Source organism: Hippopotamus amphibius, chromosome 5 (assembly GCF_030028045.1).
Source record: "Hippopotamus amphibius kiboko isolate mHipAmp2 chromosome 5, mHipAmp2.hap2, whole genome shotgun sequence".
NCBI lineage: Eukaryota > Metazoa > Chordata > Mammalia > Artiodactyla > Hippopotamidae > Hippopotamus > Hippopotamus amphibius.
This window is the reverse complement of record NC_080190.1, coordinates 125755019-125899197: the sequence shown is the minus strand read 5'-3', so window position 1 is coordinate 125899197 and position 144179 is coordinate 125755019. Positions and strand designations below refer to the sequence as shown.

At 41.9% G+C, this 144179-nt stretch overlaps 4 protein-coding genes and 1 non-coding gene across 19 annotated transcripts; 1 reads left to right on the top strand and 4 right to left on the bottom strand.

Moving 5' to 3' along the window:
- Positions 1-17231: 17231 nt before the first annotated feature.
- RPS20 (ribosomal protein S20) lies at positions 17232-18629 on the bottom strand. The gene is made up of 4 exons (XM_057737150.1): positions 18475-18629; positions 18188-18287; positions 17822-17895; positions 17232-17451 (listed from the first exon to the last, which is right to left on the bottom strand). The coding sequence occupies exons 1-4, from the start codon at positions 18475-18477 to the stop codon at positions 17269-17271; spliced, it is 360 nt and encodes a 119-aa protein (XP_057593133.1). The 5' UTR covers positions 18478-18629; the 3' UTR covers positions 17232-17268.
- Positions 17965-18031, bottom strand: LOC130854726 (small nucleolar RNA U54). Its single transcript, XR_009054161.1, has one exon. It is a non-coding gene; the product is annotated as a small nucleolar RNA U54 (small nucleolar RNA).
- A 20654-nt stretch (positions 18630-39283) lies between the features above and the next one.
- On the bottom strand, positions 39284-40324 carry MOS (MOS proto-oncogene, serine/threonine kinase). The gene has a single exon (XM_057734083.1). It carries the CDS (start codon positions 40322-40324, stop codon positions 39284-39286), a length of 1041 nt encoding a protein of 346 aa, XP_057590066.1.
- A 29468-nt stretch (positions 40325-69792) lies between these two features.
- Positions 69793-121449, bottom strand: PLAG1 (PLAG1 zinc finger). 11 transcript variants are annotated; one of them, XR_009053956.1, is made up of 5 exons: positions 121221-121420; positions 80033-80131; positions 77183-77541; positions 74874-76664; positions 69793-71544 (listed from the first exon to the last, which is right to left on the bottom strand). XR_009053956.1 is itself a non-coding variant. In XM_057736633.1 (5 exons), the coding sequence occupies exons 4-5, from the start codon at positions 77422-77424 to the stop codon at positions 75407-75409; spliced, it is 1500 nt and encodes a 499-aa protein (XP_057592616.1). In that variant the 5' UTR covers positions 77425-77541; positions 80033-80131; positions 87631-87735; positions 121221-121420; the 3' UTR covers positions 74873-75406. The 11 variants fall into 11 exon arrangements, 9 of the variants coding, with proteins under 9 accessions (XP_057592616.1, XP_057592619.1, XP_057592617.1 ...); XR_009053957.1 differs by having other exon boundaries at positions 69793-70907; XM_057736633.1 differs by lacking the exon at positions 69793-71544 and adding an exon at positions 87631-87735 and having other exon boundaries at positions 74873-76664.
- Positions 121450-121824: 375 nt separating this feature from the next.
- CHCHD7 (coiled-coil-helix-coiled-coil-helix domain containing 7) lies at positions 121825-131946 on the top strand. Of its 5 annotated transcripts, XR_009053961.1 has the most exons (5): positions 124674-124870; positions 126343-126441; positions 127194-127977; positions 129311-129429; positions 131411-131946. XR_009053961.1 is itself a non-coding variant. In XM_057736673.1 (4 exons), the coding sequence occupies exons 2-4, from the start codon at positions 124817-124819 to the stop codon at positions 127296-127298; spliced, it is 258 nt and encodes an 85-aa protein (XP_057592656.1). In that variant the 5' UTR covers positions 121825-121958; positions 124788-124816; the 3' UTR covers positions 127299-128383. The 5 variants fall into 5 exon arrangements, 4 of the variants coding, with proteins under 4 accessions (XP_057592656.1, XP_057592657.1, XP_057592655.1 ...); XM_057736673.1 differs by lacking the exons at positions 129311-129429; positions 131411-131946 and adding an exon at positions 121825-121958 and having other exon boundaries at positions 124788-124870; positions 127194-128383; XM_057736674.1 differs by lacking the exons at positions 129311-129429; positions 131411-131946 and adding an exon at positions 121830-121958 and having other exon boundaries at positions 124801-124870; positions 127194-128383.
- The last annotated feature ends 12233 nt before the right edge of the window (positions 131947-144179 follow it).

Here is a 144179-nt window from a genome sequence, read left to right as displayed (position 1 = left end):
ATGCCAGTATCTCAGATCTTTAGTCAAAATTAAAACAATAGAAAGTCCTCTTATAATTATGGCTATGACACCATTCCTACCAATTATGTTGTATAGCCATGGGAGGAGTTAGCATCCTTCCTAACTTTAGGGGAAAAAAAACTATTTCCCTTTAATATAAACATGGAATTCTAGAATTCAAAGCTGAGATTTCACTCAGTCTCAACCTTTATCTACCAGGCATCTGAGTCCCACAGAGGTCAGATCACTTGCTCAAGGACAAACAAGAAGGAAGAACAGAACTGGAACCCACATCTCCTGGTGTGCTGTGCAGATAATAAAACAAGTACTTATTGATTTGAAACCATGATTTTATCATAACCACGTTGCAATTTACAGAAAAACAGATGATTTGCCAAGCATTGCCTTCAACACAGAGCTCAGCCCTCCTCCTCACATGGAGTCAAATTCCTAATATGCTCTTAAAGAATCAAGTATGTACGAAAAGAAATAGACCAGCTTCCAAAAACCTGCAGGGGGATTACTCAAGGAATAAAACTTCAAAGATTGCATTTAAAAATCACAACCCTTCTGAAGTTTTATAAGTTTTCATTATAGGACATAAAATTATTTTTCTTTAGATAATAATGAGATCTATGGTTACAACAAAGCATTCTTTACCGCGAAAAAACCAGAAACATGGGGATTGCTATGAGCATTTCCTTATAAGTGGGCTCACAGTCAACTCAAGTTGGGGTCACGTTATAGAATTTTTTACTTCCTAATCAGCTCCATTCCTATTGTTTCCTGAAATATCATTTTGGACATTAATCAGTCTTTACTTAGTGCATCAACGCATTGTCAGCAGTTAACCTTTCTATCAGATTTCCGCTGTCTTTAACAGCCCCTGCTAAAAGTAGTTGAAAAGAGGAAACAGAGACGTTGATAATTTGTTCTAGAGCGAGATCGAATCACACATCCATTGGTGACAGGGGGCTGTTCCCCTAACATTCTGGGCTTCTCGCTGATAACACCTAACACTCTAGAGATATCATATTGATTGAGGCAAATGTTAGCATACATTTCATGGCAAAAAATACAGAGAATCCATAAATATATGAAAATTTTTTAAGAGAATAAATAAATGACAAAAGTAAGAGACAGTTTTCACCTATCATTCAGGAAAATGTCCAAAAGATAATCACAGTATCCTGAAAGGGAATGAGCAAAAGGCACTGCGATATGTTGTGTGAAATCATAAGTGCAAAGATATGCAGGGCAGCATTGTTTTTGACCCAAAATAACGAGAATAAAAATCTAAATATCTCTCAGTGGGGTCCCAGACAAGTAAATTGTGATATAGCCATTCGAGGAAATCCTATGTAATTATTGTAATAATTACGAGAGTTATATAAACAAAAATAAAATGATGTCCATGATACGTAAGTGAAGGAAAGCACGGTGCAGGACCTTGTTTAGAGAGAACTATACCTTGAGTGAGACGTACACATTCATATGCCTCGGGGCCACATTCCATAGAGGTAACCCTTGCAATTTATTCTATGAGTTTGTTATACCTGATGCTCAGCCCAGACTGAGCGTGTCCAGAAGACCAACGTACTGCTCTTCATCACTTCTTTTCCTTTGGACTAAGAGGGGTAACATCTCAGCGCATCTCCTTCCTTCTGAGAATCTGATGAAATTGTTGGATCTTCTTTCCAGGAAGGTGAGGCATAAGGACATGCAAAATTTTGTCTGTAATTTCAAAGTGAATTCACTGGAGTCCATCCACAGATGTCTAGAGATCCAAAGATCCTAAGCAAAGAGCTCTCTGTCAAATAAGAGCTCGTGGTACAATTCCATGCAGGATTCTAGGAAAGCGTTATAAGCAGACCTAGACGGGTGGGCACACTCTCTGGAGCTCAGTGGGTGTGTAGCCCCTCACACATGCTCTCAAAGCCTTGGAAGGGCAGGTGATACAATCATATGGGTGCAGGACCGACCAGGTACCTACATGGGTTCCAGTCCCTCGTACTCAGCATCCTGGTACCTTCCATCTGAGAGCCAGGGTAATTGAACTTTTGCCTTGCTTTTTCCAAAGAATAGCTTTTCCAGCAGGCATTATGCCACTGGAAAAGACAGCCTTGGGGAGCTTTCCTGAAAGAAGAGAAAAACAGCCAGAGTAGCATGTCTTTAAGTGAATTTAAGGGCCACTCATGGTGCAATGGCCTTTGAGGACAAATGGTCTTCTAGCACCTGAGGTTCAGAGTGGTCCTCTAGCCTATAAAGCCTAAATAATTTGTACACTCTATTTACTAAAGCTGGGGAAAGTATAGCACATTTTAGAAGAGTTCCACCGAAAATGAATAAAAGCTTTGGAAATCAAAGGATTAAAGTTTAGTTATCTGTAAAATTATTTCTCAGAATGCAGCATTCCCTACTTGAGGTATTTCTGAAACTTAGAAATTATAAAGGATGAAAAAGTTTGATTCTTCTTGGCAGCTCTCTCTGCCCCAGGTAAGCACGTGTTTGCGTCGTTTCTCGCAGAAGGCACCCGTCTCTCTTCAGATTTGGTGAGTTGGTTGCCTTAAGACTTCAGCTCCCTGATGAATTCAAGAAGTCATGAACTTGAGGTTTGTTTAGCTTTCTTTATTGCTGTAAGAGTGGGAGTGACTCTCTAGTTCTGTACCTCCGAAGCAGAAACTGGAAGTCTCTATCGGAGAAGTATAAGCAGAAAAATGACATGATCTGGTTTAAATATTTTAAAAATAACTTTAGTACTCAGGAAAAAAAAAATGAGCCTGGGGGTGGGGACGAGGGTGAAAGCAGGGAGACAGAGCAGCAGGGAGGCCACTGCAATAGCCCAGGTACAAAGTGATGCTAGACCACACGGTCCAGCAACCCCATCTCTGGATATTCATCCGAAAGAACTGAGAGTAGGGTCTTGAAGAGCTATCTGCACACCCATGTTCATAGCAGCACTATTCACAATAGCCAAGAGGTGGAGACAACCTAAATACCCATTAATCGGTGAACAGATAAAGAAAAATGTGGTGTAGATACAATGGAATAGTATTCAACCTTAAATAGGAAGACAATCCTGCCACATACTACAACATGGATGAACCTGGAGGATGTTCTGGGTTTTGGGGGGGATTTTGTTTTTTTATAAATGTGTTTATTTTTATTTTTGGCTGCATTGGGTCTTGGTTGCTGTGCACGGGCTTTCTCTACTTGTGGAGAGCTGGGGCTACTCTTTTGTTGCGGGGTGCAGGCTTCTCATTGTGGTGGCTTCTCTTGTTGCGGAGCACGGGCTCTAGGCACACAGGCTTCAGTAGTTGTGGCACACGGGCTCAGTAGTTGTGGCGCATGGGCTTAGTTGCTCCGAGGCATGTGGGATCTTCCCAGACCAGAACTCAAACCCGTGTCCCCTGCATTGGCAGGAGGATTCTTAACCACTGCGCTGCCAGGGAAGTCCTGGAGGACGTTCTGTTAAGTGAAATAATCCAGTCACAAAAAGACAAATGCTTTGTGATTCCACTGACATGAGGCATCTAACATAGCTAGACCCTGAGAACAGAGGGTGGTGGTCGCGGGATTGAGGGGGGAAGGGAAGCTGTTTACTGGGTCTCGTGTCGCGGTTTCGCAAGCTGAAACCTCCTGGAGGCCGGCTTCACTACAACGTGGGTATATATAACGCTCCGTGAGCATAGGCTTAAAATCTGTTGAGATGTGAAGTTTTACGTGACAGGTGTAGAAAGCAACAAGGACGGGATGTGGGTGGGCTCGTGGCTACAGGGGTCGCAGGAGGGCTCCTGTGGGGACACGCAGGTGCCGTTTGTGGTGGTTCACTGTGTGTGTCAACTCGACGAGACCACACGGTGCCCAGGTACGTGGCCAAATCTTATCCTGGGGGTTTCTGTGAAGCTGCTTTGGATGAGATGAATTTTTAACTCTGTAGAAGGTAAAGCAGTTAGCCCTCCCACGTGTGAGGAGCTTCACCCAATATGCTGAAGGCCTGCACAGAACCCCACGTCTGACCCTCCTGGGATTAAGCGGCACTCTTCCTGCCTGGCTGCCTCGGGGCTGGGACGTGCCTTTTTCCTGCCTTTGGACTTGAACTGAAACACGAGCTTCTCCGGGGCCTCCAGCCTGTTGGTCTTCGGACTGAATCTTTATCATTGATTCCCCTGGTTCTCAGGCCTTTGGGCTCAGAGTGGAACTAAACCATCAGCCCTCCTGGTCTCCTGCTTGCTGACTCACTCTGCATCCATAACCACAAAAGACAACTTAGAATAAATTTCAGACATTTCAATAAATTTCATATATTTCAATAGATTTCATATTTTATATATATACATGTATACATGATTGGTTCTATTTCTCTGGAGAACACTGACTACATCACTACAGAATATAAAGCCAAATTTCATGATAACCTCTAACTACTTTAAATGTTTTATACAATAATTTACTGATTTCATTTTTCAGTTTGGGCAAAAGAGACTGAATATCATTTTGGGATACACGCATAAAATGTTTAAGACTGAGTTTTTTAATAATCATAGTCAAATATGACCACTTTTTAACCCCTCAAAATGTTCCTCTGAGATTTGTGACATAAACAGAAAGGTATTTTGTTTAGAATTTGTGATTCTTCTTAGAATGACTTCAGATCATCAACTGGGTTTGAAGTTTTGCCTGCTACAATTCATGTTTAGATAAATACTAAAACGTATTTCTCTAGACTACGTAAGGCTCTTCCTTCTCTTTTCTTCCCCTTTATCCCTCTCTGCCTGAGCAGCTCAGCCATGGGTGTGAGCATCCCCAGGGAGTGGGAGGGCAGTGGCCTGTTGCAGGGTGTCAGCGCCTACGTGGGGTGAGGCAGTGGGACCAGCAGCCCAGCCCAGCCCAGTCCAGCCCAGGGCACCACGCCTGAGCGAGAAGTTCTCGTTGGAGAAGGAGGGTGGACTGGCAGGAGCCGGTCCTGAGCGGTGCTGCAGCCTGAGCAGGGTGAGGCAGGCATCCAGACTACAGCACCTGTAAACTTCAAAAGGGCCAAGGTCATGACAGTCGAAGGAAGACTGAGGAACTGGTCTGGGCTACAGGAGGCTAAAGAGACGCTGAACTCAGCATGATGGCTGATTCTGGTCTCAGGACAACTGGCGCAACTGGAATGAGATGTGAGGATTCGACCAAGGCAAGTACCCCAGTCTCGGTGGCTGTGTTATGGTTGTGTTGGGGGGGGGAATACACAGCCAAGTATTTGGATGATGGAATGTCGTGTTGATAACTGTTACCCAACGGCTGACGAAATGCTCTTTGTTACTGTTGGTGCAGCTTTTATGTAAATTTGAGACTGTTTCAAAGGAAAAATAAAAAGAAGAATCTTTCAGGAACGTGTATTTGTCAGCATCATTTTCTGACATCGTGGCAACAGCTGACTGAATTGGGATCAATGAGGATTCCTGTTTTTAGTGAAACTGGTTTATAGCTCCTTCCTTTTTTAAGAGACAACTTACTTCTTGCTCTTGTGGGTTTTCCCTCGTCTTCTTCAGAGCGAAGTTTAATGGGATTTGTCCTTGAAAAAGATTCCATCTCTGTGTTGACGCTTTTAGAGATGAAAACACTTGAGACCTGATAATGTACGATGTGCTCAATCATAAGGGAACAAATAGGATTAAAAACCCCCGACAAATGCTTATAGGACAACAATGTCAACAGTTCTTTTTTTTAAAATGCAGTTTGATTAGAACTTTAACCTTTTGCTGAATATTTAATTATGGTCTTTTTGTTGGGCTTCAAATAGGTACATTCTCACTTTCCACAAGCTTAGACTGAAGTATTGTGAGAATGCAATGATTACCAAAAATAGAATGTTTGGAGCCGTGTCACTGAGTTCCCTCTGCCAGGCTGTGTCTCCTCCCTCTGTTAGTTGGCTGTGTGGTGACTGCATTTCTGTTGCTACTATGATGCCTGTGCATCCTGTGAGGGACACACTTAGTCCTTCAAACTTACACATCTACGTTTTATTAAGTACCTACTTAACTGCAAAAGCAGTCGCCACTGAACCTAGCTGATTTTTAATCAGGAAAAAAATTTTTCTTCAATCTCCTTGTATTCAGGGAACTCTGTTCCAGATGTAGAGACAAGAAATTAAAGGGGCCACATTTTCAGATCCATTTCATTTCTTGAAATTCAAAGCTATTCATTTTCAAATACTTAAATAGCTCTTACTCTATGCCAACCACTGTCTTCACTGAAGTACATTAAAAATATTAACTCGTTTCATTTCAAACAATTTCACTAGGCGTTTTCTATTACTATTCTTCTTTTACTGATGAGAAAAGTAAGATACGAGAGTATAAATAACCCACAGTCTCAGTTAGAAAAACCAAAAAAAAAAAAAACCAGAGTCGGATGCAGAGCAGGCAGGAGTCCCTCCCCCCATAGAGTGCTACTCCACCTCGCTTCCTAACCTGACGTGTCCTGGATGGGTAAGAATCTGTAAACTGAGTAACGCCTGGGAAGAGATAAAATATCAAACGTGACCAACTGTTGCTCTTCATTTACGTGTGTCTATCGTGAGGGTCCCCAGTATAGCAGCTGGCTCCCTATAGATGTACCCTACGGGGAATTCCAGTTCATGGAAATCCTTCCGGTGAAGAAAGGCATATCAGAGAACCATGTCTATTTACGTAAGAGGGAAGATCCAGACCAGTACCAGAAAGCAGAGCTTAATTATAATTCTTAATTATGAAAAAAAGAAACCAAAGATCCCCATAAGTTTCAGAGGGAAAAGCCAAAGTAAATAGACAAATTGCCCCGAGAAATAAAGAGATGATTCCGAGGCACGTGCAGGCTGTCTTTGCTTTGCAAGTTTCCAGTAACCACGTGCTTTAGCTACCACAGTTGAGGGAGACACCACCAGCCCCCACCAGCACAGTTCCTGTATCAGTTACCATGGCATATTAATTGTGAATAATTGCATAGGGGATAAACTCTGTGGCTAGCTCTTCGGTCCTCAAATCACTGAGTAAATAACACACATAGAACAATATCATTTCTTTTGAAGTCTGGTAACCGGTCACCATGCACCTGTTATTCAATCCTCACAGAGGCAGCAAAGACAACATAGCATGTAGTTGTATTGCTGCCGTGTCTCCCAGCAAGAAACCCATGTGACATTTTACAAAAATGGAGAGCTAGAACAGGAAACTGCTCAACAAAGACAAAATACGGCAAAGAAACAAAGTGTGAGAACACTGGAGGTGAAGTTTGAATCAAATGTAAAAGGGGTTATGGAACAAACAGTGGACCATGGCACGCTGACAGAGCAACAGTGAGAGACTCAGAGATGTGACCAAAGGGACTCAGTGGAGACAGACTCACTGAGATGAATAGGGAAAGCTGCTGTGATGAAAAGGATGAAGATGTCCCAGAGGAGGGATACCATTAAAAACAATCTAGAAATATTTCATGGCCAAAGTTAGAAATGACAACTCACCAAGGCATAGAAAAACATGCTTGTAAGTTATGTGATGAGAAGGCAAGCACTGTTCAAACTACTACTGATGAGTTTGGTGTTTTGTTTTTTGTTCTTTCTGTTTCCTCTTCCCCACCCCAAGACATAGAATACTTTAATTCTCAATATTACTAATGTTTTAGATGATAGTATACTAAATATCAGTTCTACTATTTTACATTTCACTTTACATTTATAACTGAAAGCAAAAGACTTCTAATGTTTTGTAAAACTGTGTAAGTCACAGAACAATCATAATTTTTTTCCTATTGATTATCAGGACCATTTTGCATGTTTTCAGCTTGCATGTTTATTTTCTCTGGTCCCATGCTACTGTGCAAAGTGAGGCCTGTCTGTACTTAAATGATTCCTTAGATGGGAGGGGAACCATTAGATTAAAAGAAATTTGAGAAACACATCAACCAGTTAGATCCATATTCAAATAAATAAGCAGTAAGAACACTCAAGGAAATTTGACTACCACTGGATATTTAAGGATGTTAGGTTATTTTTAGTGGTAACAGTGATATTTGATTATATTTCAAAAGGTCCTTACAGTGACATCAGCACGACAGAGGAATAGAAAGTCCCAGACCCTCATTCCCACAGAGACACCAACCTAACAGAGATACACAGACCACAGTGTCTTTGTGAGAACTCCAGAAACCAGTTAAGAGGCTGCAGCACCAGGAGAGCACAAAGCCAAGAGTCACACCACTGCAGTAAGACTGTTCCTTGCATTTTGCCTGTCCTAGTCCCTCTCAACCCCACCCCCCACCCCCAGTGAGGATGGAGAGACCAGAAGAAAACTCCCAGCTTCTCTCTTGTGAGGGAAAAAAAAAACAACAACTGGAACATGAGTCCCAAGTTCTGGCTTTTTGAGGGGCTGCCTAAGAGACTAGTTTCTGTCTCTCTGACTCAGGGCACTGATGAGAAAGCAGTATATTTTGGATGCCAGGTTGGGGGCCACTGAGAACAAAGTCATGTTCTGTCAAAGTTATTCCACGGGGGATGCAGTACCACAGACAGACACCAGAGGGAGGAAGAGATTACAGGCTCGTAAGAAGAAAACAGTGGCAAGTCTCTTTCACTAGGAGAACAAACACACATGCCCAGAGAAGATGCATCCCCAGAAAAGGTTTGAGAGGCCCCCCACATTTCTATCTGAAATGACTTCCCCTATACGAGGCCAGTCCACACAGACTGGAAGAGGTGACTGTTTTTCCAAATGCCCAAATCCCAATAAAAGATTACATGGCCCTGGATTGGAAGAATCAACATCGTGAAAATGACTGTACTACCCAAAGCAATTTACAGATTCAATGCAATCCCGATCAAATTACCAATGGCATTCTTCACAGAACTAGAGCAAGAAATCTTACGATTTGTATGGAAACGCAAAAGACCCCAAATAGCCAAAGCAATCTTGAGAAGGAAAAATGGAGTTGGTGGAATCAGGCTTCCTGACTTCAAACTATATACAAGGCCATAGTGATCAAGACAGTATGGTACTGGCACAAAAATAGAAAGGATGATCAATGGAATAGAATAGAGAACGCAGAAGTAAGCCCAAACGCATATGGGCACCTTATCTTTGACAAAGGAGGCACGAGTATACAATGGAAAAAAGACAGCCTCTTCAATAAGTGGTGCTGGGAAAATTGGACAGCAACATGCAAAAGAATGAAATTAGAACACTTCCTAACACCATACACAAAAATAAACTCCAAATGGATTAAAGACCTACATGTAAGGCCAGACACTATAAAACTCCTAGAGGAAAACATAGGCAGAACACTCTTTGACATACATCAAAGCAACATCCTTTTTGACCCACCTCCTAGAATCATGGAAATAAAATCAAGAATAAACGAATGGGACCTCATGAAACTTAAAAGCTTTTGCACAGCAAAAGAAACCATAAACAAGACTAAAAGGCAACCCTCAGAATGGGAAAAAATAATTGCCTATGAAACAACGGACAAAGGATTAACCTCCAAAATATACAAGCAGCTCATGCAGCTTCATACCAAAAAAGCAAATAACCCAATCCACAAATGGGCAGAAGACCTAAACAGACATTTCTCCAAAGAAGACATACAGATGGCCAACAAACACATGAAAAGATACTCAACATCACTAATCATCAGAGAAATGCAAGTCAAAGCCACAATGAGGTATCACCTCACACCAATCAGAATGGCCATCATCACAAAGTCTGGAAACAACCAATGTTGGAGAGGGTGTGGAGAAAAGGGAACTCTCCTGCACTGTTGGTGGGACTGTAAGTTGGTACAGCCACTATGGAAAACAATTTGGAGGTTCCTTAAAAAACTACAAATAGAACTACCATATGATCCAGTAATCCCACTCCTGGGCATATACCCAAAGAAAACCATAATCCCAAAAGAAACTTGTACCATAATGTTTATTGCAGCACTATTTACAATAGCCAGGACATGGAAGCAACCTAAATGCCCATCAACAAATGAATGGATACAGAAGATGTGGCATATATATACAATGGAATATTACTCAGCTATAAAAAGGGATGAGATGGAGCTATATGTCATGAGGTGGATAGAACTACAATCTGTCATACATAGTGAAGTAAGTCAGAAAGAGAAGGACAAATATTGTATGCTAACTCACATATATGGAATCTAAAAATGGTACTGATGAACTCAGTGACAAGAACAAGGAAGCAGATACAGAGAATGGACTGGAGAACTCGAGGTATGGGAGGGGGCGGGGGGTGAAGGGGAAACTGAGAAGAAGCGAGAGAGTAGCACAGACATATATATACTACCAACTGTAAAAGAGTCAGTGGGAAGTTGTTGTATAACAAAGGGAGTCCAACTCGAGGATGGAAGATGCCTTAGAGGACTGGGGCAGGGAGGGTGGGGGGGACTCGAGGGGGGGGCGTCAAGGAAGGGAGGGAATACGGGGATATATGTATAAAAACAGTTGATTGAACCTGGTGTACCCCCAAAAAAAACAAAAAAAAAAAATTAAAAAAAAAAAAAAGATTACATGGCATACAAAGAAAAGGGAAACATGGCATACAAAGAAAAGGGAAACACAGCCCAGTCAATTGATCAAAGCAAATCTCCAGAAACCAGCCCTAAAGAGAGATCTATGAATTACCAAAGAATTCAAAATAACCATCTTAAAGGTGCTCGATGAGTGAAAAGAGAGCACAGATAGACAACTAAAGAAAATCAGGAAAACAACACATGAACAAAATAAGAAATATCCACAAAGAGACAAAGTATATATAAAATGAACCAACAGAGATTCTGGAGCCGAAGAACACAATAATTGAATTGACAATGTCAACACAGGTATTTAGTGGCATCTTAACCAAGCAGAGCAAAGAATCAGCAAACTTAAAGGCAGGTCATTTGAAATTATTGAGTCAGAGGAGCAAAAAGGACAAAGAATGAAAAAGTGGAAAGAACCTGGGGATTCTGGGACACCACTGAGCAGATCAATGTCATAAGCATAGGAGTTCCAAAAGGAAAAGAGAGAGAAAGGGGCAGAGAGCTTACCTGAAGAAATAATAGCCAAAAAACTGCTAAATTTGAGGAAAGAAATGGATGTGCAATATTACTGCAGTGGAATGAAACTAGAAATCAATAGCAAAAGAAACTGGGATATTCAAAAATATGTGAAAATTAAACAATACACTTTCATCTCAAAGAACTAAAAAAAGAACTAAGCTCAAAGTTAGCAGAGGTAGGAAATAATAAAGATCAGAAGTAAAAAGAGAATAGAAAAACAATAAGAAATTAATAAAACTAAGAGCTGAATTGTTGAAAAGATCAACAAAATTGACAAAATCTTACCTAGATTAACTAGAAAAAGAGACTACTTAACTAAAATCAGAAATGAAATATAAGACATTATAACTGATGCCACAGAAATAAAAAGGATTACAAAATAATACTATGAACACTTATATGTCAACATATTGGATAACCTTAAGAAATGGATAAATTCCTAGAAATACATAACCTCCTAAGACTAAATCATGAAAAAATAAAAAATCTGAAGAGACTAGTAAGGGCACTGAATCTGTAATCAGCTTCAACAAAGAACAAAGAAAAGCCCAGGATCAGATGGTTTCACTGGGGAATTCTACCAAATATTTAAAGAAAAATTACCACTAATCCTCTTCAAACTCTTGCAAAAAACTGAAGAGGAGGGAAGACTTCCAAATTCATCCTGTGAGGCCAGTATTATTCCAACATTGAAACCGAACACTACAAGAAAACTAAAGACTGTAGGCAAATATCAAATCATTCCATGGTACACCTGAAACTAATATAATGCTATATGTCAATTACACCTCAACTTAAAAAACACACACCAATATCCCCAATAAATATTGATGTAATCCTCAACAAGGTGCTAGCAAACTGAATTCAACAGCACAATGAAAGGATGACACACCATGACCAGGTGGGATTTAGTCCTGGAAGGCAAGGATGCTTCAACCCTTATGTATAAGGTCAAATGATCTTTAGCAAGGGTGCCAAGACCAAGCAACTCAGGAAAGAACAGACTCTTCCAACAAATGGTGCTGGTGTTGCAGACACCTACTGCAAAGGAATGAAGCCATATATAAAAATCACTTTATACTATATTAAAAAATTAACTCAAAATGGGTTAAAGACTAATACCTAAAACTGCAAAACTCCTAAAAGAAAACATAGATGAAAAAACTTCACTGCATGGTATTTGGCAATGATTTCATGGATATGACACCAAAAGCACAGGCAACAAAAGCAAAAATAAATAAACAGGCCTACACCAAACTTAACGTCTGCACATCAAAGGAAACAATCAGAGTGAAAAGGCAACCTGCAGAATGGGAGAAAATATTTGCAAATAATATATCTGACAATTGGTTAATATCAGAATATGTAAAGAACAAGCCAACAAGAAAAAGAACCAGATTTAAAAATGGACAAAGGACTTACATAGGCACTTCTCCCAAAAGACAAATGGTTAACAAGCATTGTAAAGATGCTAACTTCACTAATCTGATATGCAAATTAAAACACAATGTGCTATCCCCTCACACCCATTAGGATGGCTACTATCGGAAAAAAAACAGAAACTAAGTGTCAATGAGGATACGGAGATATTGGAACCCTTGGTGGGAATGTAAAATGGTACAGCCACTATGGAAAACATTAAGGTTTCTCTTAAAAAACAAAACCAAACCAAGCCAGTTATACCCTATGATCCAGCAATCCCACTCCTGGGTATGTACCCAAAAGAACTGAAAGGATGTTGAAGAGCTATCAGCACTCCTGTGCTCAGTGTAGCATTACTCACAATAGTCATGAGCTGGAAGCGAGCCCAATGCCCATCAAGGGATAAACGGATAAAGAAACGTGGTATGTTTATGTGCAGTGGGATTATCAGTCAGCCTGAAAAAAAGAAAATCTCATGGCACAAGGATGAACCTAAAGGACATTATGCCAAATGAAATAAGCCAGTCACAAGAACACAAACACTGTATGAGTCCACTTACATGATGTATCTAAAGTAGCCAAACTCAGAAACAAAAATGAGAATGGTGGTTGCCAAGGGCTGGGGGAGGGGAAAGTGAGGAGCTATTGTCTAATGGGTATGAAATTCCAGTTTTGCAAGATGGAAAAGTTCTGGAGAGCTTCTGCACAGCAATGTGAATACACTCAAAAATGTGTATTCAAAATATGTCTAGGATTAACTTCAAAATAGCCAGAGGGTTGGTAGGGGGAGAGGGTGGAGTTACACATGAAATAAGACTGGCATCAGCTGACAATTCTTAAAGCCGAGTGGGTTCATTACACCATTCCCTCTACTTCTGTGTATGTTTGAAATTTTCCAGAATAAGTAAATTTTTTTTAAATTAGCAAAATGAAAAACATAAAGCAATAACAGTACTAGATGAGAAAGTCAAAGAAATGTTCCACATAATAAGACTAAAAGAGCATATGAAAGTGACAGACATCCTCCAGAAGGTCATCCAATCAACAGGAGCCTCAGAAAGAGGAAATAAACAAATGGAGGCAGAGCTAGAATCATGAGGGTTTTTTTGTCCATCAGATGGACGTTACTGCTTTTCCACTGCTGGCAGGAATATAAATGGGCATAGTCATTTGAGGGCATCATTTGATAGTATCTTAAAGTTTCTTTTATCTACCCTAGAAAAACATTCATATACACACCCATAGTAAATGTTCTTAAATGACTTTCTAATTCTTTTCTGTCAGCCACAACATATAAATACCTACAATTCAACCAAAATTCAGAAACTCAACTTCCAGCAATGTATCTTATACAGTTGTACAAGTGAACAAATAAAATATTCAAAGCACATTTACTGAAGTGGTACTTTTAACACCAAAAAAGTGGGAAATGTGTATTAAGTCCATCAAGAAGAGTCTAGTTAAATAAAGGTGCATTCACACATTGCAATACTCATTGAAAGAAATGAGGTGTGTGCAGATACAGAAACATCTCCCAGACATTTAATTAAGAAAAGACAGTTTACAGAATGTTTAGTATTGTTTCATTTGTATTTTTTTAAGATATAGATTTTATATAGATAAAAATCACATACACATATTTACATGAAAAGTTCTGAATATAATATTAATACCTTTTGGGGTGGGTTCTACGTAAAGAGAAAAAAAGCACTTTATAGGACAAGATGTACAGAGGATTACGTTCTCTCGTTCTTTAATTTGCTATGAAAGTGAAACATACTGTTCCTTGAATGAAGGAACTAAGAAGTAACTTAGCTCCTCTTACTTTCAAAAGGTTAAAACTTTGGCTTTGCCAGGTTCTCCAGTAGTTAGACCAGCGTAAGTCAATTATTTGGTAAAGGATGTTGTTAGAAAGGCCAGGTACCTGGGGATTCAAATATCTTCTCAAAATGTCTTGACCAATACCATCACTCAGCAGTGTACCACACACCCTATGGGAATCAAGGTCCCCGTGGAAGAAATCTATGCACTTCACAAGCCAGTCCTGGTTTTGTTTGAAAATGTCTCCCAGGGAGACAACGGCACACCCAATATGCCCTTGAGATAGATACAAGTACCTTCACTTTGCACAGAATTGAGGCTCAGGGAAGTATCTTATCAAGACCGCCTATCCAGGTAATTAAGTTTGGAACAGATTTGACAGCATGGCCAAGAATTCTACTCTCGCCATTCACCCTACATCCCAGATGCTGAACACATACACTTAAGGACTTCAGGTGAAGAAACCTATCTAGCAAGGCACAGCCACAGGGGTTCCTGTTGCCTCATGTCTGGCCACGTCTAAAACAGAAGTGCTGTGAATCTAAAGGGAGCAAGGACTGCAGAGGCCTCCCATTTTCAACCTTTTCCCCCCATAACCCATACAAGCTGGCCTGCAGCTCAGAATCACTGGCATCATCACCACCACATTAAACTACCTTTAGTTTGTTACTAATAACATTTGAAGGACCTGCAGGGGGTGTTACTTCCAAGTAGGTATTTTTGAATGTCTAATTATTAACGATAATAGCAGTTCCCAAATTTTTAGTGCTGTATTTTGGCTGTATTACAGGCCCTAAGTATCACTTATAACAAACACAACTCTGTTTGCATATGAAAAATTACAACTGCTGAAGCATCAGTCACTCTGGCATGCGTCGGCTAAATTTCAGAACTGTATGAAAGCCATAAAGCTGTTCTTTCAATACCTTCTGATTTATGAAGGAATAATTTGCACAATAATCTACTCCAGCCATAAGTGGCTTAGTTTTTCACAGAATGGAGATCTTTTTTCAACCGGTTCTCAGGATGCTGACAGCATATTGCAGACTTCTTAGTTGGACTACACTTAAGAGTAGTAAGACAAGCTGGCTGGTACTTCAATCTGGGGACCACACATTACCAAGTACTTGGGTCTTAAAATGACCTTAAACTGCAACCATAACGCTTAGCACTCTCTTAGCACTTTCTAGCGCAGAGAATGCTGAAAACTGGGCTAAAGGACAAGTTGGTAGCTCACTGACAGGCTGATTAATTTCTTCACAACTTGTAGAGACAACCAAGGAGTAGATCACCAGTGGCCTCAGGAACCCAACTAGACCCCTACTGTGTGATTCTTATTGAAATGTTTATGGCCCAATGTCTATAGAAAATTTACAATGACATCTTCAGTTTTTCCTGTTTTCCCAAGCTACTTAGTTTAGAAATTGATGATCTGGCTTAATGCTAGATCATTACAAATGGTTAACCTTAGCATAGTTCTTTCCAGGTTCTGCTCCACTGAAATCCCTTTTCAAAATCTGGTGTTTTGGAGACCTGCTAAGAGAAAAAAAAAATGGAGAATGAAAAGGACTTGGATGTTGGAAAGAACAGCAGAGGGAAGGTTAAGGGATGAGAAATCCACTGTTTAAATGACTGTGTGGCATGTGGCAGACATGGATTGAGGAAGAGAACACAACAGGAGGCTTCCAGGGGCTTGTCAGATGGGAGGTGCTGGTGTCTGGCCCACATCGGATATAGAGAGAAATCTGAACACAATTCTAACACAGATGGCAACTGAAGCCAGTAAACAAGACAGTCCAAAGCAGACCAGGCCACAGCGCAGATTAAAAGCAGGCATTTCATAAATGTGATTGGATTAAGAGTAGCAAACGCGAGAGCATTTTCTTCAGGGAATTTTATCATTTGCAAAATGCTTAAATACTTGCCAGAAATATGGAAATTTTCTCTAATAGAAATACACATATTTAGCATATCCATCCAATTATAAACAGCAAAACACTCAATACTTCAATGGGACATCAAAATGGATTCTCAACCCACGTGCCCACTGACACCTCAGCTATGCTTTTAAGCCTAGGACACCAAGCAAAGTCAACCTAAAAACCAGTTTCTATGTCTACACAATGGGAACATTCAAGAAAATATAAAGTATAAGCAGAGCCTAGTAGTTAAGCAGGGTTGTCTACTATTGTGCCAACAGGGGTTTGAATAAATGGAATTTGACCTATATGTGCTTCTCAGACCTAAATTTAACATAAATTTAAGTAATATTTATGTATGAATTACATGTTAATTTAACTTCACACTGAATGACGTACATACATTAAGTGAAAAGTAACTACAAGAAGTATATAAAACTCATCTCTATAAATATAACCAAAACGTTAATCTAAGCACTGGGATTATTTTCTAATCTGAAATATTCTCAAGGCACCAGTGTCTGTAAAATTTATTAACAAAGCTTCAAAACCATTTTGAAATTGCCAAGTTTAAAAGGAACCATGACAAGCTGGCAGAGCCAGGGCTGGTATTGAACACGTATTTTCCCCGAGTTACTTGCCCTCTAGCACATTAGGTTCTTAGCCATGAAACCTGTGATAGCACCCCATATCAATTAAATTGGAATATTTTCCAGAGTAGAATCCAGACACATGTTCTTTGGAAAAGCTCCAATATGCAGCCAGAACTGTACACATTCATCATCAACGCAAGATCTCGTGTTGTTTACCTAATATAACTCAGTTTTTAAATAACGTCAAGTGTAAATTAATTTAGTGGCTCCTGGAAAATAAAATGAAAAAGGGTAGAACACCATAGACTACTCACTTAATTTTAATTATTCTACTTAAAAAATGGAATGAATTCCATAGCACAACTCTATTCCTAAGATCTGTCAGTATAATGAATAAAAGTCAACAAAATTTAACAACTGATTATCAATTTATTAAAAATGTTGCTTTAAGCATCTGCAATGGTGACTTCAACCTCGACCCCTGGCTCAATGCTGATGGACGTGATCTGCTTGACAATCTCGGAAGGGCTGTGCAGGTCAATGAGTCGCTTGTGGATCCTCATCTGGAAACGATCCCAAGTCTTAGAACCTTCACCACAAGGAGTTTTCCTTGTAGTTATCCTCAGAGTCTGCAACAAGAGATCAAGGAAACCAAGCATTTATGGTCCGTGCGCACCCTGGGGCACCTGAAGAGCCACTACCTTACACACACACTCCTCAGACACTACCGGATTCATCACAGTCAAGCCTCTTCCCCCTCGGCCAGGACGGCGCCCTGGGCGCTTGTGACTAAGGCACACCAAACAGCAGCAGAAAGCCTCAACGGTTACCTCCGAAAATTACACGCTTAACACGAAGCAAATTCTACCAGCGTTTGAACTTGGGTGTGCGCTGCTAGCATCAGTATTAAACACTCTTCCGGCAGCCAAATCCCTCGCCCCGAAGGGCAACAATCCAGACGCATACAGCCTCACTCCCTGCCCAGGCAACCCCCCTCACCTTGGTAGGCATCCGAACGGGGCCTTTCACTTTGAGATTCTTTTCCTTCGCGCCTCTGATCAGGTCGGCACACACTACGGGAAAGTAAGAGCAACTCTTTCAGATCACTCCCGGCAAGAGTCGGCTCAGCCAGTCCTATCCGCCGCTGACTCAGAATAGCGTATAAAGCTATCACCGCCACTCAACACCGTAACTCTCTCCTCATCGCCAGCGATGCTGTAAAGCTCACGGAACACGCCGGCTGGGGACCACTCCCACTGCACCTTCCTAGGCGGGGCGACGGGTCCCCAGGAGCCAGCCTCGCTCAGGACAAGCCCGACTCGCCGCTCCTCCCGCCCTACGTCCCCCTGCGACCCCCGCACCCACCCTTCTCCAAAGACTTCACGTTGCGGCTGGTGAGGGTGATTCTAATCCGGTGAATCGCCACCTCCGGCTCCACGGGCGTCTTCCCAGTATCTTTAAAAGCCTGTATCACACAGATGAGAACGAGGAACTCTTTGGCAGCCTGTCCACCTCGGGGACGAGCGCCCTCACGAGCCTCCCCAGGTCCCGGAAGCATCTCACGAACCCCTTCCCCGGACAAGCAGGGCCCGTCTCTTCCCGCCAGCCCCGCATCCCTCCCGAGGCCGGACCGGGACCACCCCCCGACTCACCATGGCTGCGGTGCGGCTTCCTGACCGACTTGTTCCTCGGGGAGAGCGAACAGCGGTGAGTCAGGAGCAGGAGCGGGCGGCACCAGGCTCCGCTGCAGCTGCGACCGCGTCTGCCTCACAGAGAAAGGCGTGAGGCCTGCACGGCGCTTATATAGCCACGCTCGCGTTTGCATCCGGGTCCCGCACACCCCTCCGCGCTGCCCCGGAAGAGGAATCGCCCGGCGGGCTCTAAGGCGGCTGCGCGAGCCGGGCTGGGGCACCCGCGGAGGGGGGCGAGCCAAACGCGGCTGCGCGCGCCCCCTGTCGGCCCGGCGGAGTCAGAGCGCCCGAAGTGGGGTCCCGGCGGCAGGGTAGCCGCGGTCCTTAGGGCACCTGGCGGGGGTGATGGGAGAGACTGCGACCTGGCCTAAAAACCCACAAACGCCGCCGTCTGGTCCGCCGACCGTCGGCCTCCGCGGTGTCAGGACGAATCCTGTGCTTGTGCCTTCTACCGCGCAAAGCTTCTTCCCTGTACAAACCGAATCTCTGGTGCTCTGAGCAAGCGGGTAACTTTTCTGAGTTCAACTCACGTGGATATTAGGAAAAATGACTGATAACCTGGGCATCTTATTTTTTAAATGAGCAGTTATTTTTCATACCTGGAACATTCTTTCGTGGAATTTCATCTTCTGGCTTCCCAGACCGGCAGAAGCATCTGCATGCAGTCTGTTTCTGGAAGGCACCTGAGCGTGGTGCTTCCCCTCCCGGGATGTGAGGGCCAGTACGCCGGGCTGCAGCGCTGATCCGGGGGCGTGTCGTGCATCCGAGGCCCCGCCGGGAGACCCAGCCTAATGCATAAGCGTGTTGTCTCCTCTCTGTCCCGATAAAGTAATGTTGGATGAGACCTTTGAGGATCTCCCTAATACTAAGCCTCTATTGGTAATCTGGTATGGGACAAAGTGCAGTGGACAAACCGAGAGTGGTCCGCTGACCTGGTAGCCAGGAGAGACGATGAGAACACACTTTCTTAAAAGGTGACGGAGTGGTTACAAAGGACGAAATAGGTGAGTTGGGTTTTGATACAGGGCAGAAGTGAGAGTAAATAACCTCGTATTATCTTACAAGTGAACCCGAATGCAGAAGAGTTATTTGCTTAGACACACAGATCTGACCCTTCCAGTTGGGGCCTTTCTTGAGCCTTTTTCTTCTGTTCTTTGGAGGGGAATTATATTTGCAACTTACATCAAATAATATCATTGACTTGCGTATTGATGATAATTGCGCACAGCTAATATGTGGCCTTCTCTGGCTCATAAAGAATATCTAGTAGATTTTGCTTCCATTTAACAATTAATTTAAATATTAAAATTTGGGTATTTTTCAGTTTAGTTATTTTAAAATGTCATGCATTGGCTGTAAATACTTTATTAGTAGAATTTGCAGCAGAAAATCCCAAAACCTGCCATCTTGCTTTACTAGTTGTAACCTCAATGAGACTTCATAACTTAGGGCATTCACGCCTTGGCATGCCTACCAGCCACAAATAGATAAAAATGCAGTTGCCCAAGCTCCCTGGGCGGTCAGCAACCACAACTGCATTAGTACCTGGTGTGCATCTTCAGAAGAAGCCTACAGCAGAATTCAAGTTTTACTAATGCTCAAAACACAGCCAGAAATTCAGTGGTGGAGTGCTTGAGAAGTACATTTGTGATTTTTTTCAGTAACAAATCCAGTACATCTATTCTTAGGTTTCCTTGACTATAGAAAAAGAATTTCAGAATAGAAGAAGGCAAAATATGGCCCAACATTTGTGGGAAAAATTATTGACGTGACTCGTACTAAGGAAACAGCTGGTTGAGATATTAGACAAATGCAGTGAAAAAAGGTCACTGTTTTGAAGTTTATAAGGTTTAGTTTCAAACATTTTGTCATATTTTCCTCTTGAAAGTTATCAACTGTGGTAGTCCCCAAATTTCAATTAAAAATGTAATATTCTAACATTAGATGTAAGATATTCATTGGAGAAAAAGTAAAAATTAACAATAAGCACAAAAGAATAAAATACAGAATCCCACATTCAGAGATAGACCACCTATTTACACCCTCAGATGCATATATATCCTTTTAAAATGTGGGCTCATACTGTATATACAGTATGGTAAGCTTAATCCACAGAATATTTTGTCACAATAAATATACCCCTGCAACATTCCTTTTAATGACTGTATTACATGATGGGTTATTCATAATTTACTGAACCAGTCCTCTGCTTTTAGACACTTCAGGTGTTTTCCCCGCTTCACTCTTACAAACAGTACCATAAGGTACCTGCTTCTAGACCAGAGCTCCTCAGTCTCAGCACAGTCGACATTTGGGGCTGCAGGAGTCTTTGTTGGTGGGGCTGTCCTGTGCCTTGTAGGATGTTTAACAGCATCCTGGCCTCTGCCCACCAGATGCCTGTACCAGTCCCTCCCCTCCAGTTGTGACAAACATGTCCCTAGACATTGTCAAATATCCCCCGTGGGGCAAGACCACCCCCAGATGAGAACCACTGCTGTAGACAAATCTTTCAGCTCAGCCTTAATGCCTTAGATCAGTGACTAGATATATTTATTCTTTGGTGGCTTCGTGAAAGAAGAAGCGTATCTTAAATACTTTGGTATTAGGTAAATTGCCCCCAGGAAGGTTATGCCCCAATAGGTATTTCTTACAGCAGTGCAGTGAAGATTTTAGTGTGAAAAATAGAATTAAATTTTCCTCTCATTTTAAAATTTTTAAATATTCTTTAAAATTTTTTTAAGTATAGTTGATTTACAAGGTCGTGTTTCTGCTGTACAGCAAAATGATTTACATATATATGTGTGTGTGTATATATCTCTAACATATGTGTAAACAAATATATATTCTTTTTCATATTCTTTTCCATTATGGTTTATCACAGGATATTGATTATAGTTCCCTGTGCTGTACAGTAGGACCTTGTTGTTTATCCATCCTGCATATCGTAGTTTGCATCTGCTAATCCCAAACTCCCAATCTTTTCCTCCCCCACCCCCCTTTCCCCTTGGCAACTACAAGTCTGTTTAAAAATATTCTTAAGACCATTACAAAGTCTGTGTTTTCAATATCTGTATCCATAGCCTTCCTTTACTAATGTTTGTAGTTCTTTGAAGAGTAACTTGTAAAGCCTTTTACTGCAGGTATGTGTCTTTCTGTGGACAGCCATCTACTGGTCTTTCGCTGCAATGGCAGTATCATCAAACTGTTATCCTTCCAAAAGGAAATTAACAGCAGTTAAAAACGACTCAGTTCATGGTACCCATGGATATGTGTATGAAGAAAATAATAGACATTGTTAAATGAATGTGGATAAGTCTGCTTAGACACTATTTTATTTGTATAATTTTTGATCTAAATAAAATTTATGTGAAAACTGCTCAGTCTGAAATTTCAGAATAAAAACCAGAAGGAGAAAGAATAGAAACTTTCTCTCATGCGCATCCGTGTTGTATGGTAAGGAGTGCAATGTAGAGGAGTTCCTTGTGGTTTACGAAGGTTGCAGGTGAGGATTAGAGCATCTGGTAGTAGCCAGCACTGTTGGAAAGGGACTATCTGTACTGATATCAAGTTGTTTGATCCTCATGTCAACCTTGGATTCATATTTGCTGTGTTTTATATACGAAGAAGCTGAGCTTAGGTGACCTGTGCAAGGTTGCAGGAAGGGCCAGTGTTTGAACACACGCTGTCTAGTTTGGGCCCCGGAGCCTGCATCTTGGCCACTACGCTGGACTACTTCTCAGTGTGTGTTAGCTCTAGTCTTTTTCATCAGTAGCATCAGTGTATCTGAGAGGTTAAACTCCTGCTGTGTTAAATAAAATGACATAGAAGGGCTTTGTAGGTTTCACTTTAGTTGAGGTCAGAAATTTCATTGAGCTACTAATATGTGCCCATTTTAAGGTAGAATCCCCATTTAAAAAATTTTTTATTGGATTATAGTTGATTTACAGTGTTGTATTAGTTTCTGCTGTACAGCAAAGTGAATCAGTTATACATTTACATTTATCTGCTCTTTTTTTAGATTCTTTTCCCGTATAGGTAATTACAGAGTACAGAGTAGAGTTCCCTGTGCTATACTGTAGGTTCTTATTAGTTACCTAATTTATATATAGTGGGGTGTATATGTCAATCCCAATCTCCCAGTTTATCCCTCCCCCGCACCCGACCCCATACCTGCTTTCCCCTGGTAACCGTAAGTTTGTTTTCTACATCTGTGACTCTCCTTCTGTTTTGTAAATAAGTTCATCTGTACCATTTTTTTAAGATTTCACATATAAGTGATATCATAGGATATTTGTCCTTGTCTGACTTACTTCACTCAGTGTGACAAACTCTAGGTGTATCCATGTTGCTGCAAATGGCATTATTTTGTTCTTTTTTGAGGATGAGTAAATATCCCATTGTCTGTATGTACCACATCTTCTTTGTCCATAGAATCCCCATTTCTTAACTCTTTTCAGTGTTAGTTTGAAGTTCCACAGAGACCCACAGTCAACCAACTCTGCTCAATAACATTGTTCACCAAAGGGAGCAACGGAACAGAGCCAGGGGCACAGGAAAAGGTCTTTTCACGGAGATGATTCGTACGCAGCATGCATTGGGGCTGGTACTTTGCATTCATGTTTAACTGCAGAGCTCACGAATTCTCTGTAGGCATGGAGGTGAATGTCCGGCCCTCTAAGCCTCATAGTACTCCCCTCCCCCCGTAATCCTATTCCCAGGCCTGCAGGGCCTAGAGATTCCAAGGTTCCTTGAAATATACAACCTGAAGAATTACAGAGCACTGCTTCCTAGTTTTCACAGGTAACCCACAGAGCATTCCCAGGGCCACACTTTGTGATTCTGTGTCACGCAGGGGAGCCAGGGCTATATTTGTCTATCATCCACTTTTTCCCAGGCTTATGCATTCCGTGATTTGTAGAATTCAAACAATTTTTAGAAAAGGTTTCTACCGTTTGCCTTCCTTCGTGAGAAGATCAGAGCCCCTGGTTTTCACCACACATGAACTCTGCCGCGCTGCTCCTGTGTGGCAGACACCCTCAGATGCGACCCCCATGCCCCTACCACCTGTGATCCCTATCCTGGTGAGTCATGCCCTCCTCTTGATTGTGGGAACTTGGGGCTTGTTTCTAAACGCGAGAATTCAGGGAAAGCATGGGGCTGTTAACGTCCACGAATAGATTCACTAAGGTGCTGCCTCTGCCCTGCTGGCCGGCCCCCTCGCTAGCTTTGGTGGAGCGGCTGCCCCGTAGGAGCCGCGGGATGGAGAGGCCCGCGTGCAGGGAATGAGGGCAGCCTGTGACCCATTGGCCATGGGAACCGGGGCTCTGGTGCAACAGCCCTGGAGAACTGAGATGCTACCAACAACTCTGGACTTTGGGAGCCAATCTCTTCCGGGAGGAGCCCATACCTTGAGTGCAGCCTTCACAAGGGACCCTGAATGGGGGATCCCCCTGAGCCCGCCTGGATTCCTGGTCCACGGGAACTGTTGTTTCCATCTGCTCACCATGTGCTAACTTTCTATTCAGCGATAGATAACTAGATATTGTGAATACACAGCATCTTTATACTGATGAAGTCAGATGAAAACAGTCATGGGGGTCCCCAGAGGGCAACCTGACACAATGTGTGATTAGCCAGTTCTCAGCTGCTTTGCCCACATGGTCACAGGAGATGCGGAATTACGGGCTGGTGTGTAAGACACACCTGTCCTCCAGGGTTCCTCTTGTTGCCTTTGGGAAAGCTTGCTTACCTGCCCACCGCACGGAGGCTGCTCTTGCTTTTCATCCTGAGCTCAGAGTCCCTCCATCAGCTTGTCCAGGGGTACCTCTGACCAGTGTTGTCAGCTGAGGGGTCACCGTAGAGTAGCTGCCATACCTCCCTCCAAGTTCCTTTAGAGCCAAGTTCATAATCATAATTTAAAAGATCTTAATTCTCCACTGATAGGTTCTTGGTCATGTGAAACCCACTTAAAATAGCGACTTTTTTTCTGTCTTTTTTCTTCTTTTCTTAAGGCTGTTCCTTTGAACAGACTACAAGTGCAACAGAATCTTTAATTTAAAAAAACTGCTTGCAAACACAAGTCCAGGACCAGATGGCTTCACAGCCTCATTTTAAGAACTTGGACTAATCCTTCTCAAACTCTTCCAAAAAACTGAAGATGAAGGAACATTACCAAAAGCATTCTGTGAAGCCATCATCACCCTGATACCAACACCAGACAAAGACATCACCAACAAAGGAAATCACAGGCCAGCGCTACTCCCTACACAGATACTCATGGGTTGGCTGCTGTGTCCAGGCGGAGTTCCAGACACTGGGAACTCGGAAAATGAGGCGCTTCATTCCTGCCCGAGGCGACATGCATTTTAGCGGAAGAGGCACATAACTCCCTGCGAGACAGACAAGACTTTCAGACAGTGATCAATGTGAGGAAAACAACACCGGCGAAGTGGGTGGAGCAGCGGCTGTGGTCCGGGAGGGCCTCCGAGGGGGCACATCCGTAAAGGCTCCTGGTTGCCAGGCTGTGGAAACCGCTTCTGCATCACGTTGGGAAGGTTAAAATGTAGTAGAAGGACGCAGAGCAGGGCCAGAGAACCACCCCTGGAGAGCATGTGGCCTGAACAGTTCCCCACCCAGGCGGGACCTGAGGCTGAGCCCCGGGTGACCGCGGGCCCTCCTGCCTCCAGATGCAGGCAGGACGCGGGATTGGAGCCGCCGCCGCGGCCACCCCCGAAGCTGATCTCTGTGCTGCTGGAGATGGTTCTGGGTTGGACGCGTCAGTCTGAGGTGCACGTTAGGCATCTCCTGCCACGAGTACTATGGCTTTTAGAGCCAGAGGCAGAAGGAAAAGTCAGCTTATGCTGATGCTTTGTTTACAGTTGGGATACTTTGTCATTGCAGTATTGTGTTTCTCAGTTACTGCGTTTTGGGGGGTGAGTGAGTCCCAAGGCCTCGCCCTGGTCCTGGCTCTGAAGGCACATCTAAGAGACGCAGTGGGGACACTGGACAGGGGTTGTGAGGATGTGCTCAAGCCCGCTTACTGGCTGTGCCACCTTGAGCATGTCCTTTCATCTACATGAGGCTCGTCTTCTCGATTGTAAAAGGGGGGTGTTGAACTCGGTGATCTTCCTGCTTTGAAAGGCCCTCTGGTCAAACCAGATCCAAGGGTATCTCTCCATCACCAACATACTGCCAGACATGCAAGATGGCTTTGGCCTCCCCTCTATCCTTGCTGCTCCCCAACGCGGAGAAGCTGGCCTTAGAATCCACAGGGAAGGAGCCTTGAAATAGCAGATGAGGGTCCCCTCCTTCCATTTCAAGTCCTTTGACCAAGGGTGGCCATTCATCCGATTTGGTCAGAACAGCTTCAGTGCGTGACCAAGGTATTATTGCTATTAGAGACAGCTTTCACTCGAGAGTGCCCCAATTAGAATTATAAATTGTATGGTCTCTTTACTCAAGCCCAAGTCTACCTGGTAATGGTGGAGGGGAATGAGTTTAAACTGAACAGGAGTGAGTTTTAATAACTTGAAGTTACCAGAGAGTTGCAGACTCTTCCTTAGATTTTTTATTACGGAATGGGAAGAGATGATTTGAACAATGTCATTGAAGCCAGTAATTCGAAGAAAAATGAAAACTTTTCCATGTTTATACCTCCCTGGATTGGGACTCATTAAGAAATCGATTGCTAAGCAAGATCTTCCACATTCCGTGATTATTTTTAAAAAATTATCCCATCGTTTCTTTTAGTAATGTTATGATTTCCTTTCGGAATGAATTTAGAATATTATCACATGCCTTTTCAACAGCTAAGCAGGTGTTCATATGAATTTTCTTTTTTCATCTACTAATATGGTGAGTAGTTTTCTTAATATCAAGCCTTCCTTGCGTTCCTGGAATACTGCTTTGCTCTCCACAAAGCGAATTACAGACGAGATGTTTTGTAGGATCTGTGTGTGTGTGTGTGTGTGTGTGTGTGTGTGTACACATTGATGTGTTGCTGCCAAGAAACACGTTTGGAATCTTTTTTCATGCCGTGAAGAAGGTTGTGCAGTAGTGTGGTTGTGGGTGCCTTAAAGAGTTGGTCAAATGTGCGTTTTATTGAGAGATAACTGTAAACTTTAATTCTTTCTATGGTCATTGATTTGCCTCCATCTCTCTTTTCTGGGGTCAGTTTTGGCAATCTATAATTTTCCAGAACAGTGACTCTCAAACTTTTTGGTCTTAGGAACTCTTTGTATGCTTAAAAATGTTGAGGACTCCCAAAGAGCTTTTGTGGCTTATATCTGCTGATATTTGCTATAATAAAGACAAAAAATTGGGAAATTTAAAAACATTTACTTATTTTTACACATTAATTCCTGGTCTTTACCACATTTACAATAAAGTCATCAAACTGAAAAAAAGTTTACTTATTTAAAAATAATAACAGATTTATTACTTGCTAACATATTTTTATGAAAAATAACATTTTCCACAACAAAAATAGTTTAGCGAGAAGAGTGGCATTGTTTTTACATTCTTGCAAATCTCTTTCATGTCTGGCTTAATAGAGGAAGAAAGCTGAATTTTCATATCTGCTACTGCGTTCAGTCGGTCACTATATGCTGTTTTGGTTGAAGCACAGACATGTAGTCGGTAAAGGGAGGAGGATTTTAATAACCTTTTCAGATATTCGTGGATATTCTTTGATACACCAAAGCTGGATAAGTGGTAGTTTCTTCAAGACTGGTTACAATGGGAATCTGAAACCATATCAGTGACCTATTTGTCCTGTCTTACATTAAACAATACTGGTCTCTTGTGAACCTTGAATGGACCTTTCACCTTTATTCATGCCTAATGTTGCAACATTGTGCACTGGTCATTCGGAAAATATTGATTCACTGACTTATGCAGATCTTCTAAATGTCAGCATATTTCATTATATAGTATGAAAACATCACAGCTGTTAACATCACTACTCATCTTGTAAGAAAAGTTGTTACGTATTGGGATGCTGGGAGGTTCATGGTGACAGATACAAGTTTTCCGAAGTTCTAAATTTTGCTTGAAGCCCAAGTTTTTATCATTGATAATTGGCTTCTAATTGTTTTCCTTATTGATGGGCTCACTTTGTTCATTCCTGAGGAAGTGTCTGCCAAATACTCGTGTCTGAATAAGCGTGGTTTGTTACCTTTCAATTCTTTTGGATATATATTAGAAGTGGGACTGCCGGATCTCATGGTAGTTCCTTTCTAAATTTTTTGAGGAACCTCAATACCTGATAGAAGCTGCACAGTTTTACAGTCCCACCAACAGTGCACAAGCGTTTCAATTCCTCTACAACCTCGACACTTGATATTTGGGGGTTTTTTTGACAGTAGTCATCCTAATGGATGTTAGGTGATACCTCATTTTGGTTTTGATTTGCATTTCTGTGATTATCAGTGATGTTGAGCATCTTTTCCTTTGCTTTGTAGATCTTCTCTGGGGGAAATGTCTGTTTAATTCCTTTGCCCATTTTAAATTCAAGTTATTTGATTTTAGTCATTGACTTGTAGGAGTTTGTTATATACTCTGGATATTAACCCAATATCAGATATATTTTCTCCATTTCCTAGGTTGTCTTTTCATTTTGTTTCCTTTCATGTGCAGATGTTTTAAAGTTTGATGTAGTCTCATTTGTTCATTTTTACTTTTGCTGCCTTGCTTTTCGTGTCATATCCAAGAAATTATTGCCAAGTCCAGTATCATGAAGGTTTTCTCCTATGTTTTCTTCTAGGAATTTTATAGTTTTAGGTCTTATGTTTAGATCTTTAATCCACTTTGAGTTAATTTTTGTGTATAGTATAAGGGTCGTATGTCATTCTTTCACATGAGGATACCCAGTTTTCCCAGAACCATTTCTTCAAGAGACTGTGCTTTCCCCATTGATGGTCTCAGCACCCTTGCTGAAAATCATTTGACCATGTAAGTGAGGGTTTATTTCTGAGCTGTCTGTTCTATTCCATCAGTCTGTTTGTCTCTTTATGCTAGTACCACATCATTTTGCTTACTGTGGCTTTGTAATATGTTTTGAAACAGAAAGTGTGAGGCTTTCGAATTTGTTCTTTTTTGAAATTGTTTTGGTTATCAGGAGTCCCTTGAAATGCCATGTGAATTTTAGAATGAATTTTTCTATTTCTGAAAAATTGCCATTGCAATTTTGATAGGGATTGAATTTGTAGATCACTTTGAGTCATGTGGACATTCTAAACAATATTAAAGTCTTCCAATCCATGAACAGGAGATGTCTTTCCGTTCATCTGTGTCTTCTTTAATTTCTGTCAGCAACGTTTTGTAGTTTTCAGTGCACAAGTCTTCCACGTCCTCGGTTAGATTTATTCCTAAGTATTTTATTCTTTTCGATGTATTATAAATGGAGTTGTTTTCTTAATCTCCTTTTCAGATTGTTCATTGTTAATGTGTAGAAATGCAAGTGATTTTTGTGACTATTCATTTTTAAGTAAATGTTTATAGTACAAAGAATTTTTAGAAATTGGAAAAAAAGAAAGAAAGAAGACATCCATAGTCCCCCAGCCAGCCAGCCCCAGACAGACAGAACTTTGCTTTCAGTCTTTTACTCTGTATGTTTTAAGAAAAATGTGTTGCTTTTAAAAAGGTAATAATCAAACTGATATAAAGTTTTGGACTCTGCCCCATTCACTTAACAGTGTAGTACAGGTATTTCTGTTATTACCACCATCATAACATTTTGAATCAACTGTGTATTGTAATTTATTTAATCATTTTGTACATTTATGTTGTTTTGAATTTTTCTCCAGAATAAATGGCCCGTAGTGGACATTCTATTAATTAAAATGGTTATTTTGTAGTATTTTCTAAGATGGATTTCCAGAGACATAATTATTGTCAGTGAATATAAATGTTTTTGAGAATCTTGATATATATTGCCAAACTGCAACTGCTCTCCAAAAAGTTGTGTTCTGTGCTGTCACCAGAAATGTATGGAAGATCCTGTTTTACAACTTCATTAGCACTAAGAATTTTGTGCATGTATGTATTTTTAAGACACCCTGTTTTAAATCTGCAGTTCTTCAAGTACTTGTGAGATAACATTCTCCTCTTTTTCATATTTGTCTCCTAAATGCATTTTCTTTATTGTGAATTGATTTTTCAAGGTTTTTTTCTATTTCTCTATGAGGGCATGATACTTTTACATTTTTATTTGCATGTGTTCTTTATAGAAAGAATATTAACCTTTTTTTCAGTCACATTTTGGCTAAATATTTTTCTCAGCCCATTGTCCATATTTTTTTATTCATATTTTAATATCCAGACGTTCTAATTTTTTTAGCAACTTTTTCTTTAGTCAGAAGTTCTAATTTTTATATAATTAAATCTGGCAATCTCCTTTATACATTTTTTTCTCTCCTTTTATGAAAGCTTAGAAATCCCTTCCTCCTGCAGATTTGTATTAACTATTCAATTCTATTTTCTTCCAGTTTTACAGATGCTCTCTAATCCATCTGGAAATGATTTTGGTATGTGGTATGTAAAGTATTTATTTAAAAAAATATATAGTTTTAGTAAAGCTGTTGGTGGTAGGCTAAAAGCTCCTTGAAAACAGGAAACATGACTGATTCTCTCTTTGGTTTCCTCGACTTTCCCGGCTACAGTCAGGAGAGATGGGTCCCCCTTCACTCTGCTGGGACACAGTGGCTCCCTGTCCTCTGAGTGTCCTGACATCTCCCCAGGGGCTGCTGCCCCCCAGTCCCCCGTGGACACCGTCCACATTTGCAGGCAGGGAAAAGCCTACCCCAGCAGTTAGCCAGCAGCGCCCCCTGGCGCCCCCTTCATTCCATTGTTCTGATTTCAACTCTTCACACACCCCTGCGCCCTCTGCACTGGCAGTATTTCCTGGAAGGTGCCTCCAGAGAGCTTTCTCCTCCCGTCTCTAGGGTAGTCTAGGCTACTTCACCCTGACATCCACTTCAGGGTAAATTTCTTTTCTATTTGAACAGCTCCTCCTAAATTAAGGAAAAGGCATTATTTCCTGGTTGCCTTTTTGTCCTTTTGATGGAGGGATCGTGGGTGGGGTCCAACTATAGCCCCAGCTTCTTAGAGATCTCTTCCATGAAGTCTTTGAGTCTTTGTCCCAAACAACCCACTAATTGCATACTCAAGCCTGAATTTAACCTACTCTCCTGCAGAAACAGAATCATCTTGGTAATGGGTTATTCTAGCTCAAGTTACAATAGCAGGAAATTCTAAAACAACTATGGAAAGATACACTCCAGTAGACAACGAGTGATAGTCATATGATCTACCCCGAGTAGACCAGGGTGACCCTTGTCACGACATTCGTTTGAGAAATAGGGGAGAAAACAGGCAATTTTTCTGTCTTAAAAAGATTCGTATTCTTCCTATTGTGGCAGAATTGAAATTTCTTAAGGACGTAAAGATTACTCAGTGTTTGACAAATGTTTGGTCAGACTGACTGTACAGTATGTTCTAACATGATTCACTGTTCCTGAAAGGGGGAAAATCTACTTCCAGTTCTGAAGTCAGGGAAATTCTGTAACTTGACTCCTCTGTAAGGGGACTTGCTTCTGGCATTGGCTGCCATTATTCTGTCAAGTTTTTTTTTTTCTCCTTTTCCTTTAAGTTTCTTCTGGCTGCACTCTATTATTCCATAGACCTTTAGGTTTTCCCTCTTTGTAATTTGATGCTCTATTCAGCAGCATTCAGGAAGCTGTCCTGCCTTAGTTAGCCCTTCTCAGCTGCTTCTGCTTTCCTTAACTGAATGGGTGGCTTGTATTCCTCTTTTAGACTTTTGAGGGAGACTGTTCTATTTTATTACTGTGTTATAAAGAAAGTATGGATTTCCCATAGTGAGTTGATGCACACGTATCAGAGTAATCAGAAGGAATATTTAGTTCAGTCACTTTGATATTGTGTGTTTCTTAAAATTCTTTTCATAGAAAAAGCACATTAAAATATGTCCCTATCATCCACCTTCTCCTAAGACACAGCCATGCACTCAATTTCTTCTTTTTATTGTTTAAATTTAGTTTTGATTTTCATCAGTTGTACACGAACGTCAGTTAAAGAGTCAAATAGTTGCACTAGAATTATTGCCTGCCAAAATCTCTCTAGGATGCCACACCAACTCTTGGAGTTTTGCAACCACTTTTAATTCTCTTTTGCTGTTGGTTTTGGTGTCCAAGTCTGCCCCTCTAAATAGTGTACTTATATGGACACTTCTTGATTTTTTGTTTAATGACTTCTTTCTTTGGAAAATTAGGATTTAGTTTTTCCTCAGTCCTATTCTTGTTACCAATAGTCATAATTCCCCTCCATCCATCCTTTCATCATTTTTGTGTTATAGCTTTGGTTAGGTCAACATACAACATTGCATTAGTAGAGCTATAGAAAGCTGTTTTGAGCTGAACCATTTCTTATGCAACATTTGCTTTTCTTGTAATGCCCAACTTTTCATGTCCCCTAAAGTTAATAAACTTTCTGCTTCATTTGCTTTGTTTTCTCTTTACTCATCAAGTTAAATCCAAACTCTCCTCAAATTGTGGAAATGTTCTTTCAGTCCATTCAAACACAGATATTCATTCGTTTTATCATCTTTGAGTCTTCAGACCTGCTCTAAGCTGCACAAGGGCACAGTTGACAGCTTCTGATCCTTACTCACCATCAGCCTTGAAGGTTCCCTTTGTCTCTCTATTGTATTGCTTTCCTGGATCCTACATTTTCTTCTTTGGTTTATACTCTTGCTTTGGTGGAATAAACCCTCAGGTAGTTTCCTGAGAAAGGGAGCATAGGAGTAAATTTGTGAAGTCTTGTATGTCCGGAGAGGTCTTTAGTCAGCTTGTCCATTTGATTGATAGTTTGGCTGGGTATAGAATTCTAAGTTGGAAGTGATTTTCCCTCAGAATTCTGTAAATTAAGTAATAGCCTCTATTATCTTTTAGTATCCTTATCTTTGGTATGTGATCTGGATTTTTAAAAAATTTCTGGAAGCTTTTAGGACTTTTTCCTTGCCCCTACTATTCTAAAATCTTATGGTGATGTGCCCTCTTGTAGTGTGTTTTCATTCATTGTCTGGGAAATCAATACTACAGTTTTTCAGTATGGAAAGTTTTGTTTCCTAAATTGCTGATGCTTTTCTCTTCCTGGAACTTCTAAATTTGGGTATTAGACTTCCCAGAACTAAGCCTCCAATTGCCTTGACTTGCTATTTTTCAATGTATTTTATTTTTCTTCTACTTTCTGAGAAATTCATTTATCTTTATGTATCAATTTTTCTAATGAATTTTAACTTATATTATTATAGGCTTAATTTCCAGGCACTCTGTACTGTTTTCTAGGTTAAAACAAAATAGAACCTTGTTTTTTTCAAGTGGCCAATAGCTCCTTTTATATGTCTCTAAGGATAGTTAAGATTTCTTTGATCTTCCTCTATCATATTAAAGGCTTTTTTAATAAAAGAAATAAACTGAGCTGTCTGCTCCTATTTAATAGTGGGGCACTAAACAGCTGATTGGTAACTCTGCACCTGTGGATGGACCTTTAAGAATGAAAGCCTCACTGCAGTGTATTCTGGCTGTTTTACAGGGGAACCTCCATTGTCAGTATCTTCAGGTGTATTTTCTTGAACTATTCATGTTTCCCTACCTAGAGGGTATTAGCTTTGTTGCCAGATCCTGTGAACTTAAACAGCCAGAGTTAAGACTTTGCAGTATTCTATGCTACAACTTGGGTGGCATCTCAGTTTCTCCAAATGCTGGCTCAGGATTAAGCTTTCTAGGGCATCCTGAACTTACCAGCTTCCAACATTTTGCTCCTGTAATTTTCTCTCTCATTCTCTTTGTCTTTGTGAATAAATGTATCTGCTGTCACATATGAGGATATTAGGAGGGAGAAGAAGAAAGAGATAAAAGTATTTTTGCCCTTCATCATTCCCTGGAAGTTCCAACATTTTCCAAGACTGTCAGGCAATTTTAAATTTTGGAAATTATTTAATATACCAATAATGAAATCAGTATCCACAGCATCTTAAACTAAATTTAGTTTTGCATGACCTCTTCAGCCAGAGTATAATATCAAAGCTTGGATCCATGCTTTTGCTTTCTTCCTCTGTGCTGAGCATGGTGCTGAGACTGTATTGGACGATGACATATATGCTTCCTGAATATGTGCATAAGAATTATTTTATGATCAGATTTATGTGAAGGAAAGAAATAAGTACACTCTGTAACTATCTCCTTTTATCAGCATTAAGCACCACATTATATTGTTCAGATACTTCTGTTTCCCTTTAAAAATCATCCCCAATGACAGTATTCTAATATTTGTACCAAGTAATGCCTCCAACAGCAATTTTCTTAGTTGGTTTTTTTTGGGGGGGTGAGGGGTGGGGGGGCTGTGTTGGGTCTTCACTGCTGTGTGCAGCTTTTCTCTAGTTGCAGCGAGCAGGGGCTACTCTTCACTGCGGTATGCAGGCTTCTCATTGCAGTGACTTCTCCTGTTGTGGAGCATGGGCTCTAGGTGTGTGGGCTTCAGTAGTTGCACCATGTGGGCTCAGTAGTTGTGGCATGTGGACCCTAGAGTATGCAGGCTTCAGTAGTTGTGGCTCTCAGGCTTAGTTGCATGTAGGATCTTCCTAGACCGGGGATCGAACCCATGTCTCCTATGTTGGCAGGCAGATTCTTAACCACTGCGTCACTAGGGAAGTCCCTGACTTTTATGAGTTAGATAAAATACATTGTTTAAGTATTTGAAATAATGAAGCTAAGAGTAAGGTCTTCCCTGACATCACCACTATCCTAAGGTAGTGGAGTGGAATGGTTAAGGACATGGTTTCTGGCCCAATCACTTAGCTGTGTGACCCTGGGCAAGTTCTTAATTTCTGTGCTTTTCTCCTCATATTTAAAAAGGAAATAATAATAATAAATATGACAGGGTAGTTGTGAGGATATAATTTGAATATACATAAAACACTTTACTGTTCCTGGTACATAATACTCAATAAATTTTACTTCTGATGATGATTTTTCTGAGCAGCAAAGATAGTAGTTACAAGAGTGATGCAAGCTGTGAAGGAGATGGAGAGTGCGACCGGGATGTTTATCAATCAGATGCGACTTAACCTGCACACGTTTTAGTTTTTTTCCTTCAAAGGCTTTGAACCTGAGAAAGTTCAGACAGAAATGAATTTCCTGGCACAGTGAAAAGCATGTTTACCATGATTTAATTGGCTCGAGGAAAGCGAGGTAAAAGTAATGGCAACAGTTTTATGTACACGAGAGGGGAGCTGTTTGGAGAGAGGATTCAAGGTGGTTTAAGGAACGCTTGTACAAATTAAGATTTGATTTCATCTTAAAATATTTATTACTATTGAATTCTATTATTTTTGAATAGGCAATACATTCACATGGTTCAGAAATCAAGTTAATATAAAGGATTTGCACCACAAACCCTCAATAATATTCCTGCCCCACTTATCTCATTTCCTACAGATGACCACTTATATTTTATTTCTGTGTTTCCTTCTAGAGTTTTTATGCCAATACAAACAAATGTGAACATATATTCTTATTTTCCTTCTTTCACAAAAGGAAGCATAGGTTGGCATACTCATTTTCATTCATCACTGTCTTACACCTTGCTTTTAATTTTAAAAATACATTTTACAGCTTTTTCGGTGACAGTAAAAGGCTTATTTATGCTCTGTGTTCATGTGGATTGTGTTTTATGTGGACGTCTTGTCATCTAACCAGTTCTTATTGATGGGTACTTGACTTGCTGCTGCAAAAATGCTGCAGTGAATGAGCGTGTGCGTGTAACCGTGAGTATATCACCAGGATACATCTCCAGAAGTAGGATTGCTGGACCACAGGATAAGTGACTTTGTAATTTTAATAGATGTAATCGAATTAGTTTCCATAAAGTTTATAGCAACTTGTACTTCCATTAGCAACATCTGAGAGGACCTCATTCCCCATATCTAACCAATGATATCTGCCAAATTTTTAGATTTTGGTGACCTGTTTTCATTTTCCATAATGGAAAATAGTATCTCAGAGTATCTCTAATTAGTAATTCTCAATCTATTTAAGGAGTATTCATGTTTCTATTTCTGTGAACTGACCGTTCGTCCTTTGTCTTTTCCTTCTCAAATGCTAAGAGCTCTTCGTGTATTAGGGAGATTTGCTCTTTGCTATGATTTGAAGTACAAATACTTTCCCCCAGTTTGTTATTTCTCCTTTGACCTTATTCATACTGTTAATTTTTCTCCATGCAGGTATGTTCCCTCTTTCTGTAGTTGAGAATATCAATTGTTTCTTTTATGACTTTGGAAAGACTTTCCCACTCTAATGTTAAAAGGAAATTTCTGCTTTTCTTCTGGTACTTCTCATGACTTCATTTTTACACTTAAGTCTTTGACCTATTGGGAACTTACCCTGGTGTATGTTGTGAGATCTAATTCTGGCTCCAGTTGGCCACGCAGGTGTCCCAACACAATGTCATTGAAAAGTTCATCTTTTCTCCACTGATTTAAGATACTGTCTTTATTATATACCAATTCCCAAATGTGTTTGAGTCTTTTTCTGAACATTCTCTTCTGTTTCAATGGGCTGTGTGTTCATACTTCATACCAGAGTATTTTCATCACTTAGTCTTTATACTGCGTGTGTGTACTCCATGTTAATATCTGAGTCATGCTTCGTTATTGCTCACCTCTTTCTGAATTTCTCTGGCTCTTTTTGTTTCTTTATTTTCCATATAAATTTTAGAGTCAGCTTGTCTGGTTTCCAATTAGACATATGTATCAATATTATATATGTGTGTGTGTGTGTGTGTGTGTGTGTGTGTGTGTGCGCATAAAATTGGAACTTTTTCTGTTCCTAACTTTGACTCACATGCTTAATTTGTTTTTATTCTTCCTTTTCCGGTTTTACTTGAGATTCACTTTGACTCTGTTTTCTCATGGATCCAGTGTCAGTGTTTCCATTATTGTCTCTCTGGACAGTGCCTGCAATTCTGATTAGCATTTCATTTTGACACACAGTTACTTAAGAGCTCTTCAGAGAAAGGAGCTTCTTCTTTTCTTATGTTAAAATTTTAATTTTATTTGTGTCTACTATTTTTAGGTTTCAGAATTTGACATGTTCTTCAGGGTACAGGTCAGTTTTTGACAGGTGCTTGAAAAGAAGCTATATTTATTTTTGTACAGTCTTAATGTCTATGTAACAATCACATGTATCCTATTGACTTTGTCAGTTTTCTTTCTGTGGGTTTCTCCAGGCAGCCACATCTTTTTTTCCCTCCAGGCAAACCGGGCTCCGGTGGCTTCCGCGCCTGTTGTCTGTTTCGTGACCCCACAACTGGTGACCCTCTGATTTTGCTGCGTCTTTCTGAGTTCTGCCGTGGCTAGACCCTCCTCAACACTCTCAATTCTTTCTTTCTCTCCCAGCTCTTGTAACCTCTGCTCTATTTGATCTCAGGAGTTTCATCCCCAGCTTTTGCATTCCATGTGGCCACCTGCTCTTCAGAGCATCTATTTTGCCACGTCTTTCTGGGATCTGCCCCTGATAGGTCCCTCGGTCCTTCCCTGAGCTACCCCCACAGCTCCTGCATTCTTTCCCTACAGGCTCTGTCCAGCCATTAGGCATCACTACTGACATCTGGAGTCTGTACATTTTCCACATCTCCTAGGGTCACTGACTATGGGGTTTACAAGGTCCCTTGCCCCTTTTCTCTTTGTCATTCTCTATGGTTCCCAGGAGAAGGGAAGATATTTGAATCTAAGCTTTGGCCATGTTCATTCAGGGATGTGAATTCTGGCCTTTAATACTTTTAATAGAGATCCTTCTAGAGCTGTCAGTCTGGAATGAGGTATTCAGCATAGTTAGAATCTCCTTTCAACACACCTGGTAGAACAAGCTGACCCACTGTGATTTTTTTTTTTGATCCGTTGTATTTTAAGCCTGCCAACATGAACTCCTGTTGCTACAATACACAAGGGAAGCATTTGCTGGTGTTGGTCTACGGCTGGTTTATCCCCAGCTTCTTGGACAGAGCCGGCAGCACTGTACCAGTATTATACATAGTTGTGGACAGCAACCTTTGGCTTCTCTCAAAAACAGTTCTAAACCATGACCTCACTCTGTAGGCCCCCTACCCTCAATCAGTCTTAACAGCAAAAAACAGAAGTCCACAGATGAGAACTTCCCCAGTCCCTCTTCTTCCAGCTTAAAATCTTATCTGTGACAGCAGTTGTCCCACCCTCCTTTGCTCACATCCAGGAAGAGATGCTCTTTCTCTCCAAGGCTACAGTCCCTTTCCCTGGGCATTACTTTTCATTTCTTCTACAAGTTCTTAAACTTCCTCAGTTACCTTTGTCTCCTCTTGCTTCTTTCATAGATGAACTTACTTCCTTTATCCTAAAAGTAAACTAAATCAAACCAACAATCTCAGAACATTTCTGTGCACCTTACTCCTTTTAAAGGTTTCTGCTTCTCCCTTCTACCTTAACAGCCTGAGCACAGCTTCTACATCAGTCCTTGCTGAAAGTGCTGTTGCTAAATGAAAGTCAACTTTGTCCTAAATATTAAGGTCCAGTCCCCTCATTCTTTTAAATCCATATACCAGCAGCCATGGCCTTGATGTCTAGGATGGGCAGTCTGATTCTCCTTGTCTGCTCTTCTCCATCCCAATGTTAAATTCTACTACTCCTCATGGTTATTTCTTCTCACATCACATAACCTTTCTTTGCTGTGTCATCCACTTTTGAGTCCCAATGATAGGAAAAGGGACCCAGTTTAGAAGTATTTAAGCAAAATTGTTCTACTCGTGGCATGTACAATTTCAAAATATCACAAGAAATTGTTTAAAATATTATTCCTTTAAAAATAAATTTAGGGGCTTCCCTGGTGGCACAGCAGTTAAGAATCCGCCTGCCAATGCAGGGGACACAGGTTTGAGCCCTGGTCCGGGAAGATCCCACATGCTGCAGAGCAGCTGAGCCCGTGTGCCACAACTACTGAGCCTGCGCTTAGAGCCCATGAGCCACAACTATTGGGCCCGTGTGCCACAACAGCTGAAGCCCTCTCACCTAGAGCCTGAGCCTCCACAACAAGAGAAGCCACCTCAGTGAGAAACCCGAGCACCACAGCGAAGAGCAGCCCCCACTCGCCACAGCTAGAGAAGAGCCCAAGCACAGCAACGAAGACCGCAAGCAGCCAAAACAAAATTTTTATCTCAATTTGTGTTGTATGTGTGAAGGTCATTACAAACAGGTGGTTTGGGGGGGGGGGAGGAGGTGGGAAAAATTAATCTTTTTAAAAAAAGTTTTTACTTATTTGGTATGGGAGCAAGTTAACTATTAATAGTTAAATTTAGGTGGTCAATATGGAGACTATTACTTGAATTTATAGAAAATTTTGGCATTTTCCAATTCAGTTCTGTTTTGGACAAGTTGGTTTTATCCATAACAATTTGGCACTACTGTGGAACTGTTAAAGGAAGCACAGTAGCTGTGAAAGCAAAAGGTAGAACTCTGTAAAGGGATACGGTTAGGTCCTAAGTACCACCACCACTGCTAGGCTTGTAGCTCTATTGGTCTCAGAAAAATCATTTGAGACCAGAGGAGTTTTTAGGAACTTTATTTTCTAAAAATCCATCCTACCTATATGTTTTTTTTCCTACATCTTCACTTCGTTAAAAATGAACAGAAACAAAGACAAAGTCTCCTCTGGATACAGGTTGAGAGTCAGCCCAGCTCAGCTTTGAAAGCGCGAAGGTCCACCAGGAGGAGTTCTGCACTTGGCCGCTGCGAAGCCCGGGCCCTCCAGCAGCAACGGATGAGGCTCTCCAGCTTCCTGCCCGGGGCGGAGGCGGTGAAGACAGCCGCCGAGAGGGCGGGCCGGAGGTCGTAGGCCACCACGGCGTAGAGCACGTGCTGAGGCTCCCCGGAGTAGGGCGCCTCCCGCGTGGTCATCTGCCAGAGCGTGATGGCGAAGGCATAGATGTCCGCCCTGGGCGTGACGGGCTCACCTTTCAGGAGCTCCGGGGCCCGGTGGGTGTAGGTGCCGCCCAGGTGGTGAGGGGTCCGCAAGCACAGCACGTCTTCCAGCCTCGCGGAGCAACCAAAGTCACCGATTTTGCAGACGTCCTGCTCGCTGATCAGAATGTTCGCCGGCTTGAGGTCCAAGTGCACGATGCCCTGTGAGTGCAGGAAATGCAGGCCGCTGACCACCTCCAGGGAGTACTTGAGACACTTTTCCAAATCCAGCCGCTCCCCGGCGCCGCAGGGAGGCTCGTGGTCCTCGGGGCAGCCGGCGGCGCCATAGATGACCTGGTGCAGGGTGACGTCGCCCCCGAACTCCATGATGATGGTCCCCAGGCTGTCGAAGCCGGGGGGCGCCCGCGCGCTGGCCGCCACCACGCGCACGATGTTGGCGTGGCGGAGCCGGGCGATGTTGAGCTCGGCCCAGAAGCTGCGCCGGGAGGCCAGCGGGTTCTTGGTGCACTTGCTCACCTGCTTGATGGCCACGGGCACGCCGTGGTAGGTGGCCTTGTACACGGAGCCGAAGCCCCCGGCTCCCAGCCTCCGCAGCAGGCGCACCTGCTCCCAGTCGATGGAGCACCAGGCCAGCCGGCGCGGAAGGCGCGGGGCCCGGGGCGGGGTGGCCCCAGGGAAAAGCCTCCCTGCCGGCCCCGGGAGCTCGCAGGGGCTGCTGCAGGGCCGCGAGTCCCACGATGGGGACAGGTCGCCCAGCAGGTGAGGGCGCCACGGGAGAGGCGAAGGCATCTCTCCTGCCGCGTGGACCCCGCCAGGGCTCAGGTGAGCGGGCGGGACAGAGGAGACCCCGCGGGCCTGCAGGCATCAATGGCTACCTCCCCTTCGCTCCACCCCGGCGTTTGTCTCCCCTGCCTTCATCTTCCCCAAATGAGCCCCATCTGTGCTGTTACTCAGCGAGGGTTTTTATCAGAGGGGGAAGCAATCTGAAGGAAGCATGACAATCTCATTCAGATGAAAGCATTTCCCTTCCACACTTAAAGTGAATTCTTATAAAAACAAGCCCCGCAGAAGGGTTCACCGGATAGAGAGTCCTGAGCGGCCCCAGGACTCGCCCCTCTTTTACACCGTTTTGTTAATTATTATAAAGCAGGCTTTTCCCCTCCAGGTCTCACCCGCTGAGCATCATCAGTCCTCAGACTAAGGAGACCACAACCGTGCAGTGAAATGTTTTCACACTTTGCAGGCCATAATGATTGTCAGTTTATTCTCCAGCTGCATTAAATCACTTCCAGCAGTTATTGGCAGGAAGAGTTGAAACACCAACAGCTGACATTTGTTGAATGGATTACAGGGAAAATTAGGTGCAACTGTTCATATAGGGATAAAAAAATGGTAACCAGAAAGTAATCGATCCAAGCAGAATCACTGATACAGGTCAAAACACAAACCTCCTCAGTTCATCGGGGAAAAGAAAATTCTCTGACACTATTCAGCTTAGGTAGCAAATTAGGAAGACTTCTGAGCAACCTATCGACTCCCTAGCAATCCTTTGGGTCCACAGCCGTTGGGTTCACCCACTAAGTTCACTTGCAGAAGAGATTCTAGACTACTCAGCAAATGAGTTACAGACGTTTTGAAGCAGAGAGAGAGGAGGAAAAAGAACAAAAATGATTCAGAGTCATGACCAGAGCTTCAAATAATAACAAATAGGAGAGAATCCTAGGAGAGGAGAAATCGGAAGAAATAAAAATGGCATAGTATCATACCATGTGCCTCCCTATGATGTGGAAAACCAGATGTTGAAATTAAATCCAGGGTCTTGCTGTCCAGCCATAAGTCCTTCCATTCTAATTTTTATAATAAAAAACCAATTTTCATTCTATACCTTTGGAAAAAAAGATCAACAATATTACCCTGTTCATGAAAAAACACAGGAAAATGCTAGGATCTACCTTCTGAAAAATCAAATGGTATAGTTCTATCCTGACTTACCGCACTTAGAGCACATAGGTGATGTGTAACCACGTTTTTCTGATGATAGGTCTGTGCTTCTGAAGTATATTTGTTCCAAAAAGAGACGTGAATCAACACAGTCTGTTTACATAAGCCATCAGGAGTCTTTTGAGCCCTAGGATAAGATTTCTATTCTGTATTACCCCTCTGACTTACCATGTGGTATCGTATGATATTTAACCTGCTTGAGCCTCAATTTTTATTTAAGAAATTAGGATAATTATTAAAGTAAACTTTGTTTATTTTGGAACAAAGTTTGGGGAGCCCTGTCTGGAGTGATAATAACAAAAATCTGAAAAATGTAAACTATGAAATATTTTAGTAGAAATGCTGTTGTATCAAATGCAAAATATTTAAAGGGATGACAGTGAATAGAGTGAAATGAGCAAGTAACAAAATCATATTCTGTCATAAGTCTATGTGGCAAAACCACTTGATAACCATCATATAGTTGGAATTGTAACATAGGGTTCTGAAACTGTCATATGGTATCGGGAATGCTGTGACTATTAGCCAGATAAGAGCAGTGGAGTGCCTTGACCTTCTCGGTATTACACACAATGCAAAAGGAGGTGACATTATAATATAGCATAAACAATTCATTTTTCACAGTTTGACTTTGTCATTTACATAAGGTACTCTGTCCATTCACAGACCCCAAGTTCGTTAGATCCATCATCTGCTAATCTGCCCAAGAGTACTTATTTGAATATCCAGTCTCTGGGGCCAAATGGCCTGGGAGTCTTACTCTCCCCCCCAGTTTCCTCATCTGCAAAATGAGGAAAATATATCCATCTCAGAGTTGTTGTCAAGATTAACAGAATTCCAAGTACTATCAGGGCATGATAAGTAATACCTAAACACTAATTATTATTTATGAGACTCATAAAAAGATTCATATGGGATTATAACAATAAGATCTGTTAGACAGTATTAGTTTAAAATGTACCCTACCAGGGCTGAAGGAGCATCATTTTATCATGTTAAACCAATTTAGAGTTTAATTAGAGTATTTTTTTCCTGCACTTAAATTTTGTTTGAGGTTAAAGACATAAGGGCATGTTGCCTTGCTGTTATACGTTAAAAATTCGGAGGGTTCACACTGAACTGATCAAATGTGATAACTTTGTCATCCTCAAATAAAGTAGGCAAAGAATAAAATGTGTTGAAAACAGGGGAGGCACTGTCTCCCCTAGGATTGCAGATGCAACACAGGAAAGTCAAGAAGCTAGGCACCTACAGGTGAGCAAAAGGCTCTCAGGTTCTTAAGAGTAAATAGAAGCTTGACATTTTCTGCTCTTTGATTGGCAGCCTGGCTGTGAAGAGATGCTTCAGCATCTGGCAAGCGGCAGCATATTTATCACAAGATGTGACAACAGGTACCAGAATTAATAGCTTACTGAATTTGATTTCAATCACAGAGACTGAGGACAGCGCCGGTCTCCAGGCCAGGTGGGCACAGGGTCCAGGGCTGCCTCCCAAGTGAGTCGCTGTGTTGGGGGCTTCTGCTCAGGCCAAGGACCAGCGACATCACCTTGGGGGACTGTTTCCCGGGGACCTCAGGTTACAACCCTACTTCAGGATGTAAAAATGGGAAGGAATGGATGAACTGGAGTCACTGAAGTCTTGTATTACAATTTACAAGCCTGGATGAAGGTCGAAAATTCACTTTTGCTTTTTGTAGAACTGAAAAACTAATAAATGAGTACACATGCCTTACTAAAATATGAGGATTTTAGAATCAAACTTGAGAAACATTAATTAAGTGGGATTACACTGTTGACGTTATTCTGAATTTTGAATTTTAGACTTAGCAACGTATGGTAGGCTTGTTTCTATGTCAGTATTGTACGTATAGAGCTACTTTAGGTTTTCTAACATAAGATGGTCGGGGGCAGATCCAACTTCTGTGCGCCCTAAATCTTAATACGAATTGAGGGACCCTTTTAAGAACAAGATTTAAAAATTACTTACGGGAACAAATGTTTTTTAGATGAGAAATCACAAAAAGTTACAAATTTTAAAAGACTGACAACACAGACATCACAAAGTTCAGAAAAAAAAAACAGTTTTACTTATGAATAATACCCAAAACCTGCACATTATTTTCTCCTCCGTTTTGGGGGGGATATATTTTTTGTTACCTATTCATGTGACAAGCATTATTTCAAAATTTGATCTTGGGTGGAACTCCAATTATCATCAACATAAGTAAATATGGGTTTATTGCATGGAAATGAAACCAGTCCAAAATTTGTCTCTTATTGATCAAATTGACACATCCCTGGGAGTTAGACGTAGTCCCATTGATCTGAATTATTTCTGGTCTTGGTGCAGCAAGCTGCCCCAGGCTCATCACCTACCCTACGGCAGACATGGAACCAGCCACTTCTTAGGGTATCCTGGAAAGCTTGTGTTATAAATCGTAATAGTGAAGTTTACACATCAGGTCCACTCTCTTAAACCCTTGTTCTAGCTCATTTTAGCTGGCAGAATTGGAAAAACATACACCTTTTTTCTTCTTTTAAAGGCACGGGTTCACAGCAATATTTCCAATTCAGTTCTAACATTATAGTTCCTAATTAAAACATGTTGATCTTATCAGTCTCCTTCCCTTTCTCTTAAAATCTTGATTCCAAACAAAATTAATATAATTACATATGTTATCTGACAAAATTATTAAAGTTTAAGATGACTGTTTGCAGCTTCTTTTATCCCTGTACTGAATGCCCCTGAGGATGTGTGGTCAGATTCTTTTCCTGTGGAGTCACTCGTAGTAACTCATGCTGTGAGGCTTCGTGATTACACATATCATATCTGCTTAGTTTAACTTTTTTTTCAGTTTTGGGAGATTAAACCCTGAAGGATGGTAGGAAAAAGTTCTCAGAATCAGCCTTCTGAGACAGGGAGTAAAGGGGGAAAAAACCAAATGAACTTCCCAAGTTCCGTATGAAAGTTTCATGTAGCTGCCAGCTGGTCCACATGTAATGACCAAATGCAGTATCATGTGCGTAAGATTTACACGCGTGGCTTGTGCTTGGGCAATCCCATTCTGTCTTCTGTTCAATTTCTGATAATGTTAGAACCTACATAGTTTTGTGTATCCATTAATATTTAATTTAGTAAATATTTAATAATATTAAAGTCTTTAAAGTCTTTTTATTCTCTTTTTTAACTTCCTTTTCTAGCACATGACGTTCTTCCACCAACTTAATATTATCACATTATACTACAGTTCACAACATCTAAACCCAAATGATTCTCTAAGTTGAGTTTATCACGGTGAAATCTTTAATCTTGCTCCAGGAGGACTTCAAGGAGGTACATAGTCTCTTAGGATTCTCTGTTACGAAGAGAGGATGCTGTGTTAGTCCAGGTCCTCTGAGGAGCAGATCGCAAGACAGGATTAAATGTGCAAGAGGTTTCCGAGGGGACCATCTCTGAGGGAAGAGGAAGAGGAAGCCGGGGCAGCTAGAGAGCTGCCAGACCTTGTTGCAGGTCCGGCCCTCGTGAAGGGCGGAGGGAGAAGGGAAGGGCAGGTGGACGAGTCTTAGCCTGTCATGCAGTTCTAAGAAGGTTTGGTGTGGTTCACGAGGGTTCCCCAAGTCAAAGTTGTTGTTGGCGGAGTCCGTGTCTCCTAGGAGTGGGCTGGCTTGGTGTCCTGTGCAGCCATTGGCTGGGAGCAGCCCTGGGCACATGGCTTCAGTGGGAACACCACGATGGATTTCTGAGAAGCTCTGGGGCAATTGACCAGTAATGGTTTCTGCATTCAGTGACCTGAGAGGCATATTTCCATGGCCACTTCACGTACAAGTATTACATGCTTTAAATGTTTTGTCTGAGAGCCTCTACTTGGGGTTAAAATTCTGATATCATTTTGTACATAATAGTTATTATACACTATCCTAATTTTTTTAAAAAAAATTTTTTTGGCTGCGCCATGTCTTAGTTGCAGCATGTGGGATCTAGTTCCTTACTAGGGATTGAACCCAGGCCCCCTGCATGGGGAGTGTGGAATCTTAACCACTGGACCAGTGGTTAAGGAAGTCCCTATCCCAATTTTAGATTATGGTGTAGATTCCAATTGTAAGACGGCTTTGGGTGTTATATTTCTTTTTGAGCTTAAGACTATGCTTTAAAAAATAGATGTATTTGCTTAAAACCCATTCTTATGATTTTAGCTTCAGATAAATACATATATAGTTATATACATTCAACCAAAGGAGTAAACACAAAGTTGTGTTTCACAGCACCCCGGTGCTTTCTGGAAGCAAGGTGATTTTTAAGTTGGTAAAAACAGAATTACAGTTTTATGTGTGTGTGTCTGGATGGATGAATAGGTAGATATATGATAGGTTTTGTATATATACATGTAATTCTTTTTAGTGATTAAAAATTGCCTTATTCAATATCTCTTATTAGACTAAGACTTCAAACATATAAGACTTCTTTATTTGTATCTATATAAAATACATATCTTCTCAATGCCTCTTAATAGATTAAGACCTTTTAAATTTGAAATGCAAACAATTCCTTTCTCACCTGACCTTCTGCAGTCTAGACTTATCTGAGGAGAGATTTACTTCCTCTTCATCTATTCTGAAATACTTAACTCTTCTATCCTCAATGGACAAAAAAAAGGTTCTAATTATTTTTAGGGCATGCCGCCTTAACAGCGTGAGGACTTCAGTGCCAATGCTTTAAAGCTTAGTCTCATTTGAGATACAGAACATATCACTTCTATAGTGGTGCTCCTGGCCCGCATTTGTGGAAATGCAACATCAGGAAACTTGCTGGAACTCCACACAAGGTGATGTTAGGTGAATCTGGAGGAGGAGAAGGAGTCCAATTATTAGAAGGCCTTTAGGGCTTGTTGAGGTGCGGAGCCTGGGGTATAGTCTCAGTGGGTCATATTTGGGCAGGAAATGGAGAACCTTCTGGAGGGCTTGCCTTCAATATTTCTCTCCCCATGTTTAATGAGGTTTTGGCTGCTTTCTCGATAACTTGTGTCAAAGCCTCAGCAGCTCTTTCCATGATATCACGAATCAATCTGGTTGTTATGGTGATTTCCCTGGTTTTCCTTTCGATGTTTCAGGATATCATAGTCCCAGAATTCATAAAGGGGAGATTAAAATTTGGGGTCATCTCTAGTATGACTATTGCAGATTTCACAGACCACGCCCTGTAATGGGCTGATGCTAGCAGAGAAAAGCTGGAAGATCCTTTCTAACATTTAGACACGGTGGTGCCCATGTTGTGTCATCTAGCCTAGGAAGGAAAGCAGGATATTAAATCTTTTTATTGGCTGTTACAGGAAAGATGTGAGGGGTGTGTGTGTGTGTGTGTGTGTGTGTGTGTGTGTGTGTGAAAAACAGAGGCTAGACAAAAAGATTTAATTTATGATTCTTACCTGAGACTACGGACTGCTGAACTCAACGGAGTTGAGTGCTGGGGCCATACATGGTGACCCAGCACAGCAAAGGGCACGTGGGGAGGGGAAGACAGAGGCTTACAAAGGCCAATCCTGCAGCCTTGGGGCTGAGCTCTGGTCCCCTGTGGCAACACATTGTGCTGACCACGCCACATTCTTGTGGAAATAAAGACCATGGTCTCAGACTTTAAATTCAGGTCCCATCATTTACGACTAATCTGTACACAGAACGAGGAAATGAGAAGCATACACATAGCCGTGGCTTAGCCCCCTGGTCGTCCTTGAGTCTTTGCTCTTTCAATCACATTTTTGTGAAACAAACGTGAAGAACTTAATTTAGCAGCTTCAGCAACCTACTTACTTGGGCAACTCAGAATATTGCTGAGGATTATTTGTGCATGTGTGCAAGGGTCTCCTATGAAATAGGGAAGGATGTGAAAGGGGATCCCTGTGTCATGCGGGAGGTGTGGATGCTTCTGGGAGGGATGAGTGGAATCTTCACCTAAGGATTCCCTGGAGCCTCAACTCAGGCTACAGGGGAGCACTTCCTAAATGCAGCTGACCCTTGAATAACATGGTCTGGGATGTGCAGGTCCACATATATGTGGATTTTTGCCAATAGATATGTTCTGCAATACTACGTGACTCATGGTTGGTTGGATCTGAGAATATGGAACCTCGGATACGGAGGGATGACTATACAGTTATACGTGGATTTTTGATTGCATGGAGGTCGGCGCCCCTGACCCCACGTCATCCAAGGGCTGAATGTGTGTGTTCCCTTATTCACAGAAACATTTGCGTTTAGACTTCTGTGTGTATTAGATCGCTATTGTATAATTTTAAGCTGTGTCCGTGGACGGATGGACTGCTTTGGGGTTTATATGCCCCAATTACCATCGACACATTTCAAAGACTGTTAATTTACAAATTACCGGAAAAGAACAGCATGGTCTCTTCTGCAACCGAGTATAATTCCAGCTCTCGCCTACAGACAATGTCCAGTTACGTGACCAGATGTTATTAATAACTTGCCCTTACATTGGGCCCAACCCAAGGCAGGGGGTGGCTCCACAATAATCGGTCCCAGATGACCCCGTAGGAGATAGTAGATATTCTGTAACTTGTGTCGTTTTCCACCAATGGAAGAGTGCTGAGTTGTCCCATCAGCAAGAGTGTTGACCCAGGTGAAGTAGAATCGTGGCTCCAACTTTGAACAACAACAGCTAAAGTCAGAAGAAGCAGGGTCAGGGAAGCCAAGGAGAAGATATGGGATGACCATAAATCTTTGTTTTGAAGGGCTTTGGATTTTAGGTTGTATTGTCCTGCGTTCAATTCTATGTTTCCAATGCTTTTAACTTCCGCTTTCCTACTGTTTAGTTTGTTTCTTGCATAATTAACCTACACTCTATTTTCCATGTTTGCACAGCCCCCAATTGGTATGTCATCAATGTAACAGATGATTAGAACACTCAAATCTAGTTTAGGACAAAAGTTTAAATGCCATTGCACCACCTTACGACACCAGCGGGGGAGTGTGTACATCAAATATCCTTGTTTTCGGTGGTGTCACGGAGAGAGGAGACTGCATTAGCTGGATTGGTAAACGCTTACACAAATTAGGGGGATTTAGGATAATCTTTCAGTATAGAAACAAAAGTAGGCGCAGCGTCGACACAGCAGGAGCAGCCTCATTCAATTTACTGTAATCCACAGTTAACCACTGTATTAGGCTTCTGAGGCTCCCCAAAATAGTGGAAGCCAACTTATGCAAAAAGAAGTTTGTTGGAGGGGCTTCCCTGGTGGCGCCTGGTTAAGAATCCGCCTGCCAATGCAGGGGATATGGGTTCAAGCCCTGGTCCGCAAAGATCCCACATGCTGTGGAACAGCTAAGCCCTTGAACCACAACTATTGAGCCTGCATGCCACAACTACTGAAGTTTGTGCTCCACAACAAGAGAACCTGCTGCAATGAGAAGCCCGCGCACCACAACAAGGAGTAGCCCCCACTCACCACGACTACAGAAAGCCCGAGTGCAGCAGTGAAGATCCAATGCAGCCAATAAATAAATTTTTTTTTTAAGTTTATTGGAAAGATGTTGCAGGGTCACGGACTCAGTGGGAACGTGAAGAACCATGCCCAGAAGTGGGCAAGAACCAAGACTTTTCTACAGAACCAGGAAACACAAACCACTGTACCAGTCTGGGCAGAGTCTGGCCAGGATACCAACCGCTGGACTGAGTGTCCCTCAGTCATTTTTTCGGTCTTAGCATGGAGCAGCCCACAGGTGGATGTTGTTCAGTTTTCTCCCTTCCTGGTGCTACAGCAAGGGGAAAGCTAGAGCACGAAGCTGTGGTTCCCCCTGTAGGAAGCAGGCATGTACTGTTTCAACCAGACCATGAAACATCGTGGGGAGAAGTAATTTCTCAAAAGGAAACCAAACTTATGGTTACCAAGGGGGGAAAGGGAAGGTGGGACAAAATGGGAGATTGGGATTGACATATGTACACACTATGTATGAAATAGATCACTAACGAGAACCTACCGTATAGCACAGGGAGCTCTACTCAATGCTCTGTGGTGACCTAAATGGGAAAGAAATCTAAAAAAAAGTGGATATATATATATATATATATATATACGTGTAACTGATTCACTTTGCTGTATACTTGAAACTAACACAACAGTGTAAAGCAAATATACTGCAATACAAATTAATTTTAAAAAAAGGAAACCAGTGTGCTGTTAGGAAGGTCCAGATATTGTGCAGCCAGAAGGTGACAAGTGTCCTCTGTACTCACCAGGAGACCTGTCTCTGCAAACCCAGGGCAATAAGGGGGACGCAGAGGTGTAAACTACCCTAGTGTGTCCAGCTGTGATGACGCTCCGTCCTCCAGCACCCTCGTACTGTTTTGTGTGTTGGTTATTTATTTATTTATTTGTTTATTTATTTATTTGTGGCTGCATTGGGTCTTCGTTGTGGTGTGTGGGCTTCTCTTGTTGCGGAGCATCGGCGCTAGGCACACGGGCTTCAGTAGTTGTGGCACGAGAGCCTCAGTAGTTGTGGTTCTCAAACTCTGGAGTGCAGGCTTAGTAGTTGTGGCGCACGGGCTTAGTTGCTCTGCACCATGTGAGATCTTCACGGACCAGGGCTCGAACTGGTATCCCCTGCATTGGTAGGAGGATTCTTAACCATTGCAGCACCAGGAAAGTTCCCCATTTCATGTTTATAGTCTGGGTTGTGGGAGAGGATTCTGAAGGCTCCTGCTCTAATAACAGTCCCTTCTGACTGTGCTCTTCAGCCATTCAGACTTTTCAAGGGTAGTCCTTCAGGATTATAATAAATCAGTTCTTATGCTCCTCTCGGACAGGGGAAACTATCACAGGGTAGTCACCAGGCATGTCTGAGCCACTTGGAGTATTAGCACAATTTAGTCACTTTGGGCACTAACTTCTCCATAAGTTCCAGTGGTTAAGGGGTTCTTTTTATTTGTTAAGTCTCCAGGCCTACCTAATCATCATACTCCCTTTCTCTCTGCCATAATGATTGATTCAATGAGTCTCAGTTTAGGGAATCTTCTAGAGCAGTGAAGAAATAGTACCTTTAGGAGAGTGCTTGCCCGAGAGAGAAGTGAAATGCGGAATAAAGCAGAGCAAAGATCTGGTAAAAGAGAGCTGGAGGTCTATGAAAAATGTTTGAATGCTTAGGACTAATTCTGCATGAAGCAAGCACTTCTCATGGACACATCAACTATGTGATCCAGAAAGTAAATCACCTTTGGGGAAATGGTGGGTGTGAGGACGTCCCAATAGCGACTGAGACAGAATTTCCCCTAAGGTTGGTGACGTGTGAGTTCACCCCCATCTGCCGTTCTCACCTGTTACCCCCCGGCAACTTTCTCAACTTTTAAAACTGTGCATTTGGGTGTTTGTCTCCTATTCTGGCTCACATTTCTGCAGCTGTCCTGGTCCAGAGTGGATGGTGCTTCTAGTCTAGCACATAACTACCATCTTGGGTTTGCCTTTTACGTTTATTTATTTATTTTTTTGGCTGCGTTGGGTCTTCATTGCTGCACGTGGGCTTTCTCTAGTAGTGGCGAGTGGGAGCTACTCTTCGTTGAGGTGTGTGGGCTTCTCACTGTGGTGGCTTCTCTTGTGTGTGGAGCACAGGCTCTAGGCACTCAGGCTTCAGTAGTTGTGGCGCGAAGCCCTCAGTAGTTATGGCATGTGGGCTTAGTTGCTCCCAGGCATGTGGGATCTTCCCGGACCAGGGCTCGAACTTGTGTCCCCTTCATTGGCAGATGAATTCTTAATCACTGCACCACCAGTGAAGTCCCTGACCATCTGATTTTTAAAAGTATCTATGGAAATGCGAAAGATATAGAGTAGCTAACATAACTTTGACAGACAAGAACAAAGTTGGACAATTAACACTGTTTGATTTCGAGACTCACTATAAATGAAGTAATCCTGACTGTGGTACTGGCATAAGGATGGAAGATGGATCAATGGAACATAACAAACTCAGAAATAAGTCTACCTATGTCGATTCAATTGATTTTTGACAAAGTAGCCAAGGTAATTTAAAGGTGAAAAAAAGTAGTTTTTTTAAAAATGGTATTGGAACAACTGGATATCCATACAGAAAAAATTTAACTTTGACCCATATTTTACACCATCCACAAAAATGAAATGACAATGAATCACAGACCTCAATATAAACACTAAAACTAAAAAATTTTATAAGAAAATGTAGGATAAAATCTTTACAACCTTAGCCTAGACAGAGATAGGACACATAAATCATGAGTCAATTCAAAAGACACCATGAAGAAAATTAAAAGGTGATAACGTGGGGGGAAAAAGATATCTGCAATAAATATATTTGGTATCCTTCTGGCTGTAGGAGATGAGTGTTCTTTTATTCTCCTAAGGAAGCCCTCTGGCCTTCACACCTAGAGTTCGATTGCTGATGAAGCAGTCTCAGACTCTTCATCTTTTGTTAAAGCATCCACTGCCTTCAGCAGTTGTCACCTGATTCAGCTACGGGTATAGTTACTATTTACCCTGTGTTTCTGACAGGATGCCTGGCAGGGTACACAGCACCATTCCATCCCAGTTCATCACAGGTGAAAGTTTTAACAGTTGCTCTGGTACCTTATACAGGAGCACACCTGTCTCTCTCTCTTACCCAGAGTCCTGACTCACTGCGTGTGGTGGAGTAGGGTGGTCCAGTGACAGGTGCCTACTATTGACTCAACTGTAGCAGGGTGGGTGCCCTGGGGGACAGGCTGACACAGAGACTGCGGTGCAGGGTGTTCTCCTTGGAGTGTTCTTGGAAGCAGGAGCGGTCAGAGAGATAAGCTCGGCTGTGAGGCAATCACATGAGGTAGCTCCAGAGCTGGGATGGTCCTTCAGAAGTGTCCCAAGTTGAGGAGAGGGGGCTGGGGACTTGTACACATGCTCTGACCAGTTACTGAGTAAGGACTGCCCCTATGGAAGGGGCGTGAGGGTGTGCAAGGGGGTGTTCTTCCACCAAGGCAGTTCTGAAAGAAGGCTGACAGTAGAGAGCTCTCCTGGCAAGCTATGAGTCCTGAAGAGGGCTACAGGCAGTGCCTCAGTGTCCCCCAGACACCACGTGTGACAGATGTACCCTGTGGAAGACACATGTTCTTCCAGCCTGGTTGTCAGGTCCTCCCACCAAATCTTCCGGAAGTGGAGGGATTCTTGAGCACTGCCAGCAGCATTTGAGTGCCGGGTTATCTGAATTCTGTTCATTGGTTCAGAGTGTCTAGGGCTCCACAGAGTCTGTAACTAGGCACATATCTTGAAGACATCAGTTTCACCAGTGATTTCTTTCCTTGTCTCTCTTAACAAACCTCCGGATATATATTTCCATCATCATCTTGATGTGCTAGTTCTCTAACTCTGGAATGTGAATTCCTGATTAGGGTACTCCAAATTCTAACTGGTATTTTTCTAACCCTGTGCTGTACCTCTCTCTCTGGATATGAAACGCACAGACTATGCATTAGTGGTTTAGAGTGAATTCCCCCGTAGTAATGCCGTGGCAGATCTACAGGCCTTCAGAAAGTAGAGTCGGGGAGATTCTTCCGTGGCACCTTTGCCCCCAACGAGAGCTGATTGCACGGAATTCTCAGGACTCTGCTGAGTAGGGCTCCACCTTGGCCTGTCTAGTTGGAGCGGGGCGGGTCCCTAGGCCTTATACCTTAGAAGGCTGGAACGATTAGGAACAAGGGGGGAATGGCACAGGTGCCCAAGAGCCGAGTTTTCTCCTGGAGCTGGCAAAGCAGATTTAGTGGGTTGCTTAGCAGGTGTCCATTCACAGCAGCTGCTGGTTACTCAATGGTGGTGGCTGGGAAAACAGAGGAAATTTGAAATTCAGTGGTTATGGAGAGTGTTCTTAAGAGCCTGGGGTTCATTTTATAAGAAGCATCTCAGCATCTCTCATGATAGAGATTGAAGTGTTGGGTCTCAGTGGCTTAGCTGCTGGATTACGTGCTGAGATTGGAATTTCCCAAGGGGCCCTGCGGATCCGTGAGGAGATAACGCCACAGCTGCTCATCCAGCTGAAGCGGCATTTGAGCAGTGCTGGCGCCCAGTGGAACAACTCTCAGCCTTTGAATAGTGGTGGCCCGACAATGTGGGCAGCAGGCAGTGCCCCAGATCTGGTCATCCACCCTCTTCCTCTTCTGAAAGCAAATGCCTACGGGGCATCAGAGGCTGAGCTGAAGCCCAATTCCAGAAACTTTGACTTCAGAACATCTCTGGTTCTGAAGAGTAGAAGGAGACTATAAATGAAATTCTTGAGCTGGGAAGCTTGTCTGCTCACTGATGAATAGAATGCCTGTTTTCTCCATGATGCTCAACAATTATTTGAATTGAATTTCTGTATACTTCTTGAGAGGTCCAGGAAAGATGATTAAGTCTAGGACTTATGAAATCTCACTAGAGAGTGATCAGTTAATCATATGACATGTAAAACTTAGGGACTTTATCCACCCCCCTCGCCCTGCACTGTAGTGATGAGGAAAAATTAGGAAAATGATGAAATGTGCCTTCTTGCACTCAGAATGGGAGCCTACAGTAGATGAATCCATTGTAACTAGTTGTTAGTTCTCAGTATTGGACTTGATGAGTAGCTATTAACTTATACACAGAACTGGGGAGAGCAAAGCCAGAGCTGCCTTCATGTGTACTCTGTGGTTTAAACAAAAAAATCTTTTTTAAGAAACAAAAGTTTATTTCTCATTCAGGTAAAGTCTGGGAGACTCTTAAAGGTAGCTTTCCTCCTTCCAGGATGTTTCAATATTATGGCATTTTAAAAAATGGAAGTATAGCTGATTTACAATATTATATTAGTTTTAGGTGTACAGCATTGTGATGCAGTATTTTTATAGCTTAGACTCCATTAAAAGTTATTAAGGACTAATGGCTATAATTCTCTGTGCTACACAATATATCCTTGTTGCTTATCTATTTTATACATGGTAGTTTGTATGTCTTAATCCTCTGCCCCTAATTTGTCCCTCTCTGCTTCCTTCTTCCCTTGGGTAACCACTAGTTTGTTTTCTCTGTCTGTGAGCCTGTTTCTGTTTTGCGCATATATCTGTTTGTTTTATTTTTTAGGTTCCATAAATGTGATATCATACAGTGTTTGTCTTTCTCTGTCTGACGTATCACTAAGCATAAGAATCTCTAGGTCCAACTATGTTGCTGCAAATGGCAGAATTTAGTTCTTTTTCATGGCTGAGTAATATAATATATGATATAGTTTAACATTTTGAGTGAACGTCCCACGATATTTCTGGGGCATCTGCCAAATGTTAGAAGTTAATGGAAACGTAATTGGGGCTATTCATTATCCTGAGTGGTTGGCTTGGCACAGGAAGCACAAAGACTGAGGAGCTTGGTCCCTGAGGGTGGCTCTAGCGGGCACACGACTGTCCCCGCACAGGCGCCGATTCTCTCAAACATCCCTGTGATGCAGGAGGTGTGAGCATTGCTCCGCCGACCGACCCTGAGAAAGTGCCACCACTGCCCACTGGTCCTTAGTTTTATTAATTCTAGGATGTTTAGGATTTAATAGCAATTATAAGAGGTTTAAAAAAGATTATTCCCCGACAGAGACCCAGCTGAACACCAGCAGACGGCCTCGGACACCAGAAAGGACCGCAAGGAGCCCAACATAACCGAAACATATCCCCTCAATGAGCTCACAATTCCTGTAGAGAATAAAATCATTAACTATATAATAACCTGGTAAATGTGATACTATGGGATTGTACCAGGATCTCACAGGGAGAATTAAATAAAAGGAAGAAAATCACACACACACACAAAAAATTATTCCCCAACTTTTAAACCACTCAGAACTTCACTAGAATTCATCACACGAAGGTGGTGACACTACAAACACAGCAGTGCCCACTCTACCTCCGCTCTTGGGCCTTGGTTGGGGAGGGAGGTGGGGGGAGGACCAAGCAGGACACTCAGGGCACTCTCCGGTTGCGTGCAAATCCTGAATTTACCCTTCCTGGCTCTGTAAGTCCCTGTGACCCAGATGGGTGTCAGCTCTGAGGGGTCCTAAGACGAGGAAGGAGAAGGAAGAGAAACCGAGTTCACCCAGTCAAACTGTGCAACATCGCATGAGAATTCCTCTCCTTTTGAGGATTGTGACCTACCTGTTCCCAGATGTGGGGGTTGTGTGTTGGCATGGAATGCTTTCTGTTGCAGGTAACAGAATAGCTAATTCACATCGGTTTAAGTAATGAAGGATTGTTGCACATAACATGAAACATAGAAGGACATGGTCAGAGCTGTCAGAGGACGTAATGTCACATTAGCGTGCCAGCTTCAGCATCACAGCCACATCCGGGCAGGATGTTGGAAGAGCCAGCCATGTGTGTCATTTTACTAGGAAAGCAGGCGCTTTCCTGGAGGGAGCTCGGCTTTTATCTTTACATTCTTCTCATTTGCCTAAGTACCATAAACTGCAGGAAAACACCCGCCCCCCAAAACAAACACAAACAAACAAAACACAAAACAAAAATGGATCCATAACCTTTTTTTTTTCTTTGCCTCTAGGAGTAGAGCTTTTATTTGTTTAATAAAAAAACAAAAAACAAAAAAACTGTTTTGCAAAGAAAAAAAATTTAGTGAGAAGAGTGGCATTGTTTAACATTTTTGCAAGTACATTTAACTAAAGTTCGGGCTTGGTAGAAGACAACCAAATTCTCACACCTGCTTCCGCATCGTCTGTTCTGAGGTGTGGTTTTGGATGAAATATATGAAGAAAACTAGTCTCACAGAGATATGCACACTTGTATTACTATTAGTGTTTTCAAATAATTGTGGATATTCTGCTCTGATACTATATCCAGACTTGGCACTGTGGTGCTTTCTTACATGTTAGTTGCCATGTGGAATTTGAAACTGTAACAATGTACTTTTTGTGCTCAATTACATTAAAATCCAATGGTCTCTTTTAAACATTGAATGGATCTTTTACCCAGGCATGGGTTTGTAACACTGGTCATTTGAAAAAAATAATAGTTCACTGAGTTATGCAAACCTTCCAAATGTTGACACGTTTCATTACACAACCCAAAACTCACATCCCTGAGCAGCCCCACTCATCTCATCAGAAAGTACCGGGGAAGCCATCAAATAGAGGTGGTGGATAAAATGTTTCCAAAATCTCACTTTTCTCTTGAAAGTAAATTTTATCAGAAGCAGCAAATGCTGTCTGTTGTTTTTCTAGGTGTGACAGGCTCGCTTCAGTCAGTGTTTGAGACCATGTCTAGCAAATGCACAGGCTCCCCTGCAGGAAACATTGCATTCGGTTCTCGTGTCCACTCAGGCTCCTCTTGCCTGTAGCAATTCCTCAGACGTCCCTTGTTTCTGATGACCTTGACAGTTTTGAGGAGTCCTGGTTGAGTTATTTTATACAATGCCGCCCATTTGGCATTTGTCTGGTGTTTCTCTCTTGATTAGACTGGGATGGCAGCTTCCTGGAAGGAAGACCACGGAAGCCACGTGCCATTTGCATCACATCATATTGAGGGTACATAATATCAACACACCTTACCCCTGTTGATGCTGTTATTGCTCATCTGGCTGAAGTCGTGTTTGTCAGATTTCTCTACTGCAAAGTGTTTATTTTTAACGCCGCCCCCCGCCCCGCCAACCATACCATATTCATTAGAAAGAAGTCCCTATGTGCAGCCCTTACTTAAGGGGCAGGGAATTATGTGGTTGTGTACGCACAATTTTTTTTTTAGGCAAGGCTTTATTGGCTGCAGCAGAGGGGAACGAGAACAAGTAACAGTTTCCCTTGCTCACTCACTCGCTGTGGGGGGAGCTGGTTCCTTAATGGGGGTGAGGGTAGGGGTGTATTCAGAAATTGGGCCGGAGGGGTGGCTTAGGTGGTTTGCCTACCCCTTGGTGGTGTTTGTATACACAAATTTATTAGGATTTTTCTGCCCAAGAGATATGTCTATTTTCCCCCATTTATTTACTTATTCACTCATTTATTTATATCAGTATGTAGTCGTGGATATTTACTTTATACTTCAGGTTATAACCCAATACCACTTTAACTTCTTGCAAAATTGTTTGGCCATTGGAAACTCCTTGCATTGACTACTGTTTCCCTTTGACATACCTCCATCATTACAGGGCTTTTATTTCTATTTTTGAGCACTTCTTTACGTTCTGACACTACAAGATGCTGTGGGTTCATTTTACATATTTCCTGTTCCAGTCCTTGAATCAGTCATTTATCCAGTGCAATTTATTTTTCTCAATTTATTTTTTTAATCTTTTTAACTTTAAAGTATTCAGAAGAATAAATGTACAGCTCAGTGAATTATTATAAGGAACACACCCTTCCAGTGTTGTGCTGGAGCTGGCTCAGGCAGCCTCCTAAGAGCTGTTTGTGTAATCTCTTCCCAGCTCCACATACAATGACATCATGTTGGTAGCTTGAAATTGGCCATGGTGGTAAAGTATTTACATGATGGAAATCAGGAACTGCTACAAGTCAGGGCTTTCTTTTCCCCTTGGAGAGTCAGTTGTTAAATACCAACACACTGCTGCTTGTAACCACCCCCAAGGAAAGAAAGAAAACCACAAGCTAGTAAATAAAACTTTGCCAGTCACCCCAGTAACCCTCCATGTTTTCCATCGCAGCCCTCTCTCTCCAAAAGTAACCACTACCCTGACTTTATAGTAAACACTTCCTTGTGTGTGTGTTTTAATACTTTTTATCACCCATGTCCAGTGTTCCTGGACACTATGGTTAATATCACATTATTTACACTGATGTATATTTTAAGATCTTTAATCTACAGACTGACTCTCCATCCCTTTCTTTTCTTTACAGTTTATCTGTTGAAGCATGTGGACCATTTTATCCATAGACATTCCCCCATCTGGAGTTTACTGATTGCATACTTATGGGTGTATTTCAACATGTTTCTTTGTCCTCCATTATTTACCGTATCAAATTGACATTGATCGAACATTCCACCTTACACATTCTCTTCAAGTGTCCATGAAATATATCAAGACCACATCCATAAAACAAACCCCAACACATGTAAAAGAACTGAAAGCAAACAGAGTGTGTTTTCTGATCACAATGGGATTGAACTAGAAAGGAATAACAGGAAGAGAACAGGAAAATCTCAAACACTTAGCAGCTAAGTTACACCTTTCAAAGAAATCCATGTATCAAATGGGAAATCTCAAAGGAAACTAAAAACAACATTGAACTGATATGCATATAACATGTGAAAATTTGTGGGACACAGCTAAAGCCGTGCTAAGAAGGAATTTTTTTTTTCTGGTCACACTGCGAGGCTTGAGGGATCTTAGTTTCCCCAACTAAGGATGGAACCTGGGCCGCGGCAGTGAGAGCATCGAGTCCTAACCACTGGACCGCCAGGGAATTTCCAGAAGGAAATTTTTAACGCCAAATGCTCACATTAGGAAAAAAGAAAAGTCTATCAATAGTCTACATTCTTACCTCAAGAACTTAGAAAGAGAAGGGCAAAATAAATCCAAAAGAAGCTTAAGGAAAGACATAATAGAGATCAAAAAACACTGAAATTGTAAGCAGAAAAGCACTGAAGAACATCAACAGAACAAAATCTAGCTTTTTGAAAAGATCAACGAAATTGACAAACCTCTAGCAAGACTGTCATATAAAACAGAAGACACAAATTACCAATACTAAGATTGAAACAGGGAGTATCACTATAGACTCTCCAAACATAAAAAAAAAAAAACATATTACAAACAACTCTCTATATGAATTTGGCAAATTAGATGAAATAAACCAATTCCTCAAAAAAAAAAAAAAAACTACCATAATTCACTCAATATGAAGTACATAATTTGAACCTGGAATACATCAAAATCTCCTCAAAACTCAGCAGTTAAAAAACCAAACAATCTAATCTAAAAATGGGGAGAAGACAAGAAGAGACATTTCACCTAAGAGGATGTGCGGATAACAGATAATCACATGCAAAAGGGACCCGCAATTTCAGTACAAGCATTCACTATCCCCACACCTGCTTTGCTTCTCCCCACATCAACTATTATCATCACAATATGCAACATGTATTTATTGTGTGTTTATTTACTGTCTGTCTCCCTCCAGTAAAATGTAATTTCCTTGTGGGTGGGGACTGTGTTTCGTTCACTGCTTTTCACCTGGCCAGAATTGTGCCTGGCAGGTGATAAGCGCTCAGTAAATATTTATAGAAGAAATGAATACATGCTTTTGCAAGTTTAGATGGAACTCAGCGATGAGTTTTATCCATGGGATGATGGTCTTTTCAAATGATAGTTTTAATCACTTTTCCATTCTTGTATATGGTATTTGATTTTGTCCGAGTTTCTGCTCCTTCTTGAGTCTTAGTAATTAATATTTTGTTAGAAAACCATCCATTTTGTCTAAATTTTCAAAATAACTTCATTAGATTTAGATGTAGTAGTCTCTTACAATTCTTTTACTCTCATCTCTTTTTTTCCCTTTGGCAAGAATCACCAAGGGTTTATCTACCTTATTGATTTTTGTTGTTGTTGCAAAGCATTAATTTTGCATTTATTTTTTGGTAATTTTTACCTCATTGAATTCACCTCTAAGTTATTTTATCTATTTGCTTTCTTCTGATTTATTTTATTGTCCTTTCCCCCCAAATCGCCTAAGTTGATATATTAGTTAGGAGGAAGGCTAAATTGATGTAGCAAGGGGATCCCCAAACCTCTTTGTTATTTCTTTTTCATGTCACAGTCCTGGGTGAGTAAGTGGTGGTTCCGTAAAGTCATTCAACACACGAGCGAGCGGGAAACCCTGCCACTCTCTAGGGCAGGGGTCAGCACAGCACAGCAGAGGGACGATTCTGCCTGTTGCCTGTCTCAGTCAATAAAGTCTAATTGCAGCACAACAATGCTTGGTTGGTTACATTCTGGCTAAGGCTGCTTTTGAGTTACAGTGGCTACAGTGAGTCGTTATGACAGAGAGCAGATGACCCACAAAACCTACTATCTCTCTGACCTTTTTCAGAAAGTTTGTTGACACAGCTCTAAAGCAGTGTCCTGTGTGCCTAAGCAAAACGGGCCCCCACCCGCCCTCACTGCAGCCGGTGGGGAGGGGGAGGGGGAGGGGAACGTGGAGACGCCAAGCCCCCTGGTAGCCACGTGTGGCACATGACACTGTCACTCGTGCTTTACTGGTGAGAACTGAGGTATGCAGCCACATCTGCTGCAGGGGAGTCCTGGGGGTGCAGTGTGGCTGGGCACCAGCTAGACAAGCCATGTGCCCAGCTACTGTTCTTTTACTGTGGTAAAAGGAGAGAATGGATGTTGGAGGAGAGCTACCAGTTTCCCCACTTAGATAAATATGGAGCTCCTTCATTCTCTGTCTTTCTCTTTCAATAAGGAAGAATTTTAAGCCATAATTTTTTCCCAGAATAACTTAAACTTTGACTCAGGGGTTTTGATATGACACCTTCCTCTTTTCATGGCCTTTTTTCGGTAGTTCATAATTTCAGTTTGGATTTCTTTCTAGTCCAAGGAATAGTTAAGATCTTAAATACATATTTTTTAAAGTCATGTTCTTATTTCTTTCTGATTTTATTAATAGGGTGTGGCCCTAACATTTATCCTTTTGAAAATGTTTACATTTTATGATCACATGCATAAGAGATTTAATACCTGGATATACATATGAGTGTATATGTATTCCTTTTTCAGATGACAAAGTTTTATTTAATATATACATCAAGTTTATTTGATTTTATGTCCTTTCTTATTTTTTTCTTTTATATCTCATTGTGAAATAATTACTAACCTCTCTCATTCTGATAGAATTTTTGGTATTTCCTGCATTTTGAATCCTTTCCACTTATATATTTAGCTGCCATGATTTTTGGTGCAACAGGTTTACAACTATTATATCTTCCTTCTAAAACTGTGCATTTCATATTAGTTTGTCTTCTTTTTCCTTTCTGAATGTTTTAATCTTTATGTGTTCTGATAGTAATAATGCCACTTGTGATGTCTTTTTTGCTTGTATTTATTATCTATTTCTCTTTTTTTCCCTCAGAGTTATTTCTCTACTCTGTAAAATTAAGATTAAAAAATACATGTCCTGCCTTTTGTGAGGGTAGAAGAAGATAATGGCAGTGGGAGTGTTTGTAAACCGTAAAGAACTATACATATGAGGAGTGTTCTTCCTGCTGCTGAGCCTAATACTCTGCCTACACTACTGGGAGGCTCAGATTCACTCCACCTATCATCTATGTATCATCATCTATCTATCTATCATCTATCTATCTATCTATCTATCTATCTATCTATCTATCTACCTATCTATCATCTGCCTATCTACCTACCAACCTACCTACCTGTCTATCATCTATCTATCACCTATCTGTCTATCTATCTATCCATCTATCATCTATCGATCTATCTATCATCTATCTATCTCTATCTTCACACCCTGGTTATCATTCTAACCAATTTAATCATTAACCAGTGGACGGTCTCTACTATTCCAACATATCTAGATAACTGTACCACCCGCTTGCCAATTTTCATTGCTGACACCAGGGAGAATATTTATACTATTACTATTTTTCTGCATGGCAACTTCTAGGCAGCTGGAGGTCTAAAAGCCAGCCCAGGGCACCCAAAGTATGTGTCCTGAGAGAGGGACTGAGCCAAGGGAAGGTTTGAGCTAGCGGACAACAGGACAGTATTGGAATGGTGGTAATACGAGGAGATGGTATCATCATGTTAGAAGCCTCAGACCGGGTATGAACAGTGGCTGTGTGCACCAGAGAAACCAGCTGCTCCCATGGGGTCCTCTCCATATTTTACTACGATAAAAATTGGGTCGTATACATTTTCTTACTGAACTTTTTTGTTAAATAAACTTTTGTAATAGTCAAAAAAAAAAAAAAAAAAGTTAGGTTGACCACAACCTAGCCTTACAGGTCTCACAGCAGCATTTGTGCTGCATTCTTTTCCTTAGACGTGGGTCACTAAGGTCAACCCATATTCTAGGGAAGGGGAATTAGATGGCATCATTGGATGGGAGGAAATATCAAAGATTTTGTGGACATGTTTTTAATTTGCCACAATCTGTTCTCTGGTCTCAAATTGTTTACTATTTCCCCATACGCAGATTACATACAACCTTCCCAGGATCCCTAAGAGTTACAGCACAGACTCAGGTTTGAGGTCCAGAATCTTGTTATCTAAATCTGGTCCAGATGCAGATGCAGCTCCTTGGGGATGGTGTCTCAAATGCAGCTCCTCGGTACAGCTCTCCACGTACAGCTCCTCTCAATCTGAGATCTGAGAACTGAAAAGACTAATGCTCTGACCCCAAACATCCAACATCCAATGGAAGGACAGGCATAGTCATGGCCACATGGGAGAACAGCTCTCATTCATAAAGGGGAAGAACAGGAGGCACACCGGCAATCACGGGTCTACACGATTCTGAAATCCAGCCGGACTCCTGCCGCTGTGACTAGGGCTCAGCTCGCCATCGGGGGTGATTCAGCATGGCTCTGATTCTTGGTCCTGACTCCTGAGTTCATCTTCCTTCTTCATAAGATGTAGCCATGTTGGCAGCTGAGGAAATTCTGCAGGCTGCTTCTTGCCCCAGTTGGTTTGAGGGTAAAAATCCCTTTTCATTTCTACTGCCTCTGTCCCTTTCGGTCCACATTGATACTATTCCTTTTAAAACTTTGCGGGTTTTTTGTGAATCAATTTATTTAAAAAATCCACACCCAGAAACCTTGTTGGCTGGGCTTCAGGTGAGACTGCTGAGAGACAACAAACAAGATTCTTAGAAGCCCTGCTACTGAGTGGAGAAGACCTGTGAGACGTGAACGTCTCCGTTTTGTTCTGTCTCTGTCCCTTTCATTCCATGCTGCTACGATTCCTTTAAAAACATCGCGGGTTTTCTACGAATCAATTTACAATCCATTCCATTGGAAAAAAAAAAAAAAAACACTCCATCTACAAGAGTTGCTGAGTGGGCTTCCAGTCTGGCTGCTGAGGGAGAGCAAACTTCAGGTGTTTAGAAGCCCTCTTGTCAGTGCAGAGGACCTTTGAGGCATGCCCTTGCGGCCTTCAAGGGCATTTTATCTGCCTGAGTGGTTTCCGAGGCACCATCTTAGACTTTTCTGAGATATTAATGATGGACTTACAGCCCTACTTTGAATTTGATCTTCTCTCTGAGCCCTCCTCACAAATTGAATATTTTGGAAAGGATGGGAATAAGAATGATTTTATTTTGAAGCCAGTAAGTCCAGATTGTTGTAGATCTTCTCGAGCTTCTTTCTTCTCTTATTTTGTGCTAATTCATTACAGCAGCAACAGGAAGCAAATCCAGTTACCAAGGGTCATGTTTTCTTTAGTCTAAAACAGTTTCTCAGTCTTTCTTTGTCTTTCACGACTTTGACATTTTTGAAGAGTACTTTATCAAATATTCCTCAATTTAGGTTTGTTTGGTATTTCCTTGTGACTAAATTCAGGTTGTAAAGTTTTGGCAGGAGTACCAGCGAACGCAGCAAACAGTGCTGTTGTGTTCTCAGCGCAGCGTATGAAGAGGTCCAGTGATCTGTCCAATTACTGATGAGCCTAACTTGGATCAGTTGTTTAAACAGGTGTCCACTGGTTTTCTCTAGTGCAAAGTTGCTCTTTTTGTAATTAGTAAGTATTTTGTGGGAAGATACTTTGATCCTATGTAAATAGCCTGTTTCTCATCCTAGCTTAGCCTACTAGTTCACACCCACTGATGATTCTCGCCTTAAGTAATTATTACTGATAGTTACCAGTTCATAGTTTTCTAATTTCATTATTTTCTCCACAGTTATTACTTGTAACTCTACTTCTTGACTTCTTTATTCATTTTATTTTTATCACCGTAACGTCATATATTTTTGTCTTAGTCCATGATTATGATCTGTTACTGTCACTAGTTATTAATACCCAAATTTTCCCAAATTAGGTCAGTGGGTATCCATTCAGGTTGGCTCCTGGGTCGCTTTTCATACATTCTTTATCATTCCTTGAACGCTTCCTTATTTTCTGGTACAAGATGCTCCAGGACCATCTTGTACTTTCTTTGCCCCAGGTCTTAGAAGCAGCTGTTTTCCCAAGGAGCTCTGAACCTTCTGGTGGAGAATGGTACTTAGAAACCAAGATGTGGGTATTCCTGTGCTCACTGCTATAAGTATCTCTGCTTCTGAGCCCTCTCCGAAGGCAAGTGAGGAAATAGATGCATGAGTGTGTGTGTGTGTGTGTGTGTGTGTATTAGATGTACGTACATCTGTCTGTATATCACACACATACACACCACTGAGTTTGTAGTGTGTTCCTTATCTTGGTGGAACAGACCTTTCTGTAACCCTGCTCAGCACGTGCTGAACCACTTGTGGTCTCAGGTCTTGGATCTCTCTTCAGCTCATGTTACTTTGGGAGTACAGTCTCCCAAACTCTCGATGTCTGCTCTCTTCTCTCCTGTGGATGCCCGGATACCGGCTCTCCTGAAACTACAGTGATAAAGGGCACAGGCCCCTGGAGTCAAATAATCTGGTTTAAATCCTGTCACTTCCCAGCAAGTGAAAACCTCTCTGAGCCTTAGTTTCCACCTCTGTAAATTGAGACAGTCATAGTACTGAAAAGGGAGGCAAGGACACATGATTTCATCATCTTCCCAGAATTTGAAATTTTGAGGTAACATATGAAACTTTTAAGGAATTTCTGCTTGTAGCCTTGCATGTTAAATTATGCCTCTTCCTTCCAACAGAGCTGGCTCCAGTGGGAGAACTTCAGACACCTGAAAGCAGGAGCCCGGGATGGTGTCAGGAGGCCTGGGCCCTGGTCTTAGTTGTGTGGCCCTGGACAGCAGCCTTCATCACCTGGACTCATCTGTAAAAGTGGGGGGAAACCTCAGGGGTCTATTTCAGTTTTGATTTTTTTTTTTAAAGAACAAATTTTCAGTGTGTGTATAGAATAAGTAAACAAAAAGATTCCCCTTCAGTGGTTTTTTACTCACTGGCCTAATTGCCATGGAGAAAAGGCAAATTAAAATTTAAATAAGACCTAAGGAGATTCCAAAATGATAATTTCTGTTATGAGACCTTATAGTACTTGATGAAATAAAATCTTAAGAACCCTACCTACTGAAGTTTATCTCTAAATAGTCACTCAACTTCCAGAGAGTTTAAACAGAGCTAAAAACTCCATAGTTAGGACTTTTGAGGTACAAAGTTACAAGAACTGGAATCCTCAAAGATTCTCTAATTGTGGTCCCTTGCAGTGAAAGCATTTAGAGTGGTTTATTTCTGAAGAGATGGTACTCTATGGTAGAATTTGCTCATTTCAATGAAGGAGGGCAGGACAAAATGTGAGGTTTAAGCATGATCACACAATCTTTTTTTTTTTTCCACACTGCATGGCATGTGGGATCTTAGTCCCTGACCAGGGATGGAACCCATGCCCCCTGCACTGGAAGCAAGGAGCCTTAACCACTGGACCACCAGGGAAGTTTCCGCACAATCTTTAGTGTATCAAATAAACCCTTCTATAGAACAAAGATAATCCAAGAGTTAAAATCATCATATAAATTTTTTCCTAGGGTCAACTTTTAAAAAAAATAAATTTATTTATTGGCTGCATTGGCTCTTTGTTGCTGCACGCGGGCTTTCTCTAGCTGCTGCAAGTGGGGGCTGCTCTTCATTGTGATGCGCGGGCTTCTCATTGCAGTAGCTTCTCTTGTTGTGGAGCATGGGTTGTAGACGCACGGGCTTCAGTAGTTGTGGCACATGGGCTCAGTAGTTGTGGCTCAGAGGCTCTAGAGTGCAGGCTCAGTAGTTGTGGTGCATGGGCTTAGTTGCTCCGTGGTGTGTGGGATCTTCCTGGAGCAGGGATCGAACTCATATCCCCTGCATTGGCAGGCAGATTCTTAACCACTGCATCACCAGGGAAGTCCCTCTAGGGTCAACTTTTGAGAGAGTATTTCTTTTAAACTACGTGTCCTAATTATTAAGATGGTTGAGAAAGGTAAGAGCCGGGCAACGAATATGTGCTGATTTTCTGCCGTGTGCAGGGAACTACGTGGACAGGGCTTTGACCTCAAGGGCTTAAAAGAATTAAAAAACAAACAAACAAAAAAAACAGACATCCCTGAGAAGATCTAATAAACGTTATAGGGAAAATAAGATACTTTTCAGTGGGTGAGAGCAGAAAAGGTATTGTGAATGGAAGCACTATCATCAAGAAAGGGATAGAGGACGGGAAGCTTTCGGCGTGTGGAATTCACAGGCAGGAGCAGAGAAAGCAGGCATTCCAGGGACGGAGAACAGGACAAAGGGATGCACAAGCACAAGGGACAGGGAGTGACCTCACATGAAAATGAAAGAAAGAGGAAGAGGAGGGAACAGACAGACACTGTCAAGAATGGAAGAGAATTTTCAGGGTCCTTCAAATCACTGACGTCCGATTTAGGAATAACCATGAAAATAGCACGTGAAAGAATTTATGATCGAAAATTCAACAGTGAGTGCACTTCACTCCTGTGAGAGAGAATGTACCTTAGAAAACTAGGGATGAGCTGAACTCAGCTGCCTGTAGTCTGTGAACAAAATGGTCTTCAAGACGCTTATGAGGGTGTATATTTATTATAGCCACTGATCACTCTGGGGTGGGAAAAGCTGACATAGCTTAAAATCTTAAATAGGGCACGGCTTAGGCTATTACCCTACTTACACAACGAACATTCCTAGGGCATGAAAATCTGGTTACAGGAGCCGTCTTAGAAGTGTCACTGGGTGTGTGTGGATACTAACAACAGATCAATTATGTTTTTAGAAACAGAGCAGTTTACCGAGACCATCCCAACGAGACTACTGACTGCACGAACAACACTTTGAAAGAGGCCCCAAGTAAAAGATTCAAGTTCTCTAATTACAGGTAGAATAAACGAAAAGTTAAACCTTTGCAAAAATTGTACTACTGTAAAATAGGAAACCTCCACAGCATATGTGAGGAGCCATTACACTTCCGACTCTCATCTACCCCAGGATCTCCAGACCTTGACTAAGGTATTGCTATACATGGACCATGTTTTCAAAAAAGATTCAACTTACAAACGTTTCCACTTGTGCATGTAGAATAAACATTGGTTTACATGTCAAGTATTGCCTCTATTGAGTGAAGCAAGATTAGCCTGTTTACATTTTTTTAAAAGAAAACTTGTTCGTTAGGAGAAAACCTCTTTCCTCTGCAATAATGGCAACCAACAAGATCCTACTGCATAGCACAGGGAACTGTATTCAACATCCTGTGATAAACCATAATGGAAAATATGAAAAAAAAATGTATATATGTACAACTGAATCACTTTGCTGTAAATAGCAGAAATTAACACAACATTGTAAATCAACTATACTTCAATAAATAAATTTAAAAATTAATGACAGCCAAGATAACAGTATGGAAAGGAGAGTCTGAGAACTCCTTTACAGGCACAATCTCCATTAAACTCTGTGTTCTTTTTCTGTTTCTTTTCTGAAGCAGTCAGAACCTGGGAATTTATGGTCTCTGCTATAACAGTTATCAGAGAGAAAGATGTTTCCACTTCTTTCAAAGTAAAACCAGCACCTCTAACGAATGGCAGTTGGAACTAGCCGTGTTAGCGTTCTTCAGAGAATTTGAAGCAATAGGATATGTATGTAGTAGAGATAGAGATTTATTTTCAAAAATTGGCTCACGTGACTGGAGGTTGACAAGTTCGAAACCTGCAGGGCAGGCCAGCAGGGACCCAGAGAGTTGATATTGCAGCTTGAGTCCAAAGGCCGTCTGTAGGCAGAATTCCCTTTTGCTTGGGAGAACTCAATTTTTTCTGAAGGCCTCCAACTGATGGGCTGGGGCTCACCCACATTATGGAGGGCAGTCTGTTTTATTTAAAGTCAACTGATTATAAATGTTAATCATGTCTAAAAACAGGCCTCCACAGCAACATCTAGACTGGTGTTTGACTAGACCAGGCATCCAGTCTGGGTACCACGGCCTAGCCAAGTGGACACATTATCCATCACACTAGTCGAGAGTCAGACATCTTCAGAATAGACAGATTTATTATTGACCTTGTGTTGAATAGAATGCAGGTGAAGTCAAGACATTCTGGGTTTTGTTATCTTTAGTTTTAGGCTGAAACTGCCACTATCTGATCATTTTGATCTACAAAAAAGGGTAACTGGGTACAACTCAATAGAGTATGTACACTTTCCCACAGTTGTAATGATGCTGTCATCTTCACTCTGATGCTTGATCAGGAAACAATCTTCTTTTTATAAAGCTGACTTCTCTGGAACAGCCCTAGGACTCAGCACGAAGCAGTGCCTTTTGCTTAAGAAATGCTCAATTAAGGAAAAGTGGTAGCAAAACTCAAGCTGTCTATAGCCAGACTGAACTTTTTCCTCCCCTTAATGGTAAACCATTAGTACCAACTTTTCATTTAACAAAAACATGAATGGAAAAGTCTTTTAGCCCCACTGGGTCTATGGTGCAATAAGCAAACTGCATTTCTAATTACTTTTCCATAAGGGAAGAATATACTGCAAGTGAGTTAATCCCAAACATCCTTTTTCAGAGTATTCTAACTATAAAAAGCAATAGCATTTTTTCTTTCTATAAATAGCCCTTGAAATATTTCACATGCGTGAATTTAAATAAAAATGTATTTGGTGTTAATGCTAAGAATTAACAAAGAAATGCTCTTAGATTTGCTGGAATTAAGTACATGTAAAGAGGAACTCAAAATCTGGGGTCACTGTGCATTTTCCTTACCTCTCTGTATGCAGAGAGCCTTAAGACAGGAAAGGCAAAGGTAATGAAGGAATTTTTCCTATCATACTGAAACAGGCACTATGAGATACCAAAAAAAAAAAAAAATTATTTCTACAATTGGTTCCTGGCCAGATTATTAACTGAATTTTCAGAATTAATCTCTCTTTTGAAGCTGCATTACTGTTTAACTGATGAGTTTTAGATGAAATGACATTTGTGCGCTCATTTTGGTCCAGATGAATTGTCAAGGGAGGGTTTTCAGCAAAATTTTAGACACGTAGCCCAAAGGGAACTTCTAAAAAGATAATTTACACGACTGACAGACAGTAAGCGTTAAAGGAATGCTGAATGCCAATTTTATCTCAAGTGAACAAGAAACATGATCAATTTATACATTCCAATAGCCTTTTGGGGATTCTTTTTTTGAATTCTTACCTGGATTAAAGTTTTGATGCATGATGTTTTGATTTTTTTATTTACAATTTCTATCCTTCCTTTAAAGGTACAGAAGTTTTAAAACAAAACAAAAGAAACCCTAGAACTTTACATTTCAACAACCACGTATTGTCCTAGAGGCAGCTATTAGAATCTTATATTTATCAAATAAGAAAATATTTAAAATTCAAAGGGAAAAAAATGTTATACCAAATAGAAATTTATCATCTATTAAAATTTCAGGAAGATCTACATTGTCTAAAGCCATTCTATAATTTTTATTCATATATTTTGTGGAGTTCACATATCTTTTTCTTACAGCAAACATAACACTGTAGGCCACAAGAAGCTGCAGTACTATTGTTTAATTAGCAGCAAATTAATATTTTATATCTGGGTAACTGGACAATAAATAGCCTGCTTCTTTGGATGTGGATGTTTAAAATGTAGTATCACTGCAGCTTCATAACGTGATTGCTATTTTACAGAGCTTATACACACACAGAAAATACGATCTTTGTCTATATTTTATACAAATACAACAGTAGTTTGTGAATACATTTTAAGTACATGATATACATGATAAGCCACTTGATTTCCCAAAAATCACAGAATAGCAATTTTAAATGCAATAAAAATATACAAAATTCAGCCTGGAATGCAGAGTTTTTCTTTTCTATTTTGACTCAAAACTGTATCATTAGAACATTTTTAGAGTACTAGTCCAAACACTTTTTTCATCAGCTAAAAATACCATTTCAGCAGTCCAGCTTACGTTCAGGCATGATGCAATCCACTTCCAAAGGGATTCCCAGTTTTTGTTAAATTCAAAGGGCTGTTAGTAACATACAGCATGTTCTTCACTCCACACCATATTATAAAGCCCACGTTTCGTTCTGAGTTACAGTCACCCTGTGGACAAAGCTGGGTTTGTTCTGGTAACATTTGCACGTCCAAGATTTCCTTTTGCAAGTGCACATGAATACATTGTGATGGGTGGTGTAAAAGTCTTGTTAAAGACAAATGAAGTCACAGTATAAAAATATATTGTACACCTTTACACCTAACGTAGTCCGTTCTTTTTTCCTATGGATTAAAAAAAGTACGACTGAATGAGAGAAGTTTGTAGCACCATGAAGAGTTGTATCCCAAGTTACATTAGCAGCATGTCCAACAGAAGATTGAAGGAGTGTTTCTGAGAAGATACACATTCATTCTGGTTCATCTGTACCACTGAAGCTTATACAACGAAGTGTTTTATACATTAGCAATAGTCCTGTCATTTCTAAGCTAGATAACTTTTCAAAAGACACTGCCTTCCATCCTCAGAGGGTTGACAACGTTGTAGAAGGACCTGGGGGTGATCGGAGCGTGCCTTTACCATTGTGGGTACTATTGTCTCAATGTGTACGATTGAAAAGGAGCTCTGTGCGGGTTCCCAGCACAGAACTACACAACCTCTGTGGGTCTGTGGCATCACGGCAGACTATCTGTGTGGTAGACACAGCTGCCGACGCAGCGTGAGAAAAACAAGACACGGTCCACATAGGCACTCATTTCTCAGAGATAACAGCCTGCCATTGCTAATGAAGAATGCTCAATATCTAAAGCTCTCCTCCAACGTCACGTGGACCTCAGTAGGCTAGAAGCAACTTGGGTGAACTGGTATTTGTTTTCTTTAATTTACATACTGGGAAGACAGTGTGTTTTGAGACACGTAAACCTTGTAAAAAAATAAACCATTGTAAAACCTTATGAAAAGACACACACTGATTCTGTGCAATACAGCAAATTGATAAGAAAACACTGTAAAAATGTACCTGTTTAAAATACCATCTACCATTTCTGAACACAAAGCATTATATATCAAAGGCCTACATATATATCACCTAATGGCACTTGAAACAAATTATAATAAGTCTTAAAATAAAAGGCATAACCTATAAGAAAGTTTCTGTAAAGGTTTAGATTCGTTTTGAAAGTGCTATATCTTGTTATATGTGTAGTATAGAGGTTGACCAAGCTCTATTTTTTAAAAAAATATTGGCCTATATACGTGTATTGCTTACTAGGTGAATGATCCTGAACATATGTAGTCTTTAACATTCATTATCAGCTTCATAAAGCAGTCAGCTCTGGCTCATGTTTCAGTCAGTATATGGTTTTTAAAAACCGCTACTGTCCCAATTAACACAATAGGTCACTATACTCCGCAAGGGACGAAGAGTGATAAAGCACGGGCAACAAACAGGCAAAAATACATAGCTTGGAAGAAACACTACATGAAATTAAAAAGCTGCACAAAGAGTCGTGCGTGATCAGCCAGGACAACTGAGGTTCTGAAACACGGAGCCTGGTAATAGGACTTTAACATGCACGCTGGAACAGTGACCAAAAGCTGTAAAGATGATACGTGCGTCCGTAGGTGGAGAATATTGCTTACGGCGTCAAGATCCTTCCACGCTCGTGCTTCTGTGTCTGGTGATCTAGTTTCTACAAACATGTGGAAGGTCAAACTGAATGAGGTTCAATATCTTGTCTGAGGTCCAAATTCTAAAGTGAAATATTTGTACTTAATGATAATCCCTTTTATTTATTTACTTATTTTTAAACCAAGCAAAGGCACTACTAGAACTTTCAAGGATGATGATTCTGGCCGCTGGAGAATGAAAACAGCATTGGCAACAATTATGTTTAATCACATCCAGTTGACGTAAGAGTAAGTGTCAATTTTTTTTTCTTCAATTTTTAAAATTTTTTTTAGGGGGAAAAAAAAAGAGCCAGTTCGGTGTTACAGCCTTGTCAGACCATTGTGCAATTAAAATAAATGAGTCTGCCTCATGTTTAATAGAGATTCTCTCAAACAGGGTTTAGTGACCGCGACAGTCAACTTAAAAAACAAATTAGTTGAATTCCCTCTTACTTGGAAGTGTTATTTTAAGTCTGTGGGGTAGCAACGAGCAAAGGGGTGTACATATGAAAATACGAGTCCACAATTTCAGCACTGGTGCCCTGGAAGATGTACCTCCCTGTATTTGAATTCCACACAGGGCGAGAATTAGGCTAAAAATATATATACCTGCATGGCGCCATTCCCCATTTCCAAAACGCTGTATTTAATAAATCCTGGTACTCCCTTCTACATTTTTTTTATTAGCAGTGAAATACAGCCTACTAAGGCCAACGTCTCAGTTCGTTAATCTGACTTTAAGCAAATTTTAGACAAAATAAAGTAGTGCTTCTACACTTGTATTTGTGATTTCTATTTAAAAATAGGTTTTCTACTTATTTGTGCTCTGTCACCAAATTTCTTTCTTTTTTTTTTTTCCCAATGGTGATTAAAGCAATATTGAACACTAATCATTCAACTAATGATTTAAGTAAGCAATCTGTTTCATAGAAACTAAAGGAGGCAGTAAATAAAGCAGAGCTAAAAGCCTACTTTCAGAGCAAATATTCTCCTAATCAAAAGCTTAGGAGCGGTTTGAAAAATTTAAAAATGTATTTCCTTATTAACATATATAATTTTAATGCCTTTGGAACACACTTTTTTAATAAATGTAACTTTTAATAATAAAATTTAAATACATACGTATAAAAACTACAGCTCCTAGGATTTAAAAAAAAAAATAGGAGCATGATAAAATATCAGGAGCCAAAGCTCCTTAAGAGAGCAACTTTGATTCTATGAAGTGCGATACGTGTGTGTGTATACATATATATAATATATATAGTGAAACCCCCATGTACATTATTACAATTTACATCTCTCCACAAATTATACTACTCCCCAATATTTTAAATAATGTATTATATTCAGTAATCCGCACTCATTTTTAGAAATTCTTGGTAAACATCGAAATCTGCAGTGATAATTTGCCCTATAAAAGGGAAAAGAGGCTTCCACATAGGGCTTATGAGTGCTCAGAAATATTTTCCTCTCTTTTTCTTAAAGAGATATATACTCTTTTATAAACCCTCCCTCCTCATACCCGCCCCAACAGACAGGGTCCCCAAATAAGGTGTTAACAAGTGCTTAACAGATATGTTTCTCAGGTTGATGCCTCAACTGACTATCAGAAAAATAGAAGAATAATTCGACCTTTGAGAAGATACGCTGGTTGCCTAACATGAGGAAAGCCTGTGGTGACTATATTCATTGACCACAACTTTCTTGATTGTTCTTTTCACATTTACTAAGAGAGTGCTTGTTCTGCTTTACTCTTCTCCCTCCCTCTACAAATTCAGCTTATTTGCAATGCTCCTCCCATTTCCCAGGGGCGTGTAAACGTGGGGTTTGACTGTATATATTTTTAGTCGCTTAAGACTTTGTGGTCATTCCTCAAATAGTTTTTGAATGCATTTAACTTTAAAGTCTCCATCCGAAAATAGCAAGGAAAGATGAATTAACACTGAATAAGAACGCTGCCGTGGGAGCAGGGCTGTCGTTTTGTTTTCTGCTTTTGGCGCTTAGGGAAAGAAAACTGTATCAAACTCAGCTTCTAAGAAGCGATGAAAGCGATATGCTTTGACTTCGCTCCTCAAGGGTCTCGTTTCCACCCTGGCCACAGGGGACGTGATCCCCAGATAAGTTCTGAGGCGGGGCCGCAGGCCTCACATCCGTGTCCCTGCCTAGGGTCTCTCACCCTAGAAGCTGAGACATTCCCCACCCCGACCCCCACATTCCCCAACGGCTCTGGACTCTGGACCAACGGTGCTCTGACAATCTAAGGAAAACTGCTGGCTGTGTCACCTACCCTCTGGCCGTGAAAGATGGAAAAGATGAAAGAGGTCCATCTAGAGACCGATGCCACACACTACAAGTATGAATTGAACGGAAAGAGACAAAGAAGTATGAAACGTGGCCAGCATCCTGTGCGCTAATTTAAGGCCAACTCTTAAGGAACATGGAATGCCGTGTCACCTTACTAGGAGTCTCTTTTTGCTACAAATACTGGTGCTCTGCGTTTCGGTTTTGTTTTCCTCATATGTGCATAATAAAGACGGCAAACATTTGAGCCAGACAATAGCAAGTCTTCAAAATATACTGACCTGAAGTGATGGTATATCTAAGAAACATATGTCATGTCCCCAGACCAGATTCTTAATTCACGTGAAGCATCTGATAAATCATCCATTTAGAGGCTAGTAAAAAATTTAAAACTCTCAGGTCATTCATATACATTTTAGAAAACTGACATTCTACTGCAAAATTTTTTAATGAGCCAAATGTCAAAAGGTAGAGCCATTGTTATTGGACAAAAATGAAAAATTTAAGATCTAACAGTAATTTGAACATGGGATTTGTAAGACTTTACTAATAATGGCTTTCCTATATGAGAAGTCATCTTAAAATACGACAATTGGCAGTGATCAGGACAAAATACCCAGGTAAACATAACTGAACACGAACGGTTCCAAAGCTCATTTAAAAAGCTAGTTTCTAGTTTATACTGGCTTAATGAAAATTGGTACTATACAGAAGCAGAAATTTTTATACTGTCTTAAAGTAGGCACTAAAATAAAAATGGTCATCTAAGGCAGGGCTACACATACGTTTCTGCAATGGACCCGCACGTGAAATCCTACTGAAAAGCTTGATGGAAACGTGGCAGGGTTGTGCTTGTGCTTAAACTGCTGGTGAAAGCTGCTGACAGTGAGTGCAGAGAGCCCAGACCTATGGTGCTCGCAGGGTCTGGAAGATCCTGGGTCTGCGGAGGGAGCTGAGACACAGAAGGATGAGCCTCCTCCTGGGAGTAGCTCATCCCCAGGCTCCCCACAGACAGCGGGTTATAGGGAGGACCGTTTAATGGTATGAAATTGAACAGCTGAGAAAAATCCAATGCTGGTGTGTTCAGGGGGTCACTGATAGAAATGGAGCTCTTTGACAGGGAGAGGTCCCCTGCGCCATCATCCAGGGGCCCGATCTGCGGCTCCAGCCCTAGTTTGGAGGACGATGCCTGCGACTCCTGGGAAGAGGAGGGCGCGCCGCCCTGCAGCTCCATCAGGTAGCTCTCGATCTCCCCCTTCAACGGCTGTTCTTTGTCGGGGATGGAAATCGCGTATGAGGTAGAACTGAACGGGCACTTGAAGGACAGGTGGTGAGAGGGGTGGACAGCATCCATGTCTATGGGGCACGTCATGCCCAGAGGCAGAGTTGTGATCATCTGGTGGGCGGGGCCCGAGCTCTGCATGGGCTGGAACGGAGTGTTGTAGAGGTTCAGCTGCAGCGTGTTGGCGAAGGGCTTCGACAGCAGCTCGCTGGAAGGTAAGGACATCACCGGGAGGAGCTCGTCCTTGATGGGCACGGACACGTTGCAGGTGAAGGGATCCAGGAAGTCCACGGGCTCCGTCTTGACCTTCAGGAGCTCCTGGTTGTGGCTCTTCTTCATGTGCCGCGTCAGGTGGTCCTTGCGCCCGAACCTCTGTGCGCAGTACTGGCAGAGGAAGTCCTTCCTTCCCGTGTGCACCACCATGTGTCTGCGCACGTCCTTGCGTGTGTAGAAGCGGCGGTCACAGTGCTCGCACTGGTGCTTCTTCTCCTTCACGCCCCCCGACGACTTGCCCGCGTGGGACTTCAGGTGCTCCAGCAGCACACCTGTGCTCTCGAACGTCTGCAGGCAGACCTTGCAGGTGAGGTCGCCGCTTGTGGCCGCGTGCAAGGCCAGGTGCCGCTTGAACCCGAGCTTGGTGTTGTAGTTCTTGCCGCACTCTTCGCACTTGAACGTCTCTTTGTTGGGGTCGTGCGTGTGGAGGTGATTCTTCAGGTGGTCCTTCCGGTGAAACATTTTCTCACAATAGTTACACTTGTGGGTTTTCTCGGGAGAGTGCGTAGCCATGTGCCTTGAACACAGACATACTCTATCAGCATCGCGACAAAAACAGCCTGACCTCACTGCTCACATGGAAGCTAAGCTGCTAGGCTAACCCAGAACTTCCCTCGGCTTGGACACTCTTTAACTTAATAGGCATGTGCTACAAGGGTAGTTAACGCACCTAAACACTGCACAGCTGCAGCTGTCTAAGTCGCCACGCTAGTTTTCGCTGGTGTTTAGCGATCACAAACGTAAATGAGCAAGGCTGAATATACTCACGTTAACGTCCACACCCTTTTCTTGCAATTTCTTTGTACAAACGGAAATGCTACTCTCATTAAGCATTGCATTAAAAAAAAAATCCAAAAACACTAACACATAAAAGTCTGTGACTTAGAATGCTAAAACTAGCCAACGTCTAATCTACTTAACATTTCTCTCTGCAAATCAGCGGAAAGATGTGGATACAAATATATACGTTTACAGTGGCTTCAGCTGGCCAACATAATAGAAAATAGAATCTGAAAGACAAATAGAGTTTAATACCTTTGTAATTTGTACTTAGAAACAAAGGCTTTCGTGCAGTCTTGTTGTATGCACTTGTAGGGCCTCTCTCCTGTGTGAGAGTAGGAGTGGACCTTTAATTTCTCAACACTGTTAAAGGCCTTGTCACACAGTTGGCAAGGAAAGTTTTTTCTTGGTTTGGTTTCACCACGCTTACGTTTCCCTGAAGGGACTTTCTGGGTATCTCTTACTTCTGACAAATCACCAGGAATGACAGTGGCCATCGCAGCCTAAAGCAGGCCTTCTTGTTGGACACTTGGGAACTGCCCAACTCCACTAAATGATTTAGCTTTAGGTGGCTTCTCAAGTTTCATGTGGTCGTAAAAGAAAGCAAAAAGGGACTGGAAAAAAAAATAAGAAACAACTAGTTTGTAACTAGATTTAATTTTTAAAAGTTTTACTTGCTATGTGATGCTTTTGAATTAAAAAAAAAAAAAAAGAAACCATAAAATGGATTCAGCTGGTCTAATGTAATATCTGTAGGCGTCTTTATATTTGTCAAAACACATAGTAACGCATTGCTCAGAATGAACAGTTCACAGATCCCCTGAAATCCCACCTGACAAACGTGCTCAGGGAAAGCAGTAGGGAACTCTCAGGAACCATGGAGACGTGCCACTAAAAGTGGAACTGTTAAAGCTTCACTTTTTACAAGGGACTAGAGGACGTAACTCTCACTAAGAATGTAAACATGTTTCTGCAAATATTTTAATATTTAAAAATTATTTTAACTTGTGCAAGCTGGGTAATCACGCCCTGTGTTATAGGAAGATAGAGATCACCAACCAAAAACTCTTTCAGGCACCTTGTGAACCATTTAGGCCAGGGAAGGAGAACTCAAGGCACAGACACCAGAGGCCTGAGAGAGTTGAACGCATGGTCCAAACTGAAACCTGATTCTTTACACCCGTGTCATCCCATGCAGAGGGGTTTCTGAGTCAAGAGCAGAAGTGACTTGCCTTCGTAACAAATCTGCATTCTCGACATGGTAAAGCCTTCTGGTTACAGCAGATGAGGAGCCTGGCTCCTTGTCCCTTGGGGGGAAGCAGTGATCTGGCTGACGTGGTTTTCCCCACCATTTCTCACGTCACAGAAGATGATGCTGTTCGCTGGGCACCTGAGGTGAGTGGATGAGCCAGAGCTGGGGGACAGTCTCTGACGCACCTGCGACCCGTGTGGCTCAGGGCACAATACCTGTGCGGGGACGTGTCAGTGTAGAGGCGTGTCAGGTTGTAACATGTGTGTCAGAGCTCCAGTTCATTAGTGGTGCACCGAGAAAGAAGGAAATGTGTATGTTGTACGGCAAAGAGTATGTCTACCTAAACAGAAACGTACAGTGATCGAAACCTTTGAAAATTGGTGCAATAGTAAATATTATCAACTGTATTTCTCAGAGGAAGAAACCAACTCCCCAAAGATCCAATTGATATAAAAAAAGGTAACTGATTCCTCAAGGTTCATTGAATGCTAGTTTTTAGCAAGGTACTGTGTTTTTAAGAGACACAGAACTAATACCAGCCACCTCTCTGAAAAAGATCTGATTTTAAATTGAAAATTGGCATGTGGCTAAAAGCCTATTATCAGCTACTAATCAATTGGATTTCTCATCCTATGATCTATTCAGAAAACAATGAAAACCAAGTTCTTTGCATCCTTGTGTTTTGGCACCAGACTGACACATGCCCTCACGAGTTAGATGGATGACTTCACTTTTGAACATTCCAGTTATACTTTTGCAGGAGCTCCAAATTTAACCTACATTTTTGTAAAATTAAGTGTACATTACAATAGATCCTATTGTATTTTGATGTAGAGGCTGTCACTAAACAGGCAAAGTATAGCAATTACCCACTCATCTGACTAAGTGTAAAGCATACGGGTAAGTTAATTGGTGTCTGGTTCACACAGTCTTTCTTCTTCGGTAGACAGATACGGGGGCAAGGCCTTCCTTCACGCTGTCCAAACTGCCTAAATCTCCTTTGCGGTTTAAAAGTGACATTAATACAATTAATGTAACTGACGTTACTACTGCTAACACGATATGTTCCCTCTGGTTTTAAATTTTTCTGAATCTCAAGGACTTGTTCTTTTCCTGTTATATTTTCATTCAAGAGAGAGCTTCTCTGCCTCTCTCAGAAATATCTAAAGAGCTATTCTGCTGTAACCAGTAATGACACTGTAAATTGGTATAAAGCATTCTGCCAAAGCAGGAAAAAAAGAGTAATTCTGATTGCCTGATTTCCTAACATGATGCTTTTGTGCACCTATTTAGAACACTGTGGGAAACAAGCTGATAAAATTGTCTAGTGTAAAATCAACATGGAATGCAAAGTATCTAAATTCCTATATATAGCTAATATCTGAAAATATGTCAAAAACTGGCCATAGTTTGCCATTATTGTGTTATGAGACCCAACCATAATTGGGCAGAGAATTCCAGTTGAGAAAAATAACAACTTCTAAGTTACTGAAAAAAATGTACTAAAAGTGCACCATGAAACAACAAACATTTGATCATATGAAAATGGGTGACACTCAATGTGGAGGAATGAATTCTGTTTCTTTGCATGTACAGACTGAGCAATGAAGAATTGCAGATTTCAAATATTACACTTTTCTAAGACCAGCTGAAATTTTTTCATGGCTAACAAACTCTTTTATCTCAACATATTACAAAATTCAAATTACTTATAGGTGCATTTAAAAAGTACAGGATAAGCATAAAGTTGTGAGCTCAACATTGAATAAAAATCCAAATTTGTAATATTCATATCAATCAAATACTTTAAAGATACATGCATAGAACTATCATCATTTTTGTTCAATGCGTACCTGATGACAGATGGAAAAAGCCTCAGACCTTGATCTTAGCCAGTCCCATTGACTCTTCGTGGAAGAGAGCGGAATCCAGTCCTTCCCATTTTGGCCAATCTATGAGACAAAAAATAAGAATGGACTACACTCTAAATGGAACCAGTCCGTAAGTGGTGGGAAATACAGGATCAAAGAATGGCAATTTCATGACACATGCTTTCATTCCGTACTCTGCTGAAGAGTCATGCATTAATTTTCACCAACTGCAAATCTTTATTAGTTCAAAGCACATTTACATGACCAAATTAAGGCAGAAACAAAAAGTAAAACAGTATTACCTAGATAAATGGCATTTGGTGATGCTGAATGACTCCCCACTTCTTTCCCAAATTCAATTTAATTTTTTAAACCTAACTCGCCTACTGAGAGAAATGAATATTAGGGTTACTACTGGTAAACCAAACGGATCAAGTTTTCATTAAGCTAAATAATACTCGGGAAGAGACGAGCTCAGTTCTCTCTCCGGGAGAGCGCACCTGTAGCCTGACCACAGCACAGCAGCCTCCGGAGGAGAGCGCCTGCCAGGCTCATGCTGCACGTGCTTGTGCAACATGGGCTTCTCTGAGCTACACTTGTGTTACCTGTGATACACGCCAATTTATTGCTCAGAATGCTGCAAGCACGCCCGAAGTGTAGCAATAACTCTACACTCCTTAGATTTCAAAAGCATGCAAGGGAAGTTAAATATAGGTTTGCGACAGGATAAGGGGTGTCAGGAAGAAAGCATCATTCAGTTTTAAGAGATCATTGTTGAAAAATCTTAAAATATCTTAAAAATGCCTATCAGTAGCATGATCCTCAGCAGGCTAAGAACGCGCATAGAAAAAAAATCTGCTCATAATTCTTGATTGTACAAGTAAAATGTGAAAGGAATAATGGTCAAAAAGCGGAAAGAACAGAATTATCTATAGAGTACAGAGTAGTAAACCCCACATATTTTAAAGATGACTGTTCAGAAATCATGATGATGAGAACTTGAGAGGGATAATATCAATAGAATAGTCAGAATAAGATTCACCAATGACAGGTTAAATGAAAATAATCTTATTTAACATTCGAAACACAAATCTAATTAATTTCCCCTGAAATCAAATTTTCACATACTTTAAAAATTTGGTGATGTGCAAATCAAATATTTAAGAGAGAGCATTCAAGCATCGTTGCAAAAATACTAAGGGTGTATCTGAAGCAGCATTATTCTCATAGTTTAAAAGACAAGAAAAATAAAAATTCAGACTAATAAAGGATGTTTAAAAAGTTAAAGCAAAAGCTCCATGTTTTGGTAAAGCACAGGACATGCATAAATGGAAGAACTGAATTCTGCACATCAAAACTGCAAAATAATAAAATTAACTTTGTAAATACTTACTTGCCCCCACAGCACATACTGAGTTTTTGGTAGGGTAATTAAGAATATGAGAGCCTATTTCGCGCATTATGTTATTTTGATAATATAAATACCTTACAAGTGGAGGGTGTTTTCATCTTTGTTACCTCCCTGGAATTCAAGTGACCTGAGAGGTGGATGTTTGTATCACCATATCCCTTTTAAGGTGAGAGGCCCAGAGAAGCTGAACACCTCGACAGCACATACGTGGTCAAGAAGGGGCTAGTGCCCTACGTCACTCTTATTCTACTGCATTCTAGGGGAAGTGCAAGTTGGCAAACCAATTCGCAAGAGGATAAACCTGTCACTGCACTTAAACAGCAAGAATAGGAGACAGTGCCTATTTCTCTATCAGAGCTCTGCCAATACGATCCCCAGACAGAAACACATTTAAGATTTTAAAAGCTTCTTTTAAATAAGGATAGTCTGTAAAGTAAATTTTAAGTACTTTAAATAGCAGTTAAAATAACTAGTATATCGGTCTCAGTGGGTAGTGATTTGGGCAGAAAAAAAAAATCTAAAACCAAAGTTGACTAGTGAACAACAAATTTACATTTTTTTCTTTTTTCCCCGACCAATATAAATTTTATTGCATCTCAAATACATCCATAAAAATTTTATTTATGCTTACTGTTCAATGGCGTTTATAATAAAAATCCTTTAGAGTCAAAATATTTCAGTACAGTTTAGAAGTATACGTATGGTGATTTGAAATGTTACAATAGTCTACAAATTACCCCAGTTACATATTTTATGGCCTGAAATAAAATAATAAATAGACATCATTTTCATTCATTTTATCACAAACATAATTCCAAAGTCATGGTTAATTTCCCTTATAAATTCAGCCTAATTATTTTGAGTTCTTATGAGTGGCTAATTATTTCCCCAAACAAAGGAAACCAGGAGCCGTTTAGATATAGTTCATTATTATTTAGCTTGGTATAATATAAATACACTGTTTCCATTCATGGAATCCTAACTAAAATGTCAACTAAAATTACCTGTGTATTCTCTTTTATGCTCTTAAGAACAACTTTTACAAAGCTTTGTGACTACTCTTCTGATGAGTCTGTAACAATTTGTACTCCAGTTTTTCTTTTTTACGTATCAAAGATTGGTTATTATGCTTTTTCAAATAATTAAAGTTCTCTGTCTTGATTTAAAGAATCATGAAGCAAGGTAGAAAATGTACGTGTACCCATTTCGAATTGCCCTAAGATGAGGTAACACTCTTCAGAATACCCACCCAGTTTTCGCTGGTACCAGAACAGATGTTCTTTCCTAGGGCAACTTTGCACAGAAACCATAATTAAAGGGAATACAGTGCGTGCACACACACAGGTTCATCATTTCCCTGCATTTCACATTCTCAAACCGTGACTCACGCAGAAGACTAACAAGCAAAACGAATCACACATCAGAGGGTCCACCAAAACGAATTCCTACGAGGATGCTGGCAAAAGAACAGGCCTGAATTAATACTATTTCTGTATTTTACACTTCACAGTTCTGATAGTCATTTCTCAAAGAGCTGTGGATTTTTACACTTACCTGCATCAATAATTCTTTCATATTTAAGTTAAAAGCCAAGCATACACTTTGCTAATTAGGGTCAAATGCTATCATAATCAAAGCTTTATTCTCCTTTATGCTAATCATAAAACACCATTAGTAAACAATTCAGAAAATGTCAACATTTGCTTAAAACATGTTTTTCATATATAGTAAACAGGTGGGTTGCAAAAGGAAATTTACCAGTAGTTAACACTTTAATTCACGTGTTTAAAACATAATAAAGCTTTGAATAATGTGAAAGAAATTATTAACAAGATAACATAACTGAAGTCCATTCTAAAGGGCAACAGCATACTTAGAACACTTCTTTGATCCTGTACGGTAATGTGGAAATTTTTAGAGCATTCAATTTTTGTCAGTCTGTAAAATCACTTATTAAGAATAATAAAAAAAAATATCTTGCAAGTATAAAAATCTAAGACAGAATTAAAAATAGACTGTAGGCAGCATTGGGGCAGGAGCTGTGTTAGTTTTATTCACTGGTATTTCCCATAAAAGGAAGTAACATTTTTGCTGAGTGAATAAAAACAATTAAAGCAGGACAAGGGCTTTCCATCAAGGAGGTGAAGTACAGGCTCAATCTCCACAGTAGACACAGGGCAGAACACATATATCTATGTCACGTAAGAAATAATACAGCGTGGAGAGAATTTGGTCCAACACACTAAATAAGCCACTAGAAAGGGACTTTCTAAACTTAACAGCTACTTGTAAGAGCTTAGATTAAAACAATAGTAACTGCAGTAAAGGCTGTCGGAAATACTCGTTTTGTTTTAGAAAATGAGCATTCCTTGATTGACCTTACTGCTCAGGAATCAATCAGTACAAGTGTCTAATATCAATTTGGTCCCTGTTCCTAATTAAAACTTCTCAAGTGCAAACATGCCTGGAGCCTGCGTCCACGCCTGGCATGGAACAGGAAGCTGGCTGGCAGGTTAGGTGGTTAGAGAGGCTGCGGATGCCGAGAGGACAGGAAGGAGCAGGGCGCCTGCCCAGAAGCAGGAGACAAGGCAGAGATGGGGCTGCGCTGGACCGGACCGTCCAACTTGTAACTAGGTACCCAAATGACTCACTGTACACCCAGATACTGGAAACTACAGAACTTACTTGCCCATGGTAGATGTTGTTAACTACTATCAATCACCTATAAGGATGCCTTTTTGGAATTACTGTATGTGACATTTTCAACTTTGAGCAATGCACTAAAATGCAGTTCTAGGACAACCCTTTGGAAATTTACCACGCAATTTAGCCTTATGATATTTAGAAAGGCTTCTATTTAATATATAAATACTGAAAGCCAACAGAGAAGTGAAAGGAATAGCAGACCTATTTGTTTTTAGGAACCAAGAGGAAAAAGTCAACGAATTCCAAAGTGGAACCAACAAATCCCAGCGTCGGTTCTCTTGTTTGCAGGACGAGGATGTTCCTTTGGGGGGCCACCTGGAACCTGGGTGTGGCTCTTTATTTCATTTTCTAGAGGCCCCAGAAGAACAGACAGACAATCTGATGAAGAGGGACTATTCAAATAAATTTCATCTTCAGTTCAGAAATGTTTTTCTGGGTTAATTATTTTATGGAGCGAAAATGTCATGTTAGGTTAAAAAACTTTTTCTTCTCTTTTACAAGCTCTTTTAAGGATCCGTAACTTAGAAGTTAGCATTTCATTGTCACTCCTATGTGGGAGATTTTTCCTCCTATGGTTGTATATTCGTATCAAAATAAAAAAACCTAAAAACTACAGATGGGTGGCATCCCGGCGTATTTTCATTCTCTTCACATGGGCAATTAGTATTTGCAAACTGTAAATGAGAGCAGAGTGGTGCAAACGAAATGATGCCAGAGAGAGAGAGAGAGCACGCGCGCAAGCGCAAGGAATCAGTTACATCTGAATACAAAGTAAGATTGCTTAATCATAAGTTTAACTATTTTTAGAGATTTTCTTTCTTTCTTTCTTTTTCCTTGTAGATAAAGCATTTCCAAAATACTGGTGCTCAGGCTAGGGTTATAAAGTAGGCAGCTCACAGTCAGCTCAATCTGAAAACTGCATGTGTCCCAAATTATGATGAATTGTTTTTATGTTTTTCTTACCAATGACCCCTTAAATTCCTGGGGCCACAAGAAAAATGCTTGACACCAACTATAAAAATGTTCACACTGAAGGACCCCCAAACATTTGGAAGGCATGTCTCCGTTCACAGACAGTTAACTGCCTAGTGCTGTTAAGACGACAAATACAGCACCGTCCAGGCTTCAGGTCTGACCTCCCCAAGCACGCGTGCTGAATCTGTCTGTACTGTCTATAACTCAGATGGGAGGCAGAAACAGTACACTTTACAACAGAAGGGATGAGGAAAGAAAGTTTCACTTAGTTACAAAAGCTCATGCAGAGAATTAGTTTTAAGCCATCTCAAAGTCAAGTGCACTTTAAATGTAGGCTTGTGCTGTGGTACCCGACAAGGCATAAATGTTGTGTGTGTGTGTGTGTGTGTGTGTGTGTGTGTAAAATCCTCAGGAGCACTAGGCAACGTAAGGACAATGCAACCCACACCCAGGGAAGGCTCTCTGAGTGTCCTGTTCTCCCTGAGCCCTGCCCCTGTGACTGCCCAGGGCAAAACCACTTCTACTGATTCCTACAAAGCTGAAGGCGAATGGGATCTGCTCTGGGCAAGACTGTCAAGTTAGGGGACCCGTGCCCTCCCCCAGCTGTCACAATTAGAAAAGACCTGATAATTACATTCCTTGACCGATTTTACTTAAGCAAAGATAGACTTTTTTCAGAGTGAAGTTTTTCAGAACTGTACCTCTCTGAGCTTTTTACCTCTAACATAGATTGTAAAACTCTTGTTGAAATGACCTGTCTCTCCACCGGCACTGTAAACTCATCTGCAGGGAGACTATCAATCACCCCCACATCCTTGCAGGTGGACGGTGCCCGGGCATGTGGCGGACACTGCAGGACTATTTGTGGAACACACCATAGTCCCTTTAAGGAATTTCAGGAATCCAAGCCAGCAGGTAAACGCGTCTTGGGGTTCCTGAAACTTCAAATGAGTTTAAAGGCAAGCTGAGAAGACAAACCCTACAGAATGAAGTCATTAGTTCCGGCGCAGGGGTGGAAACCTAGAGAGCACTGCAGCCACTGGGAGGCGGTGGTGTCAAGAGCTGGGGGGTCGTGGCCGCGTCCACTCACAGGCCCTCGGGGGCCCGATGGGCAGGGAGGCACCCCTGGGCGGCACGCAGCGGGCCTGGATTTTCAGAACGTTTCTGCTGTCAAACATTCTACTCCACAGCTCGGTGAGCACGTGGAACTTGTACTCGTTATGATTTATTGTTGGGAAATGAATGGTTTTACGGGAAAGGAAAAGGAACAAAGTACAGTTCAAAAATTTTTAAAGAGGATGTTCTTCCTGTGATATTAAATGGGGGGATGGCAACTGAAAATGTCAGAGAAAATTTTGACTAATTACAGATATGAGAAATAAAAAAGGAGAGAATCTGTATAAATGGAGTTGGCTAAGTAAAAACAATGACAAATTGTTTTTTTCTAACTGCTCAACAACAGCTCCATTACAAGCAAGTGTAGAAACAAGATAAAAAAAGAAAAAATCCATAACCCGTTAACACTAAAAAACCATTAACATCTTCATATATAATTGGAAAATATTTACAACACACAAAAGGCTAAAAGTTTACTCTGACTTGATCTTCATAGCGTGCTGAGATTAGAGAACTTCTGCCAGATCGGTTTGCAGGCCTTTCGTCTGCTCAGAGCTCTGTCCCTGTGCACTGTGAGACCCTGCCTGGCTCTCAGTCTCCGGCCGTGTCCTCCTCTCCCAGGGCTCGGCCCGCCTGCCGTTGGTGGAGTTCGGGGCCTGGAGCCCATCCTCTGGCCCTCGGCATGGCCATCTGTGTTCTTCCCGTCTTAGGGCTGAGGATCCGGGCCCCTGAACCTCCATCCTGTGTTTGAGGTCTTGCTGACAGACTTACCTGGTACCAAATCCAAGTGCGCCTGAATTTCCAAGTATCGCTACACCTTGATTCCGTGCCACTGAGCTGCACCTACAGGTTGGGAAATCTGGAAGCCTGAGTTGTCTTCTTTCCGACAAGGCCAGCAAACTGCTGCTGTCCCACCGAGGTCCTTATCCTAGCATCTGCTGCATCCCAGTCAGCACTGCAAGCCCCCCTGCCCAGAGTTAACCAGAGCCTTCCTAGTGGACAGAAAGAGATACAGTGGTACCACTGGATACTCCATCACTCTGGGCAAGACTCAGAGAAGGAAGAGCTTAAGAGTTTATCTGCAGGCAATGTGGGGAACGTGGACAGATAAGCTTTTACAGCGGCTCTGTGTTTCATGCACAAGGTAAGGAAAAACTGCTTGAGGCCAGGATTCCAATCCTTCCAGTACATCGTAACTATTAACGAAGTCCTGTTGAACGTGATATGTTTTGATGGACCTTAAAATAGTAAGTGGCATGCTTATTATGTGGCAGGCTTTTCAAAGCTTTTAATGGCGTATCTTATATTGTTTAGAAACTGGAATAAGCGATCACTTTGAAAGCCATGCCATATAATGATAAAAGCCACCTACCTGGGGCCCTGCTCCAAATGCTAGCAAGGCAACCTTATTAATAGACCATCACAGAATGAAGCATTCTGGGTGCCAAGTACGGTCAAGGCAGCACCAAGAGGCAACCTAAAAAGAAAAGAAGAGTTAGTTTGAAATTCCAAAAGTCACACCAGCTTGGCTAATGGCATATGAACCAAAGTGTTTTTCCTTTTCATTCATTACCACTTATTCGTATCTTTATACTTTACTGGAAAATCTCAAATTCTGTTCGGAACAAATGTGAAGCAAATACAATATTTATAGCACATTGAAAAATGAAAAGTAAATAAATCAATATCCCTAAATTTATATAAGTCCCCCCTGCATCACAATGAAATTATCTACGCTGTTTGTGTTTTTATTCCGTAAAATATGATTCCAAGTTCGCTGCCATTTCTCAAAACTGCTGCTTATTTTCTTCATTTATATTCTAAACACATCCACGATTTTCTCTGTAACGCGGTTTGGAGAAAAACCTCTTGAGGTGTATGTTTTGTTCTGAACAACAGGTGAGGGAGAAACCCTGCTGGATGAGTGTGTCCCTCAGGCTGTGTGTTCACAGGGAGGGGTGCAAACCGCACGCGCCCCAAAATCAGGCAGAACGAGGAGAAGGGTGATGGCCCAGCTGCTGCGTTGCTCTTCAAGAGGAGCTGCCATTGGCTCTAAAGTGAATTCGCAGGTGGCAAGTCCATCTTCAACACAAAGAAAAACCCAAAACGAGTTCTGAAGTACCCCATGTGTCGCGTGTCCTGAGCTTCCTTATTACGTTGTGCAGGTGATAAAGACCTACACCTACGGAAGCTCACCAGGAGAGAAAGGGGCACCAGGAGCTGCACACAGAAACACCTGCTTCACTTCCCTGGACCCAGGGTCAGTGCAAAGCCACACATGACCACCCCTCTATTAAGGCAAACAGCTGACCCAGACGTAATAGCGGTTACCAGCATCTATCACACATGGCACCAATCTGAATCACTGGGGATGCAAACACACTGGACCCCTGTTCTCAAGTGCATACGAGCTGCAGGAAAGACACCTTATGTCAAGGCAAGCAGTGTGACTGAAATGGAATGAAATGAAATGAAATGAAATGAAATAAAAATAATAATAAAATAAAATAAAATCTGCCCTGGACTTCCTGGTGGTCCAGTGGTTAAGACTTCACCTTCCAATGCAGGGGGTGTGAGCTCGATCTCTGGTGGGGGAGCTAAGATCCCACATGCCTCACAGCAAAAAGACCAAAACATGAATCAGAAGCAATATTGTAACAAATTCAAAAAAAGACTTTAAAAAATGGCCCCCATCAACAACAACAACAAAAGCGCCGTAAGGTGGTGTTAGAGTGACAAATTGACAGCAAAAGCAATGTTATATGGTATAAACAAGTAACATCGAAGGTCAGAAAAGGAAAAGAATCCTATGGACTTTTGCTTGAAGAACGTACAATAAAGAAGCAGAGGAAGGGTGTGGGGAGCACGCCAGTTGGCCAGGACTCATAGGTCACCACTGAGGATTATACAGAGTCCAAGATGACCCTGGCTGGAGTGTAGTGTAGTTACAGACGTCGTAAGGGTTCAGATGAGAGAAGTGCAGCGGAGCCCCAGGGCAGGGACCCTTACACTCACGTATGAGTGATGAGAGGTAAGTGTGAGACACAGAAGGTATCCACGGTACTGAGAACAAGTACTGGGGAGGTGGGGGGGAGGGGCAGGGATGCTTGTTCAATGGGATGCAGGAGATGGTGCTGGACCAGCGCAAAGCCCACAGCTGAGAACCAGCAACAAGAAGGAAGCCCTTCCCAGAGAGAGGCCACCTGTGTGCCCGACTGATAACAAAGGGGTTGGAAGAAACAGGACAGATGGTGGAGTCACTTCCTCTCACTCAGAGTCAAGTGAGTGACTGGTTGGCTCCCGGTGGAGCCTCCTGACCCCTGTGACAGGACCAAACTAGGCCATCTATAGGGGGAGTGGCAGGCAGAGCTTTGAGAAGGGAGGAAAAGGTGGCAAAACCCACAAAAAGACAAAGCTGCTAAGAGTTCCAGAAGCACCCTGTAGTTCCTGCACAAGAGTCCACCCCTTAGAAACGAAAGCACCAAACTTCCATAAGAAAAGATGTGGGGCAGGGTGGGGCCAGGAGGGGCCACACCTCAGTGTGGATGCCAGGGGAGGGACCGGAAAGGACTTCCAGTGAGGAAGAAAGAGCTTCGAGCTGGAGGAGGAGAAGACTGGTCGGGCGGGGGTTAGAGGCGAGGTCGGGGTGCCGGGTGGGAGACAGCAGAGAACACTGAGCTGTGAGGATAAAGAGGTGGGAGAAACAGGAGGCAAGGCAAAACCCTGCCCGAGAAAACGGAGAGGTCTTCGTCCTAGGTGATTACAGACCTAAGAGGGAAGGACACTCATCCGGGCAAGGTTTTTTGGGTAAAAGGGGTAAGGGATGCGAGGACTTTGCATAACTTCGCCGGTGTCAACAGAGCCAAGCAGGAGGGTGCGTCTGGGAAGGATGTGGGAGGAGGGCTGCCCTGGGGACCGTGGCCAAGGTTAGAGGGATGCTGCGGAGGACAAGAGAGGGCTGTCCAGGGGCATCCTTGAGACTTTTACAAAAATGAACAAAACTTGCCATAAAAAACTAAATTTCTCTAGTAAGATACAAGGATGTAACGTACATCACAGGGACCATAATCAATATTTTATAACTTGAAATGGATTATAATCTATAAAAATATTGAATCACTGTTATATACCTGAAACTAATATAACACTGTAAATCAACTATACTTCAAAATGTAATTTAAAAATTAATTTAAAAAATTATATTTCTCAGTTATTGCTGTTGGGAGTGTAAGCCACTGAAACTTTTCTGGAATACGCTGTGGAAACAGACAGTCAAAGCTTTTTTATTTTTTATTTATTTATTTTTTTGGCTGTGCTGGGTCTTGGTTGCAGCGTGAGGGCTTAGTTGCCCTGCCGCATGTGGGATCTTAGCTCCCTGGCCAGGGATTGAACCCGCGCCCCCTGCCCTGGAAGGCGGATTCTTAACCACTGGATCACCGGGGAAGTCCCAAAGCTTTTAAAGTGTACGTGTATATTGGCCTGATAATTCATTTCTAAAAATGTAAGGGAAAAAAAAACAAGAAACAAAGATTCAAATATAAGCATGTTCAAAGCATGTTTTAAGAATAAAAGTTGATAATGTCTAATAAAAGGGGTAAAGTAGCATATGTCTATATGATAGAATAACTATACAGCCATTAAAAACCATGCATTTAAAAAATATTAAATCACACGATTAAACACTGATATAATGTTAAAAATTTTAAAAACAGGACATAGAATATACCATGGTTCCAATTTTGTAAAGAACACACTTAGAACTACTCTTCCCCACTCCCCCACAATACCCTTAAAAGCACCTTGGTAAGTTACTAAAAAATTAGCAATATACAGGCTTTATATTCTTCTGTATTTTACAAATGCCTTACTTTTTTTTTTCCCCGAACCCGTGTCCCCTGCATTGACAGGCGGATTCTTTTTTTTTTTTTAAACAAATGTGTTACTTTTATAATTAGAAAAAAAATTAGTTCACACCCCCCCAAAAAAAAGGTTTTCCAATAATGGTGCTAGAAAAATAAATAAATAACTTGGATCCACACCTCATTCCATATACAAATGGATCATGTACACAAATGTAAAGCCCAAAACTATAAAAATTCTAAAAGGAAACAGAGCTAAAAAGCTTGTGACATTCAGCAAGTCAATATTCCTTGGCTACAACTCTAAAAGCATAGTGTGTAAAATAACAGATCGATAAATTAGATTCCATCAAACTTTAAGATGGCTCTTTGGAAAATGATGTTAAGAGAAGGAAAAGACAAACCACTAGAAGACTAGAAGAAAAATGCTGCTAAGCATGTATCTGATGAAAAACTGTATTCAGGATACCTAAAGACCTTCCAAAACTCAACAATAAAACAACCCAATTAAAAAATGGGCAAAATATCTGAATCGACATTTCCTCGGTAAAGATATATGGATGACAAGTAAGCACATTAAAAAATGCACACCATCGCTGATCATCAGGGAAATGCAAATCACACCACAAGGGGATGCTGCTATCCACGCACCAGAATGACTACAATTAAAACAACTGACCATCTGACTGCTGGTGAGTGTATGAGATACATGGAACTTGTACCACTGGCAAGAAGGTAAAAATGTACAATCACTTTTTAAAAGCCTGGCAGTTTCTTAAAAAGTTAAGTATGTGCCCAGCATATGACACAGCCATTTCACACCTATGTATTTACCCAAGAGCCATGAGAACAGATGTCTATACAAAGACTTGTACATACATATCCATAGCAGCCTTATTTGTAGCAGTAAAAAACTAGGTACCACCGAAATGTCCATCCGTGTGTGAACGGATTAGCAAGCTGTGGTAGGTTCACATAAACCAGCCCTGAGAAGGCATATACTACTTGATACACGTGGTAACACAGATGAACCTCAAAAGAATCACACTGAGTGAAAGAAGTCAGGCAGGAGAAAGAGGACATATTACATGAGTCCATTTACATGCCATTTTAGGAATACAAGTGAAGCTATAGTGACAGGAAACAGCTCACTGGTTACTGGGGACAGGGTGGGGTCGGGAGGCATCACTCACAAAGGGACGTGAGCAAACTTCTGGGAAGGACGGTTATGTTCACTGTGTCGGCGATGGTGATGGTTTCAGGGATGTATGTCGCAACCTGGCAAGATGTACACTTCAAATGTGTGCAGTTTATTAAATGCCACTTATACTTCAATGAAGCTATAGAAAAGGTCAAATTTTTCATACTGAGAGAAAGTTAACATTAATGAGGCAGAGAAAGAAAACTTCATATGAATTTATGGAAGTTTGCAGAAAAAAAAACCCCCACTTTTCTGTGAAATGATAAACTCATGAACCAAATCCTTTATGAGGGTTATGACTCAAAATGACTAAAATCTTTCCTCCCCATTCAGAGGGGGGTAAAAAAAGACAAGCGGGATACTGGCTTAACTGTAAGGGTCACATTCAACCCTTACTAGAAAGGATAGATGTCGAGGCAGTTTTTAGAGCTGCATTCTCAGCTGTCGCCCTTGGAGGAAGCCAGCGCGGTTCACCTGTTCCTTACACACTGGCACCTCACACGCCATGATTTAAAGCCTCCAGGAATACCCTCTGACTGGAACTGAGACCTACAAATAATAAATAGTTCTGGGACAGGTTCCATTTATCAAATACCAAAGGAAGAACTCACTGGAGAGTCTCAATTCCGCCTGTGTCCGATCTTTTAAACTCGTTAATGAGCGGTAGCCTTAAAAAGAAAGAAGTGTCGTGCTGACTGGTAGACCTGCCTTTAATTTATTAGAAAAATAAAGCGACCGTTGAGCCAAGACAACAGAAGACTGAGTAGGTACTGGCCAAGAGTGGGCAGGGATGGCAGGCAGAGAGTCAGACGCTGCATGGTGGGTCTGGGTAAGTTCAGGCGATTGGTTATTTTTGGAGCCAAGGGTGAGAGAAACAGAACGAGGCCGGGGATGGTGGAGGAGTCCTGTAGACTCATGTTACCAAGGGCTGAACGTTTTAAATTATTCTCATGATTTACAAATTATCCTAAATGTAGGTGCCTGTATAACGTGCTCTCCCCACTGCCATTCACAGCCACGTTTTCAGATTATTCAGAAAACAGGCAACCTTTGTGTGCTTGTGTTGCTTTCTGAAACGGAATTAAGTGGTGATTTTCCTATCAATTTTTGTAGGTTAGCATTTTTTTAAAAAGAAGTGTCACCTTGATCATGCAACCCTACTCCTGGGCATATATCTGGAGAAAAACATGGTCCAAAAGAATACATGCATCCCAATGTTCACTGCAGCACTATTTACAATAGCCAGGACATGGAAGCAACCTAAATGTCCATCGACAGAGGAATGGCTAAAGAAGATGTGGTACATATATACTATGGAATATTACTCAGCCATAAAAAAAGAATGAAAGAATGCGATTTGCAGTGACATGGATGGACCTAGAGATTGTCATACTGAGTGAAGTCAGACAGAGAAAGAGAAATATCATATGACATCGCTTATATGAAACGATACAAATGAACTTATTTACATATCAGAAACAGACTCACAGACTTGGAGAACGAACTTATGGTCACCAGGGAGGATGGTGGGGGGAAAGGATAGTTAGGCAGTTTGGGAATGACATGTACACACTGCTATATTTAAAATGGATAACCAACAAGGACCTACTGTATAGCACAAGGAACTCTGCTCAATGTTATGTGGCAGCCTGGATAGAAGGAGAGTCTGGGGGAGAATGGATACATGTACATGTATGGCTGAGTCACTTTGCTGTGCACCTGAAACTATCACAACACTGTTAAGCGGCTATACTCCAATATAAAATAAAAAGTTTAAAAAAAAAAAAAGAAATGTGACCGTCCTCAATTATAAACTCAGGCCTTTGCAGTGTTTGCTGACAGGTAATTAACAAAAAGGGGTTTAACCCCATCAGTGTGAGGCCTCAGGGTCCTCTCTTGAAGCCTCAGCCAGGACCTGGGGTGGCACCTTCTCCCCACTCCACTTGGGTAAGGAAAGTGTTGCTGGGGCTGTGTCTTTCTGTAGCTGTAGCCAGTGCTCCTAGAACTCTGACTTGGAGGGGGCTCCAAACACAAATCCTTCTGTGGGTTCAGAGCCCAGAGGACGGGGAACACAGGCACAGAGGCACAGGACTTGCTTTTTGACAATCAGAAGTGGGTTTGAGTCCTGCTGGACCCTCATCTAAGTGTAACTTTGGACAATTTCGTGTCTGTGCAGGATGGGAATGAATGCCGTGTGGTCCTGGGAGAATTCCCTGAGGTGAGGTACCTGAGGTCTCTAGCAGGGCTCTGAGGGCCCAAGATGTAAAAGCCTCCTATTCAGTGGGTGACTCAGGAATAAGTGGTGTCCCCAAATGGCTGATGTGCACTTGAAAATAAGGGTTCTGGACTTCCTAGGTGGCACAGTGGGTAAGAATCCGCCTGCCAATGCAGGGGACACAGGTTCGATCCCTGACCCAGGAAGATACCACATGCCGTGGAGCAACTAAGCCCGTGAGCCACAACTATTGAGCCTATGTGCCACAACTACTGAAGCCCACGCACCTGGAGCCCGTGCTCTGCAACAAGAGAGGCCACCGCAATGAGAAGCCTGCACACCACAAGGAAGAGTAGCTCCCGCTTGCCGCAACTGGAGAAAGCCCGTGTGCAGCAAAGAAGACCCAACACAGCCAATAAAATAAAGAAATTTTCAAAAAAAAAAAAAATTAAAAAACAAGGGTTCTTTTTTCTTTTTTCTTTTTTTTTCCTTTTCTGGCACAGGCTCCTACACAGAATCACAGCCAACAGAATCCTTGAAGGACAGACAAGGGCAGGACTCCACGTGAAGAAGACTACCCCGTCACACGTGATGAGAGAGTCACACGGGAACTGGCGTCTGGTGAAACGGTGTACTTCTGATCTTCCCATCTCTGTGACAGAGGTGGGGTGTAGCTTCAGTCTCGTGGGGGTCATGGGCAGATTATCCTGAATCACAGATTAAATAAAACCAATCTGCATGGAGTGGGCAGTCACCTGCCTGTTGAGCTAAACAGTAATTTGGGGAATAGGTGACTGCTGAACCACCTGGGGAGAGACTGACCCCTGCTTGTGGCTGAACGGTGGGCAAAGATTAAAAAGCACCTGTGAAAACAGTACTACAGTTCAGAGAGAAGAGCTACTTTACCCAAGTACTTAGTAAACTGAAACTCCACACTGTGAATGCTGCAGTGTGGGAACGTCCCTGTCACACGGCATCTTGAATTCGCCCCCTCCCCTCGTTCTGAAACCGAAGCAGGGTTGGCAAGGGTTTGGGAACTGAATGCTGTCCTGCAGAGCCGGGCGGGTGGAGGGATTAGGAAGGGAGGGGAGGCTCGGAGGAGATGGAGTCCCATGTGTGCTGAGCTAAGGCTGACACCACAAAGGCGCTGCTCTAACAGACAGTGACTCCCATAGTTTCAAACAAGCAACGTGTGATTTTGAGGTTTCTAAGTGATCTTACTTGCATTACTCTCACACTCTTGCTCATCCCTTGCAGAGGAAATGTTTTGAAACACTAAGCTGTAATTTTAACTAAATAAATGTACGTTGGGCCCACCTTGTCAAACAGCGCCCTCCAACAGCAGCACAGCGTTTGCCAAATTTCTCTATAGGCACCTGCCACGGTCCTGGACTTGCCTGTTTTCTTTTGTTTTTAAAAACTTTACTGGCATTGATGGATTGGGAGTTTGGGGTTAGCAGAGGCAAACTAGCATACATAGAATGGATAAACAACAAGGTCCTGCTGTTTAGCACAGAGAACTATATTCAAGATCCTATAATAAACCATAATGGAAAAGAATATGAAAAAGAATATATATATGTATAACTGAACCACTTTGCTGTCCGGCGGAAATTTACACAACATTGTAAATGAACTATACTTCAATCAATTAAAAAAACAACTTCACTGACATTGACCCTGATCATAATGGAGTGATGAGACAGAGACCTGAGTATGTACTTCTCTGTATATTAACCTGTGCAATATTAACATGCCTTGTGGCCTTTCTGAACCTTAATATCTTTAACTATAAAGAGAACACAGTTGATTCTTGATTAAGTGAGATAACTGAGAATTAGGGTCACAAGTGGCCACAGAAATTTGTGGAGAAAACAAAATTAGTCACAACAGTACACGGATGGTCCTTTTGCTTTTTAAACTGAAACCCATTTTGGATAATATAAAACTAGGGGTCAATCCATGCTGGGGGCAGGGGCAAAAAATGACTTCAAGGGTAACAAAAAACAGCAAAGAGACTCTTGTGTCCGTCTCTGGTATCTTCAGTGGGGTCCGTGCAAAGGCCGAGAGATACTGCCTTTTCTTATCTGTTTCCACATTCCAGCGACCTAGAACAGTGGATGTGCAAAGGAGGTGCTCAAATATTTGCTGAATGAATAGAAGGGGAAGAGAAGGGAAGGAGGGAAGCCTTCCCTCCTGCCGGCCACGTGGGTCCACAGAGGAACACGGTAGCCCACCCCACTTGATTCCCTTTGTGAATGATGAGGAATAGCCTGCATGCTTTAAGTTTGAAAACTCTCTTGGGTTTCCCTCGGGGTCCAGCAGTCAAGAGCACCCACCCTCCCCAGACACCAAGATGCTGCAGTCACTGTGCCACCTGGTGGTCATGCCTAGAAAGTTCGTCTTCCTCAACAGAGGACTACGGTCCCCCCACCTGCACAGAGGCTCTTGGAATGGGATGTCCGAACACACTTCTGGATAGCACAGGGAACCGTACTCGATACTCTGTAACGACCTATATGGGAAAAGAATCTAAAAAAGAGTGGATATATGTGTATGCGTAAGGGATTCACTTCACTGTACATCTGAAACTAATACAACATAGTAAATCACCTATACTCCAATAAAAATTATTTTAAAAATGTAAAAAAAAAGTCTCTACGATCGACTTCAACTACCAAGATTTCAGGGAAAATACAAAGGTCGATCAGGCACCAGTTCCCCCATCAGGAAGCATGTCATGTGAGTAGTGGAGGAATCCCCAGAAGATACTCATAATCATTGATAACACAAGACAGAAGGTGGAAGATGCCAGAAAATAAGTACAGATTAAGAACAGTGGGAATTCACAGAAAGGAAAGATTCTTCCGAGCTTTCCAGATGAGAATTTTGGGAGGGAAGCGCCAACTGAACTGCGGTGAGAGAGGTGAGGTGTGGGCCTGTCGAGTGTGGCTGGAGAGGTGGGGAGTGTGGCCCAGAGGGGGCAGCGGCAGGACACGGGACAGGCCGGGGGGGAGGGGCAGGACAGGGGCCAGCACGGGCCTGGGGCCGATGGTGCCTTAGGGAGGCAAGTCTAGGAGGAGCCCAGGAGGCTGTGACGGGGCCTGTGCTTTAGGAAGCCCAGCAGGTGAGGGAGAGGCAGGCTTGTGGTTACGAGGTCAAGGGGACCAGCTGTGAGCCCCTGGGTGAATGACTTACCGTGTTCCAGTTTGGGTTTCCTCAGCTGAAAACGGAGACAATTAAACCCTACAGGGTTGGTATGAGGAATAAGTGATGTCACGTGGGAAGCACAAAGCGCAGCGACCAGCACTCAGCAACGGTTTCACCATCCGTGTTAAGAAAGAGCCAATCACGCGAAGACCTTGAACGGCAGCTTATTTAACAGACAAGGGGAGAAGCAGCAAAGGCTCGGAAGGGCAGGTGAGGACAGAGGGGAGGCCGGCCTGGGGAGGGCCAGCAGGGAGGCCACGTTCAGCACACAGCACAACACACAGGGCTTCCGGGAGGGTCCCCGCCCTCACAGGATGGACAGACGGACGGACGGAAGAGGGTGGCCTGCAGAGGGCCAGAAGGAACATCCTTGAAGAGGAGGAAAAACCAGGAAGAGAGTGATTCATGGAGACACTGGTCAAGGTAAGGACTACATCCTACGCCCTTCTGACTGAGCGACGTGCAGGTGTTTCGTCATCTTGGGAAGAACTATTGATATGTCAGGGCACGGAGGAAACGCGATGGATCGCTGAAGCTGAGGAGTCAGCTGAACCTGGGAAATCTGAGGCTCCAGCGCACGTCGCTCCTTGGAGAAACGGCATCAGCTGGAGGGTGAGGGGGAGAAAAAGAGAGCCTTCTGTCACCACGTGTTGCTCGTATTTACAACAGCAGAGGCTTCATGTGTTTCGTGCTGACAGCAAGGACCAGGTAGGGAAGGAAAGGCTGAGAGAAAAAGAACAGATGCCGGGGATGGCACCCAGAGCACAGGAACACTCAGGAGGACGGGGTGTGTGCAGACGCCAGACCAGAGGGCACCCGGGCGCAGGCGGAGACCAGAGAGGACGGAAACGAGGGCCGCTGCCCAGAGCGGGGCCCTGGGACACAGGCTGTAAGGAGGCGTAGGTGCTGCCCGTGGGGGCAGAGAAGATGAGAACGTCCCTGAGGCCCAGCCAGCAGAGGACACGGCACTCCAAAACACCCCCGTGCAGGTTCTGTTGAAGTTGTTTCTCAAGCTTATGTTTGGTCCTCAGTTTCCCCATGTGGTTCTGCTTCTGTGTGGAACAACCTTCCCGCACTTATCAAGTTCTTTGCCACAGAAGAGCCCCAGGTAATGTCCACCAGACCCAAACGGACCGATTCCTTCAGGACAGTGAGGAAAACCCGCCAACGTGAGGACGGGCACAGGAAAGCGGACGGCTGGGCCCGAGGAACTCGGGCAGGTCGGTGCTGGGCGGGGAGGGGGTCATTCTGGAGGCAGGGCTGGGAGCGGCCGCACCATGCCACGAAGTCATGGCAGGGCAGGCCTGGGACTCAGCTGTTGCTTTAGGATGAGTCTGCACCTGCTGCTGCTGAGTCACCTGGTCGCAGAGGCGGGCGGTTCAAGGGACAATGACAGGGGGCAGACTGTTATGCAAATGGCAGGTATTTTTAGAGCATCTTGATTATGACGTTTGAATGTTTCTAATACTTTATATTTCTAACTGACATCCCCCCACATAGTTAAATAGCGAAAGGTCCCAAAAGAGGTGCCAATTTGAAAATTTATTTTTTAAAAAAGGAATTGTGGGTAATGTGAATAATTACTCCCTTAATTTATGTGTTTTGCAAATTCCGATTAATTCAGAATTTGCCAGGTGAGTTTCTCCCCCTCTCACCTTACATGAACTTATAGTATTAATACACAGTGATGTTTCATTTAAGCTGCAACATCCATGATCTAAAACAGGGGGAGAAAGAGAAAGGGGGAACACAGGTTCTGAACAGCCAACGTGGATGTTCCACACGCATGCACATCACACACTTGGCTGCGTAGGTGGGCTCTGGGCCTTCCCTCACTCAGGACCAGTCTCTCAGGCAAAACCACCACGGGCTGGGTTGCTGAGAGTTTTGGGACGATTAGCAGCCTCAGGTATCAAAGGCAAATTAACGATGGCGGCAAGAGGGGACTGCTAAGCGGGGAAAAGATATGAAAGATAAATACACGTAAGGGAAATAAAAAAGCACAGCATGGTCGTGGCCACGCTGGGGAGGGCTAAGGAAACGGGCATCCCCATGGCGACTTCCAAAAGTCAAACTGGCCACGTAAATGCCAAGTAAAAGAAGGCATTTATCGTTTCCTCCACTTACTCACACCTAAGAATTTATCTGAAGAAAATAACCTGAGATGCACATAACGATTTATGCACAAGACCATCCATCACTGCATTATGTGAAGATTAGAAATAAGCTAGCTGGCCAACCACGGGGAAGACTAAGTAAATGTGGTGCTCATTCAAAGGATGCTTTGAGTTCAAAGGTGCTCATTCAAAGGAGTCCAGCTTCTGAGGACTATGTAGGGAGGGGTAACACAAAAGTACATGGGAAATAACCTTTAGAACAGTGTTAGGATACGAAACAAAGAAGATCCTAATTCAGTTCACAAAAGTATTACACAGGTTGAAAGAAAAAAAAAACTAGAAGGAAATACCTGTTAGTATCGAACATCATTGTTCATGATGTGAATATCAATATTCCACAGAAATATGAGATCACATCTAGATTTACTATACATATATCAATGTCATTCTTATTGCTTACAGCGCTTCACTCAAAATTTACTGCTTCCACATTCCATCTTCCCTACTTTTCCTTCTAGATTTTATTGTGTTTGGAGGCTTTTGCCTCAGCAGAACCTGATTCTTACATAAAATGAGGGCCCACAGAAGCACATCAAATAATCCAATGGGGATGCAATTAGCAAAACCCAGACTTGTGGCAAACTCTGCAGGACCAAACGTCAAAACTCAGTTCCTCAACAAGGAAATTTTAAGGGGGGTGGGAAGGGAAGGGGTAACCTATAGGTCAAAATACACTTGAGAGATTTGTCAACTGACTATATAAACAGGCTTATTGGATTGAATCATGCAAGCTGCTAAAAAACAAACAAACAAAAAAACAAAACCAACCAAAAAACTAAGAGACAACTGTGGAGATTTGAACACTAAATACATATCTGATGATATTAAGGCTAAATTATTTTTCTTTTGGGGTGTGACAGTTGTGATTCTATCTTTAGAAAGAGTCTGTACATTTTGGAAATACATATCAAAAATACACAAATGATATGAAATAATTTTGTATTAAATTAGGGGGCAGGAGAAGGGGTGGACATGGGTAGGAGGACCCGGTCACTGAGGTGCTAACTGCTGACACTGATTATGGGTAGGTGTGGATGCATTCTACTATTCTCTCCACTTTGATTTTTCAGTATTTTTGAAATACTCTATAATAAGTTTTCCCAAAAAAGTTCTAAAGGCACCACTAAACTTAACCTCCACAGTAAAGCTATATGTGATGTACTACAAACTCTGGGTGCTTCATAAAACTTGGCTGATGATGACAAAGTCAGAAATTACTTACATGCCGCCTCTAACTCTTGCAACTTCTGTGAAAGAAGGAGTTCACGAGATTGTTTCTGAAACCCTAGCCCTGACACAGGGTCACAGACCAACCAAACGCTCTACACACTCTACTGAAGCCAGGCAATTACTGCCTGGAGTTTGAGAGGATGTAAAAGTAACAGAAACAAATACCTTTATCAGTCATGGCCTTTCAACTACGTAAATAATTTTCTAGAAATAAATATTCTGGGAGAGGGTTTTTAACATTCAGGCTGTCAAACAATCATTTAGCGTAGAATGACTGGGTCATTTTTAACTATAACAAGAGTGGGCGTCAGATCAGTCTAGCAAGACTGGAGAACTGCGTCAGGCTGGGAGGGGGCTGGATACGGTGGCAGTGGGTGCCCCCACAGGGGAAGGGCCCCGAGTCACAGCACGGGGTGGGGGGGGAGCACCTGCCGTGCTTGGCAATGGGGTGGGTGTGCGTGGTGCACATGCAAGCACGTGCTCACACAGGTGGAAGCTGGAAGTGGCGAGGTGCAGGAGAAAGGGTGCCGGACGGACGGAGGTGGCAGAGTCCAGCTTCCCACCGCTTGGTTTGGAGAATCTTGAACATCTCCACTGGCTGCAGAAAAAGAGCCAGTGGGGTGAACACATTTCCATGCTCAATGGGACAGGAAAAGAGATGGTGAGCCTTGCGCAGGAAAGCACAGCTTCTCAGCAGCCAAGAAAAGACGGGATGAGGGGACAGATGGGGTTGGTGGTCAGGGAACAGGCTGACAGGCAAGCCTGATAGACTCAGTCTTCTCAGTAAACTTGGGGCAAAGTTACCTAATATCTATTACAAGTTCTAATTAGTTCTCTATTAGAGTATTAGCTGTTAATAGGTATTAATTAGTAGAACATAAAATAATAGATATTCCTATTCTATCAAATATTAGAGTAGCATATGAATAAAAGGGAAATATGAATCACATAAGTTAACACTGGTCTATTGTAGGCTATTATTAAACTCTTAGAGGTCCTAGTTCTGTGAGAGAACTATTATCACTGTTACCTCTGTCAGGTAGTAGTATTTCGCAGGACTGAGTGGACGGGGTTGATAGCCGATGAGGGCCATCAGAGCACGTACATGAGCCAGGCACTACGCGGAGACATTTCCGTGTACCATCTCATTTAGTATTTTTTTTTTATTAGAATATATTTGCTTTACACTCTTGTACCAGTTTTTGAGGTACACCAAGGTCAATCATCTATATTTATACACATATCCCCATATTACCTCCCTCCCTCAACTCTCCCCCACCCTCCCCATCCCAGTCCTCTAAGACATCATCCATCATCGAGTTGAACTCCCTTTGTTATACAGCAACTTCCCACTGGCTATTTTACAGTTGGTAGTATATATATGTCTATGCTACTCTCTCACTTCGTTTCAGCTTCCCCTTCACCCCCCACCCCTCCAAACCTCAAGTTCTCTAGTCCATTCTCTGCATCTGCGTCCTTATTCTTGTCCTGTCACTGAGTTCATCAGTACCATTTTTAGATTCTGTATATATGAGTTAGCACACAATATTTGTCTTTCTCTTTCTGACTTACTTCACTCTGTATGACAGACTCTAGGTCTATCCACCTCATGACATATAGCTCCATCTCATTCCTTTTTATAGCTGAGTAATATTCCATTGTATATATATGCCACATCTTCTTTATCCATTCATTTGTTGATGGGCATTTCGGTTGCTTCCATGTCCTGGCTATTGTAAATAGTGCTGCAATAAACATTATGGTACATGTTTCTTTTTGGATTATGGTTTTCTCTGGGTGTATGCCCAGTAGTGGGATTACTGGATCATATGGTAGTTCTATTTTTAGTTTTTGAAGGAACCTCCGAACTGTTTTCCATAGTGGCTGTACCAACTTACATTCCCACCAATAGTGCAGATGACTGTACTACCCAAAGCAATTTACAGATTCAATGCAATCCCTATCAAATTACCAATGGCATTTTCACAGAACTAGAGCAAGAAATCTTATGATTTGCATGGAAACGCAAAAGACCCCGAATAGCCAAAGCAATCCTGAGAAGGAAAAATGGAGTTGGTGGAATCAGGCTTCCTGACTTCAAACTATACTACAAGGCCATAGTGATCAAGACAGTATGGTACTGGCACAAAAACAGAAAGGAGGATCAATGGAACAGAATAGAGAACTCAGAGGTAAGCCCAAACACATATGGGCACCTTATCTTTGACAAAGGAGACAAGAATATACAATGGAAAAAAGACAGCCGCTTCAATAAGTGGTGCTGGGAAAATTGGACAGCTACATGTAAAAGAATGAAATCAGAACACTTCCTAACACCATACACAAAAATAAACTCCAAATGGATTAAAGACCTACATGTAAGGCCAGACACTATAAAACTCCTAGAGGAAAGCGTAGGCAGAACACTCTATGACATCCATCAAAGCAAGATCCTTTTTGACCCACCTCCTAGAATCACGGAAATAAAATCAAGAATAAACAAATGGGACCTCATGAAACTTAAAAGCTTTTGCACAGTGAAAGAAACCATAAACAAGACAAGAAGGCAACCCTCAGAATGAGAAAAAATAGCTGCCAACGAAACAATGGACAAAGGATTAACCTCCAAAATACATAAGCAGCTCATGCAGCTTAATACCAAAAAAGCCAATAACCCAATCCACAAATGGGCGGAAGACCTAAATAGACATTTCTCCAAAGAAGACATACAGATGGCCAACAAACACATGAAAAGATGTTCAACGTCACTAATTATTAGAGAAATGCAAGTCAAAGCCATAATGAGGTATCACCTCACACCAATCGGAATGGCCATCATCACAAAATCTGGAAACAACAAATGTTGGAGAGGGTGTGGAGAAAAGGGAACTCTCCTGCACTGTTGGTGGGAATGTAAGTTGGTTCATTTAGTATTGATACTCGGTTACTTGCCAAGCCTCCTTTTCTCCCTCCAGGAACTCTGAGGAGCTCGGTACCCATCCATGGCCTTCTGATGTGGCTTAAAGGAGTTAGTCGCCAGGTGTGAGTGCGCTGGCTGGGAGTGCAGAGGGAGCGCTTGGTAACGTCAGGGGCTGCTGCTGTTCTGAGTTCCCCGCCTGGCTCTCCACGGGGCTCCCCACGGCAGCGTCAGGCCTCCCGGGACCCCGCAATGAGATGGGAGGCGCGCAGGGAGGCCGGTGGCGGGCGGGGCTGGCAGGGACACCGGGCGTAGGAGGCGGCGGGGACCTGGCTCGTGGGGGGACAGGGGTCAAGCCGGGAGGGGCGGCCCCCGAGGAGTGCGGGGTGGGTGGGAAGCGGGGACGAGACTCTGCTTCGACTGTTTCAGCTCAGGAGCTGGCTATCTCCTGAGGCTTCCCGAGCGCTCGCTGGGCGGAGGTGAGGGGCGATTTCATGACAAATAAGACCCAGGTCCAAGAACGGGCGGCAAGGATCCCCCACACTGCAAGTCCGAGCCAGTCGTGCGCAGGGCCGGACGCAGGTAGCGAGCGCGGCCCTGGGGTCTGGGATAGAGTCCGGGCCACACCCACGCGAACCCTGCTCTGGCTTCGGGTGATGCTTGTCGTGACCACCGGTTACTCGCGTGGAAATGCAACTCGGATGGGAACGGGCGGCAGCGCTCAGTCCCTCGAGGAGGTTTAGGCCTACGGTCTGGCCTTCCGCGTGCAGCTGCGACCTGAGGGGGGCCTGGAGTGTAAGTGCCCTCAGCGGTCCAGTGATAACTCCCGCTCTCAGATTCCCACCGGGAAAACCCCGGGGGCGTCAGAACCCGTCACCCCCGGCCCGGAGCCCCTGGTGGGAGGTGCGGGGCAGGCTGCGTGTCTCCGGCACTCGGGGACCGTGTGTGCCCCCTCGTCGTGTCTGCCTTTCTGCTCCTGGTGTGTGTGCTTTCTCCTCCCTCCGTTTCGCCCTTGCTTTCTCTCTCTCCAGAAATACAAACGATAATTTACAGACACACAGGGAAACACAGCAGCACCGGCATACGTGTCTCCCCTCGACCCCGTGGGTCTGTGTGTTTCTCTCTGGGATTCTGGGTCTCCAGAATCCAGTTCTGGGTGTGTTTGCATCCCTCCCACCCCCCCTAGTCTGTCGTCTCTTTCTCTGGGGTACCTGCACTTATCTCTGCAGCCTCATTACAAGGCTGACCTGCTGGTGGCAGACAGATCTGGTCCACCCTGACCCCAGTCTCCCTTTTCCAGCCTCCTCTATGGGCGTTTTGGGCACCCGCGACACCCTGGGCCCCTGTGCTGCAGGCAAAGGCTCTCATCCTCCCCTCCATCTTGGCTGTCCATCGCCCTGCCCCCCCAACCTCCGTGCCAATCAAATCTTCCTATTGGTATTCAGTACTGTATTTTGCGTCTTCACAACAGAAGTACTAAAACTACAACAGAAGTTCCAACTCACCGGAGAAAAGACGACTTCCTGACCAGGAGCCTGAAAGAATGGTAACGCCATGAATAAAACGACTCAAGTCTGAGTTGCTAGTTGTAGGGATGCTGAGTTTGAGATGCTCGGTGGCTATGCCCAAGAGGCCCTTGAAAATTAAGGTCTGGAACTTGCTCGTGAGCAAATCAAGGTCTGGAACTTGCTCGTGAGCACGGGCACGGGCTTAGTGATAGAGATCTCAGTCATTCTCCCAGCAGTGGACCACTACTTCAAGTCTGGATTATTAACATTTTTGTAACTCTAGTCTCACATCCATGGGCTCAATTCATTCTGGATACTGCATCGACTTAATTTTCTGAACACCCTCCCCTGCTCAAAAAGCTGCAATGCCTTCTACGAGCGCAGAACACACATTCCTCAGGCTGGCAGGCGAGGTGGTTCAGTCAGGCCCCAGCACACCTTTCCGGTCTTATCTTGCACTGCTCCCTAACAAACCATCCTCTCCAGTCGGACTGGTCCTCTTGGAGGCTGTTGACAACCAGTACATTTCTGCCTAAGCCCTGATGAAACCATTTACTTCACCAGAGTGTCCTCCCTTCTTTCTGCCTATTCCCAAGCCATGCTTTGTTCAAAGCCCACCTCAAGTGCCACCTCTGCTCCCTTTGAAGACCTACAATTTTTACTGTCTGTACCATTCATTTGGCATTTTAAAATATATTGCTTTGTGACCTCTTTCATACACCAACCCATTATCCAAAAGGCACAAAAGAAAGACAAGGAAAAAGTAGAAAGCCAATATAAGTACCCTAAGAGGGATGAGAAGTACTCTCCTCACTTTTGGCTCTCATTTGGAGAAACAATAAAGAAACTTCAAAAAGAAGATGGTTTCAGATGGAATTTAAAGCACAGGTAAGATGTGGACAGGTACGTGAGAAAAGCACTGCAGGGAATCTGGACAAAGTCAAAGGCATGGCCACCATCAAATGTGGGGTGTGTCTCTAATTCCCTAAACCTGTGGAGATAAATACATGCTAACAAAATTTGGAGTCTGGGATTAACAGACACAGACTACTGTATATAAAACAGATAAACAACAAGGACCTAGCGTACAGCACAGGGACTATATTCAATATCTTGTAATAACCTATAGTGGAAAAGAATCTGAAAAAGAATATATATATGTATAACTGAATCACTCTGCTGTACACCTAAAACACTGTAAATTAACTATACTTCAATAAAAAAATAAAAATTAAAAAAAAAGAGAGATTTAGAACTTCACTTGGAATTCTGCAGTAATTGGGATGACACCACATACTGTATAACGTTCTTTCAACTCTCCTGAGTGGTAAAATCATCAGTGATGTTTCTGTCTGGGAAGCTTAAACATCTGAAATTAACCAAACTAAACAATATTTTCAATTGTCATGATACAGAATTACATTTATTGAATTGAAACTATTCAAAAATTCAAAAAGAGATTCTCATTATTCTGAAATCAGAAGGCTTTGTTATAACTGTTTTAAAGCAAAAATTAGTACCTATTTAAGATCATTAAAAAAGAAAGTTTAGGGACTTCCCTGTCGGTCCAGTGGTTTAGACTCCATGCTTCCAATGTAGGGGGCGTGAGTTCAATCCCTGGTCAGGGAACTAAGATCTCACATTTCATGTGGCATGGCCAAAAAAAATAAATAAAATAAAGGTTGTCTACTACGTTTAAAAAAACAAAAGTTTAGGTTTATATCTTTAAAAATCTCCTTTAATTTAGTAAACTCATAAAATATTTCCCCCTTATCTATAACTTTTAAAAATAAGTAGACATGCAGCATTTTCGAACTTAAGTTACTCAGTGTCAACTTTATGACTGAAAATTTTATTTTTACAACAGATTTTTAAAATAAATATTTAAACTTCAATACAGAGATGATTTAGGTTTACTCTAGCAAATTAATGTATTTAGCGTCTATGGCCTGTCCAGTCTACAGACGTACTCATGAAAAGTAACAAGAATTCCAGTTTCTGAAGTCATTACTGCTCCTGGCATACACATCATGCCTGCACATCCTATCTCGCAAGACTGCTGTAAAAATTAAGTGAGATAATATAGGTGAAAACAGACATTGCTATCCAGCCGCAGTATTTTATGGCTGACACACAACATTAATACTCAAAATATTTGGGGTGATATAATTTAAAAGTCATGTTGGCTAATGATTCAGGGAATCATTTAACCAATCAAGTTTAGTTTCTTTTTCTTTTAAACAGAAACAGTCTCTTTTGTGCTCATTTTTGGTTTTGCTTTTACTAGGAAGAACTTTTAACTAAAACTTGGCTAAAATAAAAGATCTTATAATATTTCTCAACTTTAAAGGATCAAACCCTCTACTTTCATGTTTGATTATTTTCAAGCTGTTTTTAGAATACTAGTCCAGTTCCACCTTATTTTAGTGAAGTGACAGATGAAACAGATAAAGGTATTTATCTGTAAAAATTCCCAAATTTCATTTTTGGCAGTTGAATACCATACTTCTGAATTGTGTAACCTTTAAAAATCTAGATTTAGTACAGCATGAAACACACAGCTGAGTATACTAAAATATCTTTAAAATTTATTGTAATATGTATGCTTATTTTCCAGACGTAGTTTTGGACGTTATCGCTTAATTAAAAAAAAAAAAAAACATACACAGAGAAAATTAGTGCAGACAGTACAGAGGCACTGCCATACACAGGGTGGCAGCACTGAGAACAAAATACGTGCAAACAGCAGAACACTTGGAATGGCCAGTGCAGGCATACAAGTGTGCCTGAAATCTGATTATGAAAACACTTCTTAGACACACGGGTATTATGGTTTTAATTAAGAAATTCCTTTTAATTCTGGCAGAGGTATCATGCATTTTAGAAAAGCGCTTATGAGTCAGCCTCTGAATAGGATCAATTGCACTTCTCTCAAAACAAATTGCTTTCTCTTCCTCTTCCTTCACTGGCTGATAAAAGGTGAACTGGGTGTAACAAAATTTAAGTATCACAGCAGACTCAATGTTTAAGTAGACCAATTGGATCTCCAGAATACATTTTTGTTTTGTTTTTGTTTCCCATTTATTTAAACTAAACCAAAACCAAAAATAGTTCACCCATTTTTCCCACCCCCACCCTTCCCTTTGGCAACCACCAATCTGCTCTATCTATAAACTTGGGGTTTTAATTAATTAATATATTTATTAGATTCCACATATGAGAGATTATATGGCACACATCTTTCTGTCTGACTTATTTCACTCAGCATAACACCCTCAAAGTCCATCCATGTTGTCGCAAATGGCAAGATTTCATTCTCTTTTATGGTTGAATAATATTCATATATATATATGCACCACACACACACACGCACGCGTGCCACATCTTTACCCATTCATCCACTGATGGACACTTAAATTGTTTCCGTATCTTCGCTATTGTGAATAATGCTGCAATGAACATGCGAGTGGATATATCTTTTTGAGTTAGTGGTTTTTTTTCTTTGGATAAACACCCAGAAGTAGAATTGTTGGGTCATATGTTATTTCTACTTTTAATTTTTTGAGGAACCTCCATACTGTTTTCAGAGTGGCTGCACCAGTTCATACCACTAGGAGTGCACAAGGGTTCCCTTTTCTCCATATCCTTGCCAGCATTTGTTATTCCTAGTTTTTTTGATAATACCCATTCTAACAGCTTTGAGGTAATACCTTGTGGTTTTGATTTGCATTTCCCTGATGATTAATGATGCTGAGCATCTTTTCATTAGCCTGTTGACCATCTCTATGTCTTCTTGGGAAACATGTCTATTCAGATCTTCTGCCCATTTTTAATCGATTTTTTTTTTTTTTTTGCTTTTGAGTTATATGGCTTCTTTATATATTTTGAATATTAGGCCCTTACCAGATATATGATGTGTAAATATTTTTTCCAATTAGGTAGGTTATTTATTAATTCGGTTGATGATTTCCTTTGCTGTGCAGAAGATTTTAGTCTGATGTAATGCCATTTATTGATTTTTGCTTTTGTTGCTTTTGCTTTTGGTGTCAGATTAAAAAAATCATTGCCAAGACTCGTGTCAAGGAGCTTACTGCCTATGTTTTCTTCTAGCAGTTTTATGATTTCAAGCCTTATGTTCAAGTCTTTGATTCATTTTGAGTTAATTTTTGTGTATAATGTAAAAGAGTGGTCCAAATTTCACTCTTTTGCATGTGGCTGTCCAGTTTTCCCAACACAGTTTATTGAAGAGACTGTCCTTTCCCCACTGCATATTCTTGGCTCCTTTAACAGGTATTAATTGACCGTAAATGCGTGGGTTTATTTCTGAGCTCTCTATTCTGTTTCATTGATCCATGTGTCTGTTTTTATTCCAATACCATACTGTTCTCTTACTACAGATTTGTATAGTTTGAAATCAGGAACTGTGAGACCTCCAACTTTGTTCCTATTTCTCAAGACTCGTTTGGATATTCCAGGTCTTTTATGGTTTCATATAAATTTTAAGACTGTTCTATTTCTCTGAGAAATGCCTTTGGAATTTTGATAGGGATTGCAATCAGTCTGTAGACTGCGTTATGATCTACAAATATATATGGACATTTTAACAACATTAATTCTTCAATCCATGAGCATGGGATATCTTTCCACTCATTTGTGCCTTCTTCAATTTCTTTCATCAATGTCTTAATAGTTTTCAGCATACAGGTCTTTCACCTCCTTAGTTAAATTTTATTACTAGGTATTTTTTAATGCAATTTTAACTAGGATTGTTTTCTTAATTTCTCTGATAGTTCATTATTAATGTATAGAAATGCAATGTATAGATTTTTTGGTACTGATTTTGTATCCTGCAAATTTACTGAATTCATTTATTAGTTCTAATAGTTTTGGGGGGGAGTCTTTAGGGTTTTCTATATAAAGTATCATGTCATCTGCAAATGGTGACAATTTCATTTCTTCCTTTCCAATTTGGATGCCTTTTATTTCTTTTTCTTGCCTAACTGGCCTGGCCAGGACTTCCAATACTATGTTTAATAAAAGTGGCGCGAGTGGGTATCTTTGTTTTTTCCTGATCTTAGAGGAAAAGGTTTTCACCACTGAGTATGAGGTTAGCTCCTAGCTTGTCGCATATGGTCATTATCATGTTCAGGTACATTCCCTCTATATCCGATTGTTGAAAGTTTTCTTTTTTTCTTTTTCTTTTTTATCATAAATGAATATTGAATTTTGTTAAACGCCTCTTCTGTATCTATTGAGATGATCATATAATTTTTATCCGTGATGTATCATAATGATTTGTGAATGTTGAACCATCCTTGCATCTCTGGAATAAATTCCACTTAATCATGGTGTATGGTCCTTTTAAGGTATTATTCAATTTGGTTTACTAATATTTTTTGAGGATTTTTGCATCTATGTTCTTCAAAGATATTGGTTGGCCTGTAATTTTCTTTACTTGTGGCATTCTTGTCTAGTTCCGGTATCAGGGTAATGCTGACCTTGTAAAAATGAGTTTGGAAGAGTTCTCTCCTCTTCTATTTTTTTGGAAGAGTTTGAGAAGGGTTGGAATTGCAGGCAGACCTTGGAGATATTGCAGGATTGGTTCCAGACCACTGCAATATAGCAAATGTTGCAAACAGCAAGTCACATGATTTTTTTTATTCTCCCAGTGCATATAAAAGTTATGCTCACACTATACTGTATTCTATTAAGTGTGCAAAGAATGTCTTAAAAAATGTGATTAAAAAATACTTTATTGCTAAACAATGCTAATCATCATCTGAGCCTTCAATGAGTTGTGATCTTTTTGCAATAGTCACAAAAAGATCACTGATGACAGATCACCATAAAGAATAATGAAAAAATTTGAAATATTGTGAGAATTACCAAAATGTGACACAGAAGTGAACAAATACTGTTGGAAAAATGGCACCAATAGACTTGCTTGATGCAGGGTTGCCACAAACCTTTAATTTATAAGAAACACAATATCTGTAAAGAACAATAAAAGGAGGCATGCCTGTAATTCTTCTTTGAATGCTTGGTAGAATTCACCAGTGAAGGTGTATGGTTGATCCTGGACTTTTGATTGTTGGGAGGTTTTGATTACTGATTCAATCTCCTTGCCAGTAATGCATCTGTTCAGATTTTCTATTTTGCCATGATTCAGTCTTGGTAGATTGTATATTTCTAGAAATCTGCCCACTTCTAGGTTGTCCAATTTGTTGTTGTATGATTGCTCACAGTAGTCTCTTGCGATGCTTCATATTTCTGTGGTATTAGTTGTACCAACTCTTTCATTTCTTATTTTATTTTAGTCCTGTTTTTTTTGGGGGGGGCGGGTGATGAGTCTAGCTAAAGGTTGTCAATTTTATTTATCTTTTCAAAGAACCAGCTCTTCGTTTCATTGATCTTTTCTATTATCTTTTTGGTCTCTATTTCATTTTTTTCTCTAACCTTTGATGTTTCCTTCCTTTCTTTTTCTAGTTCCTCAAGCTCTTTTTCTAGTTCCTAAAATATCCCTAAAAGTTAGGTTGTTTATTTTAAAAAGAAGATAAAACATCTGTAAATATTTATGTACCCAACATAGGAGCACCTAAATATATAAAGCAAATATTAACAGACCTAAAGGGAGAAATAGACAGCAATACAATAATAGAAGGGAACTTTAATACCCAACTTACATCAATGGATAGATCATCTGGACAGAAAACCAATAAGGAAACATTGGCCTTAAATGATACATTACACCAGATAGACTTAACAGATATTTGCAGAACATTCCATCCAAGAGCAACAGAATACACATTCTTCTCAAGTGCACATGAAACATTTTCCAAGACAGATCATATGTTAGGCCACAAAACAAGTCCCAATAAATTTAAGAGAACTGAAATATCAAGCATCTCTTCTGACCACAATGGTATAAAACTAGAAGATAATTACATGAAGAAAACCAGAATATTCACAAATATGTACAGATTAAACAAAATGGTACTGAACAACCAATGGGTCAAAGAAGAAATCAAAAGAGAAATTAAAAAAAAAAAACAAACAAACCCTTGAGACAAATGAAAATGGAACTGTAACATACCAAAATTGATGGGATGCAGCAAAAGCAGTTCTAAGAGGTAAGTTCATAGCGATAAATGCCTAACTCTAGAAAGAAGAAAAGTTTCTATATAGTATAGATTTAAAAAGATAACCTAAGCTGTGATTAAGAGTGCTTCAAGATAGGATCTTCTTTTATGAATAACATGATCTAGGGAACAGGAATTCTCTTATTAAATAAAAGCAGTTAAAATTTTGAAGTAACTGTCTAATTAGGTTATAATGTCCAAAAGGAAAGGGTTTTACAGAAAACACTGTTACACTACTTAAAAAAATTTTACCTAAGAGTAATAAATGCTTTAATGATTAAAAAATTAAAATACAATTAAAATACAACTGATGTAGATAAAAGCAATACTAAACCATTCATCTCCATTTTTCTTTGAAAAATAACTACAATAATTGAATACGGTATTATTTTTGAAGTAATTTTCCCCATGTATTTGAAAAACATGTTTTCATTAACTGTCAAAGGAAAAATGCTTAGGAACTTCTATAAACTGCCAGACTTTTATATGTGTTCACTTTTATTCACAAACTTTGAGGCACACAAAAATAGATTTGGGTACAAAAACAACTTTCAATTAAAATCCCTTATATTTCAGCAGTATATCACGTTATCCAGTTAAATATTTAAAACTTTCATTCTATGTCTAATTAAAATGATTACTTGATAGTTTACTTTCATTTTCATTTGGGTAAACAATTATGATAATGTATTTTACATGTAATATCTTTTACGCTGTGATGTATACCAAATTATTACTAAGGATTACCTGTCTTATACAATTTTCTCACAAAAACGCTAAAGCAAATTACATTAAAAGCTAAATCTGATACGTGTACTTTACACAGGGCATAGTTAAATCAGTTACTTGTCTGCATGACAGTAATGCTGAGGATGCTCAAATTTTATGGAGCAGAAGAAGAAAGGCATAAAATATCACTAATTGCTGTTACAGGTGTGCCTTATACTCATAGGCACTTTGTGTGAAACATTTAAAACTATTTCAAATAAGAACTATACTAGGGCTGCTTCCACCACTCTTGGTATAATTAACATACCTATTTTATTATATATCTAATTCTATTTTAGTGCTGAAACACTGTGCATTTGAATAGTAATTTTAAGTAAAATTCTATTAATATTAGAAGAGAAATAATTGAAGTTGAAATTTTACCCCATTAAATTACTTCAGACAATAACAAATTAGAATAACACATGAAAAACATTTTCTTAGTTTTATTTAGAAAATAATTTTAGAAGTACAAGGAGAGCAAATTCATGTTTGAGAAGTAGAAGTAGCTTATAATCAGATATGATGATCATATTAATATTTAAGGTTATAACAGATCTTACCCAAATATATAAAGTGACAATTCTCCCATAAACTGCAAATTTAGTTTTAAAGTGAAGGATCTAATTTCTCTCCTTTGGAATGGGACAGTTAAAGAAATTATATTTGGGAAATGCACAAAGTAGCTTACAAAAGGTAATGCACTTTTATATAAAATAGTATTTTCATTTCATTGCCTAAAGCTGATAAAAATAAAACCTATTACTGTAACTCTTTTAGAGTATGATTAAAAGTGATGTGGCTCTATGTAATTTCAGCATTAAGACAATAAAAGAAAATAAAATCAAGTTATTGAAAAAATCTAGTAGGCTAGAATTCAACTGGTGCTATTTTGGACCTCCACATTTGAATAACCTCAAGCTTTCAGGTTCAATTTCTTAAAATTCTTCTGATCAAGAATAATTCAATCAACTTTTTACTAAGGTATCTTCAAGTGAACAAAATTGATTAAAACATTTTTCTAATTTTGCCTATTAGACAAAGGGACTAAATTCCTCATTCTCTGATTTCTAGTTTAACAGTTTCCAAAAATATACCTCAAAATTAAAGGCTCTAATGTCAAACCATTGATTAAAAAGATAATTTTTTAAAAAGGTGTATGACAGCCCTTTAGTTGTATCATTTCATCCGAGAATTAACATTCCCATATTCAGAAACTAAAAGACAGACTATCACAACTAATCAATCAACATGTGCAATTCCAATATTGGTTTGAGACAATAATTCAAATATTTAATATCTGAAAGCCTAAAATTAGTCCCTCACTTTCAAAAAAAGGTAGAGCTCAAGACTCTACAATGGCAGATCATCACAAGCTGTAGAGACAAAAGATGCCTCCCCTACCCTCAAAATATTTTCTAATATTAAAGGAAAATTCCAATCCTAAACATAACACTGTAACATGTCTAGATTCTCCATCAGAAAACCAACTGCTAACTAATAGGAAAGAAAATTCCTTTAATTGTCAGCCAACACCTAAAAACATTCCAGAAATTAAGAAGTTTGTGAATGTTCTTGTTTTTACCTTGTGAAAAGCTTTTTAAATGTTACTAAGTCTATAAGAAATTATTTAAACTGCCCTAAAAAAGTCCACAACGTACACTGTCCTTAGACTAAGGTTTTAAAATTTATTTCATTAACTTAACAGAAAGTTTTAAACTTTCTGATGAAGGATGAAGAAAACAATTTTCAACAGTTTCTAAAATTTTTCAGAACACTTCACTTAGGTACACATTTAAAATAATCTTTAATCTTTAAAAAGAAATAACAAAAAATCATTTTTCCTTACTTAAAAATAAAGAATCCCCCCAAACCACTACATATTATTCTTAGAATTTAATTTAGTTTAATACAAGTGTAAAGATATGGAGGAAAAACTTTGGGGGAATCTATTTTTAAAAGGTTATCATAAAACCAGCAATCTGTATTAAAAATACTCTCTTATAGATTCCCCCAATTACCACTCTCATTTTTGGGGGGTAAATTTATTATTATTTGCTTTGTAGTTAGTTATTCTTTATTCACATAAGTCAAATTTTAAATTTACCATGATTATTACTTAATATGATATTCCCATCTACCTAGTTCTTTCCCATTAATTTTGGACACTTTAGTCCATACCTATGTTCTTATAATACACTTTCATTATTTAAAACTCTTTTATAAAAAAAGACTTCAAGAAAAGAATATTTTTGCTTTCTAACATTCGCATTTCTAGGTTTTCTATGTATTTAGATTAGGAAAAGTTTTCACTTAAAAAAAAAAATGCAGGGAAACATTTCAAGCAAATTGTTCCTCCTCTTAACCTGGGACACAACTACCTAAATTCATTCATTCTACATAGGCATACGCATTTCTTAGGTCGCCATCTCAAATTCCCCCCACACACTGTGGTTAGTTTTAACACCATGACCCTACAGTAACTCTGTTTACAAGATATCCAGGGACTTATAAATACTAACAATTTTAATGCAGTATCACACCACCTCACTTTTTAAAAATGAGATATTATTTGCTTTCTAAAAATGGGATTTTGTTTTCTGATAAGCATTTAAAAAAAAAAAAAGCAAAAACCTTAACACTTTAACAACAAACACTAGTACATACACAAAATCAGAAAACAAAAATACCAAAGCAACCTTGGTAGTTCCTCACCATCACATCCTTGTCAGTACCACCCTGGATGGAGAAGGCAGAGGCAGGTGGACACCCAGAGTAGAATGCAAATACCTGGGCAGTAGGCCAAGCGATTTAAAAGTAAAAATCAAATTATGCCCCTGCAAGAATTTCTACTAGGCTTTCATACATGTGTATTTCTCATAACTTCAAATGTTAATAACTACACACCAATACTTTCATAAAATCTTATGATCTAAAATTTTGCATTTAATGTCTCAAATTAAATTTAAAAATTAAATTTGCTAATAAGATATAAAAGTTGCCCTGTTATAAATGAAAAGTAGTAACACAGTAGATGTCAGGTTCAGGCTTTTCAAAAAAAAATTAGGTACTGAAATACATATAAAAGTAAAAATTAGTTGCCTCCAAAGTGGTCTTATTGTAAAATGGGAAAGAATTCCCCTGCATGAATTCTAAATTCATACTTAAGTTTACAGTTCATCAATCCAATGTACCCTGCCCTCACATTTAACTTTTTGGAAATACTTTTCCAAGGCTACCTAAACACCTACTAATTGGTTAAATGTGCTGCCTACATTAATTCCTGTTAATATTAAAGAAATTAAAGGTCCAATTTTGTTCTTCTGCAGTGTCTGATACAGTTTCAAAGTATTTGATGTGTCAGATAAGGTGTTTATCAGGTTCTTAAAACATTTAGAAAATGGCTCAAGGGACAATTTTTAGCTCTTCTACCTTTAACATATTCACTATCTTGGATTCTGTTGAACAGATTCAGTTCTTTCCTTCTTCTATAACTCATCCCTTACTCAAAAAACTTAATTAAAGAATCTCAGATGTTATCAGTATAAAGAGGAAAAATTTCTATTTATTTCCTATACATTAGGAAAGACATCAAAAAGAACAAGTATTCCAGGTTGTGTAAGTAAAGTTATTAAGTAAAACTTTTGTCTTTTCTTGGGGGGGGGGGTGTGTGTGTGTGTGTGTGTATGTATGTATGTGTGACAGGTAATTTTTTGTATGTATTATTTTTCCAAAGAAAAAGATTCTAAATAAAAAACACTAAAACACTCCTGGAAGGAACCAATATTTTGATTACACAGCTTAAGGGGCAAATGATTATCAAAACAAAACTTCAAAGACAGCTATAGATACATATTTCAGTTCTCCGGCTTTTCAAATCTCAAAGACAGGAGCATTATATTTCATTCAACAAATAACAATTTAATCCTTAGAAAGGAAAATTTCCAGAATACCAAACCAAAATGTATACAGTGACAACCAGGATTCTGTTAAAAACAAAGGAAATAAAAGAACACCTTTGTATGATATTACAACATAGAGTATCCTTAAAATTTTGAAACTATACTGATAAAAATATATTCACTAATTTATTTAGCTGTAAGATATCTGTTTATTAAAATATTTAGGTTATAATAAATATGCAGGTATTGAATTTTATCTGAATTAGCCCATATTTATAAACCATCTTCCACAGCAGTTAAATACCTGATAGAATTTCAAATAGCAAAATTAGGCATATAAATTCCAAATAAGAATCTCAATCTATGAGGTTTCTCTAATTCTAACTGAAATAAAGATTCTGAGTATACAACAACCTTAGCTTATTTCTGTAAATTGGTACAATTTAATAGTAGCTTCAGAAAAAGAGTGTTCAACAGGTAGTATTTCTTAGGCATTACAAAAGCTCAATACAATCAATTCAAATTTGTAATCATGCTATGCCCTATCTAAATAAGACTCTCTAAGGAATTACAGGTTTATGCTTGGGCGTGCTGCGTGCATTTTCTGATTTAGACAAGTAACCAGTTGTGTAAAACCCAAACATGAAGAAAGTTTTATCCACCCTTTGAGATAGAGGAAAAAAAATCACAATACCAGCATTTTTATTTAGGTTGACAATCAACTAATCATAACTTGAAGTGTCCAAACAACCTGAATAACTCAATGGTCTAATATAATTGGAAGAAATACTTTTCCTTCACTTTCACAGAAACTGAATTTATTGATATCAAAGTGGCAACTATTCAAGATCTAAAAGTCTCACTTATTTTAAACACATAGCTGAATTCTGACCACTTATAGTCAATGCAACTGTCTTGAGCCAAAATACAATGAAAATGTAAGATAAATTTCAAAGGTTTTATAAATATTAATGGCATTCTGAAACCTCTGGAAAGATTATTTGGCTGGGGGGAGGGGGGAGTGTCTCTTCTCCATTGACAGTTTAATCACTTTCCAATCAATTTTGATTTAACAGTGGGTTCATGGGATTAATTTTTTAATGAGTTCTTAGAAAGCTGCAATTGCTTCCAAAATCAGAAACCACAATACACCAATGTAATGCTGTCATGAAGGTATTTACAGAAAGGTGCAGATAAGAGCTCAGATGTGAACACAGGTTAACATACACTACACTTCAAAGAAATAATCTGTTTGTACAGGATGGCAAGAAAAAATATTCTGTATAAGAAGTCTAAAAATCCAGCCCTAATTTTAATCCTTTTCTTTAAATCATAAAAACAAAGGAAAATAGGCATCTACTCCAGAAACTTCATATACCTGTGGAAAACGGAGCACAAGTAAATTCTATTCAAGATAAACCTTAATCTCCAATAGAGTACAGCAAACAACTTACAAATTTTAAATTTTTAAAATATTGTGAAAATCTAAGCCATTAGAGTCAATAGTAGTTTATGATCAGTAAACATTTCCTGTTAAATAACAAATAAATTCAACTTAGAAGATACAAACTGGCATGTTACAGGACTTTAAAATCTTTTAATTTCAAAGGCGCAGAGTTACAGCACATGTATAGGATGGGGTTTTAAAATGGGTATGCGTAAACTTTTCCATGGTGTTGGTGTATGTGTTTTTTTTCCCTTAAAGAAATGCCTACTGCCTACAGTGTAAAAGAATCTCCACCACTCTGTCTGCAGTTTTCAACCAGAAGTCCTCAATGTACCTTAAGCCAAATTGAATATTAGGTATTTTACAGCTTTTACAAAATGGCTGTAAAATCACATTATGGGCATACACAGCTCTTTGATCTCACTGCACAGAATTCATAACTGTTCAATAATGCTATACCATTACACCACACACCTTAAACTATTTCCATTTTTCCACAATTCCTTCCAAAATCAGCTTCCAAAGCAAAGCAATGTAACATGCAAAGTTCCTGGGAGGGCTTGTTACACAAAAGAACAGCTTGGATACAAACTGATCTACACAATATCCATCTTCTGTCGAGCTTGCTTACCCCTCCTTTCCCTTCATCCCTGCTAAAGGTGGGTGCATCTGAGTAATGGAAAGAGGAGGCTCTTCCATCACCACACCCTCCCAGCACCTCTGCTTCTGGTCCTCACGCAGGGATTCTGTGTAGGTGATGAAAATCATAAGAAAAGAGAAGCTGTCCCTTTAAAATGCCCTGCTCTGTCCCCTATCCCACGTGGAACCAACATCAGCAGCACTTTCCCATTAACTTCAATGTGATGCAAGAGTCACCATCCTTTTCTATACATAAAACCAGAAAACCTCAGCTGAACATTCTTTCCTGAGGATGAGCAGGTGAAGCAAACGTGTCAGGAAGGGAGAAACCCAGCAACTCCCCACCCCACCCCAAAAGGTGCTCCAGTCTTGCACACCAGCCTCTGTGTGCAACATCACCTCTCTCCCCCTCCTCTGTAGAGCCTAGTTTGAAGAAAGGAGCGAGCCATCAACAAAACCTGAAGCATAAATGCGACGAAAATGCAATCTAAAGCCGGAAAGGTTTATTCTTCCAATCACACATATTAACTCTATTAAGAAAATGGCATCACTTTTTTTTTTCCACCGGGGGGGAAAAAAAAACCCCGCAACGATCATTAAAAGAGCGTTATAAAATAGCAAATATAGTGTTTATCTTATCTCAGATCAGTCCACATTACCAATAAGTTTAGCAGTTTCTGCACTACCACCTCCCCCCCCTCCCTCCCCCTCCTTCTCGAGCATCGGATTTTCACGTTTTCTCATTGTCGGTTGAGTTATAAAAGGCTTTTGCCCTTCGAAAGTTTTAAAAAAATAAATAAATATTAACTCCTTGGTCCCTGCAAAGTCAAAATGGGCTTCAGGGGAAAGGCGGTTCATCCTTCTACCTTGAGCGAGAAAAGGGGGAGCATCCCGGATTTTTGGGGATTTTTTTGCGATTTTTAAAAAATTTTTATTTGGTTATATGCCTGAGTTCTCCCTCCATTTTGGTTGTTTATGATACTGACAACAAGCTGTCCCTGCTCTGTGCAGATCTCCTGCTTTCATTTAGCACCCCCTCCCCCCCCGCAGCCACACACCCCGGGCTCACACCTCCCCGCAGACCCCGCACCCCGACCCCGACTCGCCCACCTGAGGAAAGGGCAAAAAGAAATCCATTTCTCCCCAAAAGAAAAACCTCTTTTGAAAAAGGGGCAAAGTTCCCCCAAGTCACTCAAAGTGCCCCCCAAATATTGCCGACTGCGGGTTTCCGCCAGGCCCTTTGGGAAGCGACCTTCCCCCGGGATGTTTTGGTGGAAAATGCGGAGAGTTTACTCTCAAAACTGAATTTATATTAATTTTTCCCTTATTTTTCGGGTCTCTAATGTCTTCCGCTCTCGCTGCCGCCGCTGCCGCTGTCACAATATTCACAGCACCAGAGAGGAGGAGGAGGAGGAGGAGGAGGAAAACTTTTCAAACTTTCCAGACCCTGAATAAAGGGGTTTTTTTTTTTCCCACCGACCTCACCTTCGGGTCTCCAGCCGCATCGCCCCCTGCCCTGTCAGCAGCGACTTCGGGAGTCCTCGCACCCCCGCGGAATTATTTTATTTGATTTTTTATTATTATTTTCCTCTCTGGGGTCCCGAGCAGGGGCTGAGAGGAGCACAAACTTTTCCTCCTCCTGCCGCCGCCGCGGCTCCTCTGCCCCCTCGGCGAGTCCCATAATTTAAATAACCCTGATATTCCTCCCGCTCAACGCCTCTCCGCCGCCCCGGACCCCGGGAGAACTCACCGCGGGGCTTTAACATCCTCCCTCCGGCCCGTCCGCCGCCTTTACACCACCCGCGGAATTTCTAATAATTTTTTTCTCATATTTCGGGCTGGACGCGGCGGGCCTGGAAATTGTTTCCTTACGCCTCTTTCCAGCAGCCATTGTAGTGTATGCGCTGCCCCTGCAGCCCAACTTGCAGCTGCCGCCGCCGCCGCCGCCGCTGCCGCCGCCGCCGCCGCCGACGTCGCGCCCACCGCCGCCTCCCCCGGCCCGCTCGGCCGCCGCCCCCGCCTCCCGCCGGCCCGCCCCCTGCCCCCGCCCGCCGCGGGCGCCCGTCCCCGCCCGCCCCCCACGCGCGCTCCGCCCCTGGGCCGGCCACTGGGAGCCGCCGCCGCCGCAGCCCGGCCCGCCGATTGGTCCGCCGCGCCGCCCGTCAAGCCGAAGTGTTAAGAGGCGGGCCGCGGCGCCGGGGGCGCGGCGGGGCGGGGGCGAGGGCGGGGCCTCACTCTCCGACCCGCCCACTCCTCCGGCCTCAGCCCTCCTCCCGCCGGCTGGGGGCGGGGCGAGGCCCGCCCGCCCCCGCCGCGCCGGGCCCCGCTCGCCTGTCAGTCAGGCGGCGGCGCGCGCCGATTGGGCCGCCGGCCGCCGGGGAGCGGGGGCAGCACGTTGGGATGCGCGCTACTTAAGGTCCGGCTGCGTGAGCCATTGACGTGTTTGGAGCTGGAGACGGCCTGGGCGCTGGCGGAGCTGCCGCCAGAGGTGAGTGGTCCCCCGCCCTTCCCTCTGCGGCGGCTGCAGGGCTGAGGGAAGACACGGGCGCGCCTGGGCCGCCGCGGGGCCCGCATCCGCTCCTCCGGCGTGAAGCCTCTTCCACGAGGCCTCGCCTGGACCAGGGCCCCTACCCGTCGCACCTTCTTCCCGGGACACGGGTCTCCGCGGGCCGGTGGAGTGGAAGGTGCCCCCTGCCCGGGCACCCCCAGCCCTTCCTTCACCCTCCTTCCCAGCCTTCGGAGCGTACCTGCCTAGCCCTGCCCCCGGTTCCCTGCGTCCTCCTCGCCCCCTGCCCTTCAGGGTGCCGTTGAAGGTAGGAGCAAGGTGTGTTCACCTGCGCCCGCCGTCTCCCGTGGGGCGGACGGGCAGCTCGCGGAGGCGGCGGGGCCTGGGGCTCGCCTCGCCCCGGGGTCTCCACACGCCTTCCCCGCCCGCTCCGCAGGGCCACTCCGACTTCCTGACCCTGCCTTGCCTGTACCCTGCCGTGGGCGAAAGGCTTGAGGGCCTCGCAGGACGTGTTTCAGCCTCCCGACGGTGGCCCCGCGGTTTGGGAGGGCCGCAGCCCCTGCCTGGGCTCGGATCAGCTTTGTGGGGTGGGGGGGGAGGCTTGGACGTGTCAGCAGCGTTCCCTTCCTCCTTCCCTTACAGAGCTGCTCCGAGTGGGGACCTGAACCACTGGGTGGGAAATCAAGAAATATTTTTTAAAGCATTTTGCCCTTTGGGAAAGATTTTAGAGCTATTCCTCAAGTGTGCTGTGCTTTTGCGGCCCCTCCCTCAAATCGTCGGTTTCTTTCTGACTGTCCTTTGCATGTAGAACTTCGTCACGTTTGTTTGGTACCTTCAGAAAGTAAGTAGATAAGGCCTCCCTGGCAGAACACTCGATTTTGCCTTCAGCCCCGCTCCTCCTTGTAACTGTAAACTGACATTTCCTCTTTATTTCCAGTTAATACATGAGGATTCATGCAAAGAAGGTGACAGTCGGCAATCCAAACTTAGGTTGACTTGTGTTTAGAATCGGAAAGGGAAAGGAAATGAAAAGTGGATAAACTCCTACAGCGAACCCGTTCGGTATAAGTGATGTTTACTCCTAGGTGTTATTTTTAAAGAATTCCTGGCTGATGACGATGATAAAATGCAAAGCAGAACATTTTACGGAAGGCAGGCAACCTGAGTTCTGTCTCCGTTTGATCGTTGTTGAGATTATATCCAAGGAATATGAACAGCTAAGCGGAGCCCTGTGCTCTCACAGCATAGGACAGAGGTAGAAAAGAAGGCTGTGAATTTACTTAGTGCCCTCACCTGTTTTAGGAAGAAGTCCAGCCTGCAAAGGAATTGTATTCAAGAGAGGAAGAAGATTCTAGATATAATTGAACAGCATCTTGAATTTCCTTTTTGCCAAGATGTTTCTTTTAGCTAGGTATACTCATGTATTGGTCAATGAAGATCATAAAATAAAAGGATTACTTCATGCGTACTGAAAGGACCCCAGAATGACTAGAGTTTTTTCTACCCTTCTTTGCAAAGGTTATCTGCTTTAGCCTGGACATCCTGATCTTTCTCTTTATAGAGAAACAGAACTAGTTGACTCATGATTCAGAATACCTCCACTTTTCAGGAGCTTGTGGGGTTTGATTGTTTTTCCTGAATGTACTTTATTTCTTTTAACATGGCTGATATTTTTTGATGGTCCCATCTTGGGCAAGGAAACTAGAAACCATTTTGTGCAAAAATTCTGACCTCTGTCTGGTTATAGTGTTGAAGCTTTTTATGCAGTGGTGTTTTTGGTAGGTCATACTACATTTCCTGGCTTCTCCTTTGGTTTTTAGGTGAAAGTTTAGCTAGAACAGGACTCAGGAGTAGGCTCCTTAAACTTAGTGCAGAGCATTTAAAAATATTTGTGGGTGGCTTATTGATAGTATGCCAGGATATTGAAACAAACAAAATATTACTCTTAAGTAATTAACAGTTAGTTGATTTACTTTATTTTTAGTTTTAGTTTTCTCTTAGTTCATTTCTGTGACATGTCTTCGAAGGTAATAGGCATACCAGTTTCAGTTAACTTCATTATACGGAGCAGTTGTCCCGGGGTATAGTCGACATACCTGTTATGTGAGTATATGACTTGACTAGGAATCACTATGGGCTCTTAGAGAATGGTGGTCATCGTTCATCAATAAAGGCTTCTTCAGAGCTGTATCTGTATAAGGCTTTAGTTGGAAGATTAGTGCTCCACAGCAGCATCCCCTGACTTCCTTCAACCCTGGGAAGTATCCATTAAGTAGAAGATGCCCCTGGAAGTTAAGGTTCAGATTTCTTTTTTTAACTTTTCAAAATCTCAGCTAAGTAATAACTTTGTTTTTCTTTGGTATATTGGCCACCCCAGGGCTGGCCACTGGTACTTGAGTTAACAGATGTTTTTGCTCAATTATTCCACCCTTATTTTGTGTGTTAATCAGTGTATAATAAGGAAGTAATCGTTAGAGGGCATGCTGTATTTTTAGATTTTGTTCATACATTTTAATGGCTTAATCTTTAGAAATAGGAGTAAACTAAAACCGAATTTTAGCTGGACTGTCTTTCTTTCTGGACACTGTAATCAAATATCAGTAGATGCACTTAAATAATTTAAATAAGGCCTTTGTGCTGAGGCACATGTCAGTGCAAAGGAGAATCACATCTGAGTCTATTCTGAAAATACAGAGGGTACATGAGTTCCTCACTGGATCATCATGATGCCAGAATTAACTTTTCAGGTACTTGTGGAGCCGATGAGATTTACTGACTTATATCGTCATCCACTGTGTAACTCTTCCTCAGCATCTGCCTGCAGGGAGAAGACGGTGAGGATGCCCTTGGCAACGCAGAAGCTGAGAGATCCCAACACAAACCCTTGCTTGTCGGTAAGCGGATTCGCTTTTGTGACGAGTGTTAAGTTGGAAAAACAGGCTTCTTCTGATTTTGTGGGCATCAGTTTTCTGCAATTCTTGAATAAAGTTATTTCTGTGCAAGAAATATTCCTGGCCTGTGTATCCTTATTTCACTAGAGCATTTTTAGATAGTCATGATTAAGCTAACAAAGATTCATCTCTCTTATGTTTCCTTAATTTGTAAAACACACAAGCTTTTAGTTGTCACTGTAATACTAGACAAGCATGTGTAACACCGAGGAAATTCTTGAGTCCAAACATACAAAGTTGGAAAGCAGGTATTTTTAAACAGTCACTGAAATTTATGTTTTGATAGCAGTGATTTCATCATGTCCCTGAGACAGCCTGGCTGAGGAAAAGGGGCTGATAACTGAATTAGCCTATTTAAAGCCTGAAGGTTTTCACAAAGGTATCATGTAAACAGAATGTTTTGTTGTAACAATAAGCTTTTATTGGCATGTATTTGGTATGATTAGCAGTTTTTACTTGTGGCATTGTCACTCTTGAATAATGGCGTCATCAGATGCTATTTCATCAGGTGCTATGAAAATTATATTCCCCGCTCCTATATGCATTTTCCAAATATACACATTCATTAAATATTTGGCATGGAAATTTAGCTTTGTTCTATACATGGGATCTGTTTTCAGCAGCTTTACTGAGTCTCTTTAGCTAGACCATGCATCTTAGATCTGTGAAGCAAGTTACCTTCCCCGTTATTTAAAGTTTTTCTTTAGACGGCGTCTCAGCATCATCTTTCACTTTGAAGTTTGTTAACCAGGCTACTTCCAGTTCAGCTAAAATTTAATTCCCAAATGGCACCTACCCTCCTTTGAACTCATAGCCCTGTGTTGCTCACCTTGGTTTTGAAGTGCTGTTAATGATATATATTAAAATCGCTCACATAATAGTGTATCTACCTGCCTAATGGAGTAAGTGATAGCCGAATGCACGTTGAGGTGAATGTTGTTAAGTTCCCTTGATGTCGACCAGTCATTAGCAACTGACTTAGGTTCTCAAAACCATGGAACATCAAACATTCAAGTCCAGGCGGGAACTTGGAGGATCAGAGAGCTGCTCTCTGGCTCTTGCATGTGGCTTCCTGTGTGCAGCCCTGATTTCAAGCATGTGGCACTTTGCCTAGCCTCTTTGTTAAGTGGTTAGTGAGTTAAGTGATCTCAGTCAGTGCTTCGACTCAAATTTCTGTGATCAAATACTCAGAAAACTGACCCAGCTATGAAAAGGAAGATGTCTGCTTTGAGCAGAACACATGCTGGGATAGTTGGGAAAATAAGTCCGTTTCTGTTCATGATCTGTCCATTAAAATGAACAAAAAGGAACTATTTCATAGTACCTGCTCTGGGGGGAGGCAGCTTCGGAAGTTTGTTTGTTTTCTTTTAGATGCCATTCTACCTCTTAAATGATGCCTATCTTACATTTTTAAGGAATCTGATGCTTCTACCAGATGTATGGATGAAAATAATTATGACAGGGAAAAGTGTTCCAATCAATTCTTGAAGTACAAAAACTGCCGGAAGTTCTGGGTAAGCCTAGTCTAGTTCCCTTTATGTTAAAACTCATCTGTCAGGCTTGAAACGGAGGCCTGAAATGTGTCCGTACCCACCGTCCTTCCTGAGTGATGGCTGTAGGAAAGTTACCTTTTTGAGTTTATCCTCCGTGTGCCCTGAAGGATCTTTGGGCGCTCTCCTTAGCTGCCTCCCTCTCCTCCCACATGTAAGGATGCCGCTCTGACAGAGGTGGGTCTTCCTACGGGTATGAGTATCTGCCGCCCTGAAAGGATAACTTGTTATAACTTTAGTTCTCTGGAGGTGAGCGGAGTGGGTGGCTTGCCCTGTCCCAGCACATGTCAGGTTTCCTCTTCTCCCCCTCCCCTCCCGTCGCCACCCATGGTCCCGTGTTTTCGGAACATTGCTGTATAATTCCTGCTTCGCTGAGCACCAGATCTAGCTGCGTCCTTTCCCCCTGCTCGATCGCCTGCTGGCTTCCTTGGGCAATTACTCCTTAGCTCCTCTCCGTGGGCTGTACTGCTGGGCTCATAGTTAACAGTGTGCCCCCACCCCAGTTACGGTTAACGTACGCCTGTGGGAACAGTCACTTCTGTTTAATTGATAACCACCTGAAAGCAGTATCTGGAGTCTTAGAATTCATTTTTTTGTTTTTGTTAAATTTGGTTTCTTTGTTTCCTTTTTGAAGACACAATAGCAGATTATTGGCAAATGATTAGCATTTAGTACTTGACTGACTTTGGTTTCCTCTTCTTTGTACACACACGCAGAATTCTGTCATGATGCAGAGAAGACAGAATGGAGTGAAGCCACCTATGCCGACAGCAGCAGAGAGAGACGAAATCTTGGGAGCAATGGGAAAGATGCCCTATTGAGTGGTTGCATTAAAGTCATTTATTTAACTTAGAAGCAGATGGATATTTTTAAGAAGTGGTAACTGTAACTTCCTAAGACCTTCCAGGCCTTACCCAGACAGGTCTCAGATTCCACCCGCGGAAGCCCTGTGCCCCCAGTGTTTGCTCTCGGTGCCATGATGGGAGCAGGCCATCCTGGCCCTGCCGTGTCACCAAGTTTGTACGATGAAGGCAAGGGAGCCTGAGGAAGGGCTCCGTGGAGAGTTGAGGTTTTCTGCTCTTTCTTGAAAGAGAAGTAAGACGTGAACAAGGAGGGACTTGATGGGGGTGAAAGGGAAGCAGTGTTTCCAAGGAAGGGAAATGATGTGAGTGACGAGGGGAAAGCGGGAGCCACGTCTGGAGAGCAGTGTACGGACAGTTCCCCTGGAGGGTGAGGTGGGGAGCAGACCGGGAGGGAAGCCCGGGGGGAGGCGTGCTGGGCTTGAGGTCTCTGCCCCAACTTCACTCACCCACCTTGGTTTAAAAAGGTTAGGGGAGCAGCGGTAAGGTAAAGTTGTCTTAAATGGCATGCAGAAGAACTGGTTTTCTGTATTTTCTTTCTTTAAGGAAAGACTTAGAGGATTCTGTGACTAAAATCTGTGAATGGTGGACAACCTTCTGAAGGCATAGTATTCTTGAACCACAATAATGGAAAGAAAAGGTGATGCTTTCAGAAGTAGGATTTCTACTTGCAGGATAAGGTGGACAAGGAGGGTTTGGGGTTCATCAGGGGATCACAACACAGGATGAGGCTAGAGCTTAGTTTCCTTTCATGATACAAAAGCAGGAATATTCAGTATCATGATCAGAGTGGATTGTGTAGCAGCTCTCAAAGTCACTGCCTTTTAAAATCCAGTTTTTCATTTACAGAATTGTAAAAGACATTATTTGATAAAATTTAATATGTTTAGAATGTCAGTGAAAACAAATAGCTAGTGTCCCATGTTTTCATCTGGTCCTGGAGCAAGAGTATTATTTTAGCGGCTGCTGACAACAAACTATCCATCTCATTGGTCTTAGTCCAAAACCCAGGTCAGATGTTTCTAAACCATATGACCTTGATTTCCAAATGTGATTCTATTTGAATAAAAGATGGATTGTTTCAGACATTCTTTGTATTGATTGCTTTAAAAATGATGGATTAAAATAGGAGCTGACAGGAAATTAATACATACTGTGTAAGAAGCATTTCAGTACTTCTAAGCTTGTTTAAGGGTTTGGAATTTTAATGTCACATTTTTAAATGATCGTACCAACATCAACATTCATCGGGTAGCTATTTGTCCTGGCTTTTTTTTTTAAATAGGTTTATTGAGATGCAATTTGTATACCATATAAATAATCTATTTAAAGTGTACAATGCAATGGCTTTTAGTGTATTGACAAAGTTGTGCAGTCATCTCCACAATTGATTTTAGGAGACATCATCCCAGAAAGAAACCCTGCACCTGTTGGCACACATTCTTCATTTCTTCCTAATACCACCCTTCCTCCCCACTTCCCCAACACTTAGGCAACTACTAATGTACTTTCTGTCTCTAGAATTGCCTATTCTGGATATTTCCATAAATGGAAACATACAACATGTGGTCTTTGGTGGCTGGCTTCTTTCACTTAGCCTCATGTTTTCAAGGTTCATTCCTGTTGCATGTATCAGTCCTGTGTTCCCTTTCGCTGCCAAGTAACCTTCGATGGTATGGACACACCACATTTTATTTATACAGTCACCAATTGATGGGTGTTTGGGTTGTTTCCACTGCTGGCTATTTTATGAGATGTGTTGCTGCTTGAACTTTTGTGTACAGGTTTTTGTGTGGATTAATTTCTTTGCTTGGATATATACCCAGCAGCTGAATTGCTGGGCCAGATGGTAACTGTGTTTAGCCTTTTGAGGAAGCAACAAACTGTTTTCCAAAGTGGCAGCAGCATTTTACAGTGTATGAGAGTTTCAGTGTCTCCACATCCTCACTAACAGTACCTGCCTTTGATCACAGCCGTTCCAGCAGGCAGGAGCTGGTGGGCACCGTGGCTTTGACTTGCATCCCCTGATGCCTGACGACACAGACCATCTGCGTATGCACATTGGCCACGTGTGCATCTTCTGTGGAGAAATGTGCGTTCAGATCCTGTGCTCATTTTTAAATTGGGTTGTGTATATTATTGAGTTGTCAGGGTCCTTTACATACACTAGACACAAGCCCCTTATAAGATGCATGGTTTGTGAATTTTATCTTCCATTCTTTGTGGGTTGTATTTTCACTTAATGTGTCCTTTGAAACACAAAAGCTTTTAATTTTGATGAAGTCCAAATTATTTTTTGTTGTAGCGTTCGGTGGCATATCTAAGAAAAGGTCCAAAGGTTTATATCTACGTTTTTTTCTAAGAGTTTTATGGTTTTAGCTTTTACGTTTAGGTCTTTGATCCATTTTGAGTTAATTTTTGAATGTGGTATGAGGTAGGGGTCCACCTTCATTCTCTAGCACACGTGGCTGTCCAGCCATCTCTGCCTCTTCTGTGGAAAAGCCTGTGGTTTCTCCTGAAGTGTCCTGACACTTCTGCTGCACAGCAGCTGATTGTATTTGTGAGAGTATTTCTGGACCTCGGTTCTGTCCCACTGATCTCTGTGTTGACCCTTCCATCAACACCACACCATCCTGGTCATGGTAGCTGTGTAGTGACAGCACAGCTCTTTGGTGGTTGGTTTCTATAGGTGTGTTTTCTATGAGGTCCTTTTTTTTTTTTTTTTTTTTTTTTTGGCGCACACGGGCTTAGTTGCTCTGCGGCATGTGGGATCTTCCTGGGGCAGGGATCGAACCCGTGTCTTCTAAATGGCAGGAGGATTCTTAACCACTTCGCCCCCTAGGAAGCCCTCTATGAAGTCCTTTTGAGGACAGACTAATTGGGGATTTCTGATCAGCAAACACTTAACATATGTAATCATAACAGGCTCTACCCAGGCAAAGCTGTTCAGGTCTAAGTTTGTCTTCAGTAATTTCCTAATTTCTTGCATACACCTTCACACACACCCTGCTGACTTCAGGACACTCTTCTTGTAACCTGTTGCTCAAGATCTAGGTGCACGACTTGGAGGAACAGAGTCCCAGGGGTTTCCCTTGTCACCACTGTTAAATTTGCCACTCTTATATCTCTCTAAGATTCTGTTTTGGGAGACGTGAAACCGATAAACTCATTGTGTGGGGATGTGAGTAGGTGCCTTGAGAAATCTGGGAGTCAGGCAGGCCTTTGCAAGCAGATATCAACTAACAAGATGTGTAGAAGGCATTGTACTGTGTTCACATGCATCTCACACTGGTTGGAAGCATCTCATTGCAGGTTGTGTGTGTGTAGTATGCAAAAGTGGTCCTTTTGAGAATCGCTGTATCTGTCTGAAAGCTCCTGGAGAATGGAGCAGTGTCATTCAGGGTTTTGTCCATAATGCCTGGTGAGCATCTAGTATGTAATAAACGATCAACAGCTGTATATGTATTTGGGGAGGGGAGGCTTTTAAAATTGAACACGTTGGAAAACATGCAGGTTCAAACTATGCAAACGGGTACACAGTGTAAATAAATCTGCCCAGAAGCAGCCAGTGTCACAGGTCTTCAAGGTTTTGCATGTATGTACAAGTGTATCTTTATATTTATTTGTTTTGCACAAAGCGAACATCATAGCGGGTAAGTGGAGGTGCTCTGCTTTTCTCAGGATATAGTTTGAAATAACTCACGTATGATTACAGATCGACTCCAGTTCTTTGTACAGGTTCACCCCCATGGAGCCGGTCTCCCGCTGCTGGGTTCCCTCTTAGAAACGAGGTCACAGCTATGGTTCTTTGCTTGTTCTGTTTTTATCTGTGCGATATATTTCTAAGAGTGGAGTTTCTAGGCTGAAGGTTTTGGTAGTTTGACTCTTGTAGATATTGGTAAATCGCCCTCCCACGGGAAACACACTCATTCACACTCCCAGAAGCAAAGCCTGTGCCTTCATTCCACATGCCCTCAGTCCTACTGGGCACTTTAGAACTTTCATTCTTATAAGTTGGTGACTGAAAAATGGAATGGGCATATTTATTTCCTTTGCCCATTTATTTTTTTTAGATTGTTGGTGTGAACGATTTGCAGGGGACTTCCCTGGTGGTACAGTGGTTAAGAATCCGCCTGCCAGTGCAGGGGACATGGGTTTGAGCCCTGGTCCAGGAAGATCCCACGTGCCACGAGGCAACTAAGCCCATGTGCCACAACTACTGAGCCTGCACTCTAGAGCCCGCGAGCCACAACTATTGAGCCCACATGCCACAGCTACTGGAGCCTGCGTGCCTAGAGCTGGTGCTCTGCAACAAGAGAAGTCACTGCAATGAGAAGCCTGCGCATCACAACGAAGAGTAGCCCCTGATCTCCACAACTAGAGAAAGCCCGTGTGCATCAACGAAGACCCAATGCAGCCAAAAAATAAACAAAAAAATTAAAAAAAAAAACCAATTTGCGGAACTCTTGGTATAGTAAGGAAATTACCTCTTTGTCAAACATATTCTGTGTATTTTTCCCAGTTTGTCTTTTAACTTCATGTTTTCATTTCTGAGCAGTGTTTTACATTTTAAGGTAATTAAATGGATCAGTCTTTTTGCTCCTGGTTTCTGGTGCTCAATAAATATTAGATGAATCCAAGTACAAGCACTGCTGTTGCACCTCAGTTCTGCCCGACGGACATTAGCTAAGTGCACACAAAGTGCAGAGTGCGGGGGCAACTTGCTGGTGGGGCAAGGCACTGCCGGCCTCAGGGGACTTAAAGACGCTCCCGGGAGGGGCCAGAGCAAACTTCCCAGAGGGTGAGCGGCCTCGACAGATGCAATGGGGCACGTGTGTGGGCCGTATCTGGGGCCCCGTCCTCTTTACTACCTGAAAGCAGAGGAGGTGAAGGGGCATGGCAGAGGCTCTGGACGGATGGGTTAGGAGCACATTGTGCGTGGGCGTGGATGCTGTTCCCGGGTCTTAGGTTTTCCTCTGTACAGGAAGGGAAGTTCTGCAGGGTTCTGAGATGGAGGTCAAATCCAGTGTGTGTTTAGAAGGAAAGTACTGGAGGCGCTGGGACAGAGGTTATCGCGAAGACCTTGGATCCCTGCAGCCCTCTACACCATATCCCGCGGGAATCCTCACCCTGCTCCAGGTCCTTCTGGGTACCGCAGCCCAGAGAACCTTCCTAAATGCACCCCCAGCGAGCTCCCTGCTTAACCTTCCCAAGACCTGCCGTTACCGCAGGGTAAACATCCACATTCCTTCCCCTTGTTTACAAGGTCCTCTAGATCTGGTGACATCTGTGAAGGGTGCAGGCTTGAGCGAGCTGGGGAGGGTATGTTTTTGGACACACAAGACCCAGGCTCTGTCCTCAAGGACCTTAGACTTCAGTGAGGGAGACAGACGTGAAGGTACCTGCCTCTTCTAGGCCCAGTGTCTTCCTGCACCATCACTGGCCCCAAGTGACTCCATCCTTCCAGTTGAATGCCCAGGCCTTTGGGGGGCCAAGGTCAAGTCACCCCTGGCCTTCAGCCTCCAGCCACCTCTGCAGCCTCCCTGCTTCCTGGGTCAGGGCCCATCTCCCACCCTCCCACCCCACCACGCCCCCACGGTGGCTGTCATTTTGTCAGTTCACATAATCAGATGAGGTAGAACCAGGCAAATAAAGCCACCTGAATGTGCTTTTAATTTTTCACGTTTTTATTTTGCAGAAGAAGAGTAAGAGAAATGTCTCCCAAGTGTGAAATGCTTTATTCTGAAAAGGAGACTAAAAGAGGGGAACCGGTTTTGCTTTGCAATTGTAAACACAGGAACGGCTTTCATGGACCATCGTCCATAGCAGGAGCGGCCTGTGTCATTGGTCGTGTCCATACTCGAAGCCCAAAACGGTGGGGTGGCACTGGGGGCCTGGCCCAGGCAGGTGACTTCTCTTAGGGACGCCAGGCTCTGTCTCTGCCCGGGATGGAGCTGTTGCGCGACCAAGTGCCAGGTGCGCTTCCGATACCCTGCTTTCTTCTAGGACAACTCCTAGCTTACCTTCTGCAAACCTGCTGGCCTACAGAGCTGTCCCCAGGCACGGAAGTTCCCTCACTCTGTCCGCTCAGATTCACTCTTTATTTCATCACTGTTTAGAGATCACTGATTAGAGACCACAAATAAGTCGGCTTGCTACCGACTCGGATTCCCCCACCTGTTCTGGTTTCCTCCCCAAGAAAGAAGGGTCAGGGCTGACTCCAGCCAGTCCTGGGGTAGAATGGTGTGGGGGGGTGGGGTGAGGAAGGGGCAAGTGAGCAGCGTTGGGACGGGGAGGAGGAGAGAGAGGGCTGCCCAGCGCGGTGAGCACCGAGGGAAAGGATCGGTCATGATGTAACTAAAGCTTCCAACGGCAGAACCTAATCCCAAACTCCACTTAATACCCAGATGTGAGACACAACTTGTTGTGGAAACAGCAGTGCATTTGGAGTCAAAATATCCGGATCTGGGTCCGGATTCTGCCACTTACTGCCTGCACAACCCTGAGCAAAGGGCTTAGTCTTTTGGAGCCTCTGTGCTGTGACTGTGTCTTATCTAAGCTGCCCTAACGACCCTATAGGTTGTTGTGAAACCCAAAGCAGGTTTCAGGTGTGTTGTGCAAGGAGGTATTATTAATATTTGAAATGCATTGATAAAAATAGTGGATTTATACGTAATCAGCAAAAGCCTGGCTAATTCTTGGTCTACTCTGAAAACTATAATTTTCTTACTTGCCCCTCAACCCATCCTTAAAATATACCCCAAACTCCACCTCTGCTAGAAGAGGTTGCAAGAAGCCAAACTGGTCATTTTATTTCACTCCCTCACTTATACAGTTTTATATAATTTGGTCCAGAACGTTCTCTCCTTATAATTTCCTTCTCACTCACACTCTACCCCATCCTAGTCACTTCACGTATACCTGAAATCTCCAATAAGCAAGAACAAGTACAAAAAAATTCATTTTGGGGGGCAGGTTATAAGAACAGGAGATACTTAACTGAGTCACTCAGAAGAAACTTAGTAGCCGTCGGTGTGCAGGGCCTGACGGGCACGAGTAGAACTGCCTGTGGCCGGATGGTCCCTCTGCCCACGGACTCTCTTGCAAAGCTGCCCTCTGTCGCTTTAGGGATTGCCCTGGCCTCTTGGTGGGTCGGCTGTACCTCACACCGGTCCTAGTCCTGTCCCAGAAGTGGCTTTTCACCCTCTGCACCCTCCCCATGCCTGAGAGCTCAGTGCAGCTCTAGTCCACTCTGTCCGTCATTAGATGCTGGCTTCCGTCACCTCGTCCCTGGTTGTAGACGTAGGTCGTCCCCACCACGTCCTGCACTAAACTGCAAAAGCAGAGACCGTCATGGTACTTTGTGCCGCACCTCACAGTTTACAAGGTATTGTCAGAAACATGGTCCTATTGAACTCACAGCCCACCCCTGGGAAGCTGGTGGCCTTCTTGGCTCGCAGATGTAGGAGTGAGACTTGCAGCTTATAAGCTGTGGTTGGTGCAGATGCCATGTGGCCTGCTGACCCCTGCGTTTCCCTCACGTGGACGTGGCCTCCTCAGCATCTTTCATTTCCTTTGCAGTGCCTGGCTCTACCTAGTGTTTCAATTAACTATTTATTTCACCATCTAGTACTTATTGAGTCTTGTACACAAATAAAAGGCTTCTGCAGGGTATGTAAAAGTGAATGAGGGTTCATACTCTAGGAGGAAATTTAGAAATGAATCAGCCTCTGTGACTGTGTGATTCTTAACCAGACTTCTAAGAAGTCTTTCAAAAGGTTTGCGCTGTCCACTCTGCCTGCTCCTTCTGCCCTTGAGGTGACAGTGGGTCGTGACATTGGTGAGAGATGACCTTGCTCCGTGTCATGAAGAGCAAGGAAGAGGAAGGCCCACGTCTGGGTCATCTGCAGAGCAGAGTAGACTTTTTTCCTGGGTAAAAAGGGAAGTTTTATCATTTTGTTGTGCTGACGTGCTTCCTGACACACACATACGCCCCTTAAAGACGGGTGACTTGTGGCCGGGGGTGCGGGCTCGGCCTCGGTCTCCCTGCTTCCTTCTCCTTTCAATGTAGATGTCATCTTGTAGAGCAGCATTCCAGAGCCTTGACAGCTTCTGTATGTAATTCCCACTCTTGAAGAATGTCTTTCACCACCTCAATAGACTATTTTTCTCTACGTCTTGGGAAAACAAGACCAAACAACGATGAGAACAGCAGCACACCCAGCCTTGATTAATTCTGAGTCCTGTTCCCGGTGGGCCCGCCTCTGACCCCTCACGGCCGCGTGGCCCCCAGGATCCAGCACAAGGGGGCTTCGAACAGTGTTTGGGTCAGTGACCCGTATGTCTCTAGAAACCCCTTTATTTATCAGTGTGCAATGGGGGGTGGGGAGAAGATGTGGAAAGGGGAGGAAATAAGGGACAGGGTGTGAGGGATGCAGCTGGTGCTTGAAGATGGGGGCTCTGCTCTGTTCTGGCTCGACGTGCAGCCCCACCTCTTTCTGGCTGTCCCAAGCTGTGGGCTTTGGATAATTGCGTAGATGTAGAAATCTCAAGTTCTGAAACTGTAAAATGTCAACATTTTATAGTCCCTCTGGGCATCAGGTCAGATGATGTCTCTAAAAAGCTTAGCACAGCAACTGGACCATAGGACGCACCGATAAATATCAGCTATTTTTATTCTGTATCCCTCCATTTTGAGGAGGAGAAAAAGTAAAACATATTCATGAAATTTCCATTCAAGGAGATTAAATTTTGAAAATCAGAGATCTTATACTTTGTTTTTTCTTCAAGGGAATAGTAGATCAATACCACTTACTTACATGTTGCTGAACTCCTCATTCTCTGAAAATAGCATCCTAGTCTTGAGTAAGAGTTCTTTAGTGCTGAGTGATTGCAAAACTAATTATAGTAATTTCACTATCCGGGTATCTCTAAGGGAGAGGGCCAGCTGCATAAGATTGTATGATTTGGCACTAGTGATCTTCAAGAAGACAGTAGAATATTTACAAAGATAGTCAGACAATTATGTTAGCTTGAAGAGACTTTTCTCCTGAAAAGTTTATGGCTCTGAAGTTTCGAATACTTCTCTAAACAATAAAACACATGATGGGATGGATTTACATAGAAGGGATGAACAACTGAGAGAGAACACATTATATATTGAAACATGGGGCTCTTTGAAGAATATGGGTCAGGCTGAACCAACGAAATGGTTTTGTTTAGGTTAAATAAAAGTTCTGGGCCACAGGGAGTATGGGAGGATGTAAAGAGTATAGAAGAAAGACATGGATGAAGTTTAAAATTTTGCCAAAGCTTTGTATGTAGAGATTAGGAAAGTAAGCAAGGAAAAGATTCATCAGTCTGATGGGTGTGTTTCATGACCTGGGCATCAAAGAAGTATCTATCTTTCAGCAATCATTCATTTGTACAGCAAAAACTTTTTTTGTTTATTTTTCAGCAAATACTTACTGAGTACTTACTATGTGCTGCACTGTCCTCGAAACTGTAAGATTCATCACAGAATAAGATAGGCAAAGACTTGTGCCCTCATGGGACTTATGTGATTGGGAGAGAGAGAGAGAGAGAGAGAAAATGAATTAGCAATAAACACAATAAATGAACTAGATCGTGTATCAGAAAGTTGTAAGTGCTATGAACAAAAGGATCATTAAGGCAAGAGAAGAGGGCTGAGGAGTAATGGATGTCGGGGTCGGGGGAGGGGAGAGGATGTGCTGAGTATGCTCATTTCTCCCGCAGCAGTTGGGGCCACCACCCAAATGCGTGACTTTGCTTCTTGCTATTTTGACTTTGTCTTTCTAACGAATGTCTCCTGGGTTTTGGGATATGGAGGTAAAAGAGGTCATACGAGTGTCCCTGGGAGAGCAGGAGAGCAGGAGTAGGCACTTAAAGAAGCTGGAAACCATATTTATTGAGGTAACGGAAATGCACAGTGAAAAGCAGTGTTGAAGCTTCCCAGGGTCCAGGCAACCAAGGGCAACAGTGAAGGCAGGACGGTGAGTATGTGCCGTGAACTTGAAAACCACAGACGGCAAGGAGGGAGTGCTGTTGTCATACATAAAATAAATAAGGCTCTGCAGGGAGGTTTTGGATTCAAAAACACATTCAATTTTGGAACTGTAGAGTGCTATCGCCTTTGAAGAAAAATCTCTTCCCACAGGAGTCTAAGATCCTAAGTGAGAAACTCAGTTAATTGCGTGCTGATGTGACTCCCAGCACCCACATGGCTGCCTCAGTTTCTCACTTTCCTCCAGGACGCTTCACTGTGTACCCGTGGTCAAGCTCAGAGCTGTGGTCAGGGGCTGGTGGAAAATGATCAGGATACTCATTTGAGGTTGGAGGAATGTCGTCTCAGGGAGAGGGAAGAAACACTTCTTTCCCTTTGAGGGAACAGGCTGTGCCCTGGCCTGGCTGCTGGGGGCCGTGCTAGACACTGTTTATTGGACCTTCACCTCTGACAGAGGCAAACAAACCTGACAAATCTGCGTCTCAATGGCAGAGGGCCCCTCTAAGCCAGAAGGAGAATTACTCTAACCACCTCTGATCTACTGCTATACATTTATGCCGGAGTGGGGCCCTGCTCCCCAGTTCTCACCCCTGGACTGCAGAACCGGCTCAGGAGAAGTGGAGGAGCCAGGGCCCTCTGGCAAATTCCGAGACCCTTCCAGGGCCACCCCCCTCACCCCGTGCTGTGCAAAGGCCCAAGTGTCTGCGCATCTGAGGACCTGACACAACCAAGAATGCTCTGACCACCTATCGAGTTCGACACGGTTTCTCCCCTCTGATGCTTCAAGCTGGTGCTTGAAATCTCACGAAATAATAAAATAATATATCACTTCTTAGACTATGGTGAAGGCAGTGGTGTCTCGCAAAATGAACCAAATGAGTGAGACAAATTCACCTCTGCACTTCAGAACAGCCCACACATCCCACCCACGCAAGACGTTGCTCAAGTCAAAATATTTCACAATATTCCACCCAAATGAAAACAATGGAGACAACCGGGGAGGGTGATAGGAACTGTTTGTAACCAAAGAGCGGAGTCTGTGTGCCCACAGACGCATCAGCGAAGAATAGGCAGCTGACATTTTTGCAATTTTTCCCCAAGTTCGGGAGATTCTTTTGCAGCAGATTTTCTGGCTGTCGGGATGGGGATTACAGGATGTGTACAGGACCCATGTGAGACAGAGAGAAGGGCACAGAGCCGGGGGCATGGACACATTTAATTTTCATTCGAGGCTAAACATTTTTACAGAGACTGTCAGCATTTGCTGGCCTCATGAGAGCTCTGCTACCAGTTGCAATTGTTCCGTAGTGTAGAAACGAGGAAGGGTTCCACGGAATTGTGTTTTTCCCCTCTGGTTTTCCTTGCTTCGGTGCAAAACATTAAGAAAAAGTATCCTCGGTGGTTTATTCTAAACAAATTCACTTCAGCACCCAGGTATTGCTCCAGCAGTCAACTTAAGTACTTATTTTTAAAAGTGTATTTTTGACTTTAAACACTTAAATCCATTGTGGTCTATCATGTCAATATATATTTTGGCTTGCGCACAGCTCTGAGAAGGCCTGGTAACATTCCTTCAAGGAGTCTGGGAAAGGCTCCTGCTGCAGAAGCACCTCCTCCCTGTCTCCCACGCAGATAGGTGTGCATCCGAACACCTCCCCGCAAGTTCCGAGACGGTCTGTCCTCCTTCCTGAGAGCCAAGTTCAGGCCCCGACGTGGGGGGAAGCTACCAACCAAAGAAGCTGTTTTTCAGTTAGTGCAAACAGAATCCAAGAACCCATATTTGGGTGGGGGCGTGAGCTCACATCTTGAAACAAGAACAATTTAAATTTGTACAACTTCAATTACAACGATCCACATTTTTTCCTCATCTCAGCTGCAAGAACAACCTTGGAAGACAGGCAGGGCAGCTACTAAGGAGGAGGAAACAGATGAAAAAATATTCAGCAATGGTCCAGGGCTATAATATCTACCCAAGACAGCAGAGGGAGGAGCATGTCACATGCAGCGTGTTTGGCTTTGTTTCCACGTAAAATCCAGTGCACGCCTCTTATATAATAGTGCCTCTCGAGGATAAATTTGACTTCAGGTAAATACTTAAAATACTCAAACTATTAGACCAGAGAAAATTTTTATATTATAAATGTTGGCAGGAATTGTTATTGTTTTCATTAGTATCCCAACTAGTAAAGCAGCACAAGAAAGATTTTTAATAAGCCCAGTGGAATGGTTCATGCGGGAAAAAAATCTTTCCCTGTCTACACATGACGGGACGCTGTGCCTTCCCAGTTCGTCCAGAACATTCTTTCAAAGCTTCCTGCGCTATTCAGAGAGGATGGGTATTTGTAACGAGCTCCAGTCAAAGATGGAAATATTAATCCTGCCAAGAACATTTTTCAGAGATATTCCACTGTTAATAATTATAAGTCGTTTCCCAAATAAAGCGGTATTCCTACCATGCCCGCTGCCATTGCTGCCACTGCATTTCCACTAATAACAGGAACTAATATTTCTAAAGTGCTCACCACACAAGGGCTGTGCCGTGTGCTCCTGTGGACAGGTTGCATTTCTTCTCCTCGCTTCTTCGTAACAAACTTTATCCTCAGAGAAGAAACACCTGTGACTTGAGGGGTTCATTAGCTCATAGTCACGTGGTGTCGGGATTGTAATTTAGGCAAGTGTAATCTCAGAACCCACAAGGGGAATGTTCTGTGACATTGCCTTCCCGAGCAACTGGTAATTAATAATAATAACAACCATAATATTTGACAAGTGGTGATTGTTCATCGTCAAACTTGTTTTTACAAATGATCTAGATGAGATTGGAGGAGGTGAAGTGATCTGTCCAAGTTCCCATGGCCAGTGACTTAAAGAATAGAGATTCGGAGCCAGGCAGTCTGACTTCCAAAAACAGGGAAATTGAATCCCATGGTTCTACCACTTCCCCTTCCTGTGAAAAGGAAATCGTAGGCGTTAATTAATCACAAATTAAATTGTAGGTGCTGATGCTCTCAAATGAGGGCCTCGAATCCAGGTCTTTTGAAATCCAAATTTCTGGGCTGGGAATTCTCAGACTTCTGAATCGGTGAGGAATCACTTTCCTTCCTCTGGAATAGTACAGATTACAAAAGAACTTGAGGGGCTTCCGTGGTGGTGCAGGGGTTGAGACTCTGCCGCCAATGCAGGGGACACAGGTTTGAGCCATGGTTCCAGGAAGATCCCACATGCTGTAGAGTAACTAAGCCTGTGAGCCACAGCTACTGAAGCCCACATGCCACAACTGCTGAAGCTCGGCCCGCCTAGAGCCCATGCTCTGCAACAAGAGAAGACAATGCAAGGAGAAGCCCACATACCACAACAAAGAGTGGCCCCCTCTTACAGCAGTGAAGACCCAGGACAGCCAAAAATAAATAGATAAAATAAAAAATAAAATAAAATAGATGTCAAAAAATAAAAATTGGGAAAAAAAATCCCAAAACTTGAGAGGCCGGGAAAGGTGCAGAAAGAAACCTTACAGGTGATTAGGGAGGTTTTATCGACAGATTCAAGGAATTACGTTCTTTTCTGTCCTGAAGATGCTTCCTACCTGATAAAAAAAGTTATGTCTGTTTTCATGAGAAAATATTGCAAGGTGATGTGTGATGGCAGGTGCGTTGTCTCTCTCAATCCCAAGGCTTTGGAGACAGTGGTTCCTACCCAGAGGAAGGTGAACTGCAAAAGCATCTCTCTCATCTAGCCTTGCCAGGGTTTAGGGGTTAACCCAAAAGGTGCTGTAGAAAGCTCGCTGCGAGGCCAGCCAAAGGCATGATGCTGCTTGTTTTGTTTCATCCGATGGCAAAATGGAAACCATCGTCACCATGTCAAGTAAAAGAAGCTATCTTTATTATTGCCAGTAGCAATAATGCAAGGAATTAACTTCTCCCAAGGAGTTCCTCTTAACTCTATCTTTATTTTCTGGGCAAATCCAGAGAAGAGACATGTTGTTGGGTGTTCCTATAAGTGGACTGGCTTTTTTTCTTGAACATGTTCATTTGAGTTCAGAACAAGTACTGGCTTTCAAACTTTCCAAATTTCTAGAGGACACATTGATGGAGATATACACCCCTGGAGCAGTGTGGAGCCCTTCACCTACTGCCGTTGCAAAAATTGAAAACACCTGGATGGTTGCCAGAACAACTACATCAGGGAGGCAGGCAGAAGGTGTGCATCTCGGACCGCATTGCAGAGGGGTGGAAATACTCCCATGTTGCAAAAGATCTTGTACACGATCTACCTAAGCTGACATGAAGTGTATATAGGGATGAAGTGTGTGCATCAATGTCAGACGTGAAGCCCGGCTATGGCTTCAGCAAGAGCACCAGCGACCAGCCCGATGTGGACTGATGAGAAGTGTTTCACAGACGAGGGTGCGTGGCAGCGGGACCACCTGCCCATCAGACGTTTTGGGAGTGAACCTCCGTTCCGTGTGACTTTCGACAAGTCACTCAAACCAGCCTGGTCTTTACTCCCTCGTGCACTAACTAAAAAGTTGTCATCCACGCTTCTCCCTCTGAAATGCTCTGGTCTCTGGTCTAGACTCGAAGACCGTGCCTGGAGAACCATTAATCTAATAATCTAAAAAACGGACTGTGCTTTCCTTCCCAAGCAACTGAGAGTATAAAGGAAGAAAAGCTTACTCACAGCTAGAATTCAGTTTCAGAGATATTTAAGTACAGCATTTAGAGATATGCCGCTCATCCATCACTGGTAAGAGTCGTGGTCACCTGTTTTATTAAGTCATTAATCATCTCATTGTACAATTCCCAGTCTCTAATTCTGTTCCACCCGTGTGTGTAAGGAGAGTCTGATTCTTCTATCCCCTGCATCTGTGTCCTAAAATAAACCTATATGGTTCATAATCATCTTTCATTCTGCTGCGTTTCAAAATTTTTCAGCTCATGATTTTCTATCTGATTATTTCCAATTTTCCTGGCTATAGAATCACAGATCATAGTCTCTCAGAACTGAAAATGATTTTAGAAGTTATTTTAGAAGTTGTATGTTTTACTGAATTGAACATTGAGAACAGGAAAGATGATACAATTTACCAAAGGCCTATAGCTGGCTAATTAGTGGCAGAGGTCTGCTCAGGATCAGACGCCTAACCCTTGACCTGCAGGTTTCGGAGGGACCCAGGAAGCTCTGGCTCACTTGAGGGGCAGAGCCCAGTCTGATCTGATTTGAGAGATTTGGACACTGCCACGTGGCCTCAGAAACGTCCAGGTAGAGAGCCACGGTGTCAGATAAACACAGGGAGGCTGGGGGGAGAACCAAAGTGGCGTTTTGGGGGCATTTGGTCTCCTTTTCAATTGGGTAGAAGGTGAACTCTAGGGATGAGTGAGAGGAGAAGGGATGCTACTGGGATTAAACAAAACTTGAATGTCTTCAAACACAAAAATATTCAGCCAGACGCTTCATTATGTATTTTGCCCAAATCTCTCCTTCTGTGAGAGTTTTTGGCGAATGTGTACAACTTCGTTGAAAGTGCCAAACACAGAAGGCACATCTTAGCTGAGCTAGTGAGAATAGATGGGAGGGGACAGGCAGAGGCTGGGAGTCCAATCTTTAGCCAACAGCAGGTGAAGGCTTGAAACGGGTGATGGTAACCACAGAGAGGGGATAACAGATGCATGACAGCAAGGACGGGGGAGGAAACCTGTAGTCATAGCAACGCCTGCAGGGTAGTGAGGTGGGTTGTGGGTGATTTTACTTTCTTTGTAAATATTCTTCTTCTTTTTTTTTCTTCTTGTCTTAGTAAATGTTGTTTCATTAAGAAAAGAATAAAATCAAAATTACTTTACTGGATCTTAGCATGGAATGACTTTCTGGCTACCATTTTTTAATGGATTACATTTTATTTTGAAACAATTTCAAACTTATAGAAAAGCTGCAATAATGGTCCAAAAGACTTTGACATAGTCTTTACTCAGCTCCATCAATTGTTAACATTTTCTATGTTTACACGTTCTCTTTCCCTAATGCATGAAAATTATATATTCTTTCTGAATCACTTGAGAGTACATTGCCCTTTATCTGTAAATACTTTGTGTATATTTCCTAAGAACAAGGACATCCTCTTACACAGCCATGTACAATCATCAAAATCAGGGAAATTTATGTCAATACATTATTATTATCTAATCTATAGACCTTATGCAAATTCCACCAATTGCCCCAGTAATATCCTATTTAGCAATTTTTGCCCCTGGTCCTAGATCCAATCCAGGATCACACGTTACATTGAGTTTTTTCATGTCTCTTTAGTTTTCTTTCACCTGGATCAGTTTCTCCTTTTGTCTTTCATGACTGACATTTTTGAAGAGTACAAGCCATTTATTTGTAGAAGGTTCCCCAGTTTGAGCTGATCTGTGATTTCCTCACGATTGGCTTCAGGTTGTGCTTTTTTGGAGGGAGTCCTATCTAAGAGCTATTGTGGCCTTTCCAGTGCACCGTACTAGAAACACATGATGTGGTTTGTTACTGTGACTGATAAGGTTAATTACTGGTGACGTTAACTTAAGGGTAAGTCTACATATTTCAAATAGTAGATGCTTTTGTTGTCTTCAGCTCAGTTTAGTGTCGTTATTGGAAGATAGCTGTAGAAATATTTTAAAAATTAACACGGGCTCACATGTAGTCCACAGTAAAGTTAGGTGTACCTACAGAGCATAACTGCAATACCAGGCCAGGTTCTATCACAACAAAAAAGGCAGATTAAGGGAAAATTTCAGGTATAGCTAAACATAGAAGTAAGCAAGAATACTTTGCTGTTTTCAACTTCT

Excerpts from the sequence above, each read along its gene's own strand:
- RPS20 (XM_057737150.1), bottom strand. Across the intron at positions 17,896-18,187 it reads CGTGAAGTCTTTGGAGAAGG|TGTGTGCCGACCTGATCAGA; the intron begins GTGGGTGCGGGG and ends ACTTTCCCGTAG. Across the intron at positions 17,452-17,821 it reads CCGTTCGGATGCCTACCAAG|ACTCTGAGGATAACTACAAG; the intron begins GTGAGGGGGGTT and ends CTCTTGTTGCAG.
- MOS (XM_057734083.1), bottom strand. The coding sequence starts at position 40,324 with ATGCCTTCGCCTCTCCCGTGGCGCCCTCACCTGCTGGGCGACCTGTCC.
- PLAG1 (XM_057736634.1), bottom strand. The coding sequence starts at position 77,424 with ATGGCCACTGTCATTCCTGGTGATTTGTCAGAAGTAAGAGATACCCAG. Across the intron at positions 76,665-77,182 it reads TCTAAGTACAAATTACAAAG|GCACATGGCTACGCACTCTC; the intron begins GTATTAAACTCT and ends TCTGTGTTCAAG.
- CHCHD7 (XM_057736670.1), top strand. The coding sequence starts at position 124,700 with ATGATGCCAGAATTAACTTTTCAGGTACTTGTGGAGCCGATGAGATTT. Across the intron at positions 124,871-126,342 it reads ACACAAACCCTTGCTTGTCG|GAATCTGATGCTTCTACCAG; the intron begins GTAAGCGGATTC and ends TACATTTTTAAG. Across the intron at positions 126,442-127,193 it reads AAAACTGCCGGAAGTTCTGG|AATTCTGTCATGATGCAGAG; the intron begins GTAAGCCTAGTC and ends ACACACACGCAG.